This window comes from Talpa europaea (assembly GCF_964194135.1).
Source record: "Talpa europaea genome assembly, chromosome: 4".
NCBI lineage: Eukaryota > Metazoa > Chordata > Mammalia > Eulipotyphla > Talpidae > Talpa > Talpa europaea.
This window is the reverse complement of record NC_140070.1, coordinates 34289116-34432134: the sequence shown is the minus strand read 5'-3', so window position 1 is coordinate 34432134 and position 143019 is coordinate 34289116. Positions and strand designations below refer to the sequence as shown.

The window sequence follows — 143019 nt, the reverse complement described above, 5'->3', positions numbered from 1 at the left end:
AGTTTTGTCCTCCTTCTGCCAGGGGAACAAATATATCTGAAGATATATTTGGTTGTCACATCTGGGCCAGGGGAGAGGGGCTACTACTGGTGTTTAGGGACAGAGGTCAGACATGCTGCTAAACAATGCACAGGGTACCCCTCTACACAACCCCTCCCCGCCCCCACACACACACAGAGAAGAGAATTCTCCACCCTAAATATTATAGTGCTCAGTTTGAGAAATCTTGCTGTAGGATCTTAACAAAGAGGAAGTGGCCTCTCTCATCTTCTATGCTTTCATCACTTAGGATAGTGTCTTATAATTGGTAGGTACTCATAAATGTTTTTTGAACTAAATTTCTGTTCCAGTACATTGACATTTTCCAAATTACAAATGTAGGAAGAAAAAATATTGATGTGACAATCAAATGATCTGCCCAAGACCTTAAGGAAGGACTTTACCTTCTTGCTTGCATAGCCTCATCTGTAAAATGGGGTTATACTGATACTATCCTCAGATTTGCAAATGTATCTGAAAACCCTTTTTATGTCTTAAAGGAACATGTGATGTTATTTTACTCAACAAACACTTTGAGCACTGATTCTGAAGTACCAATTATGTGCTAGAAATTATGTTTGACTCACTGGACTGAGAGAAAGAGATACAAGCTAAATAAAATCAATTTCCCTGCCCTCCAGAAGTTCACATTCATGTGATGAGTCCTGGCATAGCCAAAATATTTCAGTATATTAAAGATCACTTGAGGAACCTCTCTGGTGGCTCAGGGGTTAGGCTCAGCGCTATCACCGCCATGGCCTGAGTTCGATCCCCGGCCAGGGAGCTGACCCACATGGCACAGCAGACCTCTCCTGTCTCGCCTGCTACTTCCCTCAGCAGTGTATTTCAGTTCATCTGCCTGTTCTGTTCCCCACTCTGTCTCTGGTGAATCCTCTCACCTCCCCACCCCCTGTACCTCTGGTCTACACCCTAGTTCTTGCATGCATAAATAAATAAAAATAAATCTTAAAAAAAAAGATTGGGGGCCTCCCTGGTGGTGCAGGTGGTTGAGCGCAGCACTATGAAGCTGTCTGCAGCCTCTGCAGTGCTGGTTCAATCCCCACTGGCCATGGAACAACCCACACGGCGAGGCAGACCTCTCCTTTCTCACCCGCTGCTCCCTTCAGCAGTATATTTTGGTCATTCTGCCTGTTCTGTTCCCCTCTGTGTCTCTGGTGAATCCTCTCACCCTCCCGCACATCTGGCCTGTACCCCGGTTCTTGTATAAATAAATAAAATCTTTTTTAAATAAATAAATAAATCACTTGAGGCACAATGTGGAAGATGCAGTGATATAAGGGTAAGCAACAAAGTGATGGGAAGGAGATCGCTGAGGATTCTTACAGTAATTCAAGTGAGAAGTCATACAGCCCTGAACTAGGATAGGATATAGAGAAGATACAGCGTCGAGGAATAACTAGAACTTCATAATACCTTTAGTGGGAGGAACTATGAGTTCAGTTTGAGACATGATTGGCTTATTCCCATCCAACATCCAGAGATGCTGTTCTAATTTGTAACTTGCGGCTATCAGTATGCAATGAGTTGCATCATCAGCAACCACCTAACTGGAGTATTGAGAACACAAGAGACCCCCTGTCTCATGAGTAAAATTAATAGGCTAGGTTAAAATCACAGCAACAAGGTATACGTACATTAAAGATGAATGTTGTATAACTGTGCATAGCAGTAAGAAGGAATGATATAGATGAAATTCAAATCATTCCTTTGGGTTAAAAAAAAAAAAAGACATTCTCCCCTCCCTCTCCTGAAAAAGGAGTACATATTTTTTGATTCTATTTATATGAAATTTTACAAAATGCAAACTAATCTATAGTGACAGGCAAATGAGTTTTGCTTGGGAGTTGAGGGTGGGTCATGGACAGGGGTGGGAGAGATTAAAAGGGGCTTGGGATCTAGGGTATGTTTGTGCTCATTTTCTTCATTGTGATCAATTTCCCAGGTGTATACATATGTCAAAACTTACCGAATTGCACACTGTTTATGTACTTCATTGTATGGCAATTAGACCTCTGTAAAGTTGTGAAGACGTGTAATCACGCAGTGATCCTCAGGCAATTTCCAACTAACTTCCACCTCAATTTGTTTTTCAGGATTCCTCTTTGACCCCTTTACTGAACTCCCTTGAGGAAATCACTTTGCTTCATTAGCCTAAGCAAATTCCCTTTTGTTCTCAGAAGGTGCCAGTGCAGGTTTTTCCAACTGAAAATACAAGGTAGCCTTCTCAATAATTAAATATAGAGTTCTTCATTCCTCTTCCCTCAATTTCACCTTAGTCATCAAATGTCCTTAAAGATGGCTTCTAAGAGCTGACTTCTAGAGCACATAAAGGAAAGATGAAAGATAAAAATAAAAAACTTTCCCCAGCAACTTCCACTCTTGTTATGTGAATGAAGCCAAAGATTTAAAGAGGTGACTGATTCTTTTGGGGTTATTAATAAAGAGGACTGTAATTGTGAAAGAAGGGTGACATTCCTTTGAATGGTATTCTCCTTTGAATGGCATTCTCACCCACAATTAGTTTGATAAGGGGACTAAACAAACAGATATCCAGAGATAAGGAGATGCGGATTGTTTAGGTAGGAGTATATTTTTTTTCCTGTTTCAAAATATAACCACAAAATGAACTTGACCAATTTAAAGTTTCATAATTTCTAACCATGTCTATATTCCTGAAAGTTTATATATGAAATAAATGTGGTGAATGTGTGTGTTAAGTTGAATCATTACTTTCAACTTCATTTATCATAAAAAATAAACTTGAGGGAGCTTATGAATTCTGCCTCTATAAGTTTTGTGATATTAGGCAATCCCTTAACTTCCAAACTTCCTCCTGTGAAATAAAAATAGAGTTGACCTTAAAAGGCTGACCTGAAGATTATATAAAATAAGAAAGCCATAGAGCCTGGTACATAGAAAGTAGTTAATAATACTTTGTGGAATTTGAATTGTAAATATCTTTTGAGGTGTAATTTCAGAATCCCTTATCTCTTCTGATAAGCCTTCATTTGGTTATTACTCAATATAACTTTAAGATTATCCTTCTCTCGCCTTCTGTCATATTAATAATCTGAATCCACAAGCAGGCAGGAACACATTAAAGGAGTTTGTTACTTAAAACAATGACAATTGGGTCTCCCTTGTGGCACAGGGGGTTAAGACGCAACCTATGAAGCTGTCTGCAGCCTCTGCAGCACGAATTCGAGCTACCCACATGGCACAGCAGACCTCTCCTGTCTCACCCACTGCTCCCCTCAGCAGTGTATTTCAGTCAATCTGCCTGTTCTGGTCCCCACTCTGTCTCTGGTGAATCCTCTCACACACACCCCACATCTCTGGCCTGTGCCCAGTTCTTGTATGCATAAATAAATAAATCTTTAAAAAAAATGACAATTAACACACATCAAACACTTAAATGTACCAAACAGTGTTATATGTGTTTTTTCTTGATTTGTTATTCAACCTTCACAACAGTACTATACGGTTCATATTATCATTACCCCCATTTTACAGGTTAAAAAAAAAATGAGGCTAGACAAAGACTTTTTCCCAAGATCACACAGTTAATAAGAGGCATGGAGGGGTGGAGGGAGACAGAACAGGCAGAAGAACCGAAAACACTGTTGAGGGGAGCAGTGGGCAAAACAGGAGAGTTCTGCCATGCCATGTGGGCATCTTCCTGGCCGGTCAGGAATTGCACTGGCGCTGCAGAGGCTGTGGACACCTTCACAGTGCTGCACTCAACCCACTGCACCACTGGGGAGGCCCTAAAATATATTCTTAAACACTTTTGTTAAACAGATCATTACCCGGCTACTGGGTAACTTTTTGATAGTAAGTATCTTAAAGGGACTTTCAGAAATATTAGATCATCACCTAATGACCTAGCTAGGCGTGTGTGTGTGTGTGTGTGTGTGTGTGTGTGTGTGTGTGTGTGTGTGTATCTGGGATTTTCAGTAATAGGGTAGGAAGAACAGAAGCCCTCATTTCTGACACAAAATTTCTAGGCAGCACTATGCAGCCCACTTTCAGCTTTAGCTATATAATACCAAAATATCCCAACTCATACTCCAGGCCAAACCCACAGAAGAGAACAGGCCAGTCCAAACAGCCAAGCCTGGAAAACCTACACTTTCCTTTTCCTATGTCCTAATCCCACCACTTGCTGTTTTCCCTGGGTAAGAGCTTTTCATCTACTGAAGGCTGTAATTAAGTGGACTCCAATTTTCTCCTCTGTAAACAAAGTAACTTCAGAGACTGAAGTGTGATGCTGCCGAACAACGAAGGCTGAAGATTAGGAGACACAAAGTCTGGATCCGGATCCTGGTCCTTGTCCCGGTAGCACTCTGCCTTCAGCCTGCATTAATCCGGCGCCCAGGAATCAGAAGGGAAGCCCCATCCCAGCTCTCCTGTAACTCCCTGTCTAGTCAGGGACATGATGAAGAGCGCACTCTCCTATGTTATGCAGCTGGAGTTAGAAAAGCACTTAAACTCATGATATTAAGAAAATGCCAAGGAGGCCTTCTTCCACCTTACTGGAAAAAAAAATTCTTTTTTAACCTACTGTATGGTGCTCGAAGGACTCAAAGGCCAAAGCTCCTAGAAAAGTGAAAAGGGCAATTCAAATTAGGCAAAGATTAAAGGGACTTTAATGGTGCCTCTGCACTTCTAAAAGATGTGCTTTATTCAACTGTGCTGTAGGGAGAGCAGAGGGCTAGAAGGTTGCTCCTGCAGGATCCAGCTCCAGGGGAAAAAAAAAAATGCTTCACCCACAGCAGAGGGGAATCTCGAGAAAATTCCAAGGAAAAACTACGCAAAGTGACATTTTGGCTCAGCACCCTCTCTTCCCCCGAATCAGCAACCGCGGCCACTCGCGTCTTCCCCTGGGTCACTGTCCGAGCAAGGCGACCCCTGAAAGGCCAGGCAAGGTCCCGACCGGCGGACCCAGTAGCGGGCGCCCCCTGGCGGCCATCAGCGGACACTGCCCGCCCGGAATGCGAGGGCGGGGCGGGCGAAGGAGGGAAAGAGGTGAGCGGGGGGTGTGGTCTTCTCGCGGGAACTGATGGCGTCATCGCAGCGACGGTCCCGGAAGGAAGTAGCGTGCCGAGGGGTGTGGCGGTTTCTGCTGTTGCACGGGGGTTCGGACGAGTACGGAGCGCCTGGAGGGACAGCCTGGTACGCGGCCCCCGCCCCTTACCGCGTTCACTGGGCCTCGTTGGGCCTTGCTGCAGCTCGGGGTTGGAGCTGAATAGCCTCTCCCTCAGCCCGGCCACTCCGGGGACGAGAAAGCAACCTGTTTCTGTCCCGTTCCTTCCCCGCGAGTCTTGAGCCCTCTACCTAGGGCACTTGGGACGCGAGACCCTCTCTCGGAAGAGGACAGGGAAGGGGCGCCAAGTGGGGTGCAAGTAACCTGGGGAGTAAAGGGAATTTGCAGAAGTGACGCCACTGCAGATCGGTAGCTGGATGCCACCACTGTAGAATGAGCGCCTCGCCGGTGTCTGCGCCCGGATTATATTAGATCCACGCCTTGCGCTGGTGGACCCAGGCACACCTGACTGTGACCTTTGTGGTCAGTTACCGTAGCTTTTACCGTAGCTTTTACAGTTTTAAGGAAATAAGTCTCTAGATGCTAAGTCTTCTTCCACATGGTGCCTGGACGCATTTGGACCAGGAGCTCAGAGTCTTCCAGCTGGGGGAACCTCCTCTCTCCTCTAACCGTTTGGGGTGGGGCACTGATAGGTGCCAAGTGCCAGTCGAGTATTTGGGAAGGAATGTGGCTTCAGTCTTGTCCAAAGCCTCTGCAGAGCCTAGGATATAACTGGGAAGGTGGAGGAAAGGCCTGAGAATCCCACTCTCATGGACCCTCTGACCCATGGTACTTCAAGTCCCACACTTTACTCTGCTGGCATGCTGTCTTGGTGGCTCTAGCATCTGAAAGGAGTAAATAATGGTTTTCTTTGAAATGACAGGCAATTAGAACTGGAAGGCTCTGACCAGAATTACATAGCCACAACTGCCTGTCATTTAACATCCTCTGTAATTTGGGCCAACATTCTGCAGCTGCCTCTCTTCCCTTTTAGTAGTATGAGTGGCTCCAGTGACAGCACATTCGTGTTCACAGGAAAAGAAAGCTGTGTTCTGAAGCATGCCCAGTTGGCACTGATTCTCCATTGGGCCACGGCTGCATCTGGAGCCACTGCCTCTTCAACAGGGTGGGAAATAAGAGTTCCACAGTTAAGGAATGGGCATGTTGACATAGAACAAGATGAAGAGCACTATAGATCTAGCCTTGTGTTCATACAACAGACTAGTTATGAGCTATGTTCAGGAAGCTCACCGTAGTGAGATACTGTCGTAGTTTTCTCCTGCATGTCAGACCACACACACATTTTCCCATATCTTTTTCCCTAGGATAAAGGTTCCCTGATGGCTCAGTTGGGAGCAGTTGTGGCTGTGGCTGCCAGTTTTTTTTGTGCCTCCCTCTTCTCATCTGTGCACAAGATAGAAGAGGGACATATTGGGGTATATTACAGGTAAGGCAGAGACAGGGAGACGCCTGAAGCTCCAATTAAATGACTCTCTTTCCTAGTCACTGTCTAATATTCTGCTGAATATCTGTATTTATATTTTGTTGAATAGGGGAATCTTTTATTTATTTATTTTTTAAATGGTGCTCTGATTTTTTTTTCTTTTAAAGGTTTATTTATTTATTTATTTATTTATTTATTTATTTATTTATACAAGCACTGGGTACAGTCAGAAGGTGGTGAGAGGGAAGGTGAGAGAATTCACCAAAACCAGAGCTGGGAACAGAACAGGCAGACTGATGAAATACACTGCTGAGGGGAGCAGCAGGTGGCAGGAGAGGTCTTTCTGGCCATGTGGGACCCTCACCGGTGGCCAGGGATCAAACCAGCGCTGCAGAGGCTGCGGGCAGCTCCACAGCCCAGCGCTCAACCGCTGCGCCACCAGGGGAGGCCCAATAGGGGAATCTTTTAGATTGAATTTTTGTTGGTGACCATGGGGAGAGAAGTATCATATGTGTGTGTGTACGTTTTGTGTTTGTGTGTGTATACACATAATATTTTTATATATACACACATACATATATAAATGTAAATATAAAAATTAGCATTCTGAGTTGATGTCATGGATGATACTAATAAATGTATATGGATTTAGAGACAAAACCTAAAGCAAACTTTAGAGATCATCCCTAAAATACTGTTTTCTCCCCCTGGGCATCTTGGCACCAATAGCCTGCTCTGTTAATTTTCTGAAATTAACTTTCAAGAAAAAATGAAAGAGCCTGCAGGTTGATTTATAACAATCAGCACAAGCCCTAGGATAGTGCCTCTTAGACTAAGAAGCATTATGTCACTACTTATTTTATTTTGTAATGTATCTTCTATTTCATAATGGAAGGCAGAGAAACACAAATAAATCTTGAGTTGCTTTCTTTCCTTTTAGTAACTTAATTAAACAAGTTTTTGCTTTCAGTCTTTATGAACCCCTTGATGTGCCCTATGATATTTATTTCTGGATTGCCAAGTTCTAAAACTCTGGTCAGGTTTCCTCCTAATTATTTCTCCTTATAATTCTCCCCATTATCTGTTCATATGTCCCAAAATAGGATTTTTATTTTATCAGTTATGTGCAGCTTGATTAGATAGATAACTACTGCCAAAAATATATATTAGAATAATTTATAAAGTATACTTAAAATTATTCTTCAGGTTGTTCATGTGAGTGGACTGTAGCATTAGTGCAGTTAATTGATAACTTACTGGATTTAACTGCCTTAATGGATTGCTGCAAGCACAACGGATATGACAAAGTAAAACAGACTTCCTATCTTAAGTACAGCTACGGATTCTGCTCTTTATTACACTTAGTCTCTGTACCTAATTTTCTTGCTGCAAAAGCATGAATAATTTTTTTGTGTTACCTTCAGGCTCAATAGACTGTTAGGGTCAAAACAACCTGAAAGCATCTGTGGCCATGATGCTGGCATCTGTCACTCTTTATCAAACATTTATGGGCTGGAAGAGAAAGTTGGACCAAACAGTATTGATCTAATAGATTCCTCTTGCTGAGTTGAACCCATTTCTCTCTTCCTCTACAGAGGCGGTGCCCTGCTGACTTCCACCAGTGGCCCTGGTTTCCATCTCATGCTCCCATTCATCACATCATATAAGTCTGTGCAGGTACACGTGATTTGTGTGGGATGGTTGGATGACTGCAGACTTGGGGTGTTGACTAATGCATGATCTGGAATTTTTTAGCTATTGGATGAATATAACACGTTTTCAGAGAATCATTTAAGGATAATGTGTGTGTGTGTGTGTGTGTGTGTGTGTGTGTGTGTGTCTACATAAAAAAGTAGAGATGTAGATATATACACACATACACAGAGAGAATGAAGCTCCTTGGCCACTTATTCTGGAGCTTTGCTTGATTGTTGAAATAGCTGAATCGGGTCATTGCCTTGGCCTGTCAACCCCATCTGGGAATTATTTCTTCATTTCAAGACATAGTCAGAGAAGTATCTTTTCTGAATGTATCGAAGGAATAATAGAGAGTGTGTGTCTGTGTGTTTTAAATCATAGGCTACTATGATAGATGGAAATTAAATATTGTAATTTTCCTTTTTCTTGTTTGAACGTCAAGAGATGTAGACATAATTTTTGAGAGGAAAGTTGAACTGGTGAGGGGAAATGACATTCAAAAATAGTACCAAGATTAGGTAAGACAAATCTAAAATCTGGTTGAGTTAAAGTAACCATCTTTGAAGTAGGTTCCACCAGCATTTTTTTCCCTACAAATTTCTTCTGCCATTTATTATCCTTTATGGTTTTCAAAATGCATTCATGCACATCATCTCATTTGAATCTCACCATAATCTTGAGAATGGGCTGAGCAGTATTATACAGGCTGAGATAGCTTAAATGGATCTGCTGTTTCAAGGCTGGTAAGTGGAAGAGGTGGCGCTAACCACAGATTGTAGTACTTCTAACCCAGGGTTATTGTCTCTAAACCATTGTTACTCATCTGGTTCATATGGTGCTTTACTTACAGTGAAGCAGGAATAGGTACCTTTGGTAGTTTAGCTTTACACACTGTAAGTAAGGAGGATTCAGAGAGGAATTCATGTTTAGCACAGCTTAGCCCAAAAATGTATTCCCAGAGAGGGCCACTTAAGATTACAAAATTAAGTTATGTTTGTCATTTCCCATCTTACTACATTTTATGTTTCCTCTGTTTCCAGACCACACTCCAGACCGATGAGGTGAAGAATGTGCCTTGTGGGACTAGGTAGGTTGCCCAAAATAAAACTTCAGCCCAGAAAAAGACAAAGGGCTGACTGGCTGGCTGCACTGAGAGACAGTGAAAGAGGATGCACTTCTTCTTGAATTTATCATGTCCGCTGTCCACTAGATATAGGTGATGTAGGACAGTATAGGGAGTCACAGTAGGTGGACAGGGCCTTTGGGAGGGCCTTGAATGCCACAGTAGGAAGCTTGGACTTTTTCAGTTAGAAGCCTTTTTCCACTAAATGAAAATGACATGAGAAGGGAAGATAACTTTAGCATCACATACTATGGAGAATGGCTTAAAGGTAAGGGACTCCTTAGGGGCAAGAGATCTGAAGAGAGCACTGCTATAGTGACTGGGTTGAAAAGTCAAAGATTCTAAACTGGGATAGAGTAACAAAACACACAACACCATAGAAAACACTCAGACAAACTCAGAATTGGGCATCCTACAGGATACCTGACCTGACCTTGTCCCACAGTCATTGTACTTGGAGGGTTGGTTAGTTGAAAAAGAGACTTAAAAGACATCAATAAATGCAGTGGTTATCCTTGATGAGAACCTGGTTTCAAAATAACAGCTAGAAATGACATTATAGAATGACTTAAATAACAAATTTATTTTCTCACAACTCTAGAAACTCAAGGCACCAGCAGGGTTAGTTTTGGTAAATTCTCTCTTCCTGGCTTGCAGACAACCAGCATGTGACCTCGCTTGGCCTTCCCTCTATGTATGCTGGAGAAGAAAAGGGACTTCTGGTGTCTTTTTTCTTTTTCCTTGATGGGTCCATTTTAATTTTAATTACCTCATATATGACTTCATTTTAACCTTAACTACCTTCTTAAAGTCCTTGTTTCTAAATACAGTCACACTGGAAGGCACAGTTTCAACAGATGGATTTTGGAGGCACATAATTCAGTCTATAACAGGAACTAATGGGGAAATTTGAATAAGGCCTTAGTGTTAGATGTTGTTAAGGATTTATTGCTAATTTTCCTAAATTCAGGAATGGTCTTATGACCATATTGAAGCATATTGTCTTATTCTTCCAACTTTCCTGTGTTTGAAATTTTTTCATAATGACTATTTTGGGCAAAGGAAAGTGCTGACCTAAAGTAATGGAAGACAAAGTGAGAAAGAGTAACCATAAAATTCCTTAGTGACCTTTTAAAGTTCTGAGGACTTCTTGACCTTATTTTTTTTTTTAAGATTTATTTATTTATACATACAGGAACGGTGGTACGGGCCAGAGGGGTAAGAGGATTCACCAGTGACAGAGTAGGGAGCAGAACAGGCAGATGGACCGAAAGACTCTGCTGAGGAGAGCAGCAGGCGAGTCAGGAGAGGTCTGCTGCGCCATGTGGGTAGCTCCCTGGCCGGGGATCGAACTTGTGCTACAGAGGCTGCAGACAGCTTCATAGGTTGCATCTTAACCCCTTACGCCACCAGGGAGGCCCGGACTTCTTGACCTTACTTAGTCTTGTCCCTGCAGTTGATTGCTTTAATCCAAAGGCATTGCCACTTCAAATGACATGATGTAATCTTCTTACTACTACCCCAAAAGTCTATTTTCTTTGTGGAGCAATTTTTAGATGTGATTTTTCAGGAGATTGTGATCTTGCTATAAGCTCTGAAGATCTCCTACTTGAGATCCGAGATGCCTTCTAACCTCCCTTGCACTCTTGTACTCTTTTTCTGCCAAGTCACACATCTTATGCCACCACAGGAGACCACACTATTTCTGAGCTTACTAGTGACTTCTCTGTCCATTCTTTCTCCAATAGTGGTGGTGTGATGATCTACTTTGACAGAATTGAAGTGGTGAACTTCCTGGTCCCAAATGCAGGTATGATTTTGTAGTTTGCCCTCACATAAGCTTACCGGCTTGCTATTGGGCATCTTGTCTCTGCACCTCAGGGAGAGCTACTGTGTCCAAGAAAGGTTTGAGTCCCTCCTTTTCTCATTCTGACTTTCCCCATCCTTCCCAGTGTATGATATCGTGAAGAATTACACTGCTGACTACGATAAGGCCCTCATCTTCAACAAGATCCACCATGAGCTGAACCAGTTCTGCAGTGTACATACACTTCAAGAGGTCTACATTGAGCTGTTCGGTAAGGAAGTCTCTGACCACAGCATGACTTAACAACCTGTCCCCACCCCACCCCCTGCCTAGTTCTGAGCTACCTACCAGGTAGGATGGGTACTGATGGACAGGAAATTTTAAAGAACCCAAGGCTGAGAAATTGATCACAAAGAAAAGTAGAAAATGTTGATGACAATGGAAGAAGATCATCAGACCGGTTGAGCTTTGGGCACAAAAGTAATTGACATGAATCAGAGGACTGGAATGGAAGTGTTTTCCCACTGCCCCTAAAACATAATTCTGTGAAGACAAGCTTAGTTCTAGAAGAACCATAGAGATCATCCAGTCCATCATCCTCATTTTAAGAGAAGGGTGCTGAGGCCCAAAGAGAGAAAGTCACAGAGTTGATTGGAAGCAAAGCTGAAGCTAGAACGTCCTTGCCTGGCTCTCATTTCACTATATTCCCCACCCTGAGGAGCACCCAGGAATGGGTGATCACAATGGTGTGGTTCTCACATTTACTTTTAGAAGTGGGACATGGACCATAGCTACTTACAGCTTCTAGACTTTTATGAAATTTATTTATTACCCTACACCTGTGGAGATGAATTGGAATACACTTAAAAAAAAATCCTCATACTGGGCCTCCCCGGTGGTGCAGCAGTTGAGCACTGGGTTGCGAAGCTGCCTGCAGCCTCTGCGGCGCCATTTTGATCCCCCAGCCTCCGGGTGAGGGTCCCACATGGCGTGCAGACCCCTCCTGCCGCCCGCTGCTCCCCTTAGCAGTGTACTCGGTCCTTCTGCCTGTTCTGCTCCCTGCTCTGGCTCTGGTGAATTCTTTCACCCTCCCACACTTCTGACTGTACCCAGTGCTTATATAAATAAAATAAATAAATCTTTAAAAAAAAAAAATCCTCATAGTGAAGTAGACACTTTTTATTCTTTTCACTTGGTCAAAGTAAACATAGCTGACAGCAAAGGAAAAAAAAAATTTATTGTTACAGCTCCTTTATGGCAAAATGTTCTGTTCAAATTTGCTGCTAGAAGTTTTCTAGTAGCCAATGCTAAAAGTAAATGAAAATCTCAACCAATAGTACAACTATTTTGATACTAGGACAGATGGTGACTTTTCCCAACAATCTTCATTAAAAGGACCCTAAGTTGAGAAAATTTTTTTAGAGCAGACAGAAGAAGGAATCAGTGATGTTGACAGTGATCTTAATTAAGCAAACAGCCTGTCACACTGTGTATAAAATTTGGGAAATCACCAGAATCACTTTAAAGTTTTCTGCCATAGAAAATTCATTTGATGGAGTTTAAATTCAATGTGATTTTAAGAAAAATTTGGTAAATTTGCTACTATGTTTTTACCTGAAACTCACAGAATTTTTCAGATATCAATTTTCTCTCCAGCCATTGTTCCAGGGCTTATGCCATTTAATGAACATTTGAAAGCATTTATTTTTTTTAATTAATTAATTTATTAATTTATTTATTTATACAAGCACTGGGTACAGTCAGAAGTACGGGAGGGTGAGAGAATTCACCAGAGCCAGAGTGGGGAGCAGAGTAGGCAGAAGGACCGAAGTACACTGCTGAGGGGAGCAGCGGGCGGCAGGAGAGGTCTGCGCGCCATGCGGGACCCTCCTCCGGTGGCCGGGGAGCAGCCAGGGATTGAACCGGTGCTGCAGAGGCTGCAGGCAGCTTCGCAACCCAGAGCTCAACCGCTGCGCCACCGGGGAGGCCCCACATTTGAAAGCATTTAAAACAAAAGATAAAGGAACTCTAATTCCCATGATTAAAAAAATTAAAATATAAATTTTTTTTGCATTAGAAAATTTGTTACTGTCTTAGAGATAAACTTGGTGACTTAGTAGATTATAGTTTCTTATACAGAGGAGCTAGGAAAATGTATTTGCTTTGGAACTTTTTTCCTTGTTACATTGCAATCTTGCTGGCAGGCTCTGTTCTGCTTAGAATCTGTTTGCATCCATAAAGGAAAAACTCCTGTCTCTAATCCTATTCCTTGAACAGGAAGTTTCTTCCCTCGCTCCTTCCTCTGAGGGTAATATGGCTCTCCATATCTCTGATGCATCCTTTTTTGCTCATTTTGTAAAAATATTATCAAATGCTTGTTCAGAAGTATAACTGAAAAACCTCACTGTGTTTACTTAGCAATATAACTCAATCAGCATTTATCAGCATTACCATAATATAAACAACTTGTTGCCAGTGTTACTGAACTGCCTTGTAAAATATTTCTTCCAGATGTTCCCAGTTACTAGCCTGGGGCCACAGATGTCCACCTTTACTCAAATGTAATTGGGTCTGATAAATAATTATGTCATTATTAACTTACAAGGGTAACAGGTCATCTCAGTTAACGTTTGGTTGGTATCCTATTTACATTGGTTATATGAAATGAATGTTTATCTCTTGCTGTCAAATTGTTAGATTCATATAATGTGGGAGGTACTGCCTTTATGGATATTTTTCCCTCAGTGCTAAGAAACTTGTGAAAGCATATCCAATATGTAAAAACATTAAAATTCCTCTCATATTGAACAGTTAAAGTGCTGTTTTAAAAGCCTAACAATCAGAGCATAGTAATGAAACTCGAGCTAGCTAACTAGCTCGAGACTATCACTGAACTTCTGTGGATTGGGCATCTATTAAAGGGCTTAGACTTAATGTTCCTAATGGGTGACTGAGAAAGACCACTGAAAGTAAATGGCAGGATCCTCCCTGGTAGCCTAAGGGCTAAGTCTCGGCACTACCACCTTAACGGCCAACCCTCCTGGCCAGGGCACAGCAGACCCTCCTGTTTCTCCCACTGCTGCCTTTAGCAGCGTATTTCAATAGATCTGCCTGTTCTGCTCCCCACTTCATCTCTGGTGAATACTCTCACCATCACCCCACCTCTGCCATATACCCCAGTTCTTCTATGCAAAAACAAATAAATAAAATCTTTTAAAACTAAGTGGCGGCTAACAGTAAGGGAGGTGATTTCCATTGAGATGTCCTAGCAGGTTTCATGGAGTCTTTTCCCAGGCCCCTTGGAGGATCTTATTGAGGATCTCGTGGGCCAGGGGTTAGGGAAGAGGGCTATGAAACCCTGAGGAAGCTGAGTCAGAGAAGGCAGCCTCGGTGCTGCTTGCTGCTGTTGTGTGATCACAGCTAAAGTGTGGGGTGGGGGAGGAGAAGGAACAGAGTCAGTTCTAGTTCTTCATATGTCAGCGCAACCACTCATATGTGAATTCCACACAAAGGAATCAGGACCACAGCAAGAAACACATCAAAAAACTTGTGCTCATATCCAGCACCATAAATTTTCATTTTTCCCTTGTGTTATTTGGTGACGTTCCTAATGGAAATAGTCTCCTTGGGGCTTTCCTTGACGTCAGAGTCTGTTTCTCTTTTAGAAACTTCTAAAATTACTAGATGATGTGCTCAGCTCTGCAAAATAACTAGCCTAGCCATTCCACTGTCCTTCATGAAAACTAGGAGCCTGTCTTCTCTTTTGCTGCTGTTGTCAGGGAATGGCCCCATTGATTCAAGAAATATGTTAGAATTGTTCCTTTAATTTTTTAAAGCTCATTTCCCTTTGGGGCAGGGTTGATGTTTTCAGTAATCTAGGTGATTTTATCTCAGGCCACAGCACAGGGATGGTCTCACATCTGCCTGATAGGGCTGCATCAGGTGCCACTCCCAAATCTTGTAGGAAATCTGTAATCTCTGGGCTCTGAGCAGCACACTGCCTCTGAAGACCTTTTGCCTGTCAGATGTACTCTTGAGCTGCTGTTTTAGCTTGTTCTATACCCCTTATATTTCCCTCCACTCTACCTAAAAAGTATAACACCTTCTTTTTCTTTCATGATTCTAGATCAGATTGATGAGAATCTCAAACTGGCTTTGCAACAGGACCTGACCTCCATGGCCCCAGGGCTTGTAATCCAAGTAAGCATTTCCACAATGTGCCCCCTCCATGAAGGTGCACCTCCTCTTTGGAGGAATGTTGTCTTATTCAGGAAGATCAAGGAACAGTGCAGCTGGGAGCTGCCTATGTCCCTCACCAGTCTCACTTTCCCATCAGGTGCTATTTTTTCCTTCTCCAGGCTGTGCGGGTGACAAAGCCCAATATACCTGAGGCGATCCGCAGAAACTATGAGCTGATGTGAGTATCCCCTCTGCCTCACCATTTCTCTCTCACACCTCATCCCATCCCATAGCTAACCGAAGCAGTGCCAGGATTTTATCCTCCTTTGGAGTATTTGTTACAGCCCATTGCATTGTAAGATGGAGCAGGCGTGTCGGGACAGTCACCTGGGCTCCATAACTGTGATTGAGAGCCAAAGATGAAGCCCTTTCGAGCAGTGATGCTTTTAAAAGGGCCAGGGGCCTTGTTTGTGTCTCATGGCTCATGCCAAAGAAGATAAGAAGAAAAGACGATTAAGTGGGCAGGCAGGTGCATTTTGCTAAAGTAAATTATGCTTTATTTCCCACAAATGAGTTATTTGGGAGGGAAGGAGAGCCATGTTACTTTTCACAACAGATCAGCTTTTCCCTGGGACATTGAGCAACCTTCCAGGCGGGAGTAAGAAATCACAGTTTGCCTGTCCTCAGCAGGAGTGTTTGGTTCCTCCAGGGGACAGAGAAGTTTCTCAAGAGCTTTTCCACAACAGCCTCACATTTGCATGCTTTTTTCCCTTCAGGGAAAGCGAAAAGACAAAACTTCTCATTGCAGCCCAGAAACAGAAGGTGGTGGAGAAGGAGGCTGAGACAGAACGGAAGAAGGCCCTCATTGGTCTGAACATGGTTCTGGGATCCCCTTTCAGGGCAGAAGGGCAGGGGTCAGTGGGAAGACTCAAGGAAACGTCAGGAAGCTTAGACCATGGTCATGGTCCTCTAAATCTTTGCCACACACAGGCCAAAATGGTCAGATCAGGGCGAGGGGATCATGAATTTTAAGTTTCCATGTCTCTCGTAGATTAAAGGGATTCTTCCTATAAATTCTGAATTCACAATGATAATGGCTAACACTGTGAGCCACTTTCTAAATACTTATATATGAATTATTTCACTTTTTACAACCACCCGATGGTATAGACAAAATCACTAACCTCATTTTACTGAACTGAAGCACAGAGCTTAAGTAATGTGCCCAGTGCCATGGCAAGTAAGTGGGGGAATTGGGGTTCAAATCCAGGGACTCTGTTCCAGAACCTGGGTGGTTAATCACTACACTAGACTATCATTAACAAACCTGACTGCTTCCTAAAGTGGCCCCCAAGTGAGCTTTTTAGAGATTACCTTGCTCCTTAAAATACTGCTGTGGGAGAAATACCCTCATGACTTAGGGGAGAGGTTGGAATTTGTTCGTTGCTTTCATCAGAGAAACAACTATCCTCACTTTGGCCCTCACTGATGGCACAGTTCTGTGCTTACTGGTACCTTCCAGCTCTGCCTGTCATGGCTGCCCTCTTCAGTCTGTGGCTCTCCATCAGCGCTTACCACTCCTGCCTCAGGGAGTCAGATCAAGTGAAAGGTGAAATTTAGTTGAGCTTGCAAACTAAGCAGAGCTCTAAACCTTTTCTCAACTTCATTAATATAGAGGCAGAAAAAGTGGCTCAGGTTGCAGAAATCACCTATGGGCAGAAGGTAATGGAGAAGGAGACTGAGAAGAAGATTTCAGAAATTGAAGGTGAGCAGAAGTGAAGATAATGCCCAAGTTTACCTCAGATCTCACTTTGTGGTAAGGAAGTGGGAGAGTCATTTCCTTGACTCTTTAATCTCTGCTCTAAGATGACAGGATTTCTGGGGGACATTGCCTTTTCTCTGAGCTTTGACTCAAGTTTTGGGGATATTTTGGCCCGGCTAGCATCAGTTTTCTCTTCAGAGAGCATTTGTTCATTCATTCAATGTTTGTAAGTGCCATATGTGCTAGGCATCTTGTGAAGCATAAGAGAAAGGGAATTTTATCCTCCCTGCTGACTTAGAACTCACAGTCTGGCCATGGAAGTAAGCTGGGAAGCCAGGCCAAAACAGCAGCTCCCTCCTTCAGACCTTACCTACTCCTCCTCAGGAGTCAGGAAACACCACAGCATTGGCCTCATAACTGCTCACAGGGTCCCTGTAGATACTAAGTGGGTATGAAATAGATACCTTCTCAGTACCAACAAGATGGGGCTGTAGAGCACTGTTTTCTTCAGTGTCTTTTAGAATATAATTCGCCTTCAGTTCCCTGCCCTCAGCCGGCACCTCATCCCCACCACCTACCTTTCCTTCATGTGGTGCCTTATGTCAGATGAATTGTAAGACAAAAATGGGACCTCATAATGGTGAACATGATGTAGTATATACACATGTTGATTTTCAGCGATACACATCTGAAATTTATAATGTTATACAGTATTAAAAAATATTTTAGTATAATTGCATTGTTTTAATTGGGGAAATATAAATTTACAACATTGGCTGTTATTCAGTGGCATAGGATCACACCTCCTCAGATGCATATCCTCACACTACACTCATTATCAAGAAAAAAATTTTTAAAGATTTATTTTATTTATGCAAGAACTGGGGTATAGGCCAGAGGTGTGGGGGGTGGTAGAGGATTCACCAGAGACAGAGTGGGGAGCAAAACAGATGGATCTACTGAAATGCACTGCTGAGGGGAGCAGCGGACCAGACAGGAGAGGTCTAATGCCCCATTTGGGTCAGCTCCCTGGCCAGGGATCGAACTTGTGCTGCAGTGGCTGCCCATAGCTTCATTGTGCTGAGACTTAGCCCCTTGAGCCACCAGGGAGGCCCAAGGAGAAAAAAAACTTTTAATGGAACCTCAGGGTTCAGCTTCAGAATATAAAGTGCTCTGTCCAGTTACTATGGAGCCAGTCAGGCTTTACAGGGACCCATTGAGTTAAAATTTTAAAACCTAATTAGGATTTGACAGATCAGTGGCGCCTCGTTAGGGAGCCCTTAGGAAAACATTTTTATTTCTTATAAATACTTGTCATCAGGCACTAAGGCTAGCTGAGTCGACCACATGGCAGCCAGAACCCCAGCCAGACTGCAGACTCCCCATACCCAGGGTCTAACTGAGGGTCTGCAGTAAGAGCCCACCCACAGACTGACCTTTCTTTCCAGGCTTTTCGCTACAAATAGTACTCATATGAGGCTGGCCTCATTTTCCAGACAAGGGAGTAAATATCACAAATTTTGCTTCAGTTAGAAAGCTAGTTTCAGCAGATTAAGGAAGCCTATTGTTTGCATAATAGGAGTTTAAATAGGTCTTAATCCAAATAGGTGTTAGTCTGGACCAGGCGTGTAATTCTTCTAGAGTTGTGTCAGCCTAACAACTGCTAATTAGAACCTTTAGACCTCATGTTTATGTTTTATGTTTACGGTATTTGGTTTTAAGGTTGATCTGCCTTTGGCCATATTTAGAGCCTTCTTGGGCTTATCTTGTTTTGCTGTGTAGCACAAGAGGGCTGAGGTTGAGAGCTCAGAAAGTGGGGTTTGAGGCAGGGTCACACCCCTCTTCCTATACGTGGGACCATAGCAGAGAGTATTGGGACAAGAGTGTCTCTGGACAGCAGCGCTTTTCTCAAGGGTGCCATCACAGAAGAGGTTGTCAGGCACAACAATACTTGCCGATAACTAGTTCCAGACACAGGGAGATGCTTGAAAAGCACTTTTTCATCTTGCTTGATTTTCCTTTGTGAAATGGGAGCAGGGTGCCTTTTCCCCGTTTCGCAAATGAGGAAACTAAAGCACAAAGTAAAAAGAGTAACCTCTCCAAGGTCACAAAGATAGAAAATCAGGTGGAAATGAAGCTCAGGAGAAAGCCACAGGGAGCAGACACAGTCATCTGCTAGCCTCTGCACTTCTGCACACATTGGTTTTCACTCTGTTTGCTCTCTTTCCCCAGATGCCGCGTTTCTGGCCCGGGAGAAGGCAAAGGCTGACGCCGAGTGCTATACTGCTATGAAAATCGCAGAAGCAAATAAGGTAAAGCCTTAGTAACTAGTGGAGAGAAGGTGGAAGGTCTCTCATCTGGCTCCATCTGAGTTGTCTTTACTTTTCTTCTTGCAGCTGAAGCTGACCCCAGAATACCTGCAGCTGATGAAGTATAAGGCCATTGCTTCCAACAGCAAGATTTACTTTGGCAAAGACATCCCTAACATGTTCATGGACTCTGCAGGCAGTCTGGGCAAGCAGTTTGAGGGGCTGTCTGACAAGCTGAGTTTTGGCTTAGAAGATGAGCCCTTAGTGGCAGACACTGAGGAGAATTGAAAAGAAATTTTATACAACCACAGATGACACTTAAAGAGATTTTATTTTTTAATGATGAGCCAGGATGCCCCTCCCTTCCACAGTACCTTGTTTGACTCTCTTCCACATAACTGTGGTGAAAAAAGAAGAAATGGACTTAGCTCTATTCCCCTGCCTGGGAAGGGAGGGCAGGGTTTGATGATTTGGGATTTTTTTCAGGTAAGTAGGTTTTATGACTTCTTTTGTGATTTGTAAACCACAGTTTTGACCTTTGACCTCCAAACACTCACTTTAGCCCTTTGAAACTGGCTTAATTAGGGATGTTGTCCTTAAGGAGTGGGAGAAATATAGGGTGTTGTTTTAGGTGATTTGATTTCCCTAATTTGGGAAAATGTGGTCCAGTTTTCTCCCCCTTGCCTCCAAGGTGGGAGATGCCTGTGAGTCTCAGCAACTGAGCAAATATGTGCTCGAAAGTTTACCAATAGAGCTGTGGAGAAACAGCTGTTTGGCTTTCCTGGCGTTTTTGTCAGTGTATATGTGAGTTATTTTAGGGCATACTTGAGCCCTTATAGGAAGAACTGGTGCTAGGTTTTGCCAGCTTTTCTATATGATAGCCTCCTTGCCTTGGGCCTACAGAGTGGTGGTTTCTGACTACATTACTGGAGTCAGGGTTCAGTCACCACTGCATAATTCTTTTCAAAACTTTTCACCTATTCTACAGTTTTTTCCTCTCAATTTGTTCATTGGTTCCACTCAGCATCGAGAAGACAGGAACAAACAACTAAAGTGTCTTAAAGCTGCTGAAGTGGGATGATTGTATCTGCTAAACACTGGTAGCTGCTTGGAAAACTGTATTCCTTGAGATCAGTGTCTTTATTGTTATGGAGATTCTACATTGAAGAGCTCCTCTGGAGGAGGAAGAAGGGTCACCCATCAGATTCCCACATCTTAATGTCAGGCATAAGCTGGGAGTTTGTCTGACTTAGTGGTAAAAGGGAGGCTATTCCCTAAGTAGAACACATTACTAAATCCAGGGACCCTGGTGACTACACAGGGTCAAGACTGTTAAGTCTCTAAAGGGAGGGAGGCTGTGCAGGTCAGAATGCACACCTGCCAGGGTCCCTGTATCAAAATCCATTCAAATGTTTTCTTTTTCATACTGATTAGGAAAATGTTGGCAGATTTGCGGGGTGGGTCAGAGCATACATGAAACAAAGGTTTTCCTATTTCTGAAAATGGAGTTGGGGGCAGGGGAACCAGCTGTATGGCTCATGAGTGTGTACCAAATTGTTAACTGGAGGGCAGCTATCTGACTTCACCTGCAAGCATTTGGTATCCTGTGCAGCAATTTCTGACTTAAGATTTGACCTTCTTATTAGCTTTCCTCACCCTTCCCCCCCTCCAGCTCTCAATGTATCCTTCTTCCCTCGATGAAATCGATGAAATTATGAATGATACTTTCTGGCAAAGATCCCCATCTCATTTTTGGTCCCATGCCAGACTTCTGGTTTATCGAATGGCCCCAGATGTGGGGCCAGCTTGCTCCTAAGTAGTGCCAGGCTTGTTGGGAGTTGGGGAAACATTCAGCTTGCCTAGGAAGAAACAAAGTATTAATGCTTAATTCAGACTTTGCCATTCTCTGTCTTAATTCCTGAGATCTAGACTTCTCAAACCACTGATCCTCGTCACACTTTGTCTGGGTAGCCAAATGTCCCTGGAATGATGGCTCCTAATGTACTCAGAAGGCCTTGCAAAAGGCAATTGGTCTCCCAAGAACAGCGCGTGGCATCCAGTGCTAGGGTGCACTCACCCGCTCCCATTTCAGAGCCATTAGTCACTTGTTAGTAGCTACATGAGCTGTCCCGCTTCCCTGATTTACATATTTGTCGTGCCCTCTATTCTCAGACTTGCCTAGGATTCAGAAAGCACTACTCGATAATAGAACAAGGAGAGAAGATATCACAGCTCTGAATGGCATGATTGTTTGGGTTCTTAACTTAAAAATCTCTCTAATACTACATCCTGTGATGGCTTGTCCCTAACCTTAGATACCACAAAAGAGCCCCGGCAGGGTGATGTCCTTGTGCACCTGCCCCTTTGATGTTAGTACCACTTCCTCTTTAAAACAAAAGTATCAGTATCATAGTACCCATTAGTTCAAATCCCATGGATGTCTGTACCTGCCTGAATAGGGAAATCATAGAATTCAGCTGTTTCCTTAGCAAGGGACAACGAACTTATCTTTGTGACTTTGTTTAACGCTTACCAGAAAATCTGATCTTAAAACATTTGAATTCTAAACATGTCAAATGTGACAGCCTGCAATTTTGTAGGCAGTAAGTCGTGGCTGCTATTTATAAATGGAACTTCTATCAAAATAAGTAACTTTATAAAATTCAGTTTTTATAGGGTTTTCCAAGGAAAAGTCACCTTGGTTGAATATTTCTCACTCATTAAACTTTCCAGAAGTGATTCATAATAAGTACTGTTTTTAATCACTTTTTAAATAAAGGATAGACTGTTTTGTAGGGAAGCCAAAGTATGTTAATAATTTTTATATGATTAAAGTAAAATAAATTTAAAGGGATCTATGATCAGATTAAGTGGAGGGAGGAAAAGAAATCACAAATAATTTTAGTAATATATTGATCAACAAGAATAGATATTTTTAAATTATCTGTTTCATTGTCTATCTGTTGCAATGTCTTTCAACATTGATAACTTTACCGTTTATAGAGAGTATGTAGTGAAAGTAAGCTCGTTATATTTACTGACCTCTCAAAGTTTCGTTGAGACTTGAGGCTGCCCTGTGTCTATGAACTTAGTCTCTACTTCTTTAGTTCTAGTCATTAGATTTTCAACACTGTTTTCTGTAGTTTACTCCTAAAAGAGATCTTAGTCAATCATTTAGCGTTTGTATTTCTGTTCCCTTTTGTTTCTGTTTTTCTGTAAGCTGGTGATTAAACAGTCACACTAATTCTGCTTTCAAAGAGCCCCCAAGGACTTTATATGATCCCTTTGTAACTGAGAAATGATTCTTGTTATATTAATGATTACAAGTGATATGCCAGATTAATTGCCTGGGGTTTATAACTGTAGGAATTGTTTTTGGACAACTCATAAGAAAGTATGTCTTAGTTTTATTTTCAGTCTTGCTAAATAAAATGAGTCTTTGTATTTACCTTTTTATTAAAGTAAAATTTAGCAGTCACTAAAAATATATGATATAAAGGAATGAAACATCCCAGCCTAGTGACTTGACAGTGTCACCCTAAAAATATATTCAGATGAATTTCTAACCCCATTATCAGTGTAGAAACAATAAACAACTAATTTGTGAGCATCACATAATTCTTGGTAGGTGCTGTAGACATAATTTAGCATGATGATGAATCCAAGCCCTCTGTAATTCTGCTCCAAAGGGCAGTGGTACTTTCAGCTGACCCCAAATTCATTTTTTGAAGTATTTATTTTTAGGGCCTCCCCCGTGGCGCAGTGGGTTGAGCACCACACTGTGAGGCTGTCTACAGCCTCTGCAGCGCTGGTTCAATTCCTGGCCGGCCAGGGAGATTCCCACATGGAACAACAGACCTCTCCTGCCTCTCCCGCTGCTCCCCTCAGCAGTGTCTTGGGTCCATCTGTCTGTTCTGCTCCGCGCTCTGTCTCTGGTGAATTCTCTCACCCTCCCGCACCTCTGACCTGTACCCCAGTTCTTGTATAAATTTTGAAAATCTTTTTAAAAAAATATTTTTATTTATTTATGCATACAAGAACTGGGATGTAGGCCAGAGGTGCCAGGGGTAAGAGGATTCACCAGAGACAGAGTGGGGAGCAGAACAGATGGATCTACTGAATACACTGCTGAGGGGAGCAGCCGATAAGACAGGAGAGGTCTGCTGCGCCATATGTGGGTTAGTTCCCTGGCTGGGAATTGAACTCAGGCCATCATGGTGATAGCACTGAGACTTAACCCCTGTACCACCAGGGAGGCCCCCAAATTCATTCTTATATCAATTTCATGAAAAAGTCCCAGCCTCTGCTCTGAAAAGCAGCCCAGTCAAGTAAAATACAGAATGCCCAGTTAAATTTCAATTTCATATAAGCAGTAACTTCTAGCATTAATGTGTCCCAAATATTGCATGAGACATACTTAGAAACCAATTGCTATGTATATGATTTCCAATTCAACTAGGTATATATACTGTATTTTATTTGCTAAATCTGGCAACCCTAGCGCAGGCTTTCCCAGGTTTGTAATGGTGCTCCCAAACTCTCTTTGGTTTAAGAGCTTACTACCCAAATAAAATGACCTTACAATTGAATAGGTAAGTTTAGAATTTAGTTACTGAAGTTAGACTACCAAGATTCAAATCCCTGTTCCCACTTCTTAGGTGCATGTTATTGAATAAACTCTTTAACCACTCAAAGCCTCAATTTCTTCCTCTATAAAATGGGATTGAGTGGATTGTGACATAACACTTACAACAGGGTTAGCACTGTGTCAGCATGTGTAAATGTTCAGAAATAACTATTTCCATTTATCTAGAGAGAAGCACTAGAAAGAACACAACTATTAAGTGGGTACCGTTAAGTCGAAAGACAAACAAATGTGATAATAGAGTAAGATATAAGTAGAATAGCACTGTAGAAAGAAAGGAACTGCATTGCAACACACCAGACACATTACTGAGAAAACACTTCTTCAGAAATGTGTGTAGAAAACAAGCTGGTTTGGCTCTCTTGAGAGAAGTTGCCAAATGCTGGGCTACAATTCAAAAGACTTGAGGAGGCTAGAAAGGAAACAAAATACTAAAACAAAAGAAAGACAGCTCATGGCTTGACCGAGAAAAGGCAGGAAGAAAATTTAACAACTTCTCAGTTACAAGCTACTTAATGTTTGGCTAGGTATTCTCTGGTTCCTCAGAGACCAAAGAAGAGCACATTGCCTGCAAGACATTTTAAAAGATTTTACTTAAGACTGGCTAAAATTTGAAATGAGAAGTAATTATCTGCAAATAGAAAATACAGGGAGTAGCGTGAATGACATTTTCATTTTTGATGGTCTTCAGAAATTGGGGGAATTCAGTGCTGCTGGAGATGACGTAGAGAATGTCATTCTATGTGAATGATCAAATAATCTCGATGTATGGCTGGACCAATGGACAGGGACACACACACACACACACACACACACACACCCCAGATCTAGGGTTCTAGAATCTACATTGACATCTCAAAAGCCAGCTGTGATGGCATGTTTGCTAAGTGGCTGCTATCATGGCCCTCTGCCCAGGTTAAACTGAGACGTGGGCATTATTTCTCTACTTCAAAGTCAAGTAAGTAGGCAACAGTAATTTTGTATTTTTTTCTGTTCCCTCCAAAGAATCACAGTGAGTTTACTAGAAAGAATTTTAAAACCCATCGATGTTTTTATCATAATTCAGGGCGTGAAACTACAGAGGTGAATGTTTTTTTTTTTTTAAGATTTATTTATTTATACAAGCACTGGGTACAGTCAGTAACACAGGAGTGTGAGAGGATTCACCAGAGACAGAGCGGGGAACACAACAGGTAGACCGACAAAACACACTGCTGAGGGGAGCAGTGGGCACAGCAGGAGAGGTCTGTCGCGCCATGTGGGACCTTCACCAGTGGCCGGGGATCAAACCGGTGCTGCAGAGGCTGTGGCAGTTTTGCAGCCCAGCGCTCAACCCTTGCACCACCAGGGAAGGCGTGGAGGTGAATGTTTTAAAAGCTTGATGGCAGTTACTGGTGACCAAGTATGTAGGTTTAGATTGTTTTTAAAATCTGTTCTTCTGGGTATTTGATTTTTTTAATCCTTCTCTTTTTCCCCCTTTGTGCTTGCAACTATTTGAGCAACTTAAAAGATAATTACTGGTGAAGAAGTGATTTTGGACTTGCATTTTTCAAGACAAGGTAGTAGGGAAGGATGAAAGGTTAAATTGGACAGTTGAAGTCCCAGGAAGTGGAAGAAACTAAAAGAGAAAAAAAGCGGAGGGAAATTAACTCAAAAGCACAGGAAGAAATTGGAAAATGTGGAATGGTAACGTGAAGGGTCAGCATGATGTTTTTGTGTTCACATTCGTTCTCATAAGGCTGTGGAATAGTAGAAATGAGATACGTCTAGAAATGAATCCCCGACAAAGCCTATCTTTCTCATCTTGCTCTCCCCCAGTGTACCTTTGCAGAAAAGCTCCTCAATAAATGTGGACTGAAGGATAAAGCATTGGGCAAGGGGCACTCACATTCACTGAATTTTGCACTTGCTTTGGGGGAAGCACTCTGCTAAGCGTATTACATATGTTATCTTGATTGATTCTTACTGCAACTCTGAAGGAGATACTCTTTTATACATGAAAAACTGAGATGTTCATTAACATCCAAGTTTACAGTTTAGTGATATAACCAAGACTCAGGTCATGTCAGTCCACTACCCTCTTTGACTTAAAAATGCTGATCCCTTTTCTGATGTCTTTTTGGGAACCACACACATGTACTCCGTGGCAGGGAAGGGTCACCTTTAATTCAGGGCTTATTAAATGAAGATATTTCTACTTGTTATAGTGTTCTGTAAGGGTTGGGGAAAAATTCCCTTCTTATAGGTCCTTTGGTCTTATGATTAAATTGACAGATTAAGGCCTCCCTGGTGGCGCAAGGGATTAAGCACCACACTATGAAGCAATCTGCAGCCTCTGCAGCACGAGTTCAATCCCCAGCCAGGGAGCTACCCACATGAAGAGACAGACCTCTCCTGTCTCGCTGGCTGCTCCCCTCAGCAGTGCATTTCAGTAGATCTGCCTGTTCTGCTCCCCACACACGCTGGTGAATCCTCTCACCCCCACCCCCAGTTTACACCCAGTTCTTGTATGCATACATAAATAAATCTTTTTAAAAAAATTAACTGAGGTAAAAAGCTAAGTCTCTCACTCTAGCAGCTTCTAAATCTAGTTCCTGGGGCCTCCCTGGTGCCCCAAGGGGTTAAGCACCGCACTAGGAAGCAATCCGCAGCCTCTGCAGCGTGAGTTCCACCCCCAGCCTGCCAGGGAGCTACCCACATGGCAAAGCAAACTCTCCTGTCTCGCCCGCTGCTCCCCTCAGCAGTGTATTTCAGTCGGTCTGCCTGTTCGGTTCCCCACTCTACCTCTCGCGAACCCTGTCACCCCCTGCAACTCTGGCCTGTACCCCAGCTCTTGTATGCATAAATAAGTAAATCTTAAACAAAGGAAGCAATCAATCAATCTAGTTCCCGGACACAGAAATTCTTCAGTGCACAGCTCCTTGAACAAGGACGGGCAAACCGACGCGGCATTTTGAAGGTGAAGAGGCCCCAGGGAACAGATCGCGGTTCTTCGCGTCAGAAAGGTCCCGCGGCGGGGGGTGGGGGGTGTCAGCAAGACGCGGCGCGCACAGGGGCCACAGCACGAAGGTTCGCGCTTCGCGCTGAACGGCGCCCGCAAGGCCGCGGCACCCGGCGCCCGGCCAGGCTTTCCGCGGCGACCGCCCCAAGATGGCCTCCGGGGGCGGGGCCTCTCGCGACTCGCCCCGCCCGCGGGCCCCTCCCCCGCGCCTACGGGAGCCGATTGGGTGCGACAACTCGGCGATGCGCCCCGATTGGGCCACACGGAGTCGTGACTGGGCGGGACCGGAAGGCGGCTGGGGCCGGGGGCCGCGGGGGGCCGGGGCGCTGCGCGGGTCCCGGGGGATGTGGAGAGCTGGCAGCATGTCCGCCGAGCTGGGCGTCGGGTTCGCGCTGCGGGCGGTGCAGGAGCGCGTGCAGCAGGCGGTGGCGCGGCGGCCGCGGGTGAGGAAGGGGATCCCGGGGGACGGTGGGCGGCCGCTCTCGGGAGGGGGACACCTGCGTGGGAACGGGTCGTCACGATGACGCACGAGGGTCTCCCGAAGGGGCGGGACCCGGCCGCCGCCTGGGGTTGGCGCGGACTGTAGATGCCCCCAAAGACTAGCGCAGGGTTTCCCCGGTCGGTGTCGGGTTTTCTGGAGGTTGACTTGGAGCATCCTCCGCTGCCCTGGAGGATGGCCCGTCTGCAAGCACCGCGGCCTGGGCCCGTCCCGCGTCGTGTGTTAAGGGTCTGTCACACCGCGGAAGCGCCAGGCCTGTGCCCAGAGCTCCAGAGAGGACGGCAGCCATCAGAGCACCCGAAGGAGGCCAGGGCTGCAGAGTTCAGGCGTATGGCAGTGCCTTCCAGCTAGTAGATGCTCAGTAAATGTCAGTTCCACGCCTAGGCGAAGGAGAGGGTGGATTGGCTGACCTTTGAAGGCCCCAGAAGTGCACTTGCGTGTTTGGGACATGAAGGCGCTGACGCCCAATCCCCAGCAGTTTATTTTTACCCCCTTATATACATTTTATGACCTCTCAGAATTTCATTAAGCCAGAGGTCAATATCTGCCCTTCTTCGTGCAGTTTTTTTTTTTTAAGATTTATTTACTTATGCATACAAGAGCTGGGGTACAGGCCAGAGTTGCAGGGAGAGGATTCACCAGAGAGAGAGTGGGGAGCAGAACAGGCAGACTGGCTGAAGTACACTACTGAGGGGAGCAGCAGGCGAGGCAGGAGAGGTCTGCTGCACCATGTGGGTTGCTCCCTGGCTGGCTAGGGATCGAACTCCTGCAGAGGCTGTGGATTGCTTCATAGTGTGGTGCTTAACCCCTTGCGCCACCAAGGAGGCCTTATTCGTGCAGTTTTAACCTGAATGGTGTGGTGTGAGGCAGACCTGAACAGACAGGTCAGAAATCTCTGATCGAGTATGTATAGTGTCACAACACAACACTGGACATAGAAGACTTGTATTATATAATCTTTCCTAGCTTACTAATTAGATGTGACCTTGGACAAGTCACTTTGAACTACTCTGACCCTCAGTTTCCTCATCTGTACAGGTAACAGAATGAACTCTGGTAGCTATAAGCTCCCTTCTATTACTAATATTCTGTGATTTTCCAAGAAAAACAAGGGATTCTGCTAATAAACATCAGTCTGGGGGCAGCAGTCCACCCAGCACAGCTCTCGGCAAATGGGCTTCCTGCTCCACCATTCTCTCTGGAAATCCAACCATTCATCAACACTTCTAGGAGTTACAGCCTGCTCTTGTAAAAGTCTGGTAATGACAGCACTCAGAAGAATGAAAAGTTTTTGCTAATGATCTGACTCTTTATACCCTTTTTAAAAAAACTGATTCTGTAAGATTTCCAGAGGTTGGTGAAGTACATGAAAACTGAGCTATGTTATAAAGACAGGTGGTGAATCTTTCCTCTTTGTTGCTGTAGATTTGGTTGCAGCAGAGTAGCTTTGCACTTTGTGTAGTGGTCAGGTGATGGGGTCAGATAAGGGAATCCTGAATCCAGAGTTTTTTTGTATCCAGATCTCGGATCTCAAATCTGCCACTGGTTCTTGATTAGACTAAAGTAAAATTAGTTACCCTAAGTGAGTCATTTTTGAGAGTGAATGGGGACAGTTATATTAGTAATTATACCAGTACCAGAATTAATTTCAAAAACTGTCAACTTCGGTGTTTCAGAAGCCAGGAGTAACCTCCCTACTAATCAGGGATCCTCTACCCTTAATAAAGTGATTCTTAAACCTCCAATCTTGGTATACATGTTAATCATTTGAAGAGTTTTCAAAAAGAATCTCAGACCCTCACTCCAGAGATTCAGATTCACTAGATCTGGAGTGAGTTTGCTGATGCAGTTGGTCAAAGTTGGCACTTTAAGGAAATGCTGCCTTTACTTATCTTGCCCAGCTTTCCCAGGAGAGAAATGTCTTTTGTTAGATATTGAAGTAGCTAGCATGTATTAGATTTAGATGTCATGCATACAAGAAGCCTTTAATTGACATTATTTGAGAGTGAGCTCACTGCCGTATTGGAAAATGGATCTTAGCAAATGCCACGTTAAGATCTATGCTGATATGTTCAACAGGATCTTACAAGACTTACAGGAATAATATTCCCAAACACTAACGTATATGGCTCTTTCCTTCTTGTCAGGATCTCCCAGCCATCCAGCCCCGGCTAGTTGCAGTCAGTAAAACCAAGCCTGCAGACATGGTGATCGAGGCATATGGTCATGGCCAGCGTACTTTCGGGGAGAACTATGTAAGAGCTCTTTTCCAAAGTTTCCTTGGAAGAATCATGGTTACAATGCCTCTGACTTGTTCTTTTTTAACCCTTCAGGTTCAGGAACTGCTGGAAAAAGCATCAAATCCTAAAGTGAGTGGATGTCTGAATTCTTTTATATCTAATTCTTTTATACTGACTCAGTTGAAAATTAGATCATGTTGGTGGTTGAGTGTTAGGGCAAGCAATTGGACTGCCGGTAGAAATGTCAACATTCACCTTAATTAAGTCCCACAAAGTTCTTATCTAGAGTTTCTTTATTAAAACTATAGTTTTCTCTTTTGTGGTTTTATGGTATGATGATTTCAGGAGCTTGGATCCTTCTGAGATTTGAAAGTTTGGTTTTTGTTTTTTGGTTTTTTTAAGATTTATTTATTTATTTATTCATTTATACAAGCACTGGGTACAGTCAGAAGCGCGGGAGGGTGAGAGAATTCACCAGAGCCAGAGCAGGGAGCAGAGCAGGCAGAAGGACCGAAGTACACTGCTGAGGGGAGCAGCGGGCGGCAGGAGAGGTCTGCGCGCCATGCGGGACCCTCCTCCGGTGGCCGGGGAGCAGCCGGGGATTGAACCGGCGCCGCAGAGGCGGCGCGCAGTTTCGCAACCCAGCGCTCAACCGCTGCGCCACCGGGGAGGCCCTGAGATTTGAAAGTTTTAGCCAGTTCATCCTTAATGGATGACATCTGAAAGATGGAAGAAGTTGATGGGATTAAGAAACAACAATAGGGCCTCCCCTGGTGGCGCAGTGGTTGAGCGCTGGGCTGCGAAGCTGCCAGCAGTCTCTGTAGCGCCCGTTCAATCCCCGGCCACTGGCTAGGGTCCCACATGGCGCGCAGACCTCTCCTGCTGCCCGCTGCTCCCCTCAGCAGTGTATTTCGTCAGACTGTCTGTTCTGTTCCCTGCTCTGGTGAATCCTCTCACCCTCCCGAGCTTCTGACTGTGCCCAGTGCTTGTATAAATAAATAAATAAATCTTAAAAATAAAAGACACCATGGCTCACTTTAAAAAAAAAAAAAAGAAAGAAACAACAATAGAAGTCTTAGGTCTTTCTCTAAGTATCCTTAGGAGCCTGACTGGAAATGGCATAGTCATGAAAGGTCAGAGAAGGGAGTATGTGAGGGTTTGAGCCAGCAAAGCCTCTATAAAGTCTGAGTAAAACATGGTTATCTTTTTCTCATCAGATTCTGTCTTCATGTCCTGAGATCAAGTGGCACTTCATTGGCCACCTACAGAAACAGAATGTCAGCAAATTGATGGGTAAGCTAAAACTCTAAATATGAAGACCGAGCTCCTTGTACTACCTTCTTTGGAAGAAAACAGATTTTGGAATATTCCTAATTTACCATTTGTGTTTTATAGTTTCTTTTAGCAAATATATCATAGATCTTAATATAAGGGGGAAAACTTCATGCCAAGAATAGGATGAGTTCACAGTTAACTGAGTGATGTATACTTGATAACCTGCCTGCCCGACCTCACATTATTTGGTGATCTTTAAAATAAATTATAAAGAATTTTAGCCCGTAAAAATTTTGGATGTTGTCAAATGCTTTTACTTCATCTATTGAAATGATTATATGGTTCTTTTTCAGTTTGTTAACATGTTGAATCATATTTATTGGTTTTCAAATGTTAAATCAACCCAGCATTACTGGGATTAACTCTACTTGGTCATTAAGTATTACCTTTTAATATAATGTTACATTTGGTTTGTTAAATATTGCTTAGAATTTTTGTATCTGTATTCATAAGGGACATCAGTCTATAGTTCTCTTATAATATCTTTCTTTGGGTCTGATCAGGGTAATGCTGGCCTCATAGAATGAATTTGGAAGTGTTCCCTCTTCTTCGATCTTTTTTAGAAGAGTTCTTTTGAAATTAATCTTATCTCTTCCTTAACTGTTTGGTCACATTCACCAGTGAAGCGTGGAGTTTCTCTGTGGAAAGAGTTTTAACTATAGTTTCAATCTCACTAATAGATACAGGGTTCTTCATATAATATTTTTCTTCTTGGGTAAACTTTGGTATGTTGTGTCTTTCAAGAAATTTGTCCATCTCATCCACTGCAGTTATAAGCAAACTGCTTTACACCCTGGCAGAGATGCTTGGGGAAAGCTCTGTTATCTCCTTGGAGGGCAAACCTTTGTGCACGCCCCCTTTTGTCCCCTGTGGGATCCCAGCAGAAGGAGGGTAATCCCTTCACCCAGTTGCCAAACAGCCCTCCCATCCCTGAACCTTCCTCCCTCCCTCCCTCCCTGAAAGATCTGACCTTTCCAAACCACTTCAGATTCCACTGAAGCAGACCATGTTCTCCCCAGGGACCCCTGTTGGAGGGGCCTGTACTTTTTCTTTCTTTTTTTTTTTTTTTTTTAGCAACACCCAAATGCTCTATCTTTTGCTTCCCTTTCCCGTGCTGCCAACTTCTAACCACAAGAGTGACTCTATGCTTGTCTATTTAAAAAAAAAAAAATACAAAAGAAGAAACAATGTAATGTCCATTAACAAGAATAGTTAATTGTGATTACCTGTTCAGTGGATCTGTGGTACTGATAGGGGAAAATCTCCTCTGTGTACTATGAACTGGAAGCAAACATCCATATAATATCTAGTGTGATCCAATATATGTGTTACTAAAAAAAGCAGAATAACAAGAAACAATATATTAGGGGTGTATGTGTGTGAGAGAGAGTTTGGATGGCGATACTAAAACAGATGTGGAAGAATCCTCATTCCAAAGGCGATAATAGTATCTTCTAGAGTGGGACTTTGATATTTCTACTGCATATACTTCTATATTGCTTACATTTTTTTAAATCAAGTATGTATACTATTTGTCCTTTTTTTATGTATTTTAAGAAAGTAGCCTGAACTCAAATTCAGTATTAAAAATACGAAATCAGTTCACCTTAATTCAAATCACAGCCCTGGTATTTGTTAATTTTATAAATTTGAATAAGCTATCCTTTCTGAGTTTGTTTCCCTATATGTAAAATGGAGATAGTGTTGTTTCATGAACCTATAATGAAGATTATAAAGACATAATACATATGGAATGGTTAGTATATTACCTGAAGGATTTCCAAGTTCATTAAAATTAAGCTGCTGATAATTACTTTTGTCTTCATTGTTATTTATTTGAGCAAGATTAATATGTCATTTCACATGCAGATGGTTTTGATGACCTCAGTGTTAAATTTAGCTTTCAGTGTTTGGGTCATTCTGATGTCCTTGTTATATAAGAATATCCCCATTCCAGATATTTCTATAATGTGGTGGTACCATGTACAGGAAGCACTTTGGCCTCCCCGGCTATCCTTTCTTCATTGTTATCTTGATCTGTTTCTCTCAGTTTCTCTCAGATCTGTTTCTCTCAGATCTATCCTGCTATTAGGAATTGCCACAGTTATCAGCTTCTAGAACATGTGGATAGATATGCTGCCTGATTTTGGTGTGATGGTATTTCTTATTCATCTGTGCCAATTAGACAGCAAAGATGAATCTGACATTTGATGATAATCTGATTCAAAGATGGTCTGACATTTTAGTGTATAGCCAATAAAACTGTCATGTAACTCTTAGTACAGCCGCAATTAATTATCTTCTTCTTTTCCTGGGAAATTATTTTTCCCTCCACCAAGAAAAGATTTGTTGTGCATTTCTTGCTGCAGTTAGGTGAGTGAAGAACTACCTTCCTGTTTCTCATTACAGCTGTCCCCAATCTTGCCATGCTGGAAACAGTGGATTCCATGAAGTTGGCAGACAAAGTGAACAGTTCGTGGCAGAAAAAAGGTTCTCCTGAAAGGTTAAAGGTTATGGTCCAGGTTAACACCAGTGGTGAGGAAAGTAAGTGACCGTAGCTGAATTATAGCTTTTTTTCCCCTTAGAGTTGAAGCTCAGGCAGGCCTAAGTACCTGATAGCTACAGTTCTAGAAAGAAATTACAGACATTTAAGCTATTTTGTGTATGATCTAGAAGGCACAGTGACATCCAGTCGAGTCCACGTGTTATTCTTTAACACACCATGATTGTTATTTCCTAATTATTGAGGGAATAGGACAATGGGAATCAAGATTGTGACTTTAATCTTCTGGAAACTCCCAAAAGTCAACCATCAGTCCTGAAAGAGGTTTCAAAGTTACATGTATAATATATTTCACATCTAAGCCCTCTTTGGTGGCGCAGGGGTAAAAGCCTCAGCACTGTCAAGCTGTTGGCAGCCACTGTGGCATGAGTTCAGTCCCCTGCCAGGGAGCTAACCCACATGGCGCAGCAGACCTCTCCTGTCTTGCCCACTGCTGCTGCTCTGGGCAATGGGTTTCAGTGGATCTGCCTGTTCTGCTTCCCACTCTGTCTCTATTGAATCTTCTCACTCCCCGCACCTCTGGCCTAAACCTAAGTCAAGTTTATTGTATCATTTTTCATAACTAGCTATAATTTGCCCTGATTAAAAATTGAAATAAATGTTTTTTGCCATCTTCTCTTAATAAAAGAGAATATCAATAATCCTTATAACTTCATGACAAACAATGTTTGTTTGTTGCAGATTGCTCCTCTAGTTGATTGGCAGGTTCAGTTAAATTTTACAAATATATAGTCAAAACTATTTAATATATACTTACTTTTTTTTACAGTTCTACTCATAAAACAGCATAACTGTAGAAATACCAGATTTAGCAAAATAACTCACATTCTCTAGCATTTTGGCAATGTAAATCCTCTTGGTGTCCCAAGAAACACAGTGTCCTTTTTCTTCCTACTACTCTAGCTTTTCTCATCTCAGATACTAAGATAAAGAGGGTTGCATTTATTGCTGTTTCCTTGGGAAATTCACAACCTGACCAGAAAGGGCACAACATAGACAAGACCTCAAAATTAAAGTTACTTCTTAGAACTTGAGGATAAGTTCTTTCAAAAAGTCCCCTTATCTGAGAATCACCTCTGTTATAAGGAAGGGATGAAAAGGGAGTCTTTTTCTATCCACTTAAAACATTTTGGTGTAAGTGTCTTTTGTTTATTTCTGTGAAGGTAAACACGGCCTTCTGCCTTCAGAGACAGTAGCAACGGTGGAACACATAAATGCCAAGTGCCCCAGCCTGGAATTTGTGGGGCTGATGACCATAGGAAGCTTTGGCCATGACCTTAGTAAAGGACCAAATCCAGACTTCCAGGTACTGGGGGCTAGAGAGGAGGGATTGCTCACAAGCTAAAGAAGCATCTTAGTGAAATGCTATTGCAGGACTGACTGTTGTAGTAATTTCAGAGGCATCCCAGACACCGCCCATCATTATAACCTGCTTCTAAAGTTTTCTCATAAGTAAAAGAGAACAAATTCCCAAAGCCCCACAGACCTTTCTCAACTCAATTTGAACCTGGCTAAAACACAGTCTTTAGAGAAAATGATCTCTTTATTCCTCTCCAATGACTCATAGTTTTGTTTACTTTTTGAAAGTAAGTCTGCTAAAAGCCCTCTCAGTAGCTTCTGGCAGTTTTCACAGGCTCTGAAACAAATAATTCTTGTCAGAGATGTCCAGATTCAGCCACTTTGAGGCATCCTTCAAGAAGGCAGGAATAAAATAGGTGTCAACCTTGTCTTTCTATCAGTTGTTACTGTCTCTCCGGGACGAGCTGTGTAAAAAGCTGAACATCCCTGTGGACCAAGTTGAACTGAGCATGGGCATGTCCATGGACTTCCAGCATGCAGTGAGTGTCTTTCTGGGTGCCCTTTCCTCTCTTCTTGGTCCAAAAGACCACAGCAAGAGTCAGTATTTGCTGGAGAAATTTTGAAATGCCTCATTATATCAGGTCCCTAGTGGAATGGTTCTCAACTATTCCAACATCCCCCTCCTTCTTTTTGGAAGTGAAATGTGTAGGAACTATAGCCTGACACATAATGTCTTTAACTTAGTACAATCCCTTAAGTATGAGCTATAGTAAAATCAGAAGAAATTATACTGTAATTTTTTTTAAAGAGCCATTTCGCTATATAAATGTCTTGGCATGGATATATGACTGTAAGTCATAATGAGCTAATCTGACATTTAACCTCATGCTTATGAAGGTTATTAGAAATTGGTGATGGGTATGATGTAGTATGCATTTGAAGAGACATGAGGTTGGACTCAAAACTTACACAGCGCTCCAAAGCAATGTTATCTCAATTTAAAAATAAACATTATGTATAGATTCTCTATAAATGCAGCAACTGTAAGTTTATGCTAATATACATATGCTGTACTGGCAACTCCAATACATCATTTCCTAGAATAGTAAATAACTTGATAAAGTTCCATAATCAAAGTATAAACTTCCCTCTGTATATTAAGGAGTTGCATTCATAGATAATTTCACATATTAAAACAGTGCAAAAATGCTGTGTGTTTATAAGTAAAATATAATTAGATCCCTTGCTCAAACAGTGAAATGTTTTCATCTACCCACCAATGGGTATTCAAAAGGTGTGCGGGCCAAAGCAACTCTAGATTATTGTTCTTGCTGTCCTACACATCTGCCGTTTGGTTGGTCCCCACCCAACTAAATGCTAGTCAGATTCCCCAACCACTGTGAAAGCCATAGAAATCCTTCCTTATTTCTTAGCTAACCCTCAGAGTAACCCTTAGAAGTAGTATTCCCCCGAGGTGGACCACTACCCACTAGCCCTTCAGCTGTATTGCCATCATTCTTCCTAGAAGACTCTTGAGAGCCAGAATGAGAGGCACAATTTAAGCATTTGCTGAATTTCATTATTTTCAACCTGGCCTTTGATACTTTCTCTTCTGCCCACAGATTGAAGTAGGATCTACTAATGTTCGAATAGGAAGCACCATTTTTGGAGAGCGAGATTACTCAAAGAAACCTGCCCTGGACAAGTCCACAGCAGACTTAAAGGCCTCAACGGAGGTGGCATAGGCACACTGAGCTGAGGAACAAGCAGTAGCGGCTCCCAGCTGTGGGCCCCGTCTGGGACATCTAACTATGCACTTACCTGGATTTTCATTTTGATGTTCCCTATGTTGCAGCACAACCATGCTCCCCTGTGACCAGGAGAGAGAGCAGTAATGATTGTGTGTGTTGGTGAAAAACATCTGTACTTAGTGTCTGACATAGGAAGCTCACATCAGGTAGTAACTTTGGATTAGATTCAAGAAATCCAGACATTTCTGCAGAACAGATACCAAAAGAGAAGCCAGGAATTGGCTTCAGTATTGAGCACCAAGCAAGCACCCCGTGAATGCCTTTCCCAGGTTAAAATTTGGTCACTGATGCCTCTATTTACCAAAGTCAGAGGAATTCCCGTTTGTCATCCACCTTATTAGAATATGCCCTGTGGTTACCAGCTTCATACAAGCCCCTACAAAGTAGTCATCTTTGCTGCTTTGCGAGGTGTTTCTATTCCCAGTTTCTATCCTACCGTCTAAATATTTGTCTTTACTCTGGAACAGCAGTACAGGTCACTTCAGAAACTGGCTCTAGTTAATGCTCCAAATCAAAATTGTTAATGAGATGTTGTGTCATTGGTCACCCTGTGGCATTGACCCTGAAAATTACAGGGGGGAAAATAAACAGGATTTGTACCTGTGTAATATCCTCCTTTGACAGGACTTTGAGCTTTTTCCTTTGGACCCTACAGTGATAAGAATTCAAGGAGGACTTTTCTCCTCCACAGTAATCCTCTTTGTGGTGACTTCTTATCAAGGAACTCCTCAGAAATTTAAGAATTATTCAGAACCAGTTCAGGCTTACAGTTTTAACAAGGTCTGGCTTTGAGGTTTGTGTTCCCAAGGAGCACTCTCGGGGCATATTATTAGCCTTCCCCAACCCCTCCATAAGCCAGAATTTTGTAACTCTTTTGATTGTTGATAAAGTAGCAAGATCTTCAAAGTCCAGAAAGCACAAATAGTCATGACAGATTACTTCAGTCTGGTGGTTTCTTTTCTGGATGGTTTTTCCTATTTATTCAAGCCCCAGTCTTTAATTATATGAAATAACTTTGAGAACACTATGCTGCTGCCGAATGTAATTTTGTAAAACTTAAACCATTATGATTCCTGTACTGTTTGAATTAAAGCTATAGTTGTGATATTTCAGCGTCTATTAAATAAAAATGTGAGTTTGAATTATACCATCTGTGCCAATTACAAAGCAATTAAAAGATTTCTTTTTTATGATCTGGTGTAGTGAGTGAGTATAACAGGAGGGGGCATTGGAACCAACAGGAAGCAGCTGTGCCTGTCACTTGGCATTGTGCCATCCAGCCTTAGAGATAGAATTCCCTCGGGTCACAGATGCAGCCAACACCACATCATGGATGAGTAAGGGATTCTGTATCTCTAAGGGCTAGAAAATGAAATTTGACATTTCAGAAATAAAAAATCCAGATTCCTCTTGCTGCATGAAACTCTTTCAAATTGCCTCTAGGTGGCGACATTGGCAAACCTGAGGGACCAGCATTGGGACTCCACTGTCCGCTTATTACCGTGGAAGGAATTCTTGGTTTGTCTCACCCTTTCTTATAGAGCAGAAACGCACCAGAGGGGACACCATTTTCCCGAGCAACAGGGCTGATTCAGAGACACTATGTTCGTTCCAATACCTCATTTCCTTGCTGACTTGGCTAAGGGTCCTGAGGGTGGCTATTGAGCCCCTTCAGAAGAGGTGAAATGCTCTGAACAATAAAAAGCTCTCTGGCTTTTGCCTAGAGATTGAAAACTATGAAGGAGGAGATAAGCCCAGAGAGACTGAATCAAACACAGGTAAGGAAAGGAAACCAAATTGTGTCTCGCATCTTCACAGCAGGATAGGGTCTCCTGTGGAAAGAAAATTGAGCAAAGTTGTAACTTCGTCTTTTGAACGTGTGACAGGCAGCAGGTCTGAATACTCCCAGATTCTCATCCAAGTGGTGACAGCATGACCAGCAGATTTCCTGAGTTACAACAGTATGCTATCCTGTTGCTCTTTCACACACTGCACCTTCCCCCCTACACACACACACACACACACATAAACACACAATGTAGCAGTTATAACAGTGCTGCCAGTGGCCAGGACCCTTGTCTGCCCTAGCGCCAGCTAGGATCAAGTGGCTCCCAATAAATCCATCAAGGTGGGCCTCCCTGGTGGTGCAGTGGGTTGAGTGCAGCGCTGTGAAGCCGTCCGCAGCCTCTGCAGCACAGGTTTGATTCCGGGCCAGCCAGGGAGATTCCCACATGGAGCGGTAGACCTCTCCTGTCTCCTCGCTCGCTGCTCCCCTCAGCAGTGTATTTCAGTCCTTCTGTCCTGCTCCCTGCTCTGTCTCTGGTGAATTCTCTCACCCTCCCACACCTCTGGCCTGAACCCCAGTGCTTGTATAAATAAATAAATCTTAAAAAAAAAAAAAATCGTCTAAAAAAAATAAATCCATCAAGGCTTTGTCCTCAGACATTTGTCATAGACTGTTGCATCTCTAAAAGCAACCTCGTTGCTTAACAATGGAAGACAGTGGGAGAAATACATCATTAAGCAAGTTTATCATTATATGCATGTGACAGGGGGCATTTACACAAACCTAGGCTACTTCATACTAGGCTCCGTTCAGGGACTACCTCCTATAGGCAGCTGTTATTGGCCCAAATGTTTCTATGCAGAGTGTGACTAATTGCACTCCCCTCCCTCCTGCTTTAAACATTCACAACACATAAAGTACTGTCTCCTACAGCCTCTCATTTTACCCTTATAACAGTTGGTAGGGTGGGGCCTTCCTGGTGTTTCAGGGCTATTGAGCTATCGCCAGCCACTGAGGCATGAGTTCGACCCCCACCCAGGGAGATAGCCCACATGGCATGGCAGACCTCTTCTGTCTGGACGCTGCTCCCCTGAGCAGTGTATTTCAGTAGATCTTCCTGTTCTGCTCCCCACTCTGTCTCTGGTGAATCCTCTCACCCCCTCCCACGCTGCACCTCTGGTAGGGTAATGGAAGCTGTTTGGCAGTGCCCCTTTGTGGATAGGGCACCGAGGTCCAGAGAAGGAGACTCCGTGCTTGCCTTGTTTGAGATCAGAGGTCAGTGGTTGCACCACAAATAAACTCAAGACTGTTAACTTCTGGTCACCACACCACATCGGTATCCTTTGTTGTCTCAGGCTGTAATAATTGGTAAGTGACATATTATTTAATTTACAGGCTTCATCTAAGAGCACCTCACTGCCATAACAGATATGTATATTTTTCAGTCTATTGTAATTATTGAGAAAAGACACATCTTAATGCAGAACAAACTCTGAAACCACAAGCAGTGGGAATGAGAAGGAAGGAGTGATCACAAGTGGAACAAGGCTCCTGTCCTCCTGTCTCCCTCATACATTTTCCTCCCACAGCTTCAATCATCCCACTGGCTGCAGGGTTCCAAGTGTACAAAATGGGACCCTTCACCCCTAGAGCTACACTGGCAGTGAATTCCTTTCCCCAAGGCTAGCCACAGGAGGAATGAAGTCAAATGGGACAGTCTTTTTTTGTTTGTTTGTTTTTAAGATTTATTTTATTTATTTATGCATACAAAAGCTGGGGTGTAGGTCAGAGGTGGGGGGTGGTGGTAAGAGGATTCACCAGAGACAGAGTGGGGAGCAGAACAGGAAGATCTACTGAAATACACTGCTGAGGAGAGCAGCGGGCAAGACAGAGGTCTGCTGTGCCATGTGGGTCAGCTCCCTGGCGGGGGATCGAACTTATGTCGCAGTGCCTGCCCACGGCTTCATAGTGTTGAGACTTAACCCCTTGCGCCACCGGGAGGCCCCAGTCTTAAATCCCAGGCATCCTTGTCCTCGGCAAAAGAAGTGGCTCTGGTGTTCCAACGAAGCTGAGGAGGAAGGCCTCGCCCACCAATTCCTGAAGGGCCGAGATAAGGGTTGATGTCGTCAGCGGTGTAGTTGAAAGTGACTTGCCTGGGAACTGTGACTGTCTTTACCATGAAATCAGTTGAATGCTATTACATCAGCCTCATGACTAAAGACACAAGAATCCAACCACCCACAGAGATGTTTGACTACTCTGCCCTCTCCCCTCAAGAAGCACATAGGTAAAGAAAAGGACTTTCTCCTCCTCCCAGGCTCCATCAGTTAGTATATACTACAGCCGTGTGTAGAGAGCTCTTAAACTTAAGCTCTCCTCCTATAATCATTTCTAGGGCCCAGGGGACCTCAAAATGAACACTTTTTTTCCTATAAAGTCTAGCATAGTTGAGTTGAAATGGCAAGCAGTGGGGACAGAAATTGTGGGGGTGGGGGCAGCAGGAGGGTCACTTTGCTTTTTTTCTTGGATTTAAAACAAATTTTGCAAGCCCAAGCTCCTGAGCTCTGAGATTGCAGAGGAGCAGACGCCACCCTTTCAGTGCCAGAGTTCCCTCCACCAGTTAGCTGGCTGAGCTCCTCCAGGGTGTCCACCCCCACGTGCTCCCCAGCTTCGGAGCTAAACTTGACCCAGCTGCCAATCTCCAAAATAAAACCAATGTGTGACCTTATTCACCAGCTGTACCGAAGAAACTAGCAAAAACGAAGGCCAACTTTGAAGCCAAAAAGGGAAGATGAGAAGTTGGGAGAGAGAGAAGGGGGGTGGGAAACTTGGCTGGACATGAAAGGTGTCTTGTCTGTTCCCCATTAGGCCCAATTCTCTTGCAATCTGCAGCCTCGACATAATTCTCTTGACCAGAAACTCTCCAGAGAGATAGTGTCAGAAGGAAAAACAAACAGAATAGCATCTCTGACAGCAGAGCCACTTAAAAACCTCTTTGGGAATGGGTGGGAGAGAGGAGAGACGTTAGCAGTAGGGGATCGCACCCTCTACAGGTTACTTGTGGAGACAGGCTTACCCCAAGACTAGACTAGGAGAGGAAGGTGAGCTCAGGGGAGGCTGGTGTGCAAGGACAAGGCCAGCTCTAGGAAGCAGAACCCCAGGCCCTTCTGCCCCACTGGCCTTTCTCATGCCTCCAGATCCATCTTCTATGGTTTTCTCAACTGTGTGCTGAACACAAAAGCCCATAGTGGATTGAGAAAATTTGGAAGGATTGCTGTAGGAAAAAGTGGTCCCACCTTGTCCTAACTCTACTTCCTATTTCTGCCACCAGCAAGCCAGAGACTGAGAACACAGCTACCCTGTAAGCTGGCACCTCAGACAGCAAAGGTCTCTCCTCAAGTCCCTCTGACCTGCCTTTGAGCTAAGCCTCTCCTGTTGGGGAAGCCAGGCCCCCAGCAGGAGCCCCTGGGCTAAGGATTCTGGAGTAGGGAGTGCAATGCAATAGAGGGCACCTTCAGCGCTCAAGTTTCTGGGGCAGGCATCCTGTCATAGGAGAGAACCTTTTTTTTAAGGAAGAAAAACTAATCAGAAGAAAGGAGCAAGAGCTTTTCCCTGCCTCGGACTTGTTTATTACTCGGATATCTGATTTCAGCAGAGGAAGCCGGCACTGAAGCAAGGTTTTTATTGGCCGTGAGCAAGAGGAATTCAGGGTTTGCCTTTGATTTGGCTTCCCCAGAACATGAGGCACTGAAAAGTGTTGCTGCTTTGAAGGAGCAGCTCAGTGCTTTGGGAGCCCCACAACTCCCTGTTTCTGCAGCCCCAACTAAAATGCCCTGTGGAGGATGAGGGTGGAGCAAGGGGCCCCTGAGTGGAAGGTGGCCTCAAGAACATTTCAGAGAGGAAAGTAAGATAGTGGAGAAAGTTAAAAAGTTCTGAAATTGGCTCCAGAGGAGCACAAGCAAGGCTTGTGCTCAAAGGCCCCCTCCCCCTGAGCGGGGAGCTGGAGGAGGGAAGGTCTGGTTTGGATGAAAGCACAGTGTCTCCAGCCGACAGAGCTAAGCAGGCTGCAGTCGGCAGGCCTGCCTGATGGTTTCAATGTGTGGGGAAGATAAAGCCAGAGATCTGTAGAGGCCACTCCTGCCAGCAGTGCTGCTCCGCTGAGGCTGACCTGGGGCTGTTCAGGGCTCTGGGTCAGGGGTTTACCAGGTGGAACACAGGCCCAGGAAACTGCTGCTGCCCCCCTGGCTGCCCACAGTCACCTTCACACACAAACAGCCTCTGCTAAGGCTCTGGAGCCCCAGCCAGCCTGACGTCATCCTAGGTCAGCATAACCTTCCTGCCTCCTGCTGGCTTCCAAAGGGGTTGGGGTATCTCCCCTAGAGAAAGAGGCAGTGTCCCTCCATTGGGGCCTCTGGGTTAGCTCATCCATCTCCCTTCTCTGTACCCTATTTCTTTGTCTTTTAATATTTGCTGACATTTTTAATAGCTTCATAGCATTTGATGATTTTTTAAAATTTATTTTTATTTATTTATGCATACAAGAGCCGGGGTACAGGCCAGAGGTGCGGGGACGTGTATGTGTGTGTGTGAGATGAGTCACAAGAGACAGAGTGGGGAGAAGAACAGACAGATACACTGAAATACACTGCTGAAGGGAGTAGCAGGGAAGACAGGAGAGGTCTGCTGCACCATGTGGGTTAACTCCCTGGGGGGGGGATCGAACTCATACTGCAGTGGCTGGTGATAGCTTGATAGCTCTGAGACTTTAACCCCCATGCCACCGGAGAGACCCTGTACCTTATTTCTGTCTACCTTTCTCTCTGACTTCTCTCCTTATCCTTCTCCCATAAACTGCTGGTGAGGGGGAAAACCCCAAAACTACCCATCTCTACTTTGGCCAGGACCATTGATGGGCAGGAGTTTGTTGTGAGGGTGCTGGGACTTTGGGGCCTGCTCTGATTGCAGCACTTACCCTCAGGGAAACCCTCTGACAGGAAGACAGTTCTGCCTGGGTTTGGCTCTATGCCCATTCCAGTTTGTGACCAGATGACTGTCACTGCAAAGCCACCTTCTTCAGCTCTCTGCATGTGGGTCTTCAGAGGCCTTTATGACGTGTCACTGGCCTGTCTCTCAGGCTAAGCGAGCGCCTCAATGGTGTTGGCTGCCCCCAACACAGCTCTGCTCACCTGGAGCCCACTCTGGCAGCCACCGTGCTGTTTGGCACTCGTTGCTGAGGCCCAGAGCCTGGGGCGGGGGGTGGTGAGTGGGGGAACAGGGCTCTCACTGTATCCACTTCAAGAAACCCAGTCATCAGAAGGATCTTATAAAGTAGGTTTGGGAACATACAGGAGAGGCGCTACAGGAGTAAAAGTAGGGCTGAGAGCAGTGTATTTCGGTCCTTCTGCCTGCTCTGCTCCCCGCTCTGGCTCTGGTGAATTCTCTCACCCTCCCGTGCTTCTGACTGTACCCAGTGCATGTATAAACAAAACAAACAAACAAATAAATAAATAAATAAAACATGCCTCTATTAAAAAAAAAATTAAAAAAAAAAAAAAGTAGGACTGAGAGGCAGCTACACACATTTACTCAGCCATGATGCCTGCTCTAAGACTCTGGTACCCCTGCCCCAGTTTGATCCCCAAATCTGCTCCTTGCCGAACTTACTTGGGCTGAAGACCTAACCCCTTAGTGCTTCAATTTCGTCTCCTGTAAATAGGGGTGATATTAAAAGTAACTGCCCTTGGTGTTGTCATAAGATGAAGTACGAGAAAGGATAGAAAGTTCTGCCACAGAAGCCCACACATAATAAAGGCGAGGCCTTAGTGCAGGAACCCCCTGGGCTGGGCTTGTCTGCATCTCCAGAGGAAAAAGGCTGGAGCTCTGAGGATAGGGCCTCGGGCCAAGAAGGACTAGGGCGTGGGGCCTGCTGCTGTCTTCCTTCATAAATGAAACATAGCCTCTAAGAAAGGAGCAGGGGACCCTCCACGAGCAAGTGAAGCCCTCTTGGCCCAGGCCCCATGCCTCCTCAGGTCTCTCACTGGCCACAGTTGATGCATGGGCATTAGCAGTGGACGCCCAATTTCCGCTAACACACTGCCCAAACATGGACACCTGCTGCAGACCCTGGGTGCAAGCTCAGAGAGACACCCCTTTCATGACATTTCTCCTCTCCCCTGCAAGACCAAGGGCTATAGGGCCCAAAGGGGGGTCTGATTGTCTTAGGGATTAGAGTCCAACCTCCTGCACAGAAGTGTGATCCTGACTTTCTAGAGAGAAAGAGAATGTTCATGCATGCACCTGTGTGTGTGTGCATGTGCACACTCACAAGAAGGATGCACAGAAAGGAGAGGAAGAAGAAAAAAAAAAACCACAGGTGGTCAAAGACCCAGGGGTCAGCCCCAGAAACCCACTCCAGGCCAGGGAGGCACCTGGAGACCAGCAGCTGCAGGGAATCAGAGTTCCACACAAAGACCCCAGTTTCCTAGTAAATGAAAAGTCCAGCCTGCCAAGCTTCTGGTCAGCCTCAGAGGGAGTTTCTCTGAGGACCCTCGGGAAGGGAAGTGGTGTTAGGAGAGGGTGACAGTGGCCCAGAAAATCAAGCTTGGAAACGTGTGGAGAGCCACATCTCTGAACCTCTCCAGCTGGGAGGACGAGGCCTAAAAGCTAACCGCTGTCAGAGGGAAGCTCTCTCAGGATGCTAAGCCTCCCTCAGTGGCTGCTTCAACAAAGAGCAGAGACTAAAAGCAGGGCCCATTAAAAGCCACTGCCTCTGGGGAGCAGGGTCGGGAGACCATTGCTTTTCATTATAAACTCATCCATATTATTTCCTTTTTTAAACACAAGCATGTATTCTTTGATAAAAAAAATGCTTTTGCATAACAGTGGTGAGGGCTGGCAGCAGCCTTAACTCTGGATGAAAACGTTTGAGGTTGCCTCAGGCTCATGCTCTCTGCCACTAGCCTTGCACAGGGAAAGCCCATTCCTCACTTTCCCCAGCCCAGACTGACTCAGTAGCCTGGGGGTGACCCTAAATCCTCAAGCTTGTCTGGGGCATCCTATCCCTCCTCCTGCCCAAAATAAGCCTGCCACTTTCTCCACCAAAAAGCCTTGTGCTCTTTCTGTTTTTTTCAGTGCCGCCTCAGACCTAAACTGCCCCCGACCTACCCCACCCTGGAGTGTGAGGGGTACAGATGTGTGAACCTCAATCCTGGGTTACAGGGGCCAGTGATTTGCACATGCAAGGTAGCAGGTAGAGTGGCATGGACTCTGGAGAATCGGGCTGTACCTGTTAAAGAGTCATCCTATTATAGCACAGAAAGGAGTGAGATCAAATGAGCCCCCAAACCCAAAACACACACACATGTGCACACATCACTCAACCTCTTTGCGTTCCAATGTCCTATTCTGTGCCAGAGAATAAGTGACAGCCACATTCGGGTCAGTGAAGAGGAAGAAACAGAACACTGCATTTGAAGGGCTCCATCCGAGCCTTGGTGCCTCATTTCACGTTACTCTTTTCTCCTTGACATTTTCTTCTCTACAGGCTTGAAGTTGCACTTCCACATACCCATGTACTAATGCTGGTCTTTCACCACCTTCTCTCCCCCCACTGCCACCTCTGTCATCCCATCCCACCACACACTCACACAAACTTTTCTTTGAGCCAGAGTTGCTTCTCCTTTAAAGAGTCTGATCCCTGTGAGGCTCAGGGTGAGGGGTGCAAGTAGGCCTCTCAGCCACATCCATGGACAGACGTCTGTGGACAGAGCTGCCCCTCCCCTGGAAGAACAGGTCACAGACCCCAAGGAGCCCCAGAACTAGATGAGAAACTAGGTACGGCCCCTTCAGTGCATCACAAAAATCCCATGGACCTCCCTGGTTGTGCAAGGGGGTTAAGCACAGCACTGTGAAGCTGTAGGCAGCCACTATGACATAAGTTCGATCCCCCCACCACCACCCCCAGGGAGCTACCCACATGGTGCAGCAGACCTCTCCTGTCTTGCCTGCTGCTCCCCTCGACAGTATATTTCAGTCAGTCTGCCTGTTCTGTTCCCCACTCTGTCTCTGGTGAATCCTCTCACCCCCTCCCTGCCCCTCTGGCCTGTATCCCAGTTCTTGCATGCACAAATAAATAAATCTTTGAGGAAAAAAAAAAAAAGCCCATGAGCTGATGAGGCAGGGAAGCAGAGGCCTCCTGAGTCCTGATCCCTCTGGAAGACTCTGGGCTACATCTGTCCTGTCCCCTGAGCATGGAGGTTCTCAGTGCTCACAGTGGTGCCTTGAGGGCTGGCTAGGGAAAGAGAAGAAGGAGAGGAGATCCCTCACCCTTCACCCACACTTTCCCCTTTACCCCAACAACACGGATCTCTCCTATGTTTCAGGCACCAGACTCTTTCCTACCCGGTGTTAGGAAAATCTCCGCGCCTCCCCCTACCAATCAGCCCCTTTTGCCCAACCTTTATTCTAGAGGTTCTCTTGGCTATGACTTTCTCAGAGAGGCTTTGTCCATCAGCCTCTTTCCCTGCTTCATTGTGCCTCACGGATATTACCCCATCTGCTAGATCATACATATGTATTTGCTTATTGCATGCTACCTATCACCCCTTGCTGTGTTAGTTCCACAAAACCACAGACTTTCTTTTGGTTTGCTGCTCTATCTTTAGGGCCCAAAACAGTGTCTTCCATATGGTAGATATTCAATAAATGTTGTTAATTTTTTAAGACTTATTTATTTATGCATACAAGAGCTAGGGTGCAGGCCAGAGGTATGGGGGGTGGGGGGTGGGGATGGGAAGAGGATTCACCAGAGACAGAGTGGGGTGCAGAACAGGCAGATCTACTGAAATACACTGCTGAGGGACATCTTAACCCCTTGCACCACTAGGAAGGCCCCCCTCAATAAATGTTGCTTAAATGGCAAAGAGGGCCTCCCTGCTGGCACAAGGGATTAAGTCTCAGCACTATGAAGCTATTGAGCTAACCCACACGGCAGAGCAGACCTCTCTTGTCTCACACCCACTGCTCCCCTCAGCAGTGTATTTCAGTAGATCTGCCTGTTCTGCTCCCCACTCTGTCTCTGGTGAATCCTCTCACCCCCACACCTCTGGCCTACATCCCAGTTCTTGTATGCATAAATAAATAAATCTAAATAAACAAATAAATGACAAAGACCTTAGCAACATTTTGTTGACGAAATTAGTTTCTTGTATGTGTCGAGCACTAAAACAAGCTGATATCATAGAAATAAAGGAAATAATTGCCTCTTCTCACTCTTTCCATTCTAGGGGAAGATTCAAATACATAAGCAGTCAGCTATAACATGAGACAAAACTAAACATGTACAAATAAGGAAAATAGCAACCCCAGGGAGGGAGCATGTGCTCCAGGCTGGAGTGCACCCTAACACCAATCAATTCTCCACCACCTATTGGGTTTCTTATAATTGAGTACAGTTTTGATACTGACTACTCTGTGTTAATGCAGATTACACAGATTAATAGCAGGTGCCAGTTGCAAGTCCCAGGTCGCCTATACTTCTGACTGACTATAGATTTCATGACCCCAGATTTCCATGACCCCATCCTCAAGTTCGATTATCTCCTAGGATGACTCACAGAACTCAGGAGAACACTTGACTTACATTTGCTGGCTTAATATAAAGGATATGACTCAGGAACAGCCAAAGGGAAGGGATGAGGAGGAGGACAGAGCTTCGTGCCCTCTGGATACACCACCCTCTCTGCACCTGATATGTTCACCAACCCATAAGGCCTCTGGATCTAGTTGTTAAGAGTTTTTATAGAGCTCAATCTCCACACCCCACGCCACCCCCTTTTGGGGAGAGGCCAGTGCATGGGGCCAAAAGGTCTAACCTTCTAATCACTTGGTCTTTCTAGTGACCAGCCCCATCCTGAGGCTGTCTGAGAGTCCTGCCCTCAGTCACCCCATTAACATAAACTCAATTGTCATCAAAGAGGTGCCTTAAGAATAACCAGATATGGGCCTCCCGGGTGGCGCAAGGGGTTAAGATGCAACCTATGAAGCTATCCACAGCCACTGCAACACGAGTTCAATCCCCCGGCCCACCAGGGAGCAACCCATATGGCGCAGCAGACCTCTTCTTCTGACTAGTCCTCACCTGCTGCTCCCCTCAGCAGCGTACTTCGTCCAATTTGCCTGTTCTGTTTCCCACTCTGTCTCTGGTGAATCCTCTCACCCCTCACACCTCTGGCCTGTACCCCAGCTCTTGTATGCATAAATAAATAAATCTTTAAAAAAAAAAAAAAGAATAACCAGATACTCCTATCAATTCTCAGGAAATTCCAAGGGTTTTAGGAGCTCCATATCTGGAACCGGGACACAGACCAAGTCTATTTTTGTATTACACCATATGGGCATCATTTACATATTACTGACGCTATCATCATTATCATAAAGTAAGATTAATTTTATCCCCTATTTCACAGAATAGAAAAATGAGGCCTAGGTGAATTAAGTGGCTTGCCCAAAATCACAGTCTACAAGGTAGAAAGCCATGATTTGAATCCAGCCCCAAAGTCCATGCTCTTAGCTTCTGTGCAAAGGTGTCCCATCATCTGGGACAATATGGGTTGATTTCACTTAAGGAACAAGTCAGATTTTAATAGAAACAGAGATCAAAACCTTATCTGAGGGAATGTTGAAATTTTACATGGGCACCTTTTATGTGGTAGAATCTGATCACCAAAGGATAGTCCTTACAGCTCCCAAATATTTATCTGGTGTCTTCCCTCCATTCTGATTGAGGAATGAGCATTTCTGTCATGAAGACTCAGAGTAAGTGCTCCAACAGGGTGGGGGGCTCAGCACAGTCCCCACAGGGAGGTACAGGACAGGGAAGAGAGGGACAGAGAGCTCAAAGGATGGAAACTCAAAGGACTTCAGACCCATCCAGTGTTCCGTAGACTTTATCGACACCTTCCTTTCCTCTACCTAAGTAGTGAAGATATTAGGAAAGTTTTTGCCTTCCCTGAATCTGTTAGAATACGGGGGAAAGGGATAGACTGGTTCTACTACCCACCATGGTTTGAGAGTGAATATCTCTATAGATTCATCTCAGAGTGGGACAGGGAATCAAAATAAGAAAGTCTCAAGGGGAAGAGAACTCTTGGGAGAATCCTTGAGAGCCCTTCTCCTTATAATGCATAGAATATGGTGTTTAAATCTTTGCATTCTGGAGAACAGAGAACCTGGGATCAAATGCTGATTCTATGCCTTACTAGCTGTGAAAGGGGTGTGGACAAGTTACTATTAAGGTGCTTTTCCACCTCTCAGTTCCTGTCTGTTTAGACAGCCATCTTGTAAAATGTAACCAGCAAGTGACATGCTAAGTTCTCAGCTGATGTTAGTGCTCCAGATGTGCAGGTCCTCCTGTGTTAGGTGTGGTCTCAGGGTGAGGGGACAGTGCCCACTGCTCCATTTTCTACTCTCGGCTGCTACTAATGGAGGGTCTGCCCCGTCATGGGGTAAGAGGTGCCAGTCACTCCTGGACAAGTGGAAATGGAGCAACATTGAAGTTGAGGGCAAGAAAAAGGGTGGCTAGCAACTAGCCCCTGGCAAATGCAAACTTTTGGGAGGGTCTTGGGGTCCTGAAGAAGCCATCTCTGGACTCTTCAAGGCTGGTAAATAATCAAACAAGCATCTGTCAGATTGATAACAGAAAGAACCATAGAAAAGTTTAATAATAACATGTATAGGGCCTCCCTGGTGGTGCAGCGGTTGAGCGCTGGGTTGCGAAGCTGCCCACAGCCTCTACAGCGATGGTTCGATCCCCGGCTGCTCCCCGGCCACAGGAGGAGGGTCCCACATGGTGTGCAGACCTCTCCTGCTGCCCGCTGCTCCCCTCAGCAGTGTCCTTCGGTCCTTCTGCCTGCTCTGCTCCCCGCTCTGGCTCTGGTGAATTCTCTCACCCTCCCGAGCTTCTGACTGTACCCGGTGCTTGTATAAATAAATAAATAAATCTTAAAATAATAATAATAATAACATGTATACCTCTTGTATGCATGGGACAGACCCAGCCTGACTAACCCCCCCATGTGGCTTTACATGCCATTTTAAATAGCCCAGCTAGGACAAGGGAGCGTGGGGCAAGAATGAAGAAATCAGGGCATTTGTGTGTGCGTTTGGGGAGGAAGGGGGGCAAAGTACTTCTGCCTTCCCCAGAGAGGAGAAGAGATAAGGGGATTAGGTCTTCCAGAGAGAAGTGCAGTATAAACATCAAAAGCAACTTCCACCCACCTTCAGAACCTCTCACAAGAAATAAACTTCTTGCCAAAGACATGGTTTGGAGTGGCAGATTTTTTCTCCTCTCTAGAGGCACCACAAATAAGAGAACTTGAAGGGAATAATTATGGTTTAGTCGAAGTCAGGTGGGTTGCACTTACTCCCTGGACTGGGCTAAAACTTTGGGTGAGCTCCCTCTGCCTCACTTCGGTCAGGATTAATTCAAGCCTTGCGTCTATTTTCATGGCTGCTTATCCCTACTCCATTGAAAAGCTTATCACACACTATCAGGGTGTATTTCATTGGTCCAGCTCCCTAGCCAGATTTCCTGAGGTTGGTAACTAAGTTTGAGTCATCTTGGCTAGCTCCAGCAAACCTAAAAACAAAAAGATTTTTATGTAGGCTACTGGCTCACTCTGTCCTGTACCTCTGAGGAAAGATAACCAGGAAGCTTCCTTTGGGGAAATCTTTTGAGTAGCTCAAAGAAAAAAAGCACTTAAAAAGGAATCGGAGGGTAAGCTCCCACCCCCGACCCTTCCTGAGGAATGCAATCTCAGCTCGCGCCAGCCTGCAGAGGGCTCCTGCTGGGGGAGTCCAATCCCCTTCTCTCTTCCTCCATTTGCAATCATTATTTATTTATCTTTGGAAGTTGAAGGAACCAGAGCCTGCAAATGGGAGAGACTTGTGGAGCCAGGGAGAGAAAGTGAAGAGGCCAGTGTCTGGGCCCAGAGTCTGCGGCCAACGGGCAAGAAAGTGAAGCCGCTTAAAGGTCATGGTGCTGGAAACGGTGCCACACACACCAGCAGGGCTGGGAGCACAGAAAAAGAGGATGGTCACCTTAGCCCCCATTTTTTTGTTTTGTATTGTTTTTTAAAGATTTATTTATTTATTTATACATGCACTGGGTACAGTCAGAATTGCGGGAGGGTGAGAGAATTCACCAGAGCCAGAGCGGGGAGCAGAACAGGCAGACTGACGAAATACACTGCTGAGGGGAGAAGCAAGCGGGCGCAGCAGGAGAGGTTTGCGCGTCATGTGGGACTCTCATCAGAGGCCAGGGATCTAACCAGAGCTGCAGAGGCTGCGGGCAGCTTCGCAACCCAGCGCTCAACCACTGCGCTACCAGGGAGGTCCAGGCCCCATTTTGGTAGCACACTGAAATAGGGGGAACAGGGTCTCCTAACTGGAACAGCCTGTCTCTTTGCAACAAAGACTCTAGGAAGTGACCCAAAAAAAGTTACTTGTGGGGAAAAATGAGGAGGCAGACACCCAGAGTCATCTTTTTCTCTTCCCTCCATCCACAGCCCTGTTCCTAGCTTGCATTAGAGTCCATCTAAGACTCACAGGCAACTTTTATCCCCCTCGCTGGCAGTCAAGGTCAGACTCTGCCCAAACCACCCATAGAACTCCTGGTGCTCCCTCTCTAACTCACTTTCATGCCACAACTTACATCCATCAACTCGGGTCAGGAAGGGCTCCATTTTTACCCCTGAGAATACTCGGAGTAGCACAGACCCATTCCCAATTTCCCTCATTCCCACCGGCCCCCCAAACACATAAACACATTAGGGAGGTGGAAAAGGTAAGAAGTCCACCAGATCTGATCAATCTGCCTTGGCCTTTGACCCCTCCCTGGTTCAAGACATGCAACCCCGCTGGGCGAGGTCACAGGGGCCCAGAGGAGGGGCTGCCAATCCTTAGTCTTTGGCTTGTGTCCTGCAATGGCCTCAGTCAGACCTTGAGAACCCAGGCTGGCTGTGGGAGTGACAGCCAATACCAGACAGGCCCAGCATGTCAGGCGCCAAGAGAGCCGGGTCCCAGCAACCCTAGAGCCGTGAAGTTCAGTCTGAAGCCTGTAGCTCTAGACACATCTGGCCAAGGTCGCAGGTAAATGAAAGCCCCCAAGGCAGGGGGTGCAGGCTGGAGGACCAGCGGGGGGGCTTTGTGGAAAGTGATGGCGGTGGTTGGCTTTGAGGTCTAAGAAGGACTTCGTAGACGACGAGCCCGGCTCGGGGGAGAGGAGCGGAAGAGCGAGGGAGTCTAGGCTCAGGACTCTCGCCGCTGACAGGCAGGGCCTCAAGCCCGCTGGCCCGCTCTGGCCCCGGGAAGGGCAGCGGCCTGGCTGCGCATCGGGAGGCGCTAGGGCCTCGCGGACGGACGCGCGGGCGAGGGGAGGGCGCCCTCTCTGGAGGCGGGCGGGGGCTGGCGGCGGCGGGAGCGTCGCGGCGCCGAGCAGCCTCCATCCATGGCACGGAGCAGCGGCGGCGGCAGCAGGAGCCCGGCGCGATCCGCTAGGTCCCAGCCGGGCGCTCGGCGAGCAGGAGACGCGCAGAGGCCCGGCCTCCCCCAGCCCCGGGGCAGAGCGCAGAGGCTCGGACCGCGCCGCCGGGGGCCGCCTGTGCGGCGCTGACAGCCGCGCCCGCGTCCTCCCCGCCGGGGCGCTCGCCGGACATGCCCCCCGGGCGCGGCGGCGGGGACCCCGGGGTTTGCCTGCGCCCAGGGCCCCCCAGCCCGCCCTTGGGCGCTCCGGGCCCCTACTGAGCTCGCCTCCCGCGCGCTCAGGTCCCTCGGACCCGCACTCGGACGGGCTGCAGCGCTGTCTGTCCCCGCGGGGCGATGGGCTGATGGGCGCCGGGGGACGCAGGATGCTGGGGGCGCCCGTGCGTCTGCTGCTGTCGCTGCTGCCGTGGCTACTGCTCCTGTTGAGCGACACTCAGGGCGCTCCCGGCTGCCCCGTCCCCATCCGCAGTTGCAAGTGCTCGGGGGAGCGGCCCAAGGGACTCAGTGGCGGCGCCCCCAACCCAGCGCGCAGGAGGGTGGTGTGCGGCGGCGGGGACCTCCCGGAGCCTCCCGAGCCCGGCCTACTGCCTAACGGCACCGTCACCCTGTGAGTACCCCACGCTGCCCGCCCGACCCGAGCCCAGACTGGGGGAGCTAATGGAGACCAGACGGGAGGGGCGGGAAGAGGGGGAAGAGCCGGTATCTCTAGCGCAGTCTCCAGGACAGTTCGGAGTCCAGGCGCCGAGAAGAGGACTTTGAGAGGTAGGGGGAAGATCAGGAGTGGGTAGGGAGGAAGGTGCTTTAGGGGGGTCGGTGCACCCCAGAGAGGAACACCGCGGGCACCCACTCACCTGCACAGGTGAAGTGGAGTGAGCGCTGGCGTGATGCCCACGCTCCTTGAATTTCCAGGCTGGGCTGGTGTTGTTGCGGAACTTGGGGGCTTGAGGTGGGTGGGATGGGGCAAGGCTCAGGAAGGATCGACCCTCGCGGCCCAGTGAGCGGCTGTGGTAGTTAACGCGGGGGGCGCGTCGCGGACCCCCGGGACTGGAGGAGTCTCCGAATTCACCCGGCGGGCCTGTCTCCTCCAGTGGGGGGAGCTGTAGCTCCCCCCCAAGCCTGCCATTCCCGCTTCCAGTCTGTCTTCTTCGGGCAGGCTGGCGCGTGGGCTCGGAAAAGTCTGCCGTTGGGGTGCTGCGGCTTTTAGTCGGAAGGAGACCCTGACATCCCACTTTCTCTTGAGCCCCCTCCCGTCGCGCGCATCTGTGCAATGAGCTCTGTGCTGGCTCCTGCACCCCGTCCTCTCCTTTCCTGCCCGGTATATAGCTTGAGCTTTGACTTTTCTCGATTGACTTGTTGGCGCAAAGATTGCCAGGAAAGAAACCTGGCTGAGGGAAGTCGCCAGCCACCCCCTCTCCCCAGCCTCCTTCCCTCCTCTAATGCCCCTTGTCCTCCAGGGCCTTTTTAAGCCCTGATTTGGCTGCCACAACCCTCCTTGTTGGGGGTCTGAAATCCCTGCAGCCTCTGGAGAATTAGCTACCCCTCCCCACTGCCTTCCCGCACTGACCACGTGCTCGGGCTTCTAAACACATCGTGGGCTTGAGGGTCGGGCCCTAGCGGCGCCCCCTTCCTGCCCTGTCCTGTCCTGGATGCAGCCTGCTAGCTGCTTCCCCTTCACTGTTCTCCTGACCCTAGTGGCGACTGTTTCCCCACCACCGCTCGCCGGGAGTGGGAGCTGGCTTGCAGTCGTCTGATTGTGTCCAGAACAATACAGTAACTCCTCTGGTTGGGTGGGTTCAGAGGCTGCCCGCTTCCTGACAGGACACACTGGTCAGTCTCTGACGTTGGCCTCCTGGCCCCTGCATGTTCCCTAGCTTGGGGGGGATGGGGGGTTGTGGAGGCGCTGTGTCTGCTATCTTCCTCCTCCCAGCAGCTCAGGCAGATGGCCATGGCCCGGGAAGGCAGCTGTGGCTGCTCATTCCAGGTCCCTCTGAGTATCCACTGGTGTTGAAGGGTCCAGACAGGCCTGGGCATTCCCCAGCCCACTCAGTTTTGGAAGAGAAAAATGCTTGCTGTGTGGAATAGTTGGGCTGGTGTGTGAGTCCCAGCTGGGCCGAGATAAGTCCAGAAGGGGAATGTGTGTATACTTGATCCTGTGGCTGCTCTCTCAAGCATGTGTGGGACACTGTCTCTCTGTGTATCTGTTTGTCAGGATTAGGGAGTCCTAACATACTGAAGGGGGGGGGGCATTAAAAGGTGGTTTTGCAGAACATCTTAGACTGATTTGGCAACTAATGCTTTCCAGCCATGGCTAATTCCCATTGACGCCACTCCAAGGAAGAGAGGGCCAACCCTTGGTGAGAATACATTGTGAGAGGGTGGTGGCAAACGTGACTGCTGGCTGTCGCCAGAAGAAGGGACCCCTTATGTCTCAGGCCACTGACCTAGCTGGTTTAAGATTCCTTCCAAGGAAGGGCCTCCTGAACTTGACTGGATACCGGTCCCCTCCCCCCTCAGGGACAACAGGCTGGGTGGGCTACAGAAACCCTGAGAACTCGCTGGCCCATCAGCCTGGAGTGTGACTGAGTCCCAGCCACCCACATATTTCTTAGGTCTCCCACTCACATAATACTGATCCTGACTGCTGCCACCCCTCACACCACCCCCTAAGCAGGCTTCTGAAGGGAAAAGAGCCCAAATTCTTCAGGAGAAGATGTGCAATGACTCTTTCTCAGGGTCTAGGCCCCCTACCCCTCCCCCAGCATGCATTTTGAGGGAAGAAAAGGTTTGGGAAAAGACTACAGCTTCATCCTGGCTGCCCAGCAAGAGGCTAAGTTCAGGCAAACCTCCATGCCCTCCCACTGCCTCCTTGATCTCCTCAGTACTTTGTGCACACAAATTTCCCCTCTCATCTAACCTGCCACCTGGTGCAAACAGGACTTGAAACAATAGTTTTTACATTGTGGCTTTAACCTCTCTCTCCTCTCTCTTTTCTTCTCTCCAGCAAGGGCCACTAGGTTCCAGCACCCTTCACATATCACTCAGTGCCTCAGGGGACTTGGGAGTCCAGCTTGGGAAGCCTAGCAGACACTAGTGCTGGGATTATTCAGCCAAAGAAAGCTCTAGATGAGATAGATGCCTTTCTGCAAGGTGCCTCCAAGCAGTTCAGAGGCAATGCTGTGAACAATCCTGTTTATCTAAGAACCCTTCTACCTCCCCCCTATTATCTCAACTTCTGCCTTCTGTTTTTATAGACTAACTCTCCCCACCCTTTACTTTTTCTTCCCCCCACACCCACCCCCCCTTTAATGGATTTTCATTCACAGGTTTTCAGGAAAGCAGAACTCTCAGCTTCCTTCCTGATCCCTCTGTCCCACCCACACTCTCAATCTTGCGGCCTGGTCCAGAGGGCAACTGTGGGTACCAGTGCTTCTGACCAGAGCAGGAGGCTTCCAGGGCCTTCCCTGAGGGAAAATTCCCAAAGCTGGTGGCATCTTACAGAGATCCTGGCTGTGGGAGGGAGACCCCCATCACTGTGAACACCTACCCTACTCCCCCACACCAGGTGATGAGGCCCCTGGTTCTCAGCTCTGGGAGTTCAAGTGGCAGTGGGGGGAATAAGAAGGAATTCCAGGGAAGGTCTAATAATAGATAACTCCAGAAGGATCCTCCTCCTATGAAGATCTCCCCGGACAGCTGAGCAGCCCCTCAGAGGCTATCAACCCATGTTATAAATTCCTAGAACGTCTGCACTGAAAAGGACCCTAGAGATTAGCCAGTCCATCCCTTACATTTTGCAGCTGAGCAAAGTGAGGCCCAGAGGAGAGAGGGCTGACGTCTCACTACTGACGCCAGTGTCAGGGCTAGCTGGTTGAGTTTTGTAGCTTTCTCCTCAGGTAAGGGACTTGCTGTTCACCTGACTGGACTTGGGACCCTATGGATGAAAATGCTACTTAAAAAAAAAACAAACCTGTTTCTCCCCAGCAATACCGAGGTCCTTTTGACCTGAGAGCATTCCTAGGCTGGGTGGGTCAGGGCAGGCACAGAAGGGTCACTCTGATTCTCCCAGAGCCCACAGACCCTTGTCTATCCACTCAGCTTCCCATTTCGGTGGGGGGTGGGGAGTGGGGACTATAGGTGGGGGGCGCCTACCATGCAGGCTGCCCATATGGGGACGAAGGGGTGTTTGTGCCCCAAATGTGCTTGGCACTGGTTGTGTTCTTTTGCTGGGAGTTTGGTGGGCTTCAGGTGGCCATCAGGGGAGGGAAGGGTTGGAGAGGCCCTGTCGTAGCCCTCTGCAGTGCACGGTCTCAGAGAAGGCATTCTGGAGCACAGACCTCCCTCCCTCGGGCCTCCAGCTCTGGACTGGGCCCTCCCTTCAGTACCCCTCACGCCAGCCACCAGGATCCAGTTAAGGGAATTTGGAGCAAAGTGTGCCAACTGCCATTCACGTAGCCTGAGGGGAGTGGAAAGATGCTGGTGGGAGGGGCAGCCCACGCCTGCCTCCCCACCCCCTTTGCTTCCACCCTCTTTCCCCCATATGGTTCTCATAAGGTCTGGGCTCAGAGACAGCAGCCAGAGGAAGTGGCTGTGTACAGAGAGCTTTTGTGAGGGAGAGGAGGGGGGGAGGGAGAGAGCTCCAGAAAGAAGGAAAGAAAAGAGAGCAGCAGACAGAGGTGAGAGGGAGCCAGGAGACCCCAACATTTGCCTTCCCAGTGGCAATGTGATGTTGCAATTTCTCAGCTGCAGGACCCCCCAAATGCACTCCTGGGCCCCAAACTCATGGACTGAAGTGAGAGGCTAAGAAAAAAGTCAAGTCTCTCCCTGACTCTTTCCCTCTACCTACTACAGGAGCTGAGGGCAGTCCTGGAAGTCCCTGGCTCCCTCCTGTGCAGGCTGTCAAGGTCCAAGGTCTCAAGGAGACCATTGGGCAGAGAACAGAGCCCTCTGGGCTGAGTCCTCATTGCTCCAAAAAGACTGGGGAGGCCTTGGTTCTCCAAAGGCAACACATTATCATTCAACCCCTAGATGAGCCAGGACCCAGAATGGCTTATTTGGCCAGAATTATACAGCAGTGTGCCCATGCCCAAGTGCCTTCCTGCTGGCTACTATGGGTCTCCCTTCTGTGGTGGTGGGCAATCCTTAGTCCTGGGGGTAAGTCTGAGAATTTCTCCTAAAGGCACAGGCAAACCAGTGTAATTTGAACCTAACCATAAATTGACCCTTAAATCTGGGGTCGTGTTTGTAAAAGGGAGAGAGTGTTTCTAAGGTTATGCCACATGGGAATCATTGTAATAAGAAGGCTTTCCTGAGGGAGAAAAAGTTCCAGCCGCTCTAAGTTGATCTATCTTTCCAATCTGTGGGCTCTGACCAAAGCCCAGTGAGGGGAGGTGAGTCCCCCAGTGCCGCACAGAGTGGCCCAGTACCCCTTGCTCCCCTGGCACACTGAGGAAGAGACAGTTTCATGCCTCCAGTCTCAGAGTCAGAGGAGAGGAGCTAGAAATGTCCCGGGCCCAGGAACCAGAAGGAAAATCCGGTAACTGCTAGGAAGGGGCTGCTCAGAGGGGCTGTTTATTTTCATTCCCCCAGCCCAGCCGCTCTGTTCTATTTACAGCTTAGACACTGACAGGACGAAGCTGCCTCCTCCCCTTCCTTTCTCCTCAGGGGGGCCCCCATCCTTTCCAAACTCCAGAACATTCCTTTGCTTTTAGGACCGGGTGATGGGGGTGGGGGAGCCAAGAGATCGGAGTGTAGCAAACTCGGGCAGCCTCCCAGGACCAAGCTTTCCCAGCCCTGGGAGCAGAGAGGCAGGATGGGGGAGCGAGAGGGTGTACAAGATGGATGGGGCCAGGTGAGGGCCAGGGGAACCAATCTGTCACAGAAGAGCAGGGAACAGGGTGGAGAGAGGGCCCTGAGGAGGGAGTTTCAGCCTGAACTTGAGGGACCAGACATCTCCCAGCTGGAAAGAGAAGGGAAGAGTGAGCCGCTACCTCCCTCTGTATCCCCAACCCCCACTGCCTCCAGGCCTCTTTGTGGCTGGGAACTTTGTGTCCAGGCAGAAAATCTAGACTTCAGGCTCCCAGAGACTCAGTATCCAGGATGGGAAAGGCCATCAAACATAAGGTCTAGGAGTCTCAGTCCAGACCCTTCTTCTACTGAGAAGGAAACCCCCAGAGAGGGGCTGACCTGCCCAAGGTCAAATAGCTCCCAGTCAGACCCAGGGCCCCTCTCCCGGTCAGCCTCTTCCCACACTGACCAGTCAGAGACATCATCCCCTGGGACTGAGCAGGGCAGAGGCACTCATCCACTTCCTCCACGTGGATACATAAGCCAAAAGGAAAAGGGGTGCCCCCACCAATGATAGCCTACTGGGGCGGGTGGTACAAAATCACTGTGTTTGGAATCAGACTGACCCAGGAAATGTGAGACCCCTGGTCTCTAAACTTTATTCTCTTTCCTCTCCTGCACGATGACCAGCTTCAGCACGTGTGACCCTAGGGAGAAAAGGGTCCCGAGATGGCTGTACCCTAGAGCCAGGTTAGCCCAGACAGGGACAGAGGCCTCTGCAAGGTATTAGGAGTGAACTCTGCCAAGACTCACTGGAGTTGGGATTTAGTGTGGGAACAGTAGATGTAAAGGCAAATTGCCCATGACTCAGGAGAATCAGCTTGTCATGAACTCCTTCCACTATTGATCCCATCTTCCTGGGAGCTGTGCCCCTTCAGATACACATCCATTCATTCAGCCAGCGCCTGCTGGGTCCTAGACCAATGCCAGAAGGTCAGAAATGTCAGCTCTGCCCTCAGGGGCCTTACATCTCACCAGGTTATGGTTCACAAAGCAGGGCCAGCTTAGGGCCCAGGACTCCCAGGGACAGCTTCTAGGGTGGAAAAATTTAAAATCTAATTTATACTTAGGTGTAAAAGACTGGCAGATGGGCCTCCCCGGTGGTGCAACGGTTGAGCGCTGGGTTGCGAAGCTGCCCGCGGCCTCTGTGGCGCCAGTTCTATGCCCGGCCACCGGAGGAGGGTCCCACATGGTGTGCAGACCTCTCCTGCCTCCCGCTGCTCCCCTCAGCAGTGTACTTCGGTCCTTCTGCCTGTTCTGCATCCTGCTCTGACTCTGGTGAATTCTCTCACCCTCCTGCACTTCTGACTGTACCCAGTGTATGTATAAACAAAACAAACAAACAAATAAATAAATAAAATGCCTCTATAAAAAAAAAAAAAAAAGACTGGCAGCATGTTGATCCTTTCAGGTTCCTTTTTTTTTTTTTTTTAAGAGTTATTTATGCATACAAGAACTGGGTTACAGACTGGAAGTGCAGGGGGTGAGAGGATTCACCAGAGACAGAGTAGGGAACAGAACAGGTAGATCTACTGAAATACATTGCTGAAGGGAGCAGCAGGCGAGACAGGAGATGTATGCTGTGCCACGTGGGTAGCTCCCTGGCCAGGGATCGAACTTGTGTTGCAGAGGCTGCGGATAGCTTCACAGTGCTGTGCTTATAACCCTTGCACCACCAGGAAGGCCCCAGGTTTTTTTTCAAAGAAACTTACTTTCTTCATCCAAAAGCTGGGCTTGGCAGTGGTGAAGGGAGTGTTTTAAGGTGTGTTGGGAGTGACTTTCTAGCTTTCTCAGATATATTAATATTGTATTAACACATCCCCTCTACCTCCTTGGAAGTTTATAAAGACAGCATATTTCATTTATGCTGTTACAAATGGAGTGTTACACAGGTCTGAGAACATGAGAAGTGTTTGGTATAAGTTTGAGGAATGAATGAATGAATTCCCAGGTGTGCCTGGTCACAGCAGACTCTAATTCCATGTGCTCAAGTGGGGTGCTGGGGGACCAAAGCCCCCATTAGAATACTAACCACTCACCACAAACATCTGTATCTCCTTTTCTTGGGCTTTTGCCTCCAGATTCAATCCCAAAGCTGTAAACTCCCTCAAGGTCCTAATTTCTGGTTCTGCCTATTCACCACCAAGACAGGGTGCCCTTGTAGAGAAGTTAGAGAAAAGAAGAAAAGAATACCATGTGTAAGAACCTCTGTGAGATGATTTTCTCTCTTGGCCTTGGTCTCAGCCTTGCCTGGACAGTCCACCTCAGAGGTCTTAGGACATTGCCCTCCAAAGCCTGGGAGGGTGGAGGAGAGTAGGGAGGTCTACATGAATCTCCTTCTTTTTACCAATAAGTGTTCAGAGCTGATTGGACAAGCTTCCAGACAGGGGAAGGGATCACAGTGCAGTACAAGAGTGGGCGGCAACCTTGCTTATCCCCTCCAACATTTATGTCCCCAGTAACCAGGCTAACAGGACATGAAAGGCAAGAGGAATGTGTCAAAGCAGGGCCTGTGGTCCAGAGGGCACCTCACTTTTGGAGATCTCATCAACCAAACCATATCACCCATGTCCTTCATGAAACATAATAATGGTTGCTGATTGGATGGCATTTGATATTTATTTAAGCATTTATTAATTTCAACTTGTACTTTTTATATTTGAGGCAATGATAATTTGTAGGTGTCAGAGAGTTTGTGGGCCCTGTGAGTACGCAAAGGCCTTGGGCCCTGTGCCTGCAGGACAGCTGCAAGTCCAGCTGTACCTTGATGGTTCCAATGGATTATGGGCCTGAAACATTTTTTGTATCAGCAAGCAGACCTGGCCTATCTTCTCCTAAGATACTGCCAAGGTGTTGGAGACAGATCCTTCTAGGCACAGAGGTCCCAGGTGATGGTCTTAATTCTAGGCTTATACTCCCTGGAGAGACCACTTGGATCCCAGGGACATAAAGTCCTTCCATCTGTGGGAGCTGACATGCATGACTGTTCCTCCATATGTGAGGACTATTTGGTCCTGGCAAGTGCTGGTCCTGTGCCCATGGAATGGTGTCCATATGACCCCTACGGGGTCATCTTTGATGTTGGGCTGGGATCTGGTAAGTTCCTGTGGCTGCCCAGAGGCCACAGGGCTTCTCCATAGACGCCAGCCACTCGCTCCCTTGGCTTCCAGCCTTCTTAGTGGTAACTCTGCTGGCTTCTCCTCCCTAAAATAGGACCCTAGCTGGAGAGAGTTCTGGAATGGACTCAGTATGCCCCCTCTCCCTTGGCCAGATTTCAGATGCTGGAGTAGAGAACAGGGGACTCCAGGGACTGCTCCCCCTTCCTGTAAAAATTTGATTTTGGGGCGATGGAAGGAGAGGAATGTGGGAAACAAGGATGCTGTGAAGATGCTGGGCTGGGTGAACCAGAGCCCATTGGGATAGTTAGTGTGGCTGGGACAGAACCCACCTGGCTGGCTCCCTATGTAGTTGCAGGGCGAGAGTTTGGTGGAGGCTGAGGAAGTGTCTGTCTGGGTTTAAAGAGGGCTAAGTCTGGCTCTGTGTCCTGGGGCTGGATAGAAGCGTGGGGCCAAGGTTCCCTCCTTCCCTGCTTGACTGTTGGGGCCTCCCTGCCCATTTTCCTCCCAGGAGAGCCTAGTGCGGTGGGAACATTTTTCTTACCATTGGATGAGACTGTGTGTTTTCATCTACCCCACTAGAAGTCCTGTAACTACCAGCTTCCTACCTGCCCATTACAAGGCCAGAAACAAGCACTTTCTGACCCAAATCACTGCCCTCCAGACCAGACTTACAAAGGGCACCAAGAACAATGGAGGCCATTCTCTGGCTAATCCAGGTCTAAAGCAAATCTCCTCAGTCTTATCTAGGCTATTAGGGCCAAAAGATCCACTTCTAGATGTTTGGGAGCTTGCATCATAGAGATATTCACCTGAAGTCTGTCCAAGAACTGGAAACACACACACACACACACAAAAAAGAACTGGAAACACAGCAAGAAGGGGCCCCACTGGTAGAGGGAATGAAAAGTTGTTTGCTTAGTGTCCCTGCTGTTGTGAGTGGGTTGAGGGGGGTGGGCAGGGGAGTCAGAGACATGCTGTCTGCAACAAGAAAAATTCATTTCAAGATTTTCAGGGCTGGAGTTTGCACAGGGCTAGCCAAGCTGGAAGCATACTGCAGTTGACACTGTCCCAACTCTGCCCTCTAAGATTCAGCACAAGAGGCTCCCAGAGAAGGTGGGGCTGGCCTGCAGGGGTTCCAGATTCAAGGTAGTGAGGGGTGAGACACCAAGAGTTAAGTTGTTCTGGGCCAGAGGCTTGTCCTTACCTGCCTTAGGGGCTGGCTGGTTCCATAGTGCATGAACACCCCCAACCCCACCACACACACACACACACACAAACATGCATACACACTACCCCAGTTGCTTCAGTATTTTTCAATCAGCCCAAAATTCCTCCTGGGGAGTTGCTGACAACAAGGAGACTAGATAAGGGTTAAAGCCATGAGTTCTGAGTGACTCCTGAGTACTTACAGTGTGGCTACTCTGAACTGAGAGGTGCTGGAAGAATATAACACTCACATACCGGATTCAAAGTCTTTGGTATGAAGACTTAGTACCTCCCCCAAAAAACAAAGACTTGGGGAGGGAACTATCTCAATATCTCATTAATAACTTAATACGTTTTTTTAAAGATTTATTTATTTATGCACACAAGAACTGAGGTACAGGCCAGAGGTGTGGGAAGGTGAGAGGATTCACCAGAGACAGAGTGGGGAGCAGAACAGGCAGACTAACTGAAATACACTGCTGAGGGGAGCAGCAGGCGAGTCAGGAGAGGTCTGCTGTGCCATGTGGGTAGCTCCCTGGCTGGGGCTCGAACTCATGCTTCAGTGGCTGCGGATAGCTTCATAGGTTGTGTCTTAACCCTTGTGCCACCAGGGTGGCCCAACTTTGTATGTTGATTACATGTTAAAGTGATAACATTTTGGATACATTGGGTTAAATAAAATATATGAGAATTAATTTGATTTAAGAGAATTTAATCTGGTTATTAGAACATTTTATATATTTAAAAAAATTTATTCAAGTAACATTGGTGTATAATGTTATATATAGGTTTCAGATTATAACATTTTAAATAAATAACTGTATAGACTAGGTTATGATGGCCACCAAAAGTCTAGCTTCCATCCTTCAATGTACAGTTGGCCCTAAGCTATCTACCCTCCATCCCCTTCCCTCATGGTAAATACTATTAGGTAGAATATTTTAAATTATATATGTGTGACTTGCATTGTGTTTCTTTTGGGATATGTGAAAGCTTTGGATATATAAAAGGCATTAAAGGGTTAAAGTCACAGAGTCTGGATAATGTGGGGTACTCCCCAACACCACCTCTACACCTAACCAGCCGGGGTTCTCAGAGTCCCAGGTTTTCATCTCAGGGATTTGGGAGTTTGAGATTTTTTTTTTATTTTCTCTCTTCAATGATCTCTAAAAATTACCTTTTGCAGATAATTTTGAGATAATATTTATTAAAAGGGGCTTTCATAGTATAAGACTTTCATTTCTAAAGGCAGGTTTCTCCAAAGCAAAACAAAAACAAACCCCTAGATTCTGATTTCAGAACTGAGGTTACCAGAGGGGCCGAGGAGAAGGGAAAAAAAGCGTACAGGGGGCTCAGGGGACGGTGGAGGAGTATTAGTACTTGGTGGTGGGTGTGGCGTGATGACACACACCTATAGAGGTATAAACCTGTACTCCTAAAACATCCACAGTCACAGTGTTCTAAACCAAAGTTACCTCAATTTAAAAAAAAGAAAGAAAGAAGTGGGGGGAGTCAGAGGTTCTCAAACTGGAATTCTCTCACATTCATAGGACATGCTTTTTTAATAGTTCCATACTCAAGTTTAAAAACTAATGTTCTCAGGGCCTCCCCAGTGGCACAGCGGTTGAGCGCTGGGTTGCGAAGCTGCCTGCAGCCTCTGCAGCGCCCCCGGCTGCTCCCCAGCCACCAGAGGAGGGTCCCACATGGAGCGCAGACCTCTCCTGCCGCCCGCTGCTCCCCTCAGCAGTGTGCTTCGGTCCTTCTGCCTGTTCTCCTCCCCGCTCTGGCTCTGGTGAATTCTCTCACCCTCCCGCGCTTCTGACTGTACCCAGTGCTTGTATAAATAAATAAATAAATAAATCTTTAAAAAAAAAAAAAACTAATGTTCTCAGACCTCCCCTTCATGGATGGTGTGGTGATACACCAGCCCTTGCCTCTAACCTCTGCATCCCCCAGCTCTCCCTATGCCTGACTCCCATCAGCATCCCCATCCTTTCCCCTCTCCTGCCCCCCAAACCAGGGAAGGGGCAATCCCTGGGAGAGATGAGTTCTCCACCCCTTCCCAGCAACTCAGAAAGCCCCCCTTCCTCTCCAGCATCCATCCTGGCCACTGTTTTCATGAGCCCCTTAAAGATGGAGTAACTGAACTGTCAGCTGTCTGGGGTCCTCTTACCACCCGTCTTAGTGTATCACCCACCCACTGCCAATAAGTTTGGGGGCAGATCTCTGTGACAGCCCCTCTTGCCTTGTCCCCATGCCCTTTTCTCTCCCTAACTGTCCAGCCCAGAGGCTGTGCACTTGAGAAAATCCTTTTAAGGCCAGCAACTTAAGCCTTCCCAGGTTCACCACTAGGAATAAAGAAGGGAAACCCTTTGCCTCAACACAGGGTAGGCAAGAGTTTCAACTGAGGCTCATTAAAGGTTTTTAATAAACAATTAAGTCAAGGAATGAGTCTGTTGTTGGGGCTGGCACTCCCTCCGCCCTCCTCCTCTACTGGAATTCCTGGTAGAGAAAGGCTGAGTGGGTGGACGGAGTGGGTTCAGACAGTTTGGGGCCTCTTCCTCCTCCCCTAAACACAAACGTATAAATAAACAGAACTCCAAGAGGGCACAAGCAAAGACAGAGAGGCCTGAATTTCCCCAGGCCCAGAGCTCTATCAGTTTTCTGTCAAGGCTGCTGACAGGCTTGGGAGGCAGGACCTTGGGGTGATGGGCGCCTTTGCTGGGTAAAGTCACTTCCACTGAGGTCCTCTGCTCACAGAAGGAGTGTTTGAGACCTGGCTAGGCTTTCTGCTCCACCAGCTGAGCCTCTATCTAGTTCAGGCCCTCTTGCCAGAACTACCCTCAAGATGTTGGGCTGCGGGCTTGAGCAAGACAGGGCTATGGAGAGCAAGAAGGGGCCACTATGGGCTCAGTCCAAGGTTCCAAGGTGTAAAGGGGACATTGCAGTGTCAACCTGCTCAGCCCACCAGCATGCAGAGCCTTAAGTCAGCAGGACCTGGGTAGGTGACAAGTCTGACTTGGGGCTCAAAATTCTGCCTAAACCATTCATTGGCTCCTGCCTCTAATCTGGAGCAGAAGGTGGTGCCGCTGCCTTGCACAACCTCAGGGGGCGACATTTATACAGAACACCGCATGGCTCTGAGGGGCAAATGGATCCCTCTTCCATCTGTACTTTCCAGTTTCTAACGGCATGTTCTCCCATTTGTTCTTTGTTCCTTCAGGCTCTTGAGCAACAATAAGATCTCTGGGCTCCGGAATGGGTCCTTCTTGGGACTGTCCCTGCTGGAGAAGTTGTAAGTGTTGGGGCAAGATGGGGTGGAGGTGGGGGGGGGTGGCCATGGGCAAGAGGGCACTCCAGGGAGGATGAGGGACCCCACAACCTGCTGGTTAAGCCCGGCGCAGAGTCACACCCAGGGTACCTGCCCCAGACTTGACCACAAGGGGCCGAGCAGAGAAGGGCTGGTCTGGAAGAGAGAAACCTGCACTTCATAAGGACAGCAGAGGAAAGAAGGGAAACCTCACTGCTCCAGGCATGAATGGGGCCTAAGAAAGCTCATTAACGCTCCTTAATGAGCAATTAACTGTGAGGTCTGAGCCCCTTAGCTGGCCAGAGGCCGCCTGCTCCTCTCAGCTGGGGGCCCAGTATAAAAGGGCAGAAAGAAGCTACAAGTGTGACTGAAGCCTCTTTCCTTCTCTTCTAAAAACAAATCAATAAACAAAGCCTCCCTGAAGGGCCAGAGCCCTGGGCTGAAGGTGGGGAAAGAATCATACACAAACTCCCCCACCATACCCCCCACCGCCCCAGTTTAGAGTTGTATCCCCAGCAGCGTCCCCAGGTTGGCCTTGACTCACAACTGCAAGGGCCCTACCAGCCTGAAAGAAACTCCTTCGGAAGTTTCAGACTGAACTCCTGATTCAGTCACCAGAAAGTCACTTAACCTGCCAAGTTCTGGAACTTGAATCATCCCCTCTAAATTCCCCATTCAGTTGACATGTGCTCCAGGAGCAACTTTGGGTGATATCTCCTCCATGGAAGACCCAGGCCTCCCATCTTCCCCAGAAGCTGATTCCTGCTTCTCCAATCCAGCCCCCTCTCTGCTCCCACCCTGCTAGGCATTCCCAATGTCTCCAGCCTTGTCCCTTCGAATGCCATCTTGCCTAAAGGCTTGGATCAGTGAAAAGAAGGATACAAACAAGAAGCAGAAGCGATCAGTCTAGTGGCGACTGCAAACAATGTCATACATACTAGAAAAGTGCAGGCTGAGGTTTCAGTAAAGTCCAAAGGAGGGGTCAGTGACAGCTAGGAAGTTCAGGGATGATAGAAATGCAATATCTACATGGCATGGCATTTAGTTCCTTAGCTATGACAGCAGCCTGATGAGGTGGTCTCTATCATACCCATTTAACGGGGGAAGAGAAACCCTCTAAGGTAGTAGGGAAATGATGGCCTGGCTGGATAGTGGGGGTGGGAAGGAGCCAAGCCCATGTTTGGGGCAGAGGGCAGAACACGTTGTGTGGTCTGGCATGCCGGTATCTCTGGATGTCGACCATGGGGTATGCACACAGCTCTGTGACTAGGTCCCTCGGACCATGTGCTCTGCAGCTCACGGACAGGGTGGTCCAGACAAGGAGAAAGGGCTGCCACCAAGTAGCTATTTGGAAGTTTCCTTGGGTTCCAGCGAACAGGGAAACCCTTTATCTCTGTAAGAAGTTAAGCATTCAGGAGCTCAAGTTCCTACATTCAGCCCAGGCTTGGTCTTAGAGGGCTGAGTGGCAGGAAACCAGAAGCTCCTTCCAGGGATCTTTGGAGGAAGACAAACCGCAGATGCATCCAGCCCTTAGCCCTGCCCCACCCGACCAGTCAATGCCCAGTCACGCTCTCTCTTAGCATGAGTGTCTCCACGCTGAGCCCCTGACATGTTCCCATCTTTACCCTTTCACTCTATCAGAATTTTCACTTTATCAGAATAGGACCCTTTCCCTGCCCTTCCCACCCATGCAAACATACAGCATCTGACTCCTCTCCCCAGCCCCCTGCAGTCCTACAGCAGGCAAATTCAAAGCACAGGAAGCACTTGAAGAAAAGTAGGAGAATAATCGTGGAATCATGACCAACTGCTGAGTCAGGTGATGCGGAAGGAGTGCAGAGCATGAGAAAGTATGAGAATTCCAAATCCTGAGTGTGAGCGCCTGCTGTTAGGAATCATCCTAGCCAGTCCTTCTCGAGGTATTGATTGAGTCCCTTCTATGTGCCAAGCTCTGTTCTAGGCATTGGGAGTGAACCTTGTAGACCAATGTGTACCCTTAGGAACTTGTCCTCTATTGAGGGGACCCAGAAAACAGCAGATAAATGTGTATGGTGTCAATATGTGTTGCAAAGAATAAAAAAACATGGCATAGAAGGCAAGGGTGGGGGGTGGCAGCCAGGTCAAGGAGGGCCTTGATGACATGGTGTCTGAATTGGAGACCCCAGGGAGGGAAGAATCTAGAGGGCCAGAAAAAGCAGTGGGGGAAGGCCCTCAGGTCCTGTGTGCTAGTGAGTTTAAGGAACAGTAGGGCAGTGTGGCTGGGAAGTGAAAAGAGATGAGATTAGAGGGATGCAAGGGTGGGCATCAGGTTTGGAGCTTCAGTTTCCTCATCTGTGAAAAGGAGGGACAGGATGATTTGTAAGGTACAGAGTGGACTTAAAAATCTCTGCTCTCTGGGTGTGTATGTGATACCCAAAAGTACTGCACGGGAAAGTAAAGATTAAAGAGCCAGTGATGCAGCCGGGATTTCTAGCAAAAGGGGCAGAGGGGTGTGTTATGTTTGGCAGATGCCCACACTTCCCAGGAATGGAAAGGCAGTGCAGGGACTAGAGGACCCCAGTATCTTCAGCCTGACTGGTCACAACTCTGTCAGTAAAGATTCTCCAAAGAAATAGAACCAATAGACTGTATGTGTGTGTGTGTGTGTGTGTGTGTGTCTTTATATAAATATATAATGGTTATTTTACTTTTTTTTTAAAAGGTTTATTTATTTATGCATACAAGATCTGGGGTACAGGCCAGAGATACAGGGGGTGAGAGGATTCACCAGAGACAGAGTGGGGAACAGAACAGGCAGACTGACTGAAATACACTGCTGAGGGGAGCAGCAGGCTAGACAGGGAAGTCTGCTGCACCATGTGGGGTGCTCTCTGGCTGGCTGGAGATCGAACTGTCCTTCAGAGGCTGCAGATTTCTTCATAGTGCGGTATTTAACCCCTTGCGCCACCAGGGAGGCCCTTATTTTACTTCTTTAATAAAGAAATTTATTTTAAGGAAATGACTCATAAGATTGTGGGGCCTGGCAAATCTGCCATTTGTAGACAGGCCAGCAGGCTGGAGCCAGGCGGGAGTTGATGCCGCAATCTTGAGGGTAGAATTTCTTCTCTAGGAAACCTGTTTTAGTTCTTAAGGCCTTCAAATGATCAGCCAGGGCCCACCCATACTATCGAATGTAATCACCTTTATTTAAAGTCAACTGATTGTAGATGTTAACCACATCTGCAAGAAACCTCCAGCAAGCGAAATTAAAATTTGATTATGTCAGTGGGTGCGGCCCAGTGGACATATATAAAACTCACCCTCATAACAAGTATCTCAGGGGTAGGGACATCTTGGGCCTGTCTTAGAGATGCTAATTCATCAGATCGGTGGAAGGGGCCTGGGAATTTTTTACAAGGTATGTAGGCAATTTTCATGTTCATCTGGGGTTGGGAACCAGTAGACCAGATGACCCCTAGACTGTGGGCCTATTCATCACAAACAAGACGCTGTGGCCTGGCGTGCGGTTGGTACTAGGAAACACTGATCTCTCTGTCCTGTCAAGCTTAGGCATCCAGGCTCGGGCAGCCAAGCTCATGGCAGCTTCACATCCCACAGTCCATAAGCAATAAGTCCTGTGGGAGGATTGGGGCCTGGTCTAACAACTGAATTAGTAGATCTGGGCTGCTCCAGAAAACACATTGCCTCCTAGAGCTAAACACCCTCTGACCTCTGAGAGGGGTCATCTGTAAATGGTGGGGAGTAGGCTTGTTAGATCCTCTTTTTTCAGGGCAGGGCTCTGAGGCCAGCAAAAGAATGCAGAGTAGAGGTCTGTATCCCCCCACACTCCCCTTTGTGTCTCCCCATTTTCCCCTCTGTATCCCCTCCACCCTCCTCTCTGTATCTCCCCATCTCCCCTCTGTGTTCCCCACTCTCCTTTCTATATCCCCCCACTCCTCTGTGTTCCCCCACCCTCCCCTCTGTATACTGCTACTGCTCAGCATGGAAAGCAATTTGTTGCCTAGAGAAAAACTCTGGACTTGGGGAGGCCTGGCGATGATGAAGGACTCCACTTTGGAGTAAAAAGAGTCCCAGGATTGAGAGGTGGGATCCACCTCTCATTTACCTTCTGGATGTCCGTCCAAGTCTGGTTCCTCCCCTGGAATATGGGGCAGTGAATGACTCCCCAACAGGTGGTCATGGGGAGGGATGAGTTCATTGAGCAAGAGAGACTGGGAAGGTGTTTGCTTTCTATAAGTAACCATTCCTTCTAGAAAAGTTCTATGTTGCAAGATGATGTAGCCAATGCCACTCACTGGATAGCATTTGTCAAGTTCCCAGCCGTGGGCAGGCAGTTATGTAGTTGAAACACGCCAGGCCAAAAGTCCTGGCTGATGCCTCATCCTCTGGTCCCTCCTGTCTGCCTAGACACCGCCCCCTCCCCCACTACCACCACCACTGCATTCAGCAGGGAGAAGGACCCCAGACTTTCCAGGACCCCGGGAGCACCCAATTACAGTGAGAAGCCCCCAGGCCTGGAACCATGACGGCCACAGAGCATGTCTGCAAGCAGAAGAGATCGAGGGAGGAGTCTGGGCACGCATGCGTGTGGATCTGTGTGGGTCTGTGTGGCTCTGAGGAGAAGCACACCCCCAGAGGCTTGTGCACTAGGAGGGAAGGGCCCAGGGAGGGAAGCCTGGTCAGCCCCAGGATGATTTGTCATTGCCTAATGAGATTAATGAGCCCTGGGGGCTGGTATGCAGCAGTGCTGGGGTACTCATTAGAAGCAGATGCTCATGGGAATGATAGCAAGTGGGGGCTGTGGGTGGAGCGAGCTCACCCACCAGGTGGTTTCCATTAATCTGTGGGTGGGGCCAAGAGTAAGGCAGCTGAGCTCTGTTCCCCCTCCCTTTCTCTCCCTTGCTGACTCTATGAGGAATGTGGCAGACTGGCTGCCCTAGGCTCTGACCAGCTGAGGGCCAGGGAAGGGAGGCCTGTGTGTTGGGGAGAGCCCCTGGCTTGCTATTGTAGCCCCAATCTGGCACCCTGTACGTGCTCAATAAATACCTGCCGGACATCAGAGACAAGAAGGGCCAGAGGCAAAGGAGGGGGAGGTTGGCTTCGACCATCTAGGATTTTCTCCCGCCTCCAGAAGCTCTCCTCCTCCTCCTCCCTTACAGCCTCTATATCTGCGGGGGTGTTCTGACCACTGCTCAGCTAACCCTAGATTTCTAAAGAACCCTGGAAGTCCTGGAGGGCCCAGGGAAGACAGCTCTGTGGCCTCCTAACCTATAATTTGGTTTTCAAACCCATGAGCAGGGAGGTCTGTGGGGACCAGAAGGAGCCAACTCTGTGCCACCCCACCCTGTTCAAATGTGTGTACACGCTCACACACCCAAGCACAATGTCATACAAACTCACTCACATACTCACTCTTAACAACTTCGGTGAGATATAATTTACATACCATGAAGTTTACCCATTTAAAGTGTATGATCCAATGGTTTTAGTTTATTTACACAGTTGTGCAATCATCATCATTATCTAATTTTAGAACATTTTCATCTTCTCCAAAAGAAAACTTGAATCATTAGTTACTCCCCATACCTCCACCCCCTATTTCCCAGCCCTAAGCAACTGCTGCTAATCTACTTGCTGTCTCTATAGGATAGCCTCTTCTGAACATTTCATATACATGGAATCATGTAATTAGTAATCTTTTGTAACTGCGTTCTTTCACTTATGTTTTCCAGGCCCATCTATATTATAGTATATATCAGAACTTCATCTCTTTTTATGGCCTAATAACATTCCATTGTATGGTACATTTTGTCCATTCATTCATCAGTTAATGGACATTTGCAGTGTCTCACTTTTTGGCTTGTTATGAGCAGTGCTGCTCTGAATATTCCTGTGTGAGTAGTTGCGTGTGTGTTGATTTCTCTTGGATGTGTACCTAGGAGTGGATTTGCTGGATCGTATGGTAACTCTACTGCCAAAGTGTTTTCCAAAGTTATCATACCATTTTATACTCCCATCACTATTGCAAAAGCATTCTAACCTCTCCACATCTGCACCAACACTTGCTATTATCTGTCTTTTTGATTACACCACTTTAGTCCATGTGAAGTGATATCTCATTGTGGTTTTGATTTGCATTTCCTGAATGACTAATGGTTGAACATCAAGCATTAATTGGTCATTTGTCTATCTTCTTTCAAGAAATGCTTTACAAATCTGTTGCCCATTGATTCAGCTGGGTTATTTGAGTTGTAAGTGTCCTTTATATGGCCAATCCTTTATGGGATATATGGTTTGCATATTTTTTCCCATGGGTTGGCTTTCACTTTCTTGGTGGTGTTCTTTAAAGAGCAAATTTTTAAATTTTTATTAAGTTCAGCTTATCAGTCTCTATTATTGCTTGGGCACACCCACATGCTTACATACTCAGCTTCCTGAGCTTCTATTTTCCCAAGAAAGGTCCTAGGGTATGATTTGCTCCCAAGGCCCCCCCTCACCCTCAGCTTCTGCCTTTGAGGACTCTTCTCCTGCATATTGACACAGATTCAGGGAGAGGGGCATGCCCAGAGTCAAGGGAGCTTGGTCTGGGTGGGTGAGGGGGCCTGGGGAGGGGAGGCTCCTTCCAACACTGCAACTTTTCCGGGTTCCAAGACCAAGGCTCTGTCTTGGGTTTGGGAGTCAGGGTACTGGAGATTGCACATCAATGAAATATTTGTATGCCCTCATGACCTCACCTAAGAAATGAGGGGATCAGATTAGACAATCCTTAGAAAAGGTTTGCAACCTGGGCTCCATAGTCCCCTGAAATTGTATGCACAATCCTGGGTATGGCAGTAGTGCCAGAGTCTTCACCAGATTTCCAAGGATGCACTGAGCCGGATAGGTACAGACCCGCCAACCAATAGGGTCCTGATAGCTCCAAAATGTAGCTAAATTCTACAGTGATATTTCCTTCTGCCCCTAGGTGGGTACAGCCCTGGAGCTGCTTCCCTTACCTTAGGGATCATGAGGCATTGGCTGCACGTAGCCAGACCACCCAGCTGTCAGAACTCAGCACACGGAGCAGCCGCTGGTCTGTGCCCTCCAGAAGTGAGTGTACTACTGAGGACACTCAAGCAGTCACCTCTGGCACCCCTGATGCCACTCTACTGGTATGAGGCAAAGGGGAAAGAATGCCAACACGTGGTGGCAGCTCCCCTCTCAAAAGGCCCCGGCATGGCTTTGGGCAGCAGGAAATCCAGGGCAGGAAACGGCTGGGGCCCAAGCCACCGCCTTGCTCCCATCTGCAGAGCATCAGTGGGGGTGGGGGTTCTCCAGGGGGGGGCGGGGAGGAAATGAGAATAAACACAAGTGAGCGGAGAGGGAAGGGGGGGGGGGGGCTGTGGCCCCAACCCCTTGGCAGCCCATGAAGGGAAGTGACACAATGAGGAATGTGTTTCCCTCTGCCTGTCCCCTGCGTGGGGGTGGAAGGCAGAGCCCTGAGAATGGGCAGACCCCAACAGGGGCCAGGGGGCACATGCTGGAATAGCATAGGAGGGGGGCTCTGAAGGCGGGGGACTGGGCAGCAAAAGGGGGGAGATAGACAGGAAGGGCAACCCTGAGTAGGCGGGGCACTCATCCGGCTGTCTCCAGGCTCCACTCTGCCTAGGAGTTCTGGGGTCTTCAGCTTCCATGTTCCCTGACCCACCTAGCTGTGGGGCGCCATCCCTGTATGCCTGAGTGTGGAAGCCACCCCTCCTCTAGGAAGCTGACCCCTTCTGGTGACTGTGGCTTTTTTGTCAAGGGACTCAGGATCTTGTAGTCCTTAGGATGAAAGGGTACTGAGGTATGAGGACCCCTGGCCATGGATCAGGCTTAGCAGAGAATTCTAGTTCTCTCCCCTCCTCCTCTCATGTTTATGTCCCCAAGTGAGACTGTTCAAAAACAGGCCCCCTGGTGGGACAGCACCTCCCCATCCTGGACACCCATTTCCTCTCTCCCCAGCAGGGAGCTGGCTCAGTTAACCCCCTCTTGCCCATAATCCAGACATGTCCCCGAGGCGTTGGCAGTTAGAGCCAGGAGCATCTGGCCTGGGGTTAGCCAGGCCTTGGAAAGCATGTTAACCTACACATTTCCACCGATCTTCTTCCTGCCATAGCCCCTTTTGACAGTTTGATTGCAGGAGTCCCCCGTCCTCACTGTCTGCCTCATGGATTCCTGGGTGCTAGGATCGGGGTAGAGTAGATGTTAACACTCAGGGAGCAAGCAGGGAGGTTGCAGCCCCCTTCCAGGATCCCAGGAGGGGAGGTCTCCAGGTTAGCAGTTCTCTGGGGTCACGAGCCTGCTCTGATTTGGCTCAGGAACCCGTGGTCACCTAGGCATCTCTCCCCCTGGCTATGCCCAAAGAAAGGACGTGAATAAGGAGAAAGGCCAGTGCACCCACACTCACCATGGTAGTGAGTAGTAGTTCCAGAGAGCTGCCAGTCTGGTGTTGAGCTGGGGGCCAGATGGACAGCAGAGGGTCCTCAATGAGCAGTAATTGTGCCCTCAGCCTTGCCCCCGAAGTTCCCTGAGAGGTGATGAAGGAGAGGAAGAGGTGCACCCTGGACATGTGATTGAGTTTGAGCCAGATGAGACAGACACTACTCTAACAACTTACCTGTAATCACTCTTCCTGGGGGTAATGCCATCTTCTGTCCTGTCCTGCTGGAGCTCAGCCCAGAAGTGGTGCTTCCTTCGCTCAGCACTGTAGGAGACCCTGGAGGTTGGGGGGTAGGAGGTGTGTGGAAGGAAGGTGGGCAGGCCCCTTCAGCCTCAACTCCTCATCTGGAGAATGAGGGGCAGGTCCAGGTGGCTTCCAGCCCCGAGGGGTTGGAGATCCAGGAGAGCAACCAGTGGTCATCAATGGCCTGCTTCCTCACCTGCCATGTGCGAACTCCAGAGGGACAGAAAGCTGTACAAACACCTCTCCACAGCCAGGCTCAAGATTCTACCTTTGTATAGAAATTCACAAAAGAAATTCACAAAATTCTCAAATGACTCTCAACAGCCCTAGGAGATGTTTAGGACACCTGGGAGGTGGAAGGCAGTGGCACGTGCTCTGAGACCTCCCAAGCTCTTTGGGATTCTGTGTCTTCCCTGCCATCTCTCCGGCCAGTGCCCCTTGGTAGTACTAGAAGAGACCAGTCTAGGAGCAGGCTTCACCATCAACCTCCGAACTAGCAGTGAGGGGAGTAGGATTTACTAGGAACTTAAGTTTCCAACACTGGGGACGGTGAGGCAAGGTCCCAGGGGAGCGGTGTGGACCCCCACACCGTGGAAGAGGTGTGAGAGCCTTCCCACTTGCCTCCCACAGGGACCTGAGGAACAACGTCATCAGCACAGTGCAGCCGGGCGCCTTCCTGGGTCTGGGGGAGTTGAAGCGCTTGTGAGTGGCATGTCCTGCCCCCAAAACCTCCCAGCCCTCCCCTTGCCCCTGGGGAAAATCCGCCCAGCTCCCATAAGCACCCACCCACCTAGTCACCCCACAGTTCCTACTCTCCTGCCCCAGCCGCCCCTCCCCCCATACAGCAGATTGGCTGGGATCAGACAAGTGAACATTTCCACGCCCATCTCCTGTTTCATCCTGCTCTCCACACAAGCCCCAGCCACACGCATGTCCTGCATGAGAGGGTCCAGGCATTTCCATGTGGCTGACTCGCTGAGGTTGTGTGTGTATCTCTAGAGATCTCTCCAACAACCGGATTGGCTGTCTCACCTCCGAGACCTTCCAAGGCCTCCCCAGGCTTCTCCGACTGTGAGTGAGGGTTGGAGAGGGGGGAGGGGAAATGGAAAGTGCACCCCAAGGAGGGCTTGGGAGGAAGAAGACAGCACCAAGCCACGATGGATTCTTGCATGCTCTTCGCTCCCTCCCTCTCTCCTCTGGCCTCAGGAGATCCTGAGGTCTTATCTCACTGTGTCCTGCTCCCTACAGAAACATCTCTGGAAACATCTTCTCCAGCCTGCAGCCTGGGGTTTTTGATGAACTGCCAGCCCTTAAGGTTGTGTGAGTATCCTTTCCCCGCCTCAGGACTCAGATCCCTGTTCCTTCCCTGCCCAGGAGCGAGACCATCGTGACCATCATGTATGAGTAGGCAGGACTGACAGTGGCTGAGATGCCACCCTGTTTGCTTTCCCAGGATTGTGGGCAGTGGAGGTGATGCACACACACCCAAGCATGCTCTCTCTAGTCTCAGTCTTCCTCCCTGGGGCTCCATCCCCAGCCCATACATCGTGCCCCCCACTACTCCATGGCTCCTGTACCCACTCTGCAGGGACTTCGGCACCGAGTTCCTGACATGTGACTGCCACTTGCAATGGCTGCTGTCCTGGGCCCGGAATCAATCCCTGCAGCTGTCGGAGCGTACACTCTGTGCTTATCCCAGTGCCCTGCATGCCCAGGCCCTGGGCGGCCTACGGGAGGCCCAGCTTCGCTGCGGTGAGCCAATCCCTACCCTACCTAACTTCTCCAGGCCTTGCCTGCCCCTCCAGTGCCAGACTCCTCCTGAAGGGCCCCCCACTGGCTCTAAGTGTTATTAGGGAGGGGTACACACGTTCTTCAGGGCATCCTTCCCCTCAGGTCCCACTGGGGGCTGGCCCTCCCTCAGTTCTAAACTTTTCATGGGGCTGCTTCTTAGTTTATGTTTTTATCTGTTCCCACCTCTTTTTTTTTTAAGATTTATTTATTTATGCATATAAGAACTGGGGTACAGGCCAGAGGTGCGGGGTGGGGGGTGGTGACAGGATTCACCAGAGACAGAGTGGGGAGCAGAACAGGCAGAATGACTGAAATACGCCACTGAGGGGAGCAGCGGGCGAGTCAGGAGAGGTCTGCTGCACCATGTGGGTAGCCCCCTGGCCAGCCAGGGATCGAACTCATGCTGCAGAGGCTGCAGATAGCTTCATAGTGCTGTGCTCAACCCCTTGCACCAGGGAGGCCCCCTGTTCCCACCTCTTGAGGTGACAAGTGTGCTGTGGAAATGAACACTTTTATTTAACATAACCCACCCATTCCTCTCCTTTGCTCTTATCTCTGGAGACTTTCTCTTCCTCATTTTCCATCCCAGCTGGCGAGGGCCCCATATGAAGGGGCCAGGCCCTAGTCCTGCTGAGTTCTCCCATAAGCCTGTGCATCCAGGTCTCATCACTGGTGTCACCTCCCACAGAGGGGGCCCTGGAGCTGCACACGCACCATCTCATCCCATCCCTACGCCAAGTGGTTTTCCAGGGTGATCGGCTGCCCTTCCAGTGCTCCGCCAGCTACCTGGGCAATGACACCCGCATCCGCTGGTACCACAACCGGGCCCCTGTGAAGGGTGATGAGCAGGCAGGCATCCTCCTGGCCGAGAGTCTCATCCATGACTGCACGTTTATCACCAGGTAACTCGCCCTGCTGCCCCTTCCCAGCCACAGCACAGTGTGGGGTGGGTGGTGGCAACGGTACCATCACCCCCCGCAAGAGAGTCATGTCCAGATGTGTTCCTTAGTGTGTGTTCATATGTGTAAGGGTGTACGCATGTGTGTGTGTGTGTTCATGGCGATCTAGGACTAAGTCATGAATGGTCTGGCTAGAGGACAGATATTAAACATTTGACAGAAAAAAAATGATTATACTATATCTCACATTTCTTTAGTGCCTCTACAATGTATTTAGCAGCTCTCACCTATCTTATTGGATTTACTTTCTTTAATAGACCTGCAATGGTAATATTAGCTCCATGATAAAGATGGAGAAATTGAAGCTCAGAAAAACAGTATCATAAGTTCAATCAGAATTAAAGGAGTATGTACTTATATCCCTTGATTAAGGATCAAAGAATGAAAAACTGGTGCCCTGCAGGCCCTTGGGTGGGGTGCCGTGGGGGGCCAGGCCAGGGCAGTAGGGAGGGTGGCCCCGCCAGAGTGCCTCGCCGAGCCAGCCCTCCGCCGCCCGCCTGCAGTGAGCTGACCCTATCTCACATCGGCGTGTGGGCCTCGGGCGAATGGGAGTGCTCCGTGTCCACGGTCCAGGGCAATGCCAGCAAGAAGGTGGAGATTGTGGTGCTGGAGACCTCCGCCTCCTACTGCCCTGCTGAGCGCGTGGCCAACAACCGTGGGGACTTCAGGTTTGTCTGCTCTGCTGCCCCAGAGACCCAACACTGTCCCCAAACTGTCCCCAGCCCCCACCCTCGACCCCTCTTCTGAGACAGTGACCAGGATCTCCCCATCCACCCTGGCAGCTGAGTCCCAAATATGGAAAAAACACATCCTTTTGTCATTCAGCGCCAAGTCCTGCTGTTGTAGGGAGACCTTATCTTTTTGTGTAAGATCACCATCTAAGATGTGCTGCAGAAATCAAAAAGTTTTTTTTTTTTTACAAAAATTTTTTATGCATATGAAAGCTGGTGTGCAGGCTGGAGGTGCGGGGGGTGAGAGGACCCACCAGAGACAGAGTGGGGAGCAGAACAGGTGGATCCACTGAAATACACTGCTGAGGGGAGCAGCAGGCCATACAGGAGAGGTCTGCTGCGCCATGTGGGTCAGCTCCCTGGCCAGGATCGAACTCTGGCTGATAATAGCTTCATAGTGCTAAGAATTAACCCCTTGAGCCACCAGGGAGGCCCCCAAAAGTTTTTAATTTCTCCCTTCATTAATAGTTTACAAAGCTGTCCCATCAAAGAATATCACATTTTAATATCCCTGCGACCCAGCGCCAAGTTAGGCAGGGTACTGTACAGCTAAACATGTCCAGGGCCCAGTGACAGCACTACCTGAGCAAACAGAACTGAAAAGAGGCGGAGTTTGGGAATCTTAAGGACAGTCCAAACCCCCACTTCCGAGTCCTTCTCCCAGGCACCAAGGGGAAGCATCATAATTCTAACTGCAGAAAGAGACCTTTGCCCTGAGGGGCCTGGGTGACCTGCAACTTTCAGCCTCTGCCCACAGGTGGCCTCGAACTCTGGCTGGTATCACAGCCTACCAGTCCTGCCTACAGTACCCCTTCACCTCGGTGCCCCTGAGTGGGGGTGCCCCCGGCACCCGAGCCTCCCGCCGTTGTGACCGAACTGGCCGCTGGGAGCCTGGGGACTACTCCCACTGTCTGTACACCAACGACATCACCCGGGTGCTCTACACCTTCGTGCTGGTGAGGCCAGGAGAGGAGGGAGCTGGTCTGATCCCAGGAACAGCCAGGGAAGAAGCCCATGGATCCACAGGAGGGTCTCAGGGAAACTTCCCTCTAGGGTGCTCCTTGGGGATGCAGTGAGGGGCTGTGGGGCTGCATCTGGGCTCCCTCCCTAGCCTTCCTTCCAGTGAGTTCAGATCTACAGGGAAGTGTGGGCTAGAGCACTTTATCCCCCAACACATCAAGGGCAGCCTTAAAGGGGAAATCAGGGAGAGCACCAGGGCGTCCCATTGTCCTGAGGCCAGTGGAGCTAAAAGCCAGCTGCCTTGAGTTGTGATGAGCTCATTGCCACATACAACCTCCTGTCTTGATTAGACCCAGCTGGTGGGCTAGACGCCTCTCCAGGCTCCGCTGCCCTGAGTATCGGCACAGAGGAGGGGGCCCCCTAGGGGCAGTTCTCAGAGAGAAGGAGCAAGACTGGAAGATCCTTTTTCTTTCCCCAACACCTTCAGATGCCCATCAATGCCTCCAACGCTTTGACCCTGGCCCACCAGCTGCGAGTGTACACAGCTGAGGCTGCCAGCTTCTCAGACATGATGGATGTGGTCTATGTGGCTCAGATGATCCAGAAATTTTTGGGTTATGTTGACCAGATCAAAGAGGTGAGATTCAACTGGGCTCTGGGGCCCCTGTAAATCCCCCCAACCTGCCATTTGCTCAAGCTTTTCATTCCCCAACCCCCCAACCTCTGAGGCCTAAACCCCACTGCTGCCCTCAGTGACTTCTCTGCCCATCCCAGCTAGTGGAAGTGATGGTGGACATGGCCAGCAACCTGATGCTAGTGGACGAGCACCTGCTGTGGCTGGCCCAGCGCGAGGACAAGGCCTGCAGCGGTATTGTGGGTGCTCTGGAGAGAATTGGGGGGGCCGCCCTGAGCCCTCACGCCCAGCACATCTCTGTGGTAATGTGGGTCAGCTGGATGGGAGCTTCTGGGGGCAGGGCTTAGCACTAGGAGGGAGCTTAAAGTGGACAGGGGCTTCCCTGGTCACCCAGGAAAGAAATACTTCTCCCAGGCAGCAAGTGTTCCAGGTGCACCTGCCAGGTACCCAGCTGGCAAGAAAACCAAGCATGGCTAAGTTCCCTGTTGTGTGGAATCAATTTCAAGTTGTTAAGGGCAGTGCGGAGAGAAGAGAGGCAGCTAATGCTGGAGAAGGCAGGGAACCAGGTTGAAAGCTAGCCCAGTGGGGATAAAAGCGTAAGAGAAGGAATTGGAGGAAGGCTAGTGGTAGGGGGCAGCACTGTGATGGTGACTCCAGTTCCCCAAGATGAGGGTGACATTGCTGATGGTGGAGGCTTGAGCCAATTAACAGCCACAGCAGAGCCTCTGCTCCTTTGGGAGACAGAGGAAGTTGGACATGGGCCCTGCTCTCCTACTTATTTGGGGCAGCAGAACTAGTACGAGTCAAGAAGTGAGAGATGCAAGTTAGTGAGCAGGAGGAAGGGACTTAGGAAGAAGGAAAAGGTGCTGTGGCTTGGGGTGAGGAGACTCCATGGCAGGTGTCAAATCACCAAGCCTTGAGAAGACAGAGAGGAATAAAGAAAGAGGGGAAAATCTGCAGACAGGGACTGTGCAGTGTCCAGCAGGAGAAGGCCAAGTGATGGCCGCCAAATCTCAAATGGTGAGTGACAAGTTCCCTGTCCCCAGAACTCAAGGAACGTGGCATTGGAGGCCTACCTCATCAAGCCCCACAGCTACGTGGGCCTAACCTGCACAGCCTTCCAGAGGAGGGAGGCAGGAGTGCTGGGCGCTCGGCCCGCTGGCTCTGGCCAGCATCTATCACTGGAGCTGGAACCACTGGCAGATCAGCAACTCCGCTTCCGCTGCACCACCGGGAGGCCCAACATTTCTCTGTCATCCTTCCACATCAAGGTGGGCACTTGGGGTAGGGGGAAAGAGAACAGGATGATGCTAAGGAGGAAGGTGTTCAGATGCAGGTGCCGGGTGGAGGTGGGGGTGTGGGATGAGAGGAAGCAGAACCCAGATAAGAGGGTGGGCAATGGGAGGAGGGGGCTGTAAGACATAAGCACCCCAGTGGATCCTGGGTGTCCCTGAGGAACTCCTATGTCCCCCCAGAACAGCGTGGCTCTGGCCTCCATCCAGCTGCCGCCCAGTCTGTTCTCATCTCTGCCGGCTGCCCTGGCTCCCCCAGTTTCCCCAGACTGCACCCTGCAACTGCTCGTTTTCCGAAATGGCCGCCTCTTCCGCAGCCACGGCAACACCTCTCGCCCTGGAGCTGCTGGGCCTGGCAAGAGGCGTGGGGTGGCCACTCCAGTCATCTTTGCGGGAACCAGTAAGGGAATGAACTCCCCACACCTCACAGGATCCTCCCAAGTGTCTGCCCTGTGCCCCTTCATCCTGTCCTTCCCTTGCCCGCAGCGCCCCCTAATGCCTGATGGAGTTGGCACTGGATAGTGGCCCCTCACCATTTCCTGGGAAGATGGGGAAGAGAAAAGGTTCAGGAAGACACTGGATTTTATATCTCAGAGTTGCCAAAATTCAAAAGGGCTATATGGACGAACACTCCACCCACCTTGGTCTCTCTCCATCCCACCTTCCTCACCTGGTGTCAACTTCCCCTCCCCAAATCCTTTCTGCACCTTCTATTTTTTTGACCCTGAACACCCAGGCCCAGAGTCCTTTTAGGGTGCAACGCTCACTTGGCATAGGGCAGGCCACCTCTCAGTGCTTGTATTTTGATTCATCCCTGTGTCTCCCCATTAGACCAAAAACCTAGAGGGCAGGCCCTCGCTGATGTCACACCACATCCCCCAAGGCCAGCACAACACCCTGCTGGGTGGGTGTTCACTGCAAGCTTGGCGGCTGCTGCTGAGTCCTGCAGAGCCAGCCCAGAAGGCCTGGGGCCTATCTGTGTGACCTTCCCCCTCCCCATAGGTGGCTGTGGCGTGGGAAACCTGACAGAGCCAGTGGCAGTGTCACTGCGGCACTGGGCTGAGGGGGCAGAACCTGTGGCAGCTTGGTGGAGCCAGGAGGGGTCCGGGGGGCCCGGGGGCTGGAGCTTTGAGGGCTGCCAGCTCCGTTCCAGCCAGCCCAAAGCCAGCTCTCTGCACTGCCAGCACTTGGGCAACGTGGCTGTGCTCATGGTGAGTGTCATGGGGCTGGGGGCAGGGCGGGCAAGGCAGGAAGGACTATATACCAGGTGGGGGCAGAGAACTATGATCACCTGGGGCCACAGAGAAATACAGAAAGGACAGCAGCCTCTCAGGCCTCCCAGTTGTCAGGACTCATGGGGAAGTGTCCCTCAGGTCTCCCCCACAACTTTTCATCTTTCAGGAACCAGGGAGATAGGCCAGGACACCAAGGGTCAGCCTCTGCTCTGGCTTTCCAGTCCTCACTTCCTTTTTCTTACTCTTGCCAGGAGCTGAGTGCTTTCCCCAGGGAGGTAGGGGGCTCAGGGGCAGGGCTTCATCCAGTCGTGTACCCCTGTACAGCCCTGCTGCTGCTCTGCCTGTTCTCCACCATCATCACCTACATCCTCAACCACAGGTGGGCACTTCGGTGGGGAGGGAGGGCCTGGTGGGAAGGCCACGGATCTCACTAAGTACTGATTATGTTCCTTTCCCAGGTGGGGCCACATGACTTGCCCAGGCTTTTGCCTACTTATTTATTGGCAGGTTCTAGGGTTGGAAAACACACTTTAAGGGTCAAGTCCTTCCTGCCCCAGGGCCTCTATCACATTCATACACATACCACCTGCATGCACACAGATATCTGCCTTCCCCCTTTGGCAGATACCCCAATGGCCTTGAGACCCCAAGGGCCTGACCTTGGGTAGCCCAACTGTTACTGTTGGTATCTGTTTCTGGAGTAGCTCCATCCACGTGTCCCGGAAGGGCTGGCACATGCTGCTGAACTTGTGCTTCCACATGGCCATGACCTCTGCAGTCTTTGCAGGAGGCATCACACTCACCAACTATAGGATGGTCTGCCAGGCGGTAAGCAGAAGGGACTGGGGTGGCAAGTGGCATGAGGGGGGCTCCGAAATTAGTGTTCATAACCTATGCATAGAGTAGGGAGGTACATAAGAAGAGAAAAAGGTGGTTCATGCTAATAGGTGCAGCTCCACAGTTCTGTGTTCTGCTTTATGGGGGATGGGAGGCATGAGAATAGAGGTGTCAGAAGCAGAAAAACTAGGACAGTGGTGACTGGCAGTGGAGGGAGGTAGCAACAGCAGGGTCATGGAGAATTCCCCAAGTGGGAGAAAAACCTGGGGTAGGAAGAGGGAGGGTAAGAGCGGGGACAGAACCTTGGAGAGGATCTGGGTGGAGGTGGGGGGTGGGAACATAAGAGGAGTGGGAGACCACTGTAAGTCTGAGACTCTGGGATGGTCCTGGTGATGGCAGCTGGGTCCCCCAGTCTCAGTGACCTGACCCCACAGGTGGGCATCACTCTGCACTACTCCTCATTGTCCACACTGCTCTGGATGGGAGTAAAGGCCCGTGTCCTTCACAAGGAGCTCACCTGGAGAGCACCCCCTCCACAAGAAGGGGACTCTACCCCGCCCGCTCCCCGTCCCATGCTCCGGTACATGCTTCCAGTTGTCAACTTTAAGTGGGGGAGGGCTTAAAGGGGTGGGGGAGGATTATGGGTATTTGTTCTCCCAGGGTGGATGCAGGGTGGGTCTGAGGTCCTAGGAGATCACTCTCCAAAGGCAGAAGAGCCAAGGCCTATGTGGCATGGAGTGGGCACTTCTTAGAGATTTTCAGACACGACAGAGCCAGGGAAGGAAATAACTTCAAAAGGCACTAGGCAGGGATCCTAGGAACCTGAGCGGCAACCCTAACTTCCACACTGTTTAGAATAAGAAAGGGCAGTTCTGACCTCTGTCCCATAAAACACTCTCAGCCAAGTCCCATAGGGACCCACTGGGTTGCCCTAGTGGCCTGTAATCCCCAGCAAAAACTTTTGACAAAGTTGAAGGCGAAAGAGGATGGGGCAGAGACCCTGAGGGTTCTGAGCACTTGATCCTCCCCTCTGGTTTGTCATCTCTCTGACCCCCAAACCCCATTCCTCTCCAGGTTCTATTTGATCGCTGGAGGGATTCCACTCATTATCTGTGGCATCACAGCTGCTGTCAACATCCACAACTACCGGGACCACAGCCCCTAGTGAGTGCTGCTACTGCTTGCCCTGAACCTACCCGCCGGGGCGCCAGGAGTCTTCTACTCCACTGGCAGGGGCACCTCCCAGACCCCCCCAGCCAGTGACCCAACCCACGTCCATGCATGTCTCTGCCTCTCCACTCACTATAACCTATCTCCCCAATTACCCAGCCCGCTGGCCTCCTCCAAGATGCTCCCCCTCCTCATCCACTGCATGTGTCTCCCCTCAGCTGCTGGCTGGTGTGGCGTCCAAGCCTAGGAGCCTTCTACATTCCCGTGGCTTTGATTCTGCTGATCACCTGGATCTATTTCCTGTGCGCAGGGCTGCGCTTAAGGGGTCCTCTGGCACAGAGCCCAAAGGGGAGCATCAATAGAGTCTCCCTGGAGCCAGGGGAGGAACTGAGGGGTTCCACCAGGCTTAGGAGCAGTGGCCCCCTCTTGAATGACTCAGGTTCCCTTCTGGCTACTGGAAGTACCGGGGTGGTAACACCCGGACCCCCGGAGGATGGTGATGGTCTCTATTCTCCCGGAGTCCAGCTGGGGGCGCTGGTGACCACGCACTTCCTCTACCTGGCCATGTGGGCCTGTGGGGCTCTGGCCGTGTCCCAGCGCTGGCTGCCCCGGGTGGTGTGCAGCTGTCTGTATGGGGTGGCGGCCTCCGCACTAGGCCTCTTCATCTTCACCCACCACTGTGCCAGACGCAGAGACGTTAGGGCCTCCTGGCGTGCCTGCTGCCCCTCTGCCTCGGCCCCCCATGCCTCCCCCAGAGCTGTGCCCGCTGCCCCAGAGGACGGCTCCCCAGTGTTCGGAGACGCCCCTTCCCTCAAGTCCTCCCCTAGCGGCAGCAGCGGCCACGGTCTGCCCCTGGGCCCCTGCAAACTCACCAACCTGCAGTTGGCCCAGAGTCAGGTGTGTGAGGTGGGGGTGGTGGCTCGCGGGGAAGGGGATCCGGAGCCCACGGGGTCCCGGGGGAGCCTCACCCCCCGCCACCCCAACAACTTGCACCACGGCCGCCGAGTGCACAAGAGTCGGGCCAAGGGGCACCGCGCGGGGGAGGCAGGAGGCAAGAACCGGCTCAAGGCCCTGCGCGGGGGCGCGGCGGCTGGGGGGCCCGAGCTGCTGTCCAGCGAGAGCGGCAGCCTGCACAACAGCCCGTCCGACAGCTACCCCGGCAGCAGCCGCAACAGCCCGGGCGCCGGCCTTCCGCCGGAGGGCGAGCCCATGCTCACGCCGTCGGAGGGCAGCGACACCAGCGCCGCGCCCCTCTCCGAGGCGGGCCGGCCGGGCCAGCGCCGCAGCGCCAGTCGCGACAATCTGAAGGGCGGCGCGCTGGAGAAGGAGAGCAAGCGCCGCTCTTACCCGCTCAACACCGCCAGTCTGAACGGCGCCCCCAAGGGGGCCAAGTACGACGACATCACCTTGACAGGCACCGAGGCGGCCGGGGGCGGCTGCATGAAGACGGGCCTCTGGAAGAGCGAGACCACCGTCTAGGGTGGGTGTGGGCGGCGCCTGAGGACAGGCTGGCCGCTGGCCTGATCCGACCTCTCGGTGGCCCTCAAAGACGTCGACCGGTACGTCACAGGTTTGATGCAGAGGTGCCCACGGCTGCATTCAGGCTCACCAGCTTTAGTCCTAGAGGCTAGGGGAAGGACAGGCAGAGGCCTACGGCTACCAAAAGGGCCATTCCTCTGGGGTAGCGACAGACAGTCCCAGAACCACAGGCATGAGCCATTTCTGCCCCAGCCCTGGCTAGTTTGGGCAGTCAAGTTGCCGGTGCCATCCAGAGTAAGGGATAGGTCCTGGCAGCCTGTGGAGTGCCAGCAGAGTGGACAGCCACAGTCCAGCCCGGGTGGGCTCCTTTCCAGGTACTCCCCACGTCTACCCACTCTGCCTCACTGGAGGTCACCAGGCTCATCAGGAACAGGATGGCAGCTTGAGAACTGTGTTCCCTCACTGCCCTCTGAAGACAGCTGTGCCGAGACCCTAGAGCCTCCCCCTATACAGTTTGTGGCTAACTAGGGAGCCAGTCTAGCAGATGAGCCAGGTGACCAGAACCATTGGAGTTAACAAGGTGCTGCTGTTCCATTAACTATGCAAGAGGGGATAGTGGGGGCAATGTGAAAGGCAGCTTCGGAGGTGAACTAGTCCACTAAAGGGGGTCAGGTGTAAAAGGGTGCAGTGGGATGCCATTCCCCCTGGAGTGGCACATAAACTACCCAGCAGGGCTTACAGGTGGCACTTCAGGACAGATGCAAGGCCCTCTACCTAAGCAGCCAACTCTGCCATGTACATGAGAGCAGCAGAGTGGTGCTTAGATCTGGGGCTGAACTGTCCTATAAACAATGCCCCCAAGAGAGGTCCCATGGCAAGGGTGCAGGTGGTGGTGTAGAAGCACTTACTGTTCAATTATAAGACCCATATCCGGTCCCATGTCTCTGAACACCACGGGACTGAGGAAGAGCACTTCCCTGCCTCCAGGAGGCCATATGGAAGAACACTCCCCACAGTTTGAGCCTCTAGCTCCATATTAGGGAGAAACCTCCCAAACATCAAAACCAGCTTCCTGCCTCACAGAAGCCCAAGCCAAATCCCTTGAGGCAGTAGGTGGGGTCCCTGCAGCTCACCTGGGGCCCATGCCTTCAAGATTTTTAAATACCAGCATTCACATTTTTCCCAACTTAAAAGCAACCACCAGCCATTTACTATAGGACCCAATGAAAGTGGAGGGAAACTTGGACTTATGAACAACAGGAAAACTAGGCCTGGGCCAGGCCCCCTCCCCAACTGTAGGCCTCCCCTCCCCCCAGTCTGATCACCAAGGCAAAAGACATAGGAGAGGGGAGAAAACCCACTGGCCCAGAGGGATCCTGTTATTTATGCTTGCTGCACAGACAATATTAGACAGAGGAAAAAAAGCTTTGTATTATTCTTCCACATATGCTGGCTGCTGTTTACATACCCTGCCAATGCCTTAGCACTGGAGAGCTTTTTGCAATACGCTGGGGAAAGGGGAGGGAGGGGACATAAGTGCCAAAGAAAACATGTTTTTAAAGGCTCGGGTTTTATACAATAGAATGTTTTCTAGCAGATGCCTCTTGTTTTAATATATTAAAATTTTGCAAAACCCTTTAAGCTATAACTCTATTCCACCCACGGTCCTTTTGTTATGAGGTAGAGGATATCATGACACCACACACAAGCCCACCAACACCTGCAAAGGGACACAGGCCCAGAGTCTCCCAGTTCCTCTGAGGGTTGTTAGCAGGAATGCCAACTGTCCCACGCCGACAGGGAGGCCCCATCAGGCCTGCAGCTGCAGTGTGTCCAATTCAAACCAGGAGCAGGAGAGCCTGCCATTCTCCCGGTCATCTAAGGAAAGCCATCCCACAGAACACGCATATATGCAACTTGCTCTCTGACACCCAAGGATGGGACTCTCCAACCCACCTGTCCCAGCATTCCCCGACTGCTACTGTAGGACCTGGGGTGCAATGAAATGGTCCCTTTAAACAAGAACTCACACAGACTCATTACTCTGGATATGATAGGCCTATGATCAAACTGCTATAAGAATGGGTGAGGTACCACCAATGAATGTACATTATGGAGGGTTAGAAACATTTGCGACAGCCTGTCTAGCAGCTTGAGCCCTCTGAAAGTCCCTCACTTCCTGAGGGGTACGCAGATACTGCTCTATTTCACTATCAGAAATGTTCTCATCACCAGTGATTGTGGAGACAGAGGGTGGGGGACAGACCCGCTTTGGGGGCTTCAACATGCAGGGTGGCAGGAGAAGGGCAGGACTAGGTGGTCGCTTTCCCTCAGGCAAATCTAAGGAACTACTTCCCACCTCCTCTTTTCCTTTTTCCTGTCCTTGCCCCAGTCCCTGAGGCTCCCCCTTCTGGGACTCCGGCTCTGCTGTTCCATCCCGAAAGGCCTTGCGGACCAATGTGTGGCGGTGCTGGAGAAGGTCATCAATGTGCTTAACCACAGACCGTTTGTTGAGTTTCAAAACCTGCAACCAGGCCAGTTGCTCTGCCATCTGCAGCAGCACAGCCAGCAATTCCTGCAAGCGGGAGGAAGCAGGGTAGGGCAGATCCACATTGGCCAATTTACAAAATCGGGCAAGGGAACATGTGAGACGATCTGAAGGCTGCAGTGACTGCCAAGCCAGAAAAGTAGCAGCAGTGATCACAGGCAAGGGATGCCGCCCCGTGACCAGCCACGTCTCGTCTGCCAGCTCCACCAACTGCAATGTTCGTGACAGCATCTTCTCCTTGTCTTCCACGTATTTGGCTGGCACAGAGGGGGAGGCCTGGAACAGTCTGAAGCTGAAACAATCAAAATGAGGGTCTGGTCTCAATGACTATAGGAAGCGTCTCTTCCAAAGTGAAGAAGAGCAGTCTACCCAAAAATGGGAAGCTTTTCTATCCCCTCCTCCTGAACACTCAAGCTTGCTGAGTAGCAGGTTTATACAGGTGCTGCAAGCAGACAGGGTGAGTCTTCTGCTTGTGAAGGGCAGAAGAATGTAGAAAGGAGGTAACATATCTTTAGCACCCTTCCTCCCCCATCAGCTATTATTCTGAGAGCTTTAAAATGTTCTCCTCTAGTCTACTCTGCACCTTGAAAACCTTGTGGGTAGTCATCCAAGAAGGAAATAATCAAACTCCAGGCCCCAGACTACTTGATACCAACAGTCTTTGCTTCCTACTATAGTCATCAGAAAAAGAATAGGATGCAACTACTTAAAAAGATTGAGTGGGATTAGTTTCAAACTCTAGCCTGTTATTTACTAATATTCTTTCAATTCAATTTGTAGACTGTCCTAATAAAGTAGGACTGTAGTCTCACAGGCTACATACAACATGAGCAGTGTGACCGACAGCCCTGGGCCAAGGCTAATACACACTTTCCTTACATCATTAGGTTGCTATGAGGGCAAAGGGATTTGTAAATTACATTCTACAAATGTAAAATGGGATTAACCTTATTAGTATTAGGAAGAGGAGAGCAAGAATAGGTTTTTCTCCCACACCTTTTAGATGGACTTTGGTAAAAAGGAGATAGTTGAAGATAGAAGGATTCAAGCCTAAGGAGCCGTGTCTCCTCCTAGACAGTACCTGCTACAGTAGGTCTTCACCAGGTCTGCCAAGCACAGAGATGGCACATCCAGCCCTAGAAGCTTCACTAGCTGCAAGTAGGTGCCAGAAAATACATCCAAATCTGCATACAACAGGGAGCAGATGGTTCCCATGGTCAGGGGCCAGTTATGCTGCCGGCAAGTGATTAAGACACAGCACCCAACCAACACCTCCTTCTTTTGTAGCCTGGCAGCCCGGATGCCAGAGTGTCGGTATGCCTGTTGGTAATAGGCAACTGCTGTGTCTTCAAATGTTGGTGGCAACTGCAGAACTCGACAGAGATCTCTCACTCGGCGGAGGCCTAAGAAAATCCACAGCAAAAGTTACAGAGGTCAAAGGAGCTACCTGTGCAGGTCCCATCAATTTCTGCTAAACTTGCCTCCAATACCAGATTCACAAATAACTCACCTTTCTATAACTCACAGTAGACGAAATAATACTGAAGTCATTCTAAAGGCATAAAGAAATTTGTAGAAAGAAGTCACATTTTAGTCCACCAGCTTTTGGAGACTTTGATTCAAGTCAATCCAAAATTTTGAAGTAGGCTCAATGAGTCTATATCAAACACACCCCCTGAACAAATACAAACTTTGTACTTAATTGCTACTTCTCTTAGCCATCCTTTATTTCAAATTACTATTCTCTTCTATGCTATCTTACACAATAACGCTGAAAACAGGGAAAACAAATAGATGGACTGGATCATCAAAATTTTCTTTAAAGTCCCAGCGACACCCGGGCCTCCCCGGTGGCGCAGCGGTTGAGCGCTGGGTTGCGAAACTGCTCACGGCCTCTGCGGCGCCGGTTCGATCCCCGGCTGCTCCCCGGCCACCGGAGGAGGGTCCCACATGGCGCGCAGACCTCTCCTGTCGCCCGCTGCTCCCCTCAGCAGTGTACTTCGGTCCTTCTGCCTGCTCTGCTCCCCGCTCTGGCTCTGGTGAATTCTCTCACCCTCCCGCGCTTCTGACTGTACCCAGTGCATGTATAAACAAAACAAACAAACCAGCAAACAAATAAATAAAGCATGCCTCTATTAAAAAAAAAAAAAAATAAAGTTTAAAAAAAAAAAAAAAAAAAAAAAAAAGTCCCAGCGACACCAAAGATCATCTCTCACCTCGTTGCTGGCTGCGACTAACTTGTTCATTTTCCCCTGTGCTTCGGGAATATGTTACTTCTGTAAAACAATGGACAAGTAGGTTGTTTAGCCATTATTCAGCGGACCCCAACCCTTCCACCACACAAAGGAGAATTCAAATCATTAGGCATCCGCTCCCTGTCTCACAGAAGGCCCAGGTCTATGCACTTAAAGGGCTATCTGTTTTTCTCCGCAAGCTGTATCAAATATACAGCTTGAGGAGCTTAGGACTGCACCACAGCAGCTCCAAGCATTTCGACAGTCCCTCGTGCGAGTTCAATAAGGGCAATTTTCCTGGTGCCAGATTTTGAGGACTGAACTGGTCAGGGTCTCAGAAAACAAAAGAAATTGAGTGTTTTAGCCAGTGCTAAAAATTACTTCGGAGTAACAGTATTTGCTGTGAAAAGAAGTGGCCCACCGTGACCTCACTAGGTAACGTCGTTACCAACGTCGTCCCACTCCTTGTTTCATTTACTGTACCTACTATATATGTCAGCTACCGCAATAGGTGCTAAACACACAAATGAATAGTATCCCTCGTTCACTTTACGCCGTCTTCTCCTTATCTAAACGGACATGTGACAATGAAAGGAAGGCAGATTAGAGGCATCTGATGCCAATCCCGCCACCGCACCAGGCGGTCCCCAGGCTCTGAAACGCTGGCACAGGTACCTCGGAGGTTGCCCTCGTCGCTGAAGGTGGTGGTAAGGGTCCCCTCGGTGACCACGCAGCCGCAGTCGGAGCAAACCAGCTGGCTCTGCGAGTAATGTGAGTCTTCCACGAGCTCAGTGGAGCCGCAGTCGGGGCAGCGGCCTCCAGCCGGCATCTCATAACCTGGCCAGGGCTGCAGAAACTATCGGATCGCCCCCTACGTCGGTAAAAACCACAGTACGTAGAACTAGTAGGGGAAAGTTCTAAGCGCTGCACCTCCTTTTTCCGGCCAGAGCGATCGCCGTATAGGTACGCAGCTCCCTCTTCCCTGCGATCGCGCACCACTTCCGGTCCGGGTTTGTTTTTTTTGGGACTCGGGTAGAAACATGAGTTAAGAGAGAAGGTTCCTAGTTGGATTGCGTCTCCGGTTTCCGGCTCTCTGGCATTAGATTGAGGTAAGCCAGGCCGGGAGTTGAATTTGAGTTATCTTCTTCCTGTGGACACGGGTAACAGAAAAGAAACTGTTGTCACGCCCAAACAATTCTTCGTTTTACGGAGCTAGAGGACTCGCAGGTTTTCCCTGTATCTTTGGTAATGACTCTTGGGTTAGGCCCTAGGACTAAGTATGTATATGAGGGTAGTGTGTAGTAAGAGTGCAGGAAACCGCTCTGCTTTCCAAGCGGCTTCCCCAGGCAAGGTGTTTCCTCCCTTCGCAGTCTGTTTTTCTTAACTGTAGAATGAGGGAATTGAATTGAAATCCAGAGTGGCAAACTCAAATGCTTTCAGCGACTAGGCAAGGAAATGTATTTTTAATGCTGGGACAAAGAATCAAAATGACAGTGGTAACTAACTCTTGCCAGTGGGAAATTTAGGATTTCACTTTGAGCCAACAATGAGCATGTATGACATTATTTAGAAAAATTAACAGACCAAGGGTGCAGAGAGGGAAGTGGGGGGGATTGGGGAAGAGACACTGCTCCTCCAGAGACAAACACAAGAGGACTTTGTGTGGGATCCCCTGCCCTCCTTGTTCTCAGGGTTATTTTCTTGGTACCCAGAGTTCTTGCTAGTCAGCTAGGCATACAGTCAGGCAGGCAGCCTCTCACCAAGGATAAAAGTCCTGGTATGAGGAACATACTGGGAAACCAGTTTCTGCTGAAAACAGCAGGCAGATATGGCCAGATTAGCAAAATGAGCCAAAATACCTTACTTGAAAGGAATTAGCAGAAAGTTAGGTAAGAATAGAGATTAAAGGACTTCCCTCGTGGCGCAAGGGATTAGGTCTCAGCACATGTAGCTACCCGCAGCCACTGAAGCACCTGTTCGATCCCTGACCAGGGAACTAAACCCCATTGCACAGCAGACCTCTCCTGTCTTGCCTGCTGCTCCTCTCAGCAGTGTATTTTAGTCAATCTGCCTTTTCTGTTCCCCACTCTGTCTCTGGTGAATCCTCTCACCTGCCACACCTCTGGCCTGTACCCCAGTTCTTGTATGCATAAATAAATAAATGTTAAAAAAAATAGAGATAATATGCTCTGACTAGCAGGAGCAATAGAGGTCCCCAAGCAACAGCTCCTGGTCACTGCACCCTAGCTTATATCCCTATAAACACATTCCTCACTCACGTGCGCTCCCTACGTACTTCCCCCACCTTTGTACTTGATTCTAATAAATATGAGTCTGCCTTTAGATTGGGACTGCACATTACTTTCCTGTGTAGTCCCTCTTGGCTTCTCATTGCTCCAAACCTAGTCAGACTTTGAGTAATGATTTATACTTCCAACACTGCTGCTCTGTGAGGCAGCAACTTTGCACTACCTGAGGAGGCAAGACAAGAACCTGAGGCTACCTGATAGAGACAGCAGTTGCTTAGGCAGCCTCTGGACTTGCAGGTCTTGACAATCTCTAGCTCACCATCTGGAATTTAGGGAAGTTCACTTCTTTTTATGCTGTTCATTTAGCCTACTATCATTCCCTTTATTTTCCTGCTATTTCTTAAACCTTTCTGTTATTAGCAGCTGGGCTGAAGGGACTCCAAAGATAGGAGATGGTTGTACCCTTCAGATTAGAGTTTGAGAGACACAATAGCTGGCCCCTATGGACTGGGTTTGGAGGATGAGAACTCCAAAAGCAAGGGGAATGAATCTTAGAGGGGAAAGTTGCGGTCATTTGCATAAACTTTCCTTATTTGGAGACTCTTATTCCAGAGGTTTTTGTGTTTTTAATCAAACCTGAAGTTTTAAGAGAAGCTGGATTTTGTTTTTTTTTTTTTTATCACTTTACATGGTGGTTCCACCATTGATGTCCTCTTGAGGTAACCAGGCCCTTCTACTTAAACCAGGGAGGCTTCAGGGAAGCTCTCCATTCCACCCAGGAGCTCATGGCACTGCTTGCCTCTGTCCCTCTACCGTGTGACATATTTAAAAAAGGAAAAAGCATGTTCTTCCCTTCAAGGAGTCAGGATCCACGAGACGTGGACTGTGGGTTTGAGGCAGGCAGACCTCTCCCCTCATCAGGGGTCCTAGAATTTGGGAGAGGTAAGCTCCGGAGTGTACAACCTCTACTCAGAAATGATGAACTATATTGATGGCTCCCAAGATCTGAGTGGTCTTCAAGCCACTGGACATTCAAATTATGCCTACAGTGAGTATTTTACTTTTGGGGAAATGAGTAGCAGGGGGAAGGGAAATCAAGGAAGGGGCCTTGTTTATTCATTCAGCCAAAGGCACCTACTGCCAAAAAAAAGGCACAGCTTATACCTCTGAGGGCAGAAAATTCAAATTATGTCCATCTGATAAAAGGCCATGGTCCCTGTAGGCAGAATGGTATATCACAGGAAAGAGATTTGAGATGTCCCGTCCTCTCCAGGAGACAGGGCACTGGGAACCTTGGGCACTTGGCAGCAGGAGGAATGCAAATGAGAGACCCCTCAGAGAGTGAGAAACACCAGTACCTCCCAAGGGAGTTGTTCCCATAACAGAAATTTTTATTATACCCACATGAAACTACAGACACAACTCTTTAAAAGGCAGTACCATTTTATTTAGTGTTATAGGAAACTTCATGTTACTTCTTAGAAACAAAACCAAAGAAATTGAAAACTCCCAAATAACAAAGTAGGAAATAATTCTTTAATTCAAAAACACTGGGTGGTCCTTCAATTGGAGGGAAGAAGAGGTCAAGTTAGTAGCTCACAAAATGTTGAGAACCACAGGGTTGAGGATGGTGTGGCTACTAGGAAGCTAAGTTCTCTATCTTAGTTGAAGGTTCTCCACCTTTCAGTTTTCATTCATTAGTAGTTTAAAAAAAAAAAAAAAAGGCTGATTGGGAGAAGGGATCTTTGGGGGAAGACCCTGCATAATTTAACATTAAATTGTCTCTTGCCTTCAATATAGTTATGTGGCTAACTGTCAAGGACCTTCTGCTCCCTCTGGTAAAAAAGCTTGAAACCACATACAGGTATTCCATCCATGTGAGCACACCCCCTGCTCAAGGTCAACAGCTGTTCAGCCTGGCAAAGGGCAGACTTTCTTGTTCCTCCATTCTGTCACCCTGATGAGGTTAACACATAGGACTAAAAGGGGGGGGGGGCGGGGCAGGACAGCTGTCAAAGTCCAAGATATGAGATGATATGAAACAATCAGGCAAAGGATTGTCATTTTATTCAGGAAGCTGTTTTCTCCAGTTGAAGTTCATTGCCAGGTGTTTGGTACTTATGGGTGCTTCCCTAAGTATACCGTGCTCTTTCTGGAGGCAGTCGATCAAGACCAAGAAAAGGGCTGTTCCTGCTTCTCAGATGCAGCCTCATCCTGGGGCCCACCAGTTAGGTTGGCATTTACAGGAACAAGAGGCAAGTCCTTGCTCTCCTCGTGCAGATGAGTATATGTCCTCAAACATATGCCTGTTAATGGAGCTCAGCACCCTGATTCCCCAGCCTCTGCCAATTGGTCAGAGCAGGCAAAAGTTTTTCTTAGGTAAATTCTCCTCTAAAGTGGAGTCCTCAAGAATAGTTATTAACTAATGACCTACAAGTTATCTTATTATCTATGTTGTGAATTGCTGGAATTCTATAAATTCTTTTTTGTTCCCCAGTGGTAGAAGCCAGACACCCTTGAAGTAAATTGTCCTTCATTAGAGTTACCAAGTGGTGTTTCAGAGCACAGGAATTCACTCCTTTACCCAAATGTCCCTCTCAAATACTGACCAAGTTACATGTCTGAGCCCCTAGCAGCACATTTTCTCCAAACCAAACACCCCTCCTTACATAATGCAAGTCTCCACACCAGCTCATCAAAGGAGAGCTGCCCTCCGCCACCCCAGTGCACCTGGATTATCACAGTCAAAATACATTTATATGAAGTAAAAAAAGTATTGCTGAACAAATACATACATGGACATTTTCAGACTTCAAGTGAATATACAGTTCTCTTTATAGGTATGTAAATAAATTTCATAGCACTATAAAAATACAAGTCATCCGAAAGTTTACAGTGGTCCCCAGTACTATAGGAGAGTATTAAATAAAATAGCAATGGATCACTGAAAGCTAATTAGATAAATCGAGTTACAGTATCATCCTTCAGATTAAAGTGCTCCGACAGAACTGAGGTTGCAGCAAACATGGTCCTGAAATGGGATTCCGCCACCCAAAATCTTGCCTCTTAACATCAACAGAACAGAGACAAGATTCTCAGTTTAATCACTGCTATGGTCTCCACACCTATCCACCTCTATGCTTTCCCCCGGAAGAGATGTCTAGATTTGATGAGATTCTGTAACAACCAGGATAAAAAATGTACGATACAGAACATTCTAATTCCAACATTAGGTTACTAACAACAAAGTTACCCAAAGAATCCGAACTGGAACTGGCACTATTAAGAAAGGGGCAAGTGTTCTAGTTCAAAAATGTGTATTCATCTAGTTCTTAACATATAGTCATCCATGGTGGTAAAAGTGAAAGGGGTCCTTCTCTTGTCACTCCATGCCTGGGAGAAGCACGTGAGTAAGTGCTCGGGCTGCCCAGTCCTTTATCAAGGTGCTGGCCAGGCCATCAGCCAGCAGGAACCCTGCCACCACAAGCAGGGGACTTCTGACCAACTTCCCCTAGTGCAAAGTGACTTCATTCCCTTGTTGTACTTTTCTCATCTCCACAAAGGTCCTCTGGGTGGATACAGAGCACCACTGTGATGCTGGATGGTGGTGGAAGCTGATGTTTAGTAAAGGTAGCTTGTTACAAGTCTAAAAGGCACAGTCAGCGGCTTTCCTGGAACTCCTCAGCTCCAGTCAAAGTAACAAGACCAAGTCTAAGGAGCCCAGTGTGTGTGTGTGGTATCAAAGGTTAGCATCTGTAGTCATTAAAGCTACACCTGAGCTATTCAAAAGTCAGGAAAGTAAGTAACACAGCACCAATTGCCTGGTCCTTCTCATTTCACCCCAACCTTTAATGGCTAGGGGGATACATATTTTAAAATCTCCATAGCAAACTCCAATGTTAAACTACATTCACGCCTCGGGTGCCACCCGAATCTCTGGACCAGGATCAGATCTCATGACCATATCTCCAGTCAGGGCACAAAATATTTACAAGATAGTTAAAGGCACAGAGGCATTTACAAATAAAATCCTGGGAATGTACAGAAAAGGCATCAAGTAATAATTAACCTGGTTTCAGTGGACAGAATTGACTCTTATCAGATAACACGCAAGGGAGATGGTGATTTGGAGCCCGTATGTTGGTTATCAGGCATACCAAGTCCTTGACCTCAGGAGCAGATGGAAACAAAGTCTCAGTGTGACATGCTGGGGATTCACATCTTTCCAGCTTTTTTGCCCACCTGCGTGGGAACTCGGAGGATGTTGGGGGTTTCTTCCATGACCCTGACTAGCAGATTGTCGATGTAGTCTTCCAGCTCGCGAACCTGAAATTCCTTCTTACTTATTGTTTCCTTCTGTTTGAGGACCAGCTGAATCAGTTCATCATGGGTTAGCTGTGCATAAGCAAAACCAGGGTCCGAGGGGTTGTATTTCTTTGGGGAGGAAAAAAAAGGGGAGGAAAGAAATAAAGTCAGCATAGGAATCAAACATCTAAAAGAAATACAAAAAATGAAATATTATTTGTGAGCCAGTTTTTCTGGGAATCTGTTTTCAGTTTAGGTGGAAAACAAGTGATTGATGAAGTTTTCTTAAAGGACCAAAGTAACTATTTCAGGCTCTGCAGGTTATATGTGGCCTTTGCTCCATGTCCTTCTTTGTCGTATTGTTTGACTCTTTTTTTTTTTTTTTAAGATTTATTTATTTATTTGTTTGTTTGTTTGTTTATACAAGCACTGGGTACAGTCAGAAGCACGGGAGGGTGAGAGAATTCACCAGAGCCAGAGCGGGGAGCAGAGCAGGCAGAAGGACCAAAGTACACTGCTGAGGGGAGCAGCGGGCAGCAGGCAGGAGAGGTCTGCACGCCATGCGGGACCCTCCTCCGGTGGCCGGGGAGCAGCCGGGGATTGAACCGGCGCTGCAGAGGCTGCGGGCAGCTTTGCAACCCAGCGCTCAACCGCTGCGTCACCGGGGAGGCCCTTGTTTGGCTCTTGGAGCTGCAGACCCTGGATAAGAACCTGGATCTGGGTTTTTGTTTTTCAAAGATTTATTTATTTATGCATGCAAGAGGTGGGGTACAGGCCAGAGGTTCCAGGGGTGAGAGGATTCACTAGAGACAGAGTGGGGAACAGAACAGACAGCTTGACTGAAATACACTGCTGAGGGGAGAGGGGGCAAGACAGGCGAGGTCTGCTGTGCCATGTGAGTAGCTCCCTGGCCTGCCAGCTGGGGATCAAACTCATGCTGTGCTGTAGTGGCTGCCGATTAGCTTCATAGTGCTGTGGATTGCTTCATAGTGCTGAGACAACCCCTTGCACCACCAGGGAGGTCCTGGATCTGAGGTTTTTAGAAATGCAAATATTGGAGGACTCAGCACTAGGTGGGCACAAGCAAATTTCAGTGTGTAGCTGGGAGCCCAGACCCAAGCCAAGGTGGCCCATGAAGAAATTCTAGTGGTTGAGGTGCAGGAGTTGGTGATCTTCTCCTCCTCACACAACAGATCACCTTTTATACTTCTGCCTCAGCTACTCTCAGGATTTGGTGCTAGACTGATAAGTGGCTGCTCAGACTCCACTTTAAGTGATTTCATATTAAAAAAATATGCCAGGTGAAAGCTAAGTGCTGCCAGGCCACAGTCATCACCCTCAAACATCGATGGCACACCTTCTGGGTCCACAGTGGCCTGTGCCAGGACTAAGTGTCCCACTCCATAGGAGAGCAGAAGCCCTAAGCAGTTACTGCATTTCACCAGCATAAATAATCTGGGATGACAGGACTCCATTTGCAAACTCCAGGCTGAGGCCAAAACCATGAGGAAACATAAGATAAGGATTAAATAAAAAGTAACATGACCTACCAAATCTCCAGTAAGAGGGGGAAACAAAAACAAACTAACTTTCCCTAAGATCTGTGGCTCAAGAGACTTATAAATTTAAAGATACATGCCCACAGAACTCTGAGGCAACCTCTGTTTCACTGCCCTGAGGGCCTCATGGTCCCACTCAGGAAAAGGCAGAGAGATGGCCTTCTGAGCCAGGAGCAGAATCAGTCCTCATCCTCTGGTGACAGTATAGAAGGCCCTGTTGAGCCCAGTGACACAAACTGTCTACACACTCCCCAGAATTCAGAAAGAAACCCCACCCCTCTTTTTCTGGTGAGGAAGAGAAACACCACAATTGCAGTGCTAGCTTAGAGACACGCACAGACATTTTCATATAGAGAGCAGGTTTTAGCTTAACAGGCTGCACAGAAATAGGTGTGATATTGGACTACTTTTCAAAAACTGCTTCTCCCTTCATCCTATTTTTTTTTTCTTTTTTAAACTCATGGAAGACACACGTTGACAGGGCACCTCCCTGGATGCAGCAGCTGTATTTATAACTCCTAGAACGATTTTCAGCCAAAAGGTTGTACACCTGGAGAAGAGTTCTAGGGGTTGGTTGTGCAAATGTGAGTGTACTTACCAGTACTGAACTGAATGTTTAAAAATGATTAAGATGGTTATTTTTATTTTACCATATATTTTTTTTAAAGTTGTGTGTCTTTGTAAACAACAGCCAAGAGTATGGCCTCTGGGGTTTTTTAGATTATAACTCTATCACAGAAGAATTCTAGTTATTCAGAAATATTGATTACATAACATACCCTGCAAGGGACTTGGGAGATGGAAAGATGAAGAAGACAGATGACACAAGAAGGGAGGAGCAGGCTGGTTCTCCTTGAGAGCTGGATCACCAAAGAGTCTCACACAGTCGCTCTATTTGTAACTTCTAGAACAATTTTTGTCCAAAAAGTTGTACACCTGGAGAAGAGTTCTAGAGATTGATTGTACAATAATGTGAGGCAGGGGAGCCTGAATGACCGTAACTCCAGGCTCACAGAGGCACAATGGTGCTCTAGGAGCTGCACTAGCAAGAGACCACTGGTGCACAGAAGGTCGGGAAAGCTTCAAAGATAGCATGACATCTGAACTAGACCTTGAAGATGGATTAAATATTAAAGAAATATTTGCTCATCATGGAAACTCCCAAATGCAAAAGAGAAGTAAATTATCATTACTCCAATACTTATACATGGGTCTCTTATTTTTGCTCCGTTTCTTTCTTTTTTTTTTTAAGATTTATTTATGCACACAAGAACTGGGGTACAGGCCAGAGGTGTGGCAGGTGAGAGGATTCACCAGAGACAGAGTGGGGAACAGAACAGGCAGATTGACTGAAATACATTGCTGAGGGGAGCAGTGGGTGAGTCAGGAGAGGTCTGCTGAGCCATGTGGGTAACTCCCTGGCCAGGGATTGAACTCATGCTGCAGTGGCTGCCGACAGCTTCATAGGTTGTGTCCCAACCCCCTGCATCACCAGGGAGGCCCCTTCCTGTGTTTATGCAACTTCAGCATCACAGAATACAGTTTCATAGCTCGTGTGTGTGTGTTGTGCGTGTGGTTTCTCATCATTATATTTTAGCACAAATCATGTAATGGATGCTTAAGATTCCATTATGGGGCCTCCCCGGTGGCGCAGCGGTTGAGCGCTGGGTTGCGAAGCTGCCCGCGGCCTCTGGGGCGCCGGTTCGATCCCCGGCTGCTCCCCGGCCACGGGAGGAGGGTCCCACATGGCGCGCAGACCTCTCCTGCCGCCCGCTGCTCCCTTCAGCAGTGTACTTCGGTCCTTCTGCCTGCTTTGCTCCCTGCTCTGGCTCTGGTGAATTCTCTCACCCTCCCGCGCTTCTGACTGTGCCCAGTGCTTGTATAAATAAATAAATAAACCAAAAAAAAAAAAGAAAAAAAGAAACTTGAAAAAAAAAAAAAAGATTCCATTATGTTTTTGTGTGTGTGTGTGCGCGCGTGTGTGTGTGTGGGGGGGGGGTGGGACCCTCACTGGTGGCCGGGGAACGAACCTGCGCTGCAGAGGCTGTGGGCAGCCTCGCAGCCCAGCGCTCAACCACTGCGCCACCAGGGGAGGCCCAAGATTCCATTATGTTTTAACTATCTCTTCCTTGTTGGATATTTAGGTTATTTTTAATATTCACCATTATATAATATTTTTATTAAAATGCATGAACATAAATCTTTGGCCACATCTCTAAATATGTCCTTAATTTCAATGGATAGAATTGAAAAGGAATGTATACCTAAGGTACTTTATACAAACTGTCAGAGAGCTATTCAATTTGGGTTATAAAATTCAAAGGGGAAAGAATGTAGGGCTTGAAAACATCACATAATGAAGGCCCAGTCATTTGATGATTTAAAACTTATAAAATAATCCAGCATTACAGAAAGTGAGCAACAGTCATGGAGAGGAAGGGGGCAAAGAAAATATCCATTAAAAATACCCATTCAGGGGGCCTCCCCGGTGGCGCAGCTGTTGAGCGCTGGGTTGCGAAGCTGCCCGCGGCCTCTGCAGCGCCAGTTCGATCCCCGGCTACTCCCCGGCCACCAGAGGAGGGTCCCACATGGCACGCAGACCTCTCCTGCCGCCCGCTACTCCCCTCAGCAGTGTATTTCATCAGTCTGCCTGCTCTGCTCCCCACTCTGGCTCTGGTGAATTCTCTCACCCTCCCGCGCTTCTGACTGTACCCAGTGCATGTATAAACAAAACAAACAAACAAATAAATAAATAACATGCCTCTATTAAAAAAAAAAATTAAAAAAAAATACCCATTCAGGGGCCTCCCTGGTGGTGCAGGGTTTTAAGATGCAGCACTATGAAGCTATTCGCAGCTACTGCAGCACAAGTTTGATCCCCAGCCGGGGGGGGGGGTGACCCACATGGCGCAGCAGACCTCCTGACTTGCCCGCTGCTCCCCTCACAGTATAATTCAGTCAATCTACCTGTTCTGGTCTCCACTCTGTCTCTGGTGAATCCTCTCACCCGCCCTCACACACTCTGGCCTGTATCCCAGTTCTTGCATGCATAAATAAATAAATCTTTAAAAAAAAAAACCAAAATATATCCATTCAAAAAACAACAGTGCCCATTGATCACATATTTCCTTCCAGTATTTTCACATTGGATTTTTTTACATAGTTGTCATAATAATGATGTATATTCAAATTTGTGTCCAATTCTTGCCATTTATATGATAGATGAATTTTGAACCTAGTTGGTTGTATTATTTTTAAATGGAAGTGTTAAAGCCACCGGGGTAAATAATATACTCCTAGTTATAAATCACCTATAAAGGATGGAGGCCCTAAAACAATAGCCAAAAAAAAAAAATCCATCTTAGTGGTGACCCAGCTAGTTTTTCAAAATGTTAGCTATGCAACTTCTTTCCCTAATCTCTCTCTTACTTTGCAACATTCCAAAGAGTATTTTTTCAATAAATACTGTTTATGCCTTAGTACAAAGCATATATTATATGCCAAGCCAACAGCAGTCTCCAGGAAACTTTCCATACTTATTCAGAATAGTTACTAGGTATGGTCTAAGATGAAGAGCTTTGTTGTGGGCAGGCAGAGGGGCAGCAGTTGCCTTTAATTTAGGGCAAGTTATTCTCAGTCAGGGCCTGGAGATAAGCCCCTGATTAAATGAGCTTTGAAGAGTAAACAAAACAGCAGCCAAGGGTCTTGTTCACTTCCCAAAAGCTAGGTGTCTGTTTCTCTTTGGAGCCAAGCTGCATTCCACAGTAAAAGGAAGAGAGGATGGAAGGTTGCTATATGTCTCCAGTTTTCATTATTGCCCATTTTGTGGTGTTTTTTGCCCATTTTCCTGGTAAATGTCATTAACTTCAGGAAGACAAGTACTGCCTCTTCTATGGGAGACACACAGAAGCCAGCCTAGCTGAGATGGTCAAGTTATGATACATTTTTAGGGACAAAACATAGTCGGTGCACACAGTAGCTATACAACTACAGCTGATTAGTTTGAGAATGATGCTTACCACTACCCTGTCAACAGTACTACTTTAGAGAAGACAAGAGGACTGGGAAACATTAACTTGCTTTAAGCAACTATTCACTTCCACTGAGCGTCTTTACCTGGAACTTAGTTCTCCAGCTTTCAGACCCACTCCTCATGCCATAGGTGCAGTGAACCAGAGGCGTTAACAACCACCCAAGCATTAAAAAAAAATGAATTGCCTGCAGGAATGAAGATGTGACCACAAGTTTAAAAAGCAAAAACTATTTGATGTCCTGGAAACCATGGGGCTATAAAATCTGTGATGAATGAAACCTTTAGATTCTCTGAACTAACATAGAAATAAATTTAGCTCTACAGACTCCACTCCTCAGTTCTCAGGAAGTTCCTCTCCACATATTTGCAGTACAGCACATCCTTACCCACTAGTGTCACTGGTTGTTCAGTAAATCATTCTCCCCTAGTCCGTGCGATAATCAAAGACCAGGGGCTTACAACTACGCAATATTCTAAATCCTTCTGACTTCAGAAGCAGAAAGGGCAGGATAAAGTCACTCTAAAGCAGACATCATCTGGAAGTTTGGTTTTGTTTTTGTGGGAAAGAGTTATTTTCCAAAGTTAGCCCAAGCTTCCTCTAATCCAGCAACATTCTTCCTGGAAAGTTAGCTTATGGAAATAACCTCACAAAGGAGGGAAAGGTCTATGCAAGAACATGTTCACCATAGTGTTACTCATGATAAAAAAGCAAAACAACCGAAATATGCAAGAATAAGGGAATGGTTAAGTAAGTAGTAGTATAATCATTTTAAAGAGTAGTAGCAACATGCAAAAATGCTTATTATACACCACTAGGTGAAAAAAGAGAATTTAAAAGTGTTTCCAGGCAGGTGGAAAAGCTGCAAAATCATCATTTTGTAACCACCATATTCACCAATGGATGTTGAAGCCTATAAATGAAAGGCGGATGCGAAACAGGGTATTTCCACAGTCTGCATTAATTCCCTATAAATTTCTTATTAATATTACAGGGAAAATGGCAACTTCACACTGGAGAACCTGGTAGGAACCACCCAAACTAAGTTATCAGTGTGAACACCCCCACTGATGGGACAAACTGATACCATATACCTCTTTATACAGTGCCTGAGAAGGACACCATGAGGAAAGATCAGACAAATCCAAAATGAAGAAAACCATGAAACAACTCTTCAAAATTGTCAATATCTTGAAAGACAAAAACGGCTAAGGCGGGGGAAACCCTAAAAGTTAACTTTGTATGGTAACTAGAATTATTGTGGCGATCATTTCACAATGTACACAAATATCAAATCAATGTGAAACCAAAGTGATCCTGAACCAATGTGATCTATAATCTTATATGTTAATTATTTCTCAATTGAAAAAAAAAAAGACTGAAGAACTATTTCATAATAAAGGAGACTATAAAGACAAGACAGCTAAATACAAGTCATCCCGGATTGGATCTTGGGCAAGAGGGAAAAAAAATTAAAAAGGACACTGGCAAAATTGGTGAAATTGAAATATAATTTGAGATGAGTAATTATATCAATGTTAAATTTCTTCATTTTGATAAATGCCCTTACTCGTAGGGATTACACACTGGAGTATTTAGGGGCAAAAGGGGCATTATGTATGCATCCTACTCTCAAATAGTTCAGAAAAGAAAATTACGTATGCATCTCTATGTTCATACAAAGAGAAAAAAGGGAGGGAGGGTGTGAGAATGATAAAGCAAAACTGGTAAAATGTCAACAACTGGTCAGTGGGAGGAAAGGTAGAACAGTCGCCCTTTATCTCTGAGGGATATATCTCAACCACCTCTGTGGATGCCCAAGACCTCAGACAGCACTGAATCCTATACATACAATGTTTTTTGTTGTTGTTGTTTTTTAAAATGTATTTATTTATGTATACAAGAACTAGGGTACAGGCCAGAGGTGTGGAAGGTGAGAGGATTCATCAGAGACAGAGTGGGGACAGAACAGGCAGATTGACTGAAAACACTGCTGAAGGGAGTAGTGGGCGAGTCAGGAGAGGTCTGCTGCATCATGTGGGTAGCTCCCTGGTCAGGGATCGAACTTGTGCTGCAGTGGCTGTGGATAGCCTCATAGGTTGTGTCTTAACCCCTTGAGCCACCAGGGATGCCCTACACATACCATGTTTTTCCTATACATACACACCTGTGATAAAGTTAAACTTATTAATGAGGCACAGTAAGAGATTAACAATAACTAATAACAGAACAATTACAACAATATACTGCAATAAAGATATTTCAAAATATCTCATATTGCATAGTATTTTCAAACCATGGTTGAACATGGTAAATGAAACTGTGGAAAGTGAAACCACAGATTAGAGGAAACCTACTATCCAACAGGAGTTCTTTGTCCTATTCTTGCAACTTTTTAAAGTTTTAACTTATTTCAAAATAAAGTTACAAAAAAGTACATCTGTGCAATGATACAACTACAAGAATTTTACATTCTTGCCAAAAGATAAAAAAGCATGGGAAAATGAAAATACCCAATTTGAAAGGGCCAGATGGTGGATGACATTTTCTTCTCATTAACAAATGTCCATGTCAATCATGTTGCTTGAGGCACAAAAAAAATTCAACAAAAACTAAATAACTGTAAAGGGGGAAAGTGTCATTCAAGGGAAGGGCAGAGGCTTCCAAAGACATAGACATATGGTTATAATCTGCAAGGAGATGCACCTAACTGTGACTCAGTGGCTCTGGAAATGGGTTTTGTGGAGATGCCCAGGTCACATAGCTACTTCTTTAAGACATACCTTCAGCATGGCTTCGTTGATCAAGTTCTCGCTGATGATGGTAGCAGTTCCCAAGCTGGAGTTAGCAATCTTGGTGGCAGTTGTATTCATTGGCTTCACAGGCTGAAGTCTAAAGAGAAGGGAGATAGGATCCTTAGACCTTTCTGAGATGATAAAACTAAGAAACTACTCATTTCAAAGATGCCAGCCAGAAAGAGAAGGGGGAGAGTGGACACATGCATTGTTTATCTCTTGGGTCCAACATGTGCCGATGTCCTTACAGAATAAAAGCAGCCAGCACCAGGAATCCATATGCATGTTAACAAAACACACCCTCAGCAAGGTGTCTTTCTTTACCTTCTTACCAGACCCTTGTTCTTGTACGAATGCATTCAAGAGAGTCTCATTTCTACAGATATTTACAGCCTCTGTGGGAGCCCCTGCAGAGCCTTCTTGTGCCTCAATGGTAGAGAGTTCAGAACAAACACACCAGCTTCACTTCGGGCGGAGCTTGAAGGAAGTTTACCACCACTAGGTCGTGCCACTCAATGCCAGTGGGTGCTGGAGACCATCACGGTACTGGTCATGGTACTGGTCACAGTACATCTCTGCAGTCAGAGCTCCAGATCTGCCCCTGGATGATTCCTAAACTATGCTCTGGAGACTGCTACCCTCATGCTACAGAGTGTCTTAGGCATTCCCGTCACAGAGAAGGTCACCCCTTTTTAAATAGCCCCACCTGCAAAATAGGTGGGTTGTACCAGAAGAACATCTGTGTTACTAGAGACCCACAACCTCTGCAAGTGGAAAAAATATGGAAGAGGGAGGCACCCTTCTCATTTATAGAGACAATCTCACCTGTGCTTGGATGACCCAATTCCAGCACTCGGCTGAGCTGAGACTGGATGTGACTCTGAAGGTGAAACCCAGGCCTGAAGCAGCGGCTTCCTCTTGCCAGAATTTTCCACTTTACCAGCGGAGCCCTCTGCTGTTGCTTTTTTTTGAGATTCTGCTGTGCTGGCGTGGTGAGTGTCAGAATGTGGAGAGTTGGGAAAAGAGTGTATGGAAGGAAAGGTTTCAGAAAAGGAGGATCTGGACACAGGACACTTCAGGGCCACATCAGGAGGCTGATTGAGCCTCCCACTTCCCAACAGTTTTTCTTCTTCACCACCGCCGGGGCCTGGCAGCTGTTTATCCAGGCTTGAGCTCTTGCCAAGATCTGGTATACAAATTCCTAGACTTGTAGTCTGCTCTGAAGAAGTCATAACATATGCTTTGGGTGCTTTCGGACTGAGCTCATGCAGGCTCTCTGGGGGTACTGCTGGCACACCTGCCTCGCCCTCACCACTTGGCCCCTTGTCCTTTCCAGGGTGGGCAGGTAACAGTAATGTGCTTGAGGAAGAAGCTTCGACTTCTGGAGTGGCGACCTCCAATCTCTCTCTGTCACCTTCAATCTGATCTATTCTTTCATCATCTGATGCAACTTCAGGAATGGAAGGGAGGGTTAAATCCAGATCTGCCATGACTGGAGACTTAAGATCTGAGGCAGACTGAAGGTCATTCAGGGGATCAGACAATAAGCCTTCGTGATCACTGGCTTTGCTTTGATTCTGAACCATCAGGGTGTCATCTCCCTCAGTCCTAAAGAGTAGGATGTCTTTCCCTGTGCTTGCCTCCCCACTCACATGGCCTTCTGAGAGAGACTCCTCATGAGAGGGGAAAGGGAGGTGACCTGCCACAGGGGCGGGCTCAGTCACAGCTTCCCTCTCAGAGTCTTCTGTGTGGAGGGACACAGAAGGCTCCCCCTCAGACACATTTCCAGCCACAGCGCCTTCATGGGCCAGCCCCTGGGGGTTACTTCTGTCCTCTTCAACCAATCCAGGGCACTTCTCCACATCCTTTTCCACAAAGAGCTGCTCAGAAAATGACACACGTTTTTTGGTTTTCTTTCTGCCCTCACTGACATTCAGACCTATTTCCTGATGTTTCTGAATCATGGAATCATGTGGGGAGACCGATTCTCCCATTGGAAGAAGGGGCGAAGCTTCTTTAATTGCAGAAGTCCTCTTGCCAGTCCTAACTCTGTTCCCCACAAAAGACCTGGACTGACCCTCAAAGTCTGTGTTTTCCCCCATCAGAGGCCTCCCAGTCTGGTTTTCATTTCTGCCACTTGTGAGTGAAAGAGCAAATGTTCCCTCTTGGGTCTCTTTGGAAGAAGAGAGAGAGTCTTGTTTTTTGGAAGAAAATTCCAGAAGTTCTTCTTGTTGCCCCACTTCAGGCCTTTTCAGGAAAGATTTTTCTAAGTCACTGGCACTGGTATTCTCTTCATTGGTCTTCCCCATTGAAGAATATCCTGTCCCTTCACACACTGGAATGGGTGGCTCTTTGGAAAGTGAACCCAACGTGCAAGAAGCAGTATTTGGAACTAGGGTTAAACTATCCTTTTGCAACTCTGTTTTAACGAGCAAAGATGCTTCTTCAGACCTGGCCTGGCCTTTGTCTGTGGAAGGCCAGTTTTTAATCGGAGTAGATGTAGAAATGGGAGCTGCTGTAGGAGATGAGAAAGAGGAGAAGAAAGAAGGACATTCAGAGGATGGGATGTCTGAATCATGCCCCAGTTTAGAAGGGACAGGTGTCTGATCAGAATTGGAAGACAGAACAGGAAACAAAAGAAGAGAATCAGGGGAGGAAAGAAGCCTGGCTGCGGGATGAGCCTCTGGAGACACTTCCAGTCTGCAAAAAGGACAAAATAAAATCTGCAGGTCAGTTGCAGACGTACCATGGGAGGAAAAAAAAAAATGTAAAAATAAAGTCGCTCAAAATGGGAGAACTTTCATATTTGGGGCAGTACCTTAAGAAGTTAAGAAAGGAACACTAATGCTTAACATACAAAAGGGACATTTTTATCACCAAGCACATCTGCCACACAAACAGCTGGTGCAACAGACAGAGAAAGATCCAGGTAAAACAACAGCCTATAGTGATTTTTTTTTTTGGTGATAAACAAAAAGCATGTAAAAAGATCAAAGCAGTAAAAGACACACCATTAGGTTACAGGCACAGATTTTGAAGAGAAACTGGTGTGTGTGTGTGTGTGTGTGTGTGTGTGTGTGTGTGTGTGTGAAATCAAGTATGCAGAATCTCAAAAAAAAGGCCTTTCCCTCCCAGACAACAGAAATATCATGAGTGTGAATGTGAATCATGCTGAAAAGCAGAAATTCCTCAAGGTTCACTCAGGTTCTTGCAATCAGGTGCAAAGTAAATATATAGAGAATTGTCACAAGCACACTCAAGAGTGCACCACCGGTCTCTCATGCCAGCCAGCCAATGCCAAAGTGCAAGGAGGAAAGATAAAATCTGCCTAAAAGAGAAATATGTGATATGAACTTAAAAAACACAGGTTCTGCACTTACCACAGCCCAAATCTAGTGTTCCCAACTTGTAAAACTCAGAATGTGCTCAAACTTTGGCATTCTACTGGGGTGTGATCCTTGAGAAGGACAACCAGGCCAGCTGTCCGTGGCTTTGGGCTGGGACACATCACTGCAATTTGTGCAGGCTGAGCCCCATGGGCAATAGGGGCTAGTAAAAAACAACTTGGACAAGTAAACCTTTGGCATATACAGGTGCCATCAACTGATCAACAAGCAAAATTCGCTCTGATAGTAGGTCTGGCTGATAACCAGAAGGGCCCAGACTCACCGAGGTTTGACGGCTTTGGTCTGGGGAGCTCTGGCAGAGGTCATAGGTAGTGAAGGTTCTGACTTCCACTCTGGGTCTGCTTCCGGCTCTGCGCTCTGCACTTCTTCAAAAGGTCCCAGGGATTTACCTCGTCCAGAGACAACAGCCACGGGATCTTTCTCAGATCTTTTCACAAGGTCTTCAACAGGCATAGAGTCATCCTCCTTCAGTTTGACTTCCTTCTCCTTCCCCAAGATGGCTGAAGGGTTTTCATCTTCACTGCCCTTAGCCACATCCTTCTTTCCTGTCACCAGAGAAAGCAAGGAGGACTTCTTGTTCTCCTGCTTCTTGCTCTCTTTGGTTCCTTTTGCGGTCTCCAGGTTTTCCCCAATGTCATCGCTGACCGGTGACCATTGGGATGGCAGAGTCATGGATTTCAGGGAGTCCTTTGTGGAAGACACAGGGGCCTGCTTGTTGGTAGAAAGTGCACTGCTGTCCTCAGGTTCCTTCCAAGAGTGAGCAGTCAGGTTTTCTGTAGATGAGAACAAATGCTTCTTCCTTAAACCTTGGGGAGATGGGGTGGAAGATCGGGGGCTGTCCTTGGTGTCACTCTTGGCTTCTGGCTGTTCCATGTAAACATGGTTCCCATTAATACAGACATTAGAGCGGGAAAGGTGGTCATTCTTAGACCGAAGGCCACCAAGAAACGAGAGTCCATCCTTCTTGGGGAGGGTGAAGCTGATCTGGTTGAGGTGCTTAGGATCTGCACTTGCTGTTCTCTTGTGAGACATGACTAGAAGAAGAAAGACAAAGAACAAAAAAGCAATAAGAAGTTAAATGAATGGTTTGCAACTGGATGGGGCATTTGTCCCTGTCTGAATACATTTTTTGCAGTCACAATTGCATTGATGGGGGGGTGTGTGCTACTGGTATCTAGCAAGTAGAGGACAGGGACACTGCTAGAGATCCTACAATGTACAGGATCACCCCCCATCACATAGCATTATCCTGCCCAAACAATCAGTAATGCTAAGCTTGGGAAACCCTGAATTAATCCAAAAAAAGGGCACATTCTTGGTAAAATAGCAGAATCTGGTCAGTAGCAGGGATTTGGTCACTGAAATTGAAGCTCAAAATTGACAGTCAATTCAGAGTTAAGGTAACTGGATTCCTTGATTTTTGTTAGGGGTGTTAATGTTAACTACATTAATAGCAACTCAATAAATACTTGATGAGGTTATGAAATAGCAAAAATATTATGTGATTCCATGGTTTTACCTTTTAAAAAAAAAAGATACACTCAATTCTGTTAGCTCCAAAGGCTTACCCTTGTACATATCAATTTCAGAACCAGACATTTTAAAAAGGAGCTTATACATCCTTGGAAACCAGAGGACTTAGAAAAAGTGACTTCCCAACTACAATCACCCATTATTACCACCAACACCACCATTATCATCATCACCACCTGTACCATCACTGCCATCTTACCATACGACTACCATCATGATCATTTTAGTAACTGAGGAGCTGAAGTAAAATCTTTCTTTTAGGATTTGTTTGTTTTTTCTCTCTCAAAGCAAAGTAGGCTAAACTGAGTAACAGAAGTCCAGTAAGAAGGAGAAAGAGGAAACTCACTGTCTGAGGCAGAAGAAAACACATCCTCATTGTCATCATCCCCCAACTGGGCCTGAAAGTTCCCAGGTCGAAGCAGGACTTTGTCTGACTTTGAAGTAGGCAGGACAGACATGGACTGGGAAAGGGGTGTTCTCTGCAAATTTGACTTGGAAAACAAGGTCTTGATCTTTGACTTCTTCTTCTTGTCTTTCGAAGACTCATCATCACTGTCAACTGAGGGTGTCGTGCTGGGGACAATAGCTGAAGCTGTGTCTGATGAATTATCCTTATTCTTCCCCTTGATCTTGTCCTTCAGCTTCCCAAATGGATTCCGAGATTTGTCTTTCATGGAAAGGTCAAACATGCTAGCAGTCATGTTGTTTCTCATAAACTGTATGTCAACCTCAATTTCTCCTCGCTCTTTATCCTTCTTTCCTGGTTTGGATTTCAAGGTATACCACCTGCAGGGAGGAAGGTTGAGTGGTCACTACTGAATTAAAGAGCCTAAAACAATATTCACAATTCCCATTAAATGGTCTCTCCACAATGCTACTACGAACCTTTTATGGGGAGCGAAAACAGAACATACATTTTATCTTCAGAAGAACAACTACTGGGCAAAGATAGGCTCAGATTCTGTGCCTAGTGCATAACCACCTAACAAGTCAACAAAAAACTATTTCTAAAAATAAAATTAAAATTCCGTTAAAATATTTCCTATGATGGGTATCTTCCTTCAATAGACTAAGAAATACAAAGATAATACACAAAACTGATAAGAAGGTAAAGTGTAAACTTACAAGGAAATCACAGAGAAAATCAGCAGTCTATAGAACAGTACATTCCAAAGAAAAATGGAAAATATGACAGTAAAGCATGTTTTTTAAATAGTGAAGTAAGCCAGCCACAAAATGACAAATATTATGCTTTCATTTATATGCAGTCCCTAGAGTAGTCAGATTCATAGAGACAGAAAATAGAATGGTGGTTGCCAGGGACTAGGTGAGGGAGTAGCCTGGGAGTTAGTGCTTAGTGGGTACAGAATTTCAGTTGAGGAAAATTAAAAAGTTTCAGAGATGGATGGTGGTGATGGCTACACAATGCTGTGAATGTACTCAGTGCCACAAAACTGTACACTTAAAAATAGTTTAAAAGGTACATCTTGTTATGTATATTTTGCCACAATTTTTAAAAATGAGAAAATGAAAGAGGTATTCCTCCCTAGCTTAATAATCAAAAAAGGGAACACTTCATACACTGTTCAAGTATTTCACATGAGCATTTGCAAACTACTACAAGATATGGTAAATGATATATCAGTCCAACGCTATTGAAAGACAAACTTCAGAGAAAGGAAATCTGCCCTTGACATTTACCATCTGTTGTATAGCAAGACTATCAGTCTGATTCGTAGCATGACCAGACCAGGACAAACAACTCCAAACACATGGTATATTAACAGCCATCCCCAGGGTCACCCTCACCAACTGAAAGCCCACGTTGTGAAGTTCTTTGTAGTGACCTACTTCAGAGAGGAGGGCGTGGGCATTAAGGAAATGATGGTTTCACCCAAGTAAGCACAATTTCCTCTTTCATGTTCAGCCTATCTTGTTCACAGGGCAGATCACTGCCCACACTATCTTAGCTCATTCTGCACTCCAAGGAGAAGGAGCAGAGGAAAACAGAAACCCAGCATCTACATGGCACCTTCGACAGTGTTGAATCTATAACTCTTGGAAACAAACCTGTTTAAGTCTCACAAGAATGACACAAAGTGGATATTATACTCATTTTACAGAAAAAGAAATTGAGGCTCACAAGTTAGGTCATTGGTACAGAATCTTGTAACTGTTAAGGGGTATTGTCAGGATTCAAAATCAGCTCTGCATTTCTGCAAAGCTCCAATTCTTTCTTTCATACCAAGATTCCTACACTTCACACTCTCTCCTAACTTATCTTCATTTGCCATGTTTTGCAGCACACAGAAAGAAGGGCTCAAATTTTAATTCTTTGTGAGGAACTTTTAAGCTTCTAATTCAAATGTCCTAAGGTAAAAGAGGGGGGAAACCCCGCCACAGCTTGCCAACCATAAATCGTAAGATTACATAAATTCCAGTATACAAGTCAGCAAGACTTTAGACTGGATTAACAAAATACAGCCAAGATCAGAGAAAAATATGTCAGCTACAGTTTTGGACCTTTAGGAGAACTCCTCTGGTTTTTAAATCCACGACCCACAGCTAGAGGCAGACTGAGAAATGCAAGGTCTTCACAGATAACGTCACCCGTCAGACTAGTGTCTTCTCAATACATATTCCAGATCCACGCCTGAAATAGTTTGCATATTTGTCACTTAGAGGTAGAAAGGATTATTTGAATTTTTCTCTTCTGACAATCATGTGTTGAATCGTAGCCTTGGTGATTAAGGTAGGTTAGCTATTGCAAATACCAATTGAAAAGGGGAAGTGCTGAAGTCGAAATGAGGCTCAGATGACCAGGCTGGAAGCAAAGCCTTCACCTCTCCACCCGTGGAGGGGAGCCCAGTACATGTTCCCCAGCTCCAACAGCTCTTCTGTTCGCCTTCCCAGGGGATGCAAAGACCTTTAAAGAATACTTCTTCATAGTTCCTGGGACGAGGCCTGCCTTTCCAAAAGCATCCGAAGTCTGTTTATTTCGAGCAACGCTACAAGCAACTCTAGAATCCTCCCTAAGGGCCTATTATTACATGATGTGCAGGTTTAATCTCTGGGCACAAAAAGTGGGATTTGTTTTGGAAACTTCCAACACCACTAGGAGGTATGGCTACTTCACCAACTGCCACTTATTTTCCTAAGCAAACCTAAAGCCAAACACCAGGTAGCCAAGAATAGTCACAGGGCTATTTAAGGAGGGCAAAATCAGACTGAATCAGGGACAGGTAAGCATCTATGCAGAAGTTCAGGTTTTTTAAAAACCTGCACACAACTTACTAAAGCTGGAAAGGAAGACAGGGATTTTTTGTCTATTAATATTTTCTTTTTTTTTTTAAATTAATTAATTTATTTATTTATACAAGCACTGGGTACAGTCAGAAGCGCGGGAGGGTGAGAGAATTCACCAGAGACAGAGCAGGGAACAGAACAGGCAGACCGACCAAAGACACTGCTGAGGGGAGCAGCGGGCGGCAGGAGAGGTCTGCGCGCCATGTGGGATCCTCGCCGGTGGCCGGGGATCAAACCGGCGCTGCAGAGGCTGCGGGCAGATTCGCAGCCCAGCGCTCAACCTCTGCGCTATTAATATTTTCTTTACCATTAAATTCAATGACAGCTTCAGCAGGAGCTGAAGTAAGAGAGAAAGTAAGAGAGAAAGTCATGAACTGTAAATGTCTTATACCTATAGACATCCCAGAGCCGAATACATTTGTGGGTTTTAACATTTAAGCATCAATTCAATTTTTTAAGTGTTTCTGTCCATTCTGGCACCTCCCGGATATAGTTCATAAGTAATGGGGCCTCCCCTGGTGGCGCAGCGGTTGAGCGCTGGGCTGCGAGGCTGCCCGCAGCCTCTGCAGCACCGGTTCGTTCCCCAGCCACCGGTGAGGGTCCCACAAAAAACAAAAAAAAACCATAAGTAATGAAGTCCAGGCATGGTCACAGAGCGCATGCTGGCAGCTTGGGTGTGTTCAAACCAGAAAGTGTGAATTATCTCAGAAGTCAGGGCTGGGTCGATTTTCCTAGTCCAAAGGGCAGAGTACAGAGAGAAAGCCATAATCCCAATACAGTAAATGAATTTTTAAGCACATATTCTGAAAAAAACCTGCAACCTATCAAAAAAAAAAAGGTCAAATAATCAAGTTTTACTTATAATGAAAATTCAGGTCTTCAAAATTCTCTGAAAACAGAAAGTGAAAGAAACGTATAAATTGTATCTTAAATAATAACAGACACAGATAAAAATTCAAATCACCCCAAATGGTCCGGAAAGAAAACTTCAGTCTTTTGCCCCTCCATGCCTCTCAGTAGAAGGATGATCTGGTATATACAAACAAAAATGTACATTACCTAAAGAGGCTGCCCTACTGTTTGGGGGTGCCCTTTTTCTTTTTCTTTTCGCTTGTTTTATGAGGGTCTTTTTTTTGTCAAACATAAGGCAATAACTAAAAATAAAGAAAGTCATTTAAGTTTTCTACATTTCCAAGAAAGATGTCTTCTTAAGAGCAGTAAGGAATGGGCCTCCCTAGTGCTACAAGAGGTTAAGTCTCAACACTATGAAGCTATCCATAGCCACTGCAGCATGAGTTCGTTCCCTGGCCGGGGAGCTAACCCACATGGCACAGCACACCTCTCCTATCTGGATCACTGCTTCCTCAGCAGTGTATTTCAGTAGATCTGTCTGTTCTGCTCCCCACTCTGTCTGGTGAATATTCTTACCATCCCCAACACCTCTTGCCTATACCCCAATTCTTGTATGCATAAATAAATTTTATTTAAAAAAAAAGAGAGAGAATAGTAAGGAATGTAGAAGAGAATGACAGAGGTAGAGGAAGGACAACAGGCAGGATGCAGGACCCAGGCTCCCTGGGCTAAGAAGCCAGGACCTGGATCCACAGTGTCAAATCTCCTGGGTCAAATTTCCTGGGCTTTTAAGTGGTCAATTTGAGAGCAGCCAAAACCAGCCAGCCATGCCCAGTTCTCAGGACCAGTTTGCCTCAGAAATGCTCTGTTGTTCAAATACAAGGAAAGCTGATCCCTGAGGCCCTTCCATCGGAATGTGGCAGGGTGAGGGCCCCATGGCTCCTGCTCTTGGGAAATGAGAATTCTCACAGGGCATCCCTGCAGACACTGGGGCTCATACTTGTAAAGGGCTGATTGGTATGGCTCAAAAATAACCTTCCTACAGCTGAAACAAACATGTTTTTCCTTTAAAACATTCCAGAGAACAGACATGTACAGGGAAGTGACGACTCCAAAGGGTCAACATTTTTTTTGAGAAAAGTTCAAACATTTTTACATGCAAGGTACTGACTGGATATGTAGAGGTCACATCCTGCCCTAAAGTTTACTCTCTGGTGGGACAGAGCGGACTGACAAAACACCACCAAGCGCTTGTGACAATTGCTGCCTTTTCTTTCTAACTTTGAAGCATGAGAACATAATTCAACATGAAAAGAAACTCCTAGAAAGTATACAGTTTCAGCACAAAGAAGGACTCACATACAGATGAGGTTCTCAACTCCTTTAAACCCCAAGAGACTATAAATAAAGAACAATCTTCATTTCACATGGACCCAACGAAATGAGTGAATGCTGCCTCCTCATATTAAACACAGGAGGCTCCTGGGAAGGCAAAGCAAAGGAAGACCATTGGGCCTGCATGTTGCTTCATCATTTCAACGTGTGTTCATCTCAAGGGGCCCCTTGTCTGTGGGCCTGGTGTGGACTGGTCAGGGTACACTGCCTGTATTTCCCTTCCATGCAAAATCTCAACCATGACTTGTAACATGAGTCACCACCACAGTAACCAAGCATGGGTGACACAGGGGATTATGGTCTCAGGGGAGGAAAGAAGCAGGAAGCAGAGAATAGAGCCCAACATCATATTTGAGAAGGACTTCGATCTTCCTTAGATGAAGAAATTTTAAAAAGCAGTTCCTTATCGTCCCCAGAGGAGGGGAAAAAAAGGTTGAAAATTAAGTGGGGTTAGGAGTTGAGAACATCTGAAAGGGTTCTGAAGAGAAGTGATTCTATAAGTAAAATGTCAGCTTCTTTTGGTAGCCTAGAAACCACGCATAACAAACAGGGACAAAATGTTTACGACCTATAAAACATTTGTGGGGTGCTAAGTGGTTCAACAAGTTTTGTTACTGACCAAAGTAGTTGGTCATCATTATCTAGCTCTGAATACAGAATTACCAATCAGTCAACCTGGCTTGCCTAAGTGCACCTGCCCCTCTGCCCACTGTCAACTACTTGGAAGAACCCCTGGTGCATCACGAGAGCTGTAAACAGCTCATTTTTTTATTCCAAATCCCTGAAACAGCCCTTGTAGCAGCACTGAAAGGTTACCCGCCATCAAGCTCAACCTAAAAGCTGGTAAATGACATAGTAAAGGAGAGAGAACAGGAAAAAAGGTGGAGGAAATGCTTTTCTACATGGATTCGCTCTATAGAAATTCACTTAGAAAGTAATCAAAAAAAAAAAATTCCAGAAAACAGTTCTGTTATTTTTTAACAAATGACTCACTTGTGGTTAATCTCACCTTATTATTTTATATCTTTTCTTGAAGTCTTTTTCCTGTACAATTTAACAGTTACTAGCTGAGAGACAAGTTCACATAATCTCTCCGTGGCTCAGCCTCCTCCTCTGAAACAGGGTTAAAAGCACCCATTTTATAAGTATGGTATTAGATCAGATGGCTTAGTAAATGTCAAGTGCTTAGAACAGTGCCTAGTGCTTAATAGGCACTCAATAAGTGTTAGCTATAGTTATTACCTAGTTGTAACCAGACAGCACATGCAATTTTATCTGTGATGTGTTATACATTATTGCCTCGTAGTCTTCATACCCATCATTTTTAAAGGTTCTGTGATACTCTGTGGAGTGTATATGTACCATAGTTTACCCGTCTTTCTGATGGTTCCCAAAAGATGGCAACAGTTCTGGTCAACTTTATTCCTAGGTACCCAAAAGTATCCATGAAATACAAATAACAGGGACTTGCATTTTAAGGAGCAGGAAAGGACTCAATTACAAAATTCATTTGCATTATGCAATTTTCAAAACTAAAAAGTATCTTTTCTATAACTTATTGAGAGCTTTAATGGTTCTCAGAACTCTTCAGGGTTTTGATGCAGGCAAGAGAGACCAGAAGCAGAGGGCCTCCAAGATGTTTTGGAGACGTGTCCAGACGGCATAATTGACTGGTGTATAAGGATCCAGACATGTTTTCTAAGTTGAAAGCAATGCTAGACTCCTTGTAGACAAAGACTAAAGGAAAGAGCAAGCATTAGTATTTTATGATTCTCTAAGAATTAGAAAAACCAGTGCATTTTTAAACATGTAAGGTTACCACTCCTGCAATCATACTTACCATTTTTTTAAAAGATTTATTTATGCATACAAGAACTGGGGTACAGGCCAGAGGTGCGGGGGTGAGAGGATTCACCAGAGACAGAGTGGGGAACAGAACAGGCAGACTGACTAAAATAACTGCTGAGGGGAGCAGCAGGGGAGACAGAAGAGGTCTGCTGTGCCATGTGGGTCACCTCCCTGGCTGGGGATGGATCTCATGCTGCAGTACCTGTCAATTGCTTCATAGTGCTGATGCTTAACCTCTTGTGCCACCATGGGAGGCCCACTTACTATTTTTTTTTTAACTTGGCTGTAGCCCAAAAAGCCACAAATGTTAATATTCTACCATCAGATCAGGCATCTCACCTCTTACCCGAGTGTCAAAGCCAAAGATGTAGTCTACTTGGTCTGCCAAAGACCAGCCTTGTGGCAACTGTGGGGCCTTTACCATTCACACAAACAGACTTTCAAGAGAGAAATGAATATGCAATGAATTGGCTTGTTCAGGACAAAGGAAAAACAAACAAATGAGCCTCAGCATGACATATATCAAAGAATGGTGACCTGAATAGAATAGTGCATTCTCTACCCCACAAACAGACTGGCGCACTCCTTTCTAGGAGAGCTCCTGGCAATGAAGTGGAATAGCTATGATTTCTCTAAAAATCAAGGCAAGTCCAAGGGGGGAGGAGGAAAAAAAAAAAAAAAAAACCCATACCAACAGCATTAAACAGCAAATGATTAATATCATGAGAAGTTCCATTTTGTGTGTCACAGTTTACTAAATGAGAAAGGAAAACCCCAAAAGAATTGGTGCTGTGGGAGGTGACAGACTTGAAAAATCCTGAGACCCAGACTGCCACTGGTGCTCTTCACATCAGACACCTATTCTTTATGATGACAAGAGGCCTGACCGGCTAAGTTTTCTGGAAGCCTTAATTGTTCTAGCTAGGTTAGATATGGCCTTTCTAATAAAAGGGTATTTAACAGTGAAGTGTGCAACAGCCACACCTCAGAAATATTTCTCTGGGATTTCTTATAAATGCCTCCCTTCCATGCCATTCAGAGACCGGCATTCAGGAAAAGACACGTAATTACCACTCTTTTTTTCTCTCCACAAGCACATTCCTGAATGTATCCTTCAGGGACACCCTGGAGACTAAAGCCCTTGATTTTTCTCTAAAAGATTATCTACAGGCCTCTCCCTGAAGGAAAGGAATTTCTCATCTCATTAGTGGCTAAGAGCAACTCATTTACCAAAGACATCTATAGCCACCAAGTTGCAGAGAGTAACCTGCTTCTTCCAAAAGGAAAGTGTCCAGAAAGGGAACTGGCAAGCAAGTCATGTCCACAACTGGGAACCTGAAAGAAGCAGGGCTTTGACCTGGGTAAATATAAGATTAAGCAGTCCTCCCAGCGGACAAGGCAAATGCTGCCTACCCTGTGCCTACAGGAACCACACCAACCCACTCATCCACCTTGATGACCTTTATGAGCCCTTGTGTTGGGTCAAACAGCCACAGAGCAAAGAACAAGTTCCCAGCAGTCTCTGCTTAAAGGACAGCATCTCATGCATAGCTGGCAAAAGTCAGTTTCCTCCTGGACCAGCTGTGCATGAGATGCCACCCAGGACCACTTAAGGGGACCACAACCCACTCACTAACTTCTTTCCAAAATCACTGTTCTTGGCAACAGACAAATTTCTTTAAAAACCACTATTAGGGGCCTCCCCTGGTGGTGCAGCAGTTGAGCGCTGGGCTGCGAGACTGCCCACAGCCTCTGCAGCGCAGGTTTGTTCCCTGGCCACCAGCGAGGGTCCCACCAAAAAAAAAAAAAAAAAAGCCAATATTAGGATCCGGTATTGATTTTGTTGGAATTCAAAGGCCCTAAGGCTTAGAGCTCTACACCAGACCCAGAACCAAAGGCTAAGCAGAGAACTGCTCTGAGATGAAGATAAAGCCTAAAATGACCTCCTGTCACTTTCTCCACTTGGCCTAGGGCTTCTTAATCATTCTGGAGCTAAGCCAGAGCTGGCATTCTCTCTAAAAGTACAGGGTGAGAAGCACAATCTTCCAGGACACATGGCAATTAAAACTGTAGTATTTTAATGGAGATCTAAGATTATTGTTAAGTGGAAGAAGAGTGAGTGATGTCAGCAAATATATGGTAAAGTCAATGACATTTTGGTAAGCGTGTGTATTGGTTTTAATGTAACTGTGATGTTTTTCCAATAATAACTACAATCAAATGTTATGTCGGATATTATTTATAAAAACTCCTCTAATGGTAGTTAAACACAATGGAAGTCTTTATAACCAAAGGGAAGCTTAAGCACAGTGAAAAAGCATAAGACTTTCCTACTCTTACCTTTCCTAAAGTGAAAAACATAAAAGTGGTTGACCTACTTGTCTCCAGAGTTTCATTTTTCTCTGAGTTCATTTTTTTCTCATGTGATATATACCTTTTGTGATATATACTGTTCTTAGCCCTGTCTTGCTAGAAGCAGAGACTTTATCAGCTTTTAGTGCCTACACAACTACACTAGTACAAAACAGAGTTGGTCTGTAGGAATGCTGTAACTGCCTTAAGATATACATATACACATCCTGGTTTCAATGGTGTTTTACTAATTTGCTTCAACAGAAAATTCCACTCACAGGTGTCTCTTTGCAATGGTGTGACCTCACTCCAATATCACAGTGACTGTTGGGGAAAGAAGGCAGCAGCCACTTCCTGGTACATTTGCAAGAGCAAGCACTCTTTATATTACTTGTTCATTCTTATCACTTCCTCTCACATCCAATCGATCACAAGTCGGGCCAACCGAACCCTCAACATATTTCTCAAATCCACCCGCTGTTACAGGGCAACCCCGATATAAAATGGGTTGCCTGACTGTGGGTCCTCACCCACGCACTTAAAGGGGACTTAAACTGCAGGCACACACAAAAGGTTAATCAAAGGTTTATTTGCAAGGAAAGAGAAAATGAGGAAATGAACAAGAGGGAAATAAATTCCTGTATGGAGTTTGCTCAGGACATCCATTCCCCCTAACACCACCTCTGTCCATCTCCATGGCTATCACCCTAAGTTCAAGCCACCATTGTTGGTTGCCTAGATTACTGCAAAAGCTTACCATTTTCTCTATCTGATTTCAGCCTCAGCCTGTTTCAAATGCATTCTACGCCCAACAGCCACAGCGATTTTTGAAAAACTGGATCACACCACCCCTCTGTTTATCACATCCAGAGGCTGCTTCCCATTGCTCTTAAATAAAGCCCTGCCTTCCTCTTCAGCACAATCTATACAACATGTGCCGGGATGTATCTGCCTCTGGGCAATTGTACAGGGTCCTCTCCTCTCCAGCCCCTTCCTCTTCTCTTCACTAGAAAAATTCCTCCCTAATTCTTCAGGTCTAAGCCTCAGACAAGCTATTTGCAATTCCCTTTAAATTATGTCCTTCCTGCTCTCTTCTCTTCTGATACCCTTTCTTTTCCTCCACAGTATTCACAATACATTATTATTTATGCATGTGTTCATTTGTTTAATATCTCTGTCTCCCCCCACAAGGCTCTGAGCTTCCTGAAAGCAGGTTACCATGTCTATTTTGGTCACCACTGTTTATACTGTATACCTACAGCCCAGCACATAGTAGGTAGTAAAAAAATACTTATTCAAAGTATGTTTGAACTTTAAAGACAAGGGGGGCATCATTAGCTGAATGTCTTAAAATGAAATCATAATCAAATTAATACCATGAATAAACATGAGGGAACATCTCTTACCACCCTAACGAACAATGACTTTGAAGTGCTCTCCCCTTCTTAGTCATTTCATTCCAGTGCTTTAAGCAGGTTGGGGTTATTTATCTCAGAACAGACTGAAAACTTGGTCTTTGGGCACAGGGGAAGGAGGGGGGTTTGGGTGGATGTAGGACAGGGTAAGAGGTGGGAGGGTTTCCAGTAAGGCTCAATGCTTTCTTTAAGGGGATTCCCAAGAAAGAAAAATAACTTAGCTAGTAGCAACATTGCTGAAATTTTTCAGTCTATTACAGAAAACCTAAATGTGGTTAGGAAGCCCAAAGGAATAAGCATGAACACTGATTGGTCATAATTTGTGAATTATAGATTTCTATGGTCATGTAAGTCATTTCTCTAAACCCAACTCTTTCAGGAAAACAATCATTTAGACTTTACTTCTTTCTAATAATTCAGTTTGCCATTGGCAACTGATTATGGCATCTTAAGACACTTGTAGTTCTCTAAAATATCTCATATTTATTGTCATCCTTATCCTTTTGTATGCAACCAAATTCCTTCTCGAATCTTCAGGGGGAGCTAAGAAAATGACTCTTCATCACTCACACTCTTCCTATCTGGAAGACTATGACAGTATTAAGTTTCAAGATATTTAGTTACACCCTGGTCACGAACCTGAATGTATATTTATTATAATCTGTCCTGACAAGTTTATTTCCCTCAATTGTACTGTTCTTTGTATACTAAAAAGGTATTTTTAAATCAATCCAGGTTCCTAAACTATATGAGACTAGAGGACTGAGCAGAGAATCCTCCAAGTTGATCACTTGATTCTGCCTCTCAGATTTTCATGTTTGTTTTATGATGAGGACCCAGGTGTTTAACAGGTAAGTGTAAGGCAAAATCAATTCACTTCAATTTCTTTTCTTTTTTTAAGTTCTTTTTTTTTTTTTTCAAAGATTTACTTCTTTATTTATACAAGCACTGGGTACAGTCAGAAGTGCGGGAGGGTGAGAGGACTCACCAGAGCCAGAGCGGGGAACAGAACAGGCAGACTGACGAAACACACTGCTGAGGGGAGCAGCGGGCGTGGCAGGAGAGGTCTGTTGGGCCATGTGGGACCCTCGCAGGTGGCCGGGGATCGAACTGGCGCTGCAGAGGCTGCGGGCAGCTTCACAGCCCAGCGCTCAACCGCTGCGCCACCAGAGAGGCCCTCACTTCAATTTATTAACTGAAGGGGACACAAATTCTTTCCTATAAATATATCCTATCAATATGTTAGCCTCTGTTTGGTGTTTAAAGTTGTGTGTCACATACTAAATATGAGATCCACAAAATCTGAGTCTTAAGCATAGGCTCTTGACTCCAAAAATAATAGATGGGGGCTTATCAAGAGAACGAATGGAAATATTAACACAGTTAGCTATTAACACTTTGGCTTCAGGACTCATGGCAAAAGTCAGCCTCCATAGCAGCAACTCTTTGCTGTTGATTAACATATATGCACACACATATATGCACTCTCACACACACTCACAGACCTATAGGCCAAGATTTGAACTTTTGTTTTGCTTCCGGTTTTTAACTTCTAAATAAGAGTTAAACCGTTAATAACTAGTTCAAATGATTTCCCTGACTGAACCAGTTTCTTTCAGTTTAACTTCCACCTGTGTGGATATCTCATGGTTCCAGTTATCTTGAGCACTCAAATGATCAGACAGGCTTAGTTTAAGTGGGTTCTCCGAGACATTGGAAAGTCCCAGGAAATAGTAGATGGAAAATATGCAATTTCCCTTACCTGCTAGAGGAGCAAAGAAGCCTTCCTTTGCAGTTATTAAAAAAAAAAAAAAATCAGCTAAGCACTATTTTTTCTACAAGTTGACACTGTGACTAAATGGTAATCAGCTCATATAGCAGACAGGAGTAGGCATCTGGGTTTAGGATTACATTAGAGAGGATAACAAAAATAAAGATACAGAGGCTGAACCCTTCCTGGAAAAGAGAATTTAAGGACAGTTTTTCATTCTTCACAAAACATTAACAGAACCTTTTGAGTCCATACACAGGCTCCATAATGCAGGAACCCAGAAACATCTTACAAATATCAATTAAGTCCGACAACAAGCTCCACCTACAAATAGGGAAACTTGGGTGTTTAGAAACTAAGCAGACTGAAGCCTAACAATGAGTCAGGACCCAAGTGAGAAGTAGGCCCAGGAATCTGTAATCCCCATCTCTGGCAGGGAGATACCATCTATCTTTCAAGGGAATAAAAGTTCACATAAAAAAAGGATGGCAGAGCCAGAAGTTAGCATCCACACATCCTGGGATGGGACAAGACAAAAGGACTTAGCTAGCTGCTCCACTGGAGCTGGAAAAGAAGCCATCCAGGTCCCAAATGTCATTTAATCAGATAGAAAATTAGCATTGCTTCAGTTCATCCTTAGCAAAGACAATGCTCACCTTATGGTTTGTAAATTGATGCCATGAGACACTCCATCCAGCCTCACCTCAAGGCTCTCTATTTTTATCTGATTTGAGCTCAGAAATACCCATTCATCTTTGGCCAGATAAGAGAATAAGGTGTTATATTTTCAAGCATGCATACGAAACTGGACCCACCCCACAGAAAAAGGAGTCTGGTAACTTCAAACCCTCTGGCTTTTCCTGTCTCCTTCACTAGGGAAAGTTAAAATACTGTTTATATCTAAAACACACAAAGTGAATTGGTATGCTTCACAAACTCTAGGAGCTAGGTGGTAACAGGATGGGTTTGCATATTTAAGGTCCAGCAAAATAACCAATTAAGTTAAGTGAAGCTAGCTTTTAGTATACTAGATTAGTATAATCCAATGTTCTAGTTCCAAACACCTGTGAAAGAAAACCAGTAAATCAGTAACACTTTGCAGAGAACTGTCCTTTGCCCAATTTGCCCTGCAGGACTGATATGCCCTGACACAGAAATCTTGACTGGGGAGCTACATACAGGTGAGCAGCCATCCATCCAGGAGCAGAACTGGAGAGAAACTAACAAACTGTCTCTTTCCCAATTGGACTTATCCAAGGGCAGGCCCTGGTTTCAGCCATCAATGGGAAATCCTTACTAATTAGGGACCCAGAGCAAAAAGGGTTAACATTTTTTTCAGTCAGAAAGTTAAGACCAAACTGTTCAGACATTCTTTGGGGAGGAGGGGCAAATTCTGTCACCAACCCCTTTGTCGTTTTGAAGTGGAGGTGAGGGCTAGCCTTCACCTCCAAGCCTGCATTCCCAAGCCAGCCACCTCCACCCACCCCTCATTTTAATGCCTCTTTTTGGCCCCTGGGTGAGCCTCTAGCGCCAAGGAGTTGCCTGGGTTTTACACCCCCAGTTACTGCTCCCTGGCCCAGTAATTCTCAGTTTAAGGAAACATCCAGAAAGTTTCCACATACGCTAAGCCTTGTATCATGCATGCACACTACCTACACAAACAAGACAAATTCGCCAGCCCACATATATTTTCAATTCATCAAAAATTCATTAAGTGCTTACTAATAATGTTCCATGCTCTGAGCACATCCAGCAGATTCAAAATCACCCCAGGACCTCCCCTGCTTTCAAAGAGACTACAAACTGGGAGAGTTGGGGCGCAACGGTCGAAGAAGTTGAAGCTAGGTGCGAATACTATTTATGCGGGAGGGGATCCCACTCGGAAGTCCTCCCTCGGCCAGTCCCCTGTCCCCCCACCCTCCCACGCCCCCTCCGGGGCACATCACCAACTTGATAGCTGCGCTCCTTCTGAAAGGATCTCGGTGCCCAGGTTCTATCAAGTTCTGTCCGCACTGCCCCACCGCCCTGGCCCACACTCACTGGGTCTTTCTGCGGCCCTGGTCCCGGTGCAGGTCCCTCAGGTCCACCTCGGCACGGCCCAGGAACTTGTCCAGGCCGAGCAGAGCGCGGTGCAGCACGGTGAGCTGCAGGGTGGCGGCGGCCGCGGGTGCGGCCCCGGCGGACAGCAGCGGCGGCAGCTCGAATGTGGCCTCCTCGCGCCACACCGGCGCGCCCAGGCTGCGCTCCGACACCGAGGTGGCGTACTTCTCCTTGCCCACCTGGATCACCGCGTACGCGTCGCTCGTGCCCCCGGGGCCCTTGGCCCGCAGGCCCCGCGCCTGCAGCACCGTCACCTGTACATGCGTTGGGGACCACACGGCCCCCGGGCCCCGGCCCGCCGAGGCCGCCAGCGACATGGTGACGGCGCTGCGGTCAGCTCTCAAAGCAGCAGGAGATCGCCACGACCCACGGCCTCTACGGCCCGCCCCGACGCCCGGGCCACTTTAAGGCTTCCGGCCACGCCCCCTCCGGGGCCCGCCCATCCCGACCCGGCCACGCCCCTCGAGCGCCTCCCGGGCCCTCCACCTGCCGGCTCCCGCCCGGCACTACCTCCAGCGCGGGGCGTGGCTCCCCGGCGCCGGGGGCGGGGCTGCGGCGGCCCGGCCGGGCCTGGAGGACGTGTGGGCGGGGCGTGGGGGGTGAGGGACTAGGAGAAGTCGGGTCTGAGTGGCGGTGGGTGAGGGATAGGGTCTCCGATGCCGCGGGTCGCACTGTCCAACTGGAACTGACCGCTGCACTGACTCATTTCCAGTCTAGCATCGCCGACTGGCAGGGGTGTCACCTCGTGCAGGTTACGTAACATCTTTTGGTCTCAGTTTCTTCATCTGTGAAATGTGATAACAATCATCTCATGGAATTGCTATTAAAAAATAATAATAATAATGTAGGCTGCCACGTGGTGAGAACGCAATAAACGTAGTTATTAGAGCATAATGAGTATGAACATGATCCCAAAGTCACTGCTGCTTCTTTAGACTGTCAGACTGTGTAGGAAGGAGGTTCTGGGATGGTGCCAGGTAGGTGAGGAAGGAGGAGGGTCAAGTGACCTGAAAAGGGGAAGGTGAGGGTGGGGGGAGTGACCTATTGGCCCTACCCTCACCAAATAAGGTGAGGTGAAGGGGAAGAAAGGAGGAACTGAAATAGGATTGCCAAACCAGACATCAGCAGCAGAGGACACCCCCACATACACCCCCAGTTCCACATTTCTCTCTGGATGGAAACTCTTCAGTCTCCATCAACTCCTCATCTCTGGTGAAGAGACAGCCTGTCACTTCCTTGTTCCAGATATCCATTAGATTAGCATTTTCCTTCATTTCCCAATATCCTTCTTCAAAGACTCAACAGTTGATCATCAGATTGGAAAGGGTCACTTTGAAGGTTTTTAGGTTTTACAGTTAAGGACAGGCCCAGAGCAGAGACGTGTTTTGTTCAAGATCCCATAACCTCTAGCCAGGACTAGAAACCAGGTCTTCCAGCTCCCATCCAATGTTCTTACTTCATCCCTTGGATCGCTATGAATTTCCCGCCTGCCCTCCACCCTCCACCTAACACTGCACATTGAACTGCTCTAAATCCTACAATATTGACTCACAGCCAACTGCATTAAGTTCAGGCTTAAAAGATTTCATTCCTGGGCCTCCCCGGTGGCGCAGCGGTTGAGCGCTGGGTTGCGAAACTGCGCGCGGCCTCTGCGGCGCCGGTTCGATCCCCGGCTGCTCCCCGGCCACCAGAGGAGGGTCCCACATGGCGTGCAGACCTCTCCTGCCGCCCGCTGCTCCCCTCAGCAGTGTATTTCGGTCCTTCTGCCTGCTCTGCTCCCCGCTCTGGCTCTGGTGAATTCTCTCACCCTCCCGCGCTTCTGACTGTACCCAGTGCATGTATAAACAAAACAAACAAAAGAAAACCAGCAAACAAATAAATAAAGCATGCCTCTATAAAAAAAAAAAAAAAAAAAAAAAAAAAAAAAAAGATTTCATTCCTATTTTGGCCCCACCCTAACTCATTCTCCTCTATCTCCTGAGCAGACTGTAGCCCAGATAATTTTCCCACCCCCAGGCCTTTCCTGACTTGGTTGTCCCCTCCCAGCCTCTGGGCCTGCCCATGTCCTTCCCACTGCAAGGCTTCATTCAGATTTCTCCAAAGCTTGTTTTCCCACATCCCTTTTCAGGGCAGGAACCAGGTGGTAACCTATGTAACTTGTTTTCTCCACAGTCCCAAGCAATAATCTGGGTACACAGGAGGTTCTTAGGAAGTGTATGGAATTGAAGAGTTTGCAGCTATTTCAGCCAAACATGACTACATAATGTTTCCTACAGTGTGAGAAAGGTTTGTTTTGTATGTTGTAAATATTTAACAGTGATGGGAAGAGGAAAGGAAAAGAGGTTCTTTTTCCCTTCTTCATGATCTGTTAACCCCAGAGCTCTGTTCATCACCACAAATATTTACTTAGTACTTACTGTGCCCCACATATTCTAGGTGCTACTATGGGTCCAACAATAAAACCTCATTCCAAGGTACACCATGACAAACGCTATGAAACAAGTCCTCTTTTGGGTCTCCCCTGGTGGCGCAGGCGGTTGAGGGCAGCACTGTGAAGCTGTCTGCAGCCTCTGCAGCGCTGGTTCGATCACGGCCTGCCAACGAGAATCCCACATGGTGCAGCAGACCTCTCCTGTCTCGCCTGCTACTCCCCTCAGCAGTGTATTTCAGTCAGTCTGCCTGTTCTGTTCCCTGCCCTGTCTCTGGTGACTCCTCTCACCGTCCCGCACATCTGGCCTGTACTCCGGTTCTTGTATGCATGAATAAATAAATCTTAAAAAAAAAAAAGAAATTCTGTATTTTTTCTTATAGAGGCTTTTTTTTTTTATTTATTTGTTTCTTTGTACATGCACTGGGTACAGTCAGAAGCGCGGGAGGGTGAGAGAATTCACCAGAGCCAGAGCGGGGAGCAGAGCAGGCAGAAGGACTGAAGTACACTGCTGAGGGGAGCAGCGGGAGGTAGGGGAGGTCTGTGCACCATGTGGGACCCTCCTCCGGTGGTGGCCGGGGAGCAGCCGGGGATTGGCAGCCGGGAATTGAACCGGCGCCGCAGAGGCCAGAGGCCGCAGGTAGCTTCGCAACCCAGCGCTCAACCGCTGCGCCACCGGGGAGGCCCCAAGAAGTCCTGTATTAATAAAATATTTGGTTGTTTTGAGGAGAGAAATTTTTCTAAGCGAGGGGCGGGGTTAGGGAGTATTATGAAAGAAGAACTGTGAGCTGGCCTTAAAGAATCTGTGAGATTTGAGGGGCAATGAGTAGACAGAAGGGAAGAGCATTTCAAGAGGAGAGAACAGAGCAGCTAAAGAAAGTGTGTGGAGATCAGAGAGTTCATAGCATCTTTAGGGGTTATGAATATTCCATTGGGGTTGGCATATGGGATAGTTTAAGAGGGTACTGGGTTTGGATGGTGGAGGTGAGACAGTCAAGGTTGGCAGGCCCAGATCATGCACATCTGGCTAACAGTAGACTAAGGAGTTTTCACCAATGTTGGTCCAGGGTAAGAAGGCCTTCGGAGGATTTTGAGCAGTGATGTGATCAGGTACACTTTTTAAGGCAGGTGTGAACAGAAGTAGCCCAGCAGCCAGGTCACAGCCAGATTCCTTCATGTAATGCAAGTGCTGCTTTGCAGACTGTCTGCCTTCTGTTCTGTTCTACCCCACTCATTAGCCATTCTTGGTGTCTATCCTAGGTTGGGACTGAATTACATAAGTCATATAATTCCCTCTTGATTTCTCTACTTTCCACTGCTCCAATCCGTCCCAGCTGAACAAAGTCAGAGATCTGGTGTCAAAACTGACTCTGGAAGTAAAGATTTTTAGTTTTGGGGCCTTCCTGGTGGCACAAGGGGTTAAGACACAACCTATGAAGCTATCCACAGCCACTGTAGCACAGGTTCGATTCCCGGCCAGGGAGCTACCCACATGGCTCAGCAGACCTCTCCTGTCTCGCCTGCTTGTCCCCTCAGCAGTGTATTTCAGTCAGTCTGCCTGTTCTGTTCCCCACTCTGTCTCTGGTGAATCCTCTCACCCCCCCCCCCATACACACCTCTGGCCTGTACCCCAGTTCTTGTATGCATAAATAAATAATATTTTTTTAAAAAAGATTTTTAGTTCTGGTTCTATACACACACACACACACACACACACAGAATGAAACCTAGTTGGATTGTCTCATAGGCTGAGTATGACACAGAGTATCCCTTCTACTCATTGAAAGGATTAGAGGACAGAGAAGGAGGGAGAGCATGACAAGCTAGGAGAAATTATGAGCACCTTGTGACCTCATGTGTTTGGGTTTCTGTCAGACACAAATAGATTCTGTGGTTAAAGCATTGGTGATAGGTTGGGGGAGGGCAAGGCTACCTCAGCTTCCCAGAGAGATCAAGATCAAAATCCTTCTTGTTCAGATACTGGACACTGGCAGGGGCTAACTCAAAGAAGCAGGACTTACTAGAGGCAGGAGTTGGAAATTTATCAGGGAAGACAAGCCAATGCACAGAACATGCTTAGGCTCTGGCTTACTGTCTTGTAGACACTTGGGTGGTTGTTTTCTCCCCTCCTCCAGCCAGAGCACATTTTCTAACCGTCAGAACTCGCAGATTGACCACCTGAGAATAAGTCTGTCTGCTCACAGCTTTACAGATCCACAGTACTGATCCACAGCACTGATCCACAGCGCTGGCAGGGAGTGCGCGAGCGCAGTGACGATGACTGGACCAGCCCCACCTGTCAACGGAGGAATCCACCTGTGCTGCCCCGCCCACGACTCCGGGGCCCCAATGTCTGGGCCACCTGACCCCTGGCAGGTTCTCTGAATTCCAGGAGTGTTTGTAAACACCTCCCACAGGCAGGGTGCGGCCAAATGACTGCTCTTTCCTCTCACCCTGTCACGCCTTTGGTCTGAATGTAAGAGGAAGAGTTTCAGTCGCCCTGAGCACGTGGACAAGGGCCCTGGCAGGTTAGACTGGACAGGTTAGTCACTCTCCTACCTCAAAAAGCAGAACATACCAGCCCTCATTCCCAGCTGGCTTCCTAGGCCTTGGCCTAGACCTGGGCCTCTCCACTGGCAGAGCCCAGTGTTCAGTTAATATGGTTGCAGATTTGCTTTTTGACTCAGCTGGGAAGAATTGCCCTCCTGGGATGCTGCGTAGAATCTTGCTAAGGGCGAGGAGGAAGCGGGGTACAGAGAGACTTTCACTGCCCAGCTTATCGCCAATTGCTCTACCGCACAACTCCTCAGCATCTCCCAACTGCAGGAATCTCAGATCATATCATAAATATCATATCTGAGTCTCTGACTTGGCTGAGATGCTATCCCAAGAGAAGAACAGAAAAGGAATAGTAATGGCTGCTTGTCTTTCTCCTTTACTTCAGACTCTGGGGTGTGGTGATAAATGTTCGCACAGTGACTCATTCACTGGGATGCTTGGTAAACAGCCCTGGCTTCTCCAGGTCCAGCTGCCTCAGTCTCCTGAAATGTAGGTTGATGGAGACTGTGTTGCAGGTGGAGGCTCTAGGAGCAAGGGTCTTCTGCCTCCTGAGGTCAGTGACCCCTGGGAGTTTGACCCTCTGGTCAGGTTCTCTTCCATTGCCCCATGACTGTGAGAGTGTGAAGGTTAAAACTATGGGCCACCTGGACAGAGGATGGTCTCAACAGCCAAATGGCTAACTCCATCCCCTACAATCTTGTTGACAGCATTACTTTATTTAACAAACCATGTGGTAGATAAAGCAAAGGCATTAGCGTTCCAACTTAAGTCCCTTCAGAAAAGGCCCCTAAACCCCACAACAAAAAGGCTTTACCCCTTACCTTCCCACTTTCTGCACAAAGCCTGCCCTTTTGCCTCTATCATTCAGAATTGTGCTTGTTTCCTAGCTTATTTCTTGTACTCTGATTCATCACTTGCTTTATTCACATGTAAGCATTTTAAAGGTAGGGCATGTGGTTCTCATCTTTTCTATATCCCCCAATTTCTTGCAAGTAAAGAGCAGTTCATATTAAATAGAAGAGACATACATGACTTTGCAGCATTCAGCATTAGTTCATTCAGCCCCTGCTACCTTGAGCATGATCCTATATAGCCATCTTTTTAAAATACAAGGCTTATTTTTTCCTGATTGTGAAGGAAATGTGTTCATTGTAGATGCAAGCCATACTTCACCTTTCTGGAATTGGTTTCATGGCATGCAAAAGAAAAGCAGAAGTTTTAAGTGTTTATTCCTCCTTCACTTGTCCCATGGAAACTACCACACAGGGTCTTGTTTTCTTTCTGGCCTCTTCCTTATAAGCCATGAGCCTCCACTATCTCAAATGCTAGGATCCCTGGACACAGACCCCACCATAGCAATTGTAGCCCTGAGCAGCCACCATCCCTTTATTCCTCTTCTTTTTTTGATGCCACAATACATGGCACAGGATGGGTATGCTGACTTTGGACCCTAAGCAATTATAATGCAGGCCTGGAAACTTAGCAGTGGAACTCAACAATATTTTACCAAGTCCAAGGGGGAGAAACAGAATAAGCTCATTACCTACAGGTCCCCTCTAGGAGTCAGCATCAGGTTCCAACTAGGTTCTCTCCATAGTCCTTCTTACCTGCCCACAGGTCCTCTAATGAATCTGCCCACCTTCCAAAAATCTTACCCTGCCCATTCTGAGGATGCATGGCACCTTTGCAAGTCTGAATCATTCACCCTAAAGTAGCATTTCCCCCACCCTCCCCCCAACCACCCACACCCCAAGTTTGGGGGATGCAAAGGGAGATCAGTGGCACTAAGGTCTTGTAGAATGGTTGGGAGAACAAATTAAAAAATAACCCATTCCATGGAATGATTGGGTATTCCCATTCAAGTTTTCTTCAAAACTTGAATTAAAAAGTAGATAGGTAAGTCCCCTGAGAGATACCACCTTATCCATAATGAGAAAGAAAATGTCATAATCATTCATAACTTTTTAAAAACATATGCATTGAAATCTAAGATATTCAGCAAATAAAAAAGTTTATATAACATAGGAACAGATTCATCAAATAAATTTTATATATCTTTGTAGTGTAGTATAAAAGAAGAAAGATGAAAAGGAAGATGTATATGAACGTCATATGCAGGACAGTACACAAGAACTAGAACAGTAGAAGCACTTGCAGAAATCTCCCTTGAGCCCCTCCCAATCAGTAGGTTCCCTTCTTTCCAAAAGAAACCACTATTCCAACTCCTTAACCCCTGAGGTTACTCTGCTGTTTTTAAACATTATGAAAATGAATCATACATCAGATCTGACTCCTTTCACTTAGCATTATGTTTATGAGCGTCACCTGTGGTGTTGGTGGAACTGTAATTTGTACGTCTTTATTGTTTTATAGTATTCCATAGTATAAGTACACCATCATTTATTTATTTTTCATTCTACAGTTGTAGACATTTATGTTGCCTCTAGTTTGGGGCTTCTAGTGAGCTGAATGATGACCCCCCTAAACGGTAAGTGCACATCTTAATCCCTGAAATGTGTGAATGCAACTTTGTGTAGAAAAAAAAAGGAGTCTCTGCAGATAGAATTAAGCCAAGGATCGGGCCTCCCCTGGTGGCGCAGCGGTTGAGTGCTGGGCTGTGAGGCTGCCCACAGCGAGGGCAGGGTCCCACAAAAAAAAAAAAAGAATTAAGCCAAGGATCTTGAGATGAGGCGATGTTATCCTGGTGGGCCAGACATTCAATGACTATTGTCCTTTAGAAATTGAGGCAAAAGAAAATTTAAGAAATAAATTTTAAATCAAAAATAACAAATTTCAAACTGAAATTAATATAAAGACACATATTTTTAAAGAAAGAATGAATCAGAGTGAGATCACACAAACAGAAGGGGAGAAAGCCATGAAAAGAAAGAGGTAGACATTGGACATTCATCCACAAACCAAGGAAAGTCCACAGTCACCGGAAGCTAGAAGAAACAAAGACAGAATCTTCTCCAGAGCCTCTTAAAGGAATGTAACCCACATGACACCTTGATTTCAGTCTTACTTCTGGCCTTCAGAATTTACCATAGGAAAATAAATTACTGTTATTTTTTTTAAAAAAAAATTTATTTATTTATGCATACAAGAGCTGGGGTACAGGTCAGAGATATGGAGGGTGAGAGGATTCACCAGAGACAGAGTGTGGAGCAGAATAGGCAGATCTACTGAAATACACTGCTGAGGGGAGCAGCAGGCAAGTCAGGAGAGGTCTGCTGAGCCATATGGTTTCTCCCTGGCCGGCTGGGGATCGAACTTGTGCTGCAGAGGCTGCCGAGGCTGCAGATTGCTTCATAGTGCGGTGCTTAACCCCTTGTGCCACCAGGGAGGCCCAAATTACTGTTATTTTAAACTGCCAAGTTACTGTTATGGTAGCCACAGGAAACTAATACAGGGATATTGGGAATAAATTTGCTATACATTCTCACCTCCTTTGGCACATACATAAACTTACACAAACACAAGAATGGCGTTGCTGCATCACGGAGTGGGTATATGTTTAGCACTAAGAGATACTGCCAAACAATTTTTCAAGGCAGTTGTACTCATTTGTACTCCCACCAATGTCTGAGAGACCCAGTTTCTTCTCATCTTTGTCAACCTTGTTATTGTCAGTCTTCTGTATTTTGCCTTTTCTGACAGATTAATAGTTGTTTTAATTTGCATTTCTCTGATAACTAATGAGGTTGTGTGCTGTTTTGTCCAATTTTGTATAATTTTGTCCAAAAATGTAATGTAAATATCTTCTCCCACTCTTTGGTTTGAAGTTTCACTCTCTTGGTGGTGTCTTGAGGTAAAAGGACGTTCTTAACTTTAAGGAAACCTGACTCATCAATATTTTCTTTTATGTGAGTGCTTCTGTGTTCTGTTTAAGAAATATTTGCTCCTCTAAAGTCATGAATATATTCTTCTTTGTAAGCTTCTTAAAGCTTTGCTGCTTTCATTTATACATTTAGGTGAGCAATCATTCTGGAATTAATTTTTTGTGTTATTAAAATATAATTTTCTTTAAAAAAAAAGAAAAAACCAAAATCATGACTCTCATGTAGATGTAAAAAATGAACACATGCTGGGGCCTCCCCCGTGGCACTGCGGGTTGAGCGCGGGGCAGGGAAGCTGTCGGCAGCCTCTGCAGTGCTGGTTCAATTCCCAGCTGGCCAGGGAGAATCCCACATGGCGAGGCAGACCCCTCCTGTCTCGCCTGCTGCTCCCCTCAGCAGTGCCCTCAGTCCCTCTACCTGTCCTGCTCCCTGCTCTGTCTCTGGTGAATCCTCTCACCCTCCTGTGACTCTGCCTGTACCCCAGCTCCTATATAAATAAAAACAAATCTTTTAAAAAAAATGAACACATGCTAAAATTTTATTTAACTTATTAAGACTTTTTAAATTAATTTGTCAGTTGTTTACATATCTATATAACTTTGGGGCTACATTTTTATTCCATTTTTAAGAATTTAAATCAGCACGGTGTTTCAACCTGTTCAAAGGTGATTCCAAAGAGCAGACACATTTTTAAATCAAAAATACTGAAATTGAGACAAAACTGGTTTTTCCATGGTTGGGGAAGAGGGTGTCCCTTCACCAGACAGAATTAATTTTTATGAAATTTGCATTGCTATCAGTTATCTAAAAGTTATAGCTATAAAATTGCTGCCATAAAATAAAAAAAAAATCAGATAACTTAGAGGGTGTACTACAGGAAAAGTAGTTTTCCACAGAAGCACAAAATTTTCCCTACCATGTGGTACCACAGAGAAGGGTCAAGATTCTTTTTTCCCCCATATACATATCCCATAGATCCATAAATCCAGTATCATTTATAGAAAGATCCAACTTTCCCCCACCAGCTTTTCGATGTCACCGTTACATGTGGATTCATTTCTGAACACTTTCTGTGCAACTGTTCTATTAGTCTACTACGGGGACACTGTCTTAATTACCATAGCTTTATAATGCATCTTGATATCAAATAATGGTCAAACTTTCAGCTTTGTCCTTCCTCCTGTCTAGATTTTCTGGCTATTCTTTGTCCTTTGCAATTTTGTATACATTTTAAAATTGATTTGTCAATATGTTTAAAAGAAAAAAAGAAAACCTTGCTCAAATTTTTATTGAGATTGCATTGAATTTATAGATCAACTTAGGAAAATTTAAAATCTTTGCAGTATTATATCTTCCAAACAATAAACAAAGTATGTTCTTTTTCAATTTAATTTCTCTCAATTTTTTTTTAAAGATTTATTTATTTAGGCATACAAGAGCTGGGGTACAGGCCGGAGATGCGGGGCAGTGAGAGGATTCACCAGAGACAGAGTGGGGAGCAGAACAGGCAGGTTGACTGAAATACACTGCTGAGGGGAGCAGCAGGGTCACAGGAGAGGGCTGCTGCACGTTGTGCGTCACCTCCCCTACTGGGGATCCAACTCGTGCTGCAATGACTGTGGATAGCTTCATAGTGCTGTCTTAACCCCTTGCACCACCAGGGAGGCCCTCAATGTTTGTTTTTTGTGGAGGTCGTATACACCTTTTGTTAAGTTAATTCTTAGGTATTTGGTGCTTTTGATGTAATTGTAAATAGTATTTTATATTTTTAGTTGTTAATGGCCATTCATAATTTGTGAAATATTTGTTATCCTTAGGGAGCTAGTCAGTCACGAAACACAGAGCACTTTTTGTCCTCTTTCTGGCCTCCTCTTCCTCTCCGACATACACACCACCCAGTGAGGCCATTCAAGTCTGCCAGGAATAAGAAAGAGGAACCATTTGAAAATGGATTCTATTTACTCTCTTAACCTAAAGTACTCATTCACCTCATTTTTAAAATAATTTTTTATTGAAGAAACACTGCTTACAACATTATATAAGTTTCAGTTTGCACATTATAAATCAAATTCTGTATATATTACATTAAGCTCACCACTAAAAGTTCAATTCTACCCTTCACCATACAGTTGACCACTTTCACCCAATTTACCCACATCCTCTCCTTCCCATCTAGTAACCACTAATTTCATCTTATGGTCTAAAAGGGCTTTTTTTGTTTGTTTGTCTTATTTAGTTTAGCTATTTGTTTTCTCTATATACTATATATGAGACACCTCCCTGGTGGCACAGGGGTTATGTTTCACTGCTATGAAGCTATCGCCCGTCCCTGCAGCATGAGTTTGATCCCCTGGCCAGGGAGCTACCCCACACATGGCACAGCACACCTCTTCTGTCTCACCCACTGCTCTCCTCAGCAGTGTATTTCACTAGATCTGCCTGTTCTGCTCCCCACTCTGTCTCTGGTGAATCCTCTCACCGGGCCCCCTGCACTGGCCTTAATTTCCAATAATTGCTTAATTCCATTTCATGAATGACAATAGTTTTTTAGCTATCTTTCTATTCTTGAATCTAATACTATAAATAACACATGAAAATCTGTCCATATTTAGATTGTTTCTGAACATGTTTTCTTAGGGAAGGGTAAAAAGCTTTGAACATTTTTTTTTAAAAGATTTATTTTTTTACACAAGCACTGGGTAGAGTCAGAAGTGAGGGAGGGTGAGAGAATCCATGGGAGCCAGAGCGGGGAGCAGAACAGGCAGACTGATGAAATACACTGCTGAGGGGAGCAGCGGGCGGCAGGAGAGGTCTGTGCGCCATGTGGGACCCTGGGGGGGGGGGGGGCAGGGATTGAACCAGCGCTGCAGAGGCTGCAAGCAGCTTCGCAGCCCAGCGCTCAACCGCTGCGCCACCGGGGAGGCCCCCAGCTTTGAACATTCTTAATGTTCATTATAAATAATGACAAATATGCTCTCCAATAATGTACTGCAAAGCTATTTCACCCAATCCTCACCAATATTGAGTATTCTATACTTTTTTGTTGCTAATTTAATCAATTAATGGTAATTTTTGCATTTAAGCAAATGCAAAGTAGTGTAATAGTGGAGTATTTTTTTTCAGTGTGCCAATTATTTTATTTCTGACACATGTAAACTGTTCTCATCCTGTGCCCAATTTCCCTATCGGAGTCTTAGCACTTTTTACTAATTTATGAATAATTGTATGTAGATATTGATCTTTTGCATAGTTTCTGATAACCTATATTTCTTCTATTTATTGTTTACCTTTTAATTTGGTTGGTAACTTTTCTTTTTTTATAATCTTTTTGGGAGGAGAGAGTATTATTTTCCATTGCTCTAAAGCTTAGGAAGTTGTCATCCTGCCTTTAGATATCATATATTCACTTGTTTTCATATAACCTTTCTTTCTGGTTAAATTTTTGCTATTTTTACTATTTTACATGTTAACCTTTCTCAAATTTATTTTGGTAAATAATGTAGTAGAAAGGTAAAAGTAACTTTTTCCACAAAAGGCTAATTACACAGCAAAACATAATTTGTTGAATAATCTAATCTTTCTTTAATTGGATTTAGAATCCTTTATTATACAATAAAGTATTATATTTACAGGGTCTGTTTGGAGCTATGGTCTGCCTGAGTGAATTTAACCACTTTATTACATAAGATTCAGCCAACTTACCTATTCTCTGTACCTCTCAAGAAAAGAAAAGCCAGATGGTAGAAAACAATCTGAAAAGACCACTCTTTGCTTGATTTTCCTGAATCCTGATATCACAGGTAAAGACAAGACTTGCTGGTCCATACCTGTGTTTTCAGGGACTGAACTGCACCATCCCATAAGGCAAACACTTATGAGCCAAGAAGGACCTCAATATTTAGCATCATGAGATATTTTTTATTAAACATTCATATTGTACTGAGGAAGGAACTTTATAAACTTTATTTAAATTTTTAAAGATTTATTTTTATTTATTTATGCATACAAGGATTGGGATGTAGGCCAGAAGTGCAGGGGGAAGAGGATTCACCAGGGACAGAGTGGGGAGCAGAACAGGCAGATCTACTGAAATACACTGCTGAGGGGAGCAGTGAGCGAGACAGAAGAGGGAGGTCTGCTGTGCCATGTGGGTGAGGTCCCTGGCCAGGAATCCAACTCATGCTGCAATGGCTGGTGATAGCTTGATAACACTGAGACTTTAACCCCTGCACCACCAAAGAGGAGCCACTTTATAAACTTTAATCCAAAACCAGAGTAGTATATTTTCTGAGAAATTTTAGCAAACAAACAAACAAAAAAAAAATGCAGGTAAATATATTTGATGATATTTCCCAAAAATTCATGAAAAGAGATGACCATTTTTGTATTTTAATGAAACGTGATAAGATTTTTTGACTTCATACAGAAACTGACAAAACATACAAGTTGTGAAAGGTTTTATACAGAAAATACTATACAAATAAATGTAAAAATGAAGTCATGATAAGTTATATGGAGTCATCTCTTGTAGCATTTTTCAAGTTGTTTTGACAACAACTTTTCATCAAGTATATTTGATCTCAGGACCTATAGGACCTAATACTCTAATCTTCTCTGACAGTGACATCAGGAGGGTGAGTAGAAGTTAGGTGGGTGAAGAAGGGAAGAATGAGCCAAACAGAGAAAGCATTATGTGTGGAGGGCCTATGCAGAAGAGAGAGCAAGGGATAGGAGACATTGTTTAAAAGACAAATTTGACTGCATCTAAAGAGCAAGGACCAACATGGCAGGAGAGGGGCTGGAGAGTGGAAGAACACAGACCATGCAAAGCCTCAGGGGCCATGACAAACATCCAAAGATCAATTTGTGTTTTCAAAAGATCACTGGCTGAAGATTAGAAGAAAGGTAGAAATGGGTGAAGGGATACTAGTTAGAAGACTATTGCACTCATGCCAGTGATAGGTTATGGCAGCTTGAACTGAGAAGTAACAACGGAGTTGGGGAAAAATGAATGCAATCCAAAGAGTACAGGCAGTCATTCCACAGGACTTATTAAATACCCTCTCTGTGCATTGTTCTAGGTCTTAAAGATACAGCAGAAAACAACACAGGCCAGGTCCTTGCCCTTAGGGAAATAATGTTCTGGCTCCAGGTTTCTGGGTTGCATAACTGTTTGGACAATGATGCCATTAACTAGGACAGGGAACACCAGGAGGAGAATCAGATTCCATTCTGGACATGTTGAGCCTTGGGTACCTTTGAAGATGGTAAACAGACGATGGGAAATAAGGGTCTGGAGCTCAGAGGAGAAGTCCAGATTAGAAATATAAGTGTATTTACTTCATCAGACCATAGAACCAAAACAAACCAAAAAGATATGAGACATACCATTAAGTAACTTTGTATAGATAAACTGAGCTTGAAGTTGTACAAGAATTCATCAAAAATGACCCCATCTTTACTGGAAACACTCATTGCAGTGAGAAAATAGCATGTATGTATACTGTATATACATACTTGCTATATACCTACATGCATCTACATACATACCCAATACAGACCTATACACATGTAATTTGCTCATCCTGCTGGTAAGTTTCCTTTGTGCTACTGTTTTCTTCAAATATAACGATTCTGAACTCTTAATTAATTTGTGACACTGTTGATCAAAATTCACCTTATGTCAGAATTATTTAAGCATATGTCTACCTTTCCTGAACTTTAAAGGGTAGGTGCATGTCTAAATTTTGCTGTTTTCCCTATAGCTGCACATTCAATTGATGCAATTAAACTTTCTTTTCCCTCAGTCTCACTCATTCATCCCCAGATTTGCTTTTGTGCATACCTTCAAACATCCCTCACAAACAGCTAAAATTGCATACCAACACAAATAAGCATTCCTCTAGCACTTTAATTCCCACCTCTATTATCTTGCATGTGTGTATGTGTTTGTATCTATATATACCATCTATTTCTATAAATAAAGTTCCAATCAATGTGGATAGAATAGACAATCAACAGGAATAAAACTTACTAACAACAGCAACCCTAGAAAGACTCCAAGGGGGTGGGTAATCCCAGCCGTCAAGTCAAGGCTGTGTGGCTCTGTTGCCTCTTTCTATGAGCATAAGTCCTGGAAGACTCTAGATGTTATGGTCACTAGGAAATGTGGTCATTTTCTTACACTGGCACAAAGTTCAGCCAATATCAGGACATCTAAGCCTTTAGAGTTGTGTTTTTCCTTCTATTTATTTGTACTCTACCTTATTTAAGAAATGACTTAAGACTATTTACAAAACTACATAAATGAAGTTAAACTGCAGAAGTTACAGCACAACAACAAAGGTGAGGCAGAAAAAAAAAAAAGGGTAGGGACATGAAAGTGCACTGAGGCTGAGATTAGTGTGCCATGAAGTTCCAATGTCACCCTGGGCTTTGGCATGTAGGACTTTTAAAACTTGCTGAAGCTGTCAAACCAGTGCTGTGTTTTCATGCCCCAGAATCCTATCCTTGTTGGGGACAAAGTCGAGTTAAACAATCAAATAAAGATTCACAGAATAGAAGGAGCCTTAACCCATGCAAAAAACACCACCGCTCACCAACCAGTCCATGTGTGTATGCTTTCTGGAACCTGAGCCCACTGGATAAACCCCTGAAATTTAAAGATATATTAATTTAAAGATTTATTTTTATTTATTTATGCATACAAGAACTGGGGTATAGGCCAGAGGTGCAGGGGGTAAGAGGATTCACCAGAGTCAGAATGGGAAGCAGAGCAAGCAGACTGACTGAAATACACTGATGAGGGGAGCACTAGGCAAGACAGGAAAGGTCTGCTGCCCATATGTGGGTCAGCTCCCTGGCCAGGGATTGAACTCATGCCATAGTGGTGGTGATATCTGGATAGTGCTGAGACTTTAACCCCTGTGCCACCAGGGAGGCCCCTAAAGATATATTTAAAGAGATATTATCCAAGTATGTGGTCTCATTTATACCATGGAGTCCCAGGTTCCTCAGAACAGTTTGAGTTTACTGAGGAAAGGAGGAATTGAGAACAGGAGAAGCAGGCAAAGCCATTGAAGCTATCCTGAGCTGGGCAGAGAGTGAGTCAGCCTGACCAATGGAGGGGCGTGTGACAAACTACAGGTGGCCACCACCCAGGACTTCACCTGAGCAGCATTCCAGAGCAGTACACCAGGTAAACACATATGAGAACAGATCCCTCCCTTCCCTCCTCCCTGGGACCAGCTGAAGAGCCCTTTACAGGGGGACTAGGAAAGAGATCCATCTCCCAAGCTCTCCTTTGCTCCAACAGATGGATTGGAGAACTTTACCAGGGTAGAGATGTCCAGCCTCTCCTTAAAAGTTCAGGTTTCTTCTGGGGTCCTAAGTTTGTTAAATAGCACCCCCTGGTGTCCGAAAAGTCAGGAAACCCCAGAGAGACATGAGTGAGCCTTGCAGACTCACCTTAGGAGGGGAATGTTTCCCTCCCATCTCACCTGTGAGACTCTCCGAAAATTCAGGGGGCAATTTTTGCACCTTCCCCAGTGGCCCCAGCCTACTCTCCAACCTCTCCTCCATCAAAATCCACCAATTTCCCATAGCTATGCTAATCCCACCATAGCACCACACCACTAGTCCCTCTTTTACCAATCCCCATTAGTAAAACAGGTCCAAATTCTTTCTCTGTGCTTCCTGGTAGGAAGGGATGGTTAATTGATCAAGGTCTGGTAGAGCAGACCTCTTATAGAGGACATGCTTCCTACCAACTTTTTAAAAAATTCTAGTCAAACACACGTAACATAAAATTTACATTTTTAAGGGCACCGTTCAGACTTCTGAATGCCAGTATACTGACATTCTCAGGCCAATCGCCAAAATTATTTTCATCTTAATTCCAGTCACAGACTTGACAAGATAAATGTGTTCCCTGCCCTATTTCACATTATACTGTCAAAGTCAGAGAATAATTTTTTAAAATAGAAATTGTGGCAAAAAGAAAACAAAAAAAAAAAAGAGAAGAGATAATATGTG

The 143019-nt window shown here is 46.6% G+C and overlaps 5 protein-coding genes across 9 annotated transcripts; 3 read left to right on the top strand and 2 right to left on the bottom strand.

The window, feature by feature from the left end:
• Nucleotides 1–6483: 6483 nt before the first annotated feature.
• ERLIN2 (ER lipid raft associated 2) lies at nucleotides 6484–19756 on the top strand (the record flags this gene model as incomplete). 2 transcript variants are annotated; one of them, XM_084232020.1, is made up of 11 exons in its annotated part: nucleotides 6484–6593; nucleotides 8186–8267; nucleotides 9329–9375; nucleotides 11160–11221; nucleotides 11364–11489; nucleotides 15345–15418; nucleotides 15577–15635; nucleotides 16174–16265; nucleotides 17073–17162; nucleotides 19392–19471; nucleotides 19556–19756. In XM_084232020.1, the coding sequence occupies 11 exons, from the start codon at nucleotides 6487–6489 to the stop codon at nucleotides 19754–19756; spliced, it is 1020 nt and encodes a 339-aa protein (XP_084088146.1). The 2 variants fall into 2 exon arrangements, with proteins under 2 accessions (XP_084088146.1, XP_084088145.1); XM_084232019.1 differs by having other exon boundaries at nucleotides 6487–6593; nucleotides 19371–19471.
• Nucleotides 19757–27458: 7702 nt separating this feature from the next.
• Nucleotides 27459–36795, top strand: PLPBP (pyridoxal phosphate binding protein; the record flags this gene model as incomplete). Of its 4 annotated transcripts, none has more annotated exons than XM_084232466.1 (8): nucleotides 27459–27557; nucleotides 29761–29868; nucleotides 29953–29982; nucleotides 31071–31146; nucleotides 33598–33732; nucleotides 34915–35057; nucleotides 35491–35589; nucleotides 36673–36795. In XM_084232466.1, 8 exons carry the CDS (start codon nucleotides 27459–27461, stop codon nucleotides 36793–36795), a joined length of 813 nt encoding a protein of 270 aa, XP_084088592.1. The 4 variants fall into 4 exon arrangements, with proteins under 4 accessions (XP_084088592.1, XP_084088591.1, XP_084088590.1 ...); XM_084232465.1 differs by having other exon boundaries at nucleotides 29947–29982; XM_084232464.1 differs by having other exon boundaries at nucleotides 29947–29982; nucleotides 34891–35057.
• Nucleotides 36796–53532: 16737 nt separating this feature from the next.
• Nucleotides 53533–86459, top strand: ADGRA2 (adhesion G protein-coupled receptor A2; the record flags this gene model as incomplete). Its single annotated transcript, XM_084231465.1, has 19 exons — nucleotides 53533–53795; nucleotides 66581–66652; nucleotides 76002–76073; nucleotides 76371–76442; nucleotides 76620–76691; nucleotides 76960–77123; nucleotides 77851–78064; nucleotides 78625–78789; nucleotides 79610–79808; nucleotides 80300–80449; nucleotides 80587–80748; nucleotides 81493–81717; nucleotides 81922–82138; nucleotides 82741–82949; nucleotides 83225–83352; nucleotides 83678–83801; nucleotides 84245–84390; nucleotides 84885–84974; nucleotides 85199–86459. The coding sequence occupies 19 exons, from the start codon at nucleotides 53533–53535 to the stop codon at nucleotides 86457–86459; spliced, it is 4005 nt and encodes a 1334-aa protein (XP_084087591.1).
• Nucleotides 86460–88569: 2110 nt separating this feature from the next.
• BRF2 (BRF2 general transcription factor IIIB subunit) lies at nucleotides 88570–92070 on the bottom strand (the record flags this gene model as incomplete). Its single annotated transcript, XM_084231695.1, has 4 exons — nucleotides 88570–89299; nucleotides 90089–90410; nucleotides 91224–91283; nucleotides 91917–92070. 4 exons carry the CDS (start codon nucleotides 92068–92070, stop codon nucleotides 88570–88572), a joined length of 1266 nt encoding a protein of 421 aa, XP_084087821.1.
• A 5635-nt stretch (nucleotides 92071–97705) lies between these two features.
• Nucleotides 97706–126476, bottom strand: RAB11FIP1 (RAB11 family interacting protein 1; the record flags this gene model as incomplete). The annotated part of the gene is made up of 5 exons (XM_084231864.1): nucleotides 97706–97924; nucleotides 106169–106277; nucleotides 109850–110621; nucleotides 111467–111906; nucleotides 126100–126476. The coding sequence occupies 5 exons, from the start codon at nucleotides 126474–126476 to the stop codon at nucleotides 97706–97708; spliced, it is 1917 nt and encodes a 638-aa protein (XP_084087990.1).
• Between the last annotated feature and the right edge of the window lie 16543 nt (nucleotides 126477–143019).